The 142,688-nt window shown below is 48.4% G+C and overlaps 3 protein-coding genes and 1 non-coding gene across 5 annotated transcripts; 2 read left to right on the plus strand and 2 right to left on the minus strand.

Annotated features, from left to right (window-relative positions):
* The first annotated feature begins 24,242 nt into the window (after positions 1-24,242).
* On the plus strand, positions 24,243-89,585 carry RAB40C (RAB40C, member RAS oncogene family). Its single transcript, XM_073362867.1, has 6 exons — positions 24,243-24,396; positions 59,463-59,523; positions 63,641-63,701; positions 82,754-82,831; positions 84,057-84,279; positions 86,234-89,585. The coding sequence occupies exons 1-6, from the start codon at positions 24,243-24,245 to the stop codon at positions 86,512-86,514; spliced, it is 858 nt and encodes a 285-aa protein (XP_073218968.1). The 3' UTR covers positions 86,515-89,585.
* An 18,842-nt stretch (positions 89,586-108,427) lies between these two features.
* Positions 108,428-115,442, plus strand: WFIKKN1 (WAP, follistatin/kazal, immunoglobulin, kunitz and netrin domain containing 1). The gene is made up of 2 exons (XM_073362866.1): positions 108,428-109,175; positions 113,609-115,442. The coding sequence occupies exons 1-2, from the start codon at positions 108,927-108,929 to the stop codon at positions 115,100-115,102; spliced, it is 1,743 nt and encodes a 580-aa protein (XP_073218967.1). The 5' UTR covers positions 108,428-108,926; the 3' UTR covers positions 115,103-115,442.
* Positions 115,443-117,994: 2,552 nt separating this feature from the next.
* METTL26 (methyltransferase like 26) lies at positions 117,995-132,341 on the minus strand. Of its 2 annotated transcripts, XM_073362868.1 has the most exons (6): positions 132,028-132,339; positions 123,050-123,212; positions 122,089-122,148; positions 121,287-121,354; positions 119,972-120,050; positions 117,995-119,199 (listed from the first exon to the last, which is right to left on the minus strand). In XM_073362868.1, exons 1-6 carry the CDS (start codon positions 132,222-132,224, stop codon positions 119,152-119,154), a joined length of 615 nt encoding a protein of 204 aa, XP_073218969.1. In that variant the 5' UTR covers positions 132,225-132,339; the 3' UTR covers positions 117,995-119,151. The 2 variants fall into 2 exon arrangements, with proteins under 2 accessions (XP_073218969.1, XP_073218971.1); XM_073362870.1 differs by lacking the exon at positions 122,089-122,148 and having other exon boundaries at positions 132,028-132,341.
* A 561-nt stretch (positions 132,342-132,902) lies between these two features.
* TRNAG-CCC (transfer RNA glycine (anticodon CCC)) lies at positions 132,903-132,973 on the minus strand. Its single transcript has one exon. It is a non-coding gene; the product is annotated as a tRNA-Gly (tRNA).
* Positions 132,974-142,688: the final 9,715 nt, after the last annotated feature.

The following is a 142,688-nucleotide window of genomic DNA, read 5'->3' on the forward strand; positions in this document are numbered from 1 at the left end:
TCCCACACCAGGGTGACAAGCCTACAGAGCCAGAGGGGCAGCATGGGCCATTGGTAGGGCCCTATCAAAATCACTATCCGTTTTAGTCAATTTCACAACCATTGGATTTTAAAAATTGTAAATTTCATGATTTCAGCTATTTCATGGTGTTGTAATTGTAGGGGTCCTGACCCGTAAAGGAGTTGTGGGGGGTCACAAGGTTACTGTAGGGGACACTGTGGTACTTCTACCCTTACTTTTGTGCTGCAGCTGGTGGAGGTGCTGCCTTCAGAGCTGGGCAGCTGGAGCGGGGCGGCTGCTGGCTGGGAGCCCAGCTCTCAAGGCAGAGCCGCCGCCAGCAGCAGCGCAGAAGTAAGGATAGCTTGGTATGGTATTGCCACCCTTACTTCTGCGCTGCTGCTGGCAGGGTGCTGCCTTCAGAGCTGGGCGCCTGGCCAACAGCCGCCTCTCTCTGGCCACCCAGCTTTGAAGGCAGTGCAGAAGTAAGGGTGGCAATACCACAACCCCCCTAAAATAACCTTGTGATCCTCCTGCAACTCCTTTTTGGGTCAAGGGCCCCTATTCGAGAAACATTGGTCTCCCCCATGAAATCTGTATAATGTAGGGTAAAAGCACACAAAAGACCAAATTTCATGGGGGGAGACTAGAATTCACGATCCATGCCACGTTTTTCATGGCTGTGAATTTGGTAGGGCTCTAGCCATTGGGCTGGACTGGGCTTGAAGACCTGGATTCTAACGCTGACTCTGCCACTGATCTTGGGCAAGGTGCCTCTCTGCTCAGTGCCTCATCTCTGGGTGCCTCAGTTTCCCTTCCTGCCCTTTGCCTTTTTGGATTGTAAGCTCTTCTGGGCAGACTGTCCCTTGCTGTGTGTCAGTACCATGCCTTGCAACATCCAGGCCTGATCTGGATTGGGCCCCCTCAGTGCTACTGTAATGCAAATCATTTGTATGATGAATTTTGGCTGATCCATATTGTGGGCTGTTCCCCTGGGGCCTCGGAGAACTTAGGGAGAGGCCCCTCAGGAAGTTTCCACCAGATCACTCCTCAGGGGGCACTGGTTTAAAACCACCCTGGTAGTGGAACAGTTTGTGGGGCTGATCCTGGCATGTGGCTATTAGGGGAATGCACAAAGGCACAGGTCCATCTGCACCCCTCAGCGCTCTCCAGGTCCCAAGAAACATGATTCCTCAGCCAACCACTGCCCCTGGGTGCCCCTGAGCCCCAGCAGGCGGCTCCGTGGGAGGCAGAGGAGGGTGAGTTAGTGCTGACCAGGCTCCCAGCAACACACAAAATCCATGGGCTGAAATGGAAGATCATTGGATCCTGCTTGTTGCAGACCCTAGCAGGCGCCCCTTCCTGGCCACCCACTAAGGCTGCTGTGAGGGGCCACATTTTCTGTGCTCTGAATCCCTGACCTGTTTCAAGCTCCTGGAACCTGAACAAAGCCCAGCCACTGCGCCTGTCTCAGGGTCTCTAGGCACATTCTGAGGGCACAGACCTTCCATCCAGTACCCCCCCCCCTCGTATGGGTTGGGACCCGCTGTCTAGCCACCTGGCCCCTCAGGCACCCCTGTAACCACCTTTCAGACTCCCAGGGCATGAACCACACCCCAAGGGGTGTTTAATGCAGGGGCACGCATAGCAGTTGTGAAGCAGCCAACACACGCACTTTGGACAAGCTCACCAGTGTATGCTGCTCTTTACAGTTCATTGTGGAAAGCACAGGCCAGGACAGATCACAGGGAACCATCTGTGATGGGTTCTCCCTGGGTTGCCACCTGGAACTGGGGTACCAGTGAGCCCCCTGACCCACCAGCCTGGGTTCCCTCTCACACTGTACTGCTGTGACAAGCTGCAAAGCCCTCCAGCCTGCATTTTCACCAGCATTCATACAGGTAGGGACACACCCCGCTGCCATTACCTGCAGGCTCTCAGCCACTGCTTAGGAAGGCTACAGCCAAGGCAACTTCCAGCTCCATAAGCACGCACCCCTTCTGGAGTATAAACCCAAAATTATACTGTCTTGTCCTGCACAGGAAACTGTATAGCATAAGATCATAAAGTTCACCTCCTCCCTCAGTGTTGAGAGGAATATGCAACAGCCTTTGACCCTTGAGCTATGATTCCCACACACTTCACTCTGACTCATTGGTTTAAATAAAGCAAAAACAAGTTTATTAACTACAAGATAGATTTTAAGTGATTATAAGTGATAACAAATAGATCAAAGCAGATTACCTAGCAAATGAATAAAAATGCAAACTAAGCTTAATATACTAGATAGATTGGATATGAATTAGCAGATTCTTACCCTAAGAGATGATACTGCAAGTTCTTAAGGGGCAAGCTACACTTGCTTTACATCTTGGAGTCCCCAGGTATTTCATTCACAGGCTAGAAATCCCTTAAGCCTGGGTCCAGCACTTCCCCCAGTTCCGTCTTTGCTCCTTGGGTGTTTCCAGGAGTCTTCTTGGGTGGGGAGTGAAGAACAACTGATGATGTCACTCCCTGCCTTATATAACTTTTGCATATGGCGGGAACCCTTTGTTCCAAAGCTCGGTTTCCAGGCCAGTTTGTGGAAAAATACTGACATCTCAAGATGGAGTCCAGCATCATGTGGCCTGGTCACATGTCCTTGTAGAGTCATAGCAGCCAGTATTTACAGCCTGTTTGGAGTGTTCACAGGAAGGCTCACCAGGTGGGAGATAAGCTTCTCCAAAGGCCTATTGTTCTCCCTAATGGCCCATTGCCCTGAATAGGCCCTTCCCCACCCACTATCTAGACTAAAAGCATCTTGTCTAGTGGGCATCACCCAGGTTTAACTACATTTGAAATACAGATACATAGTGAATATTTATAACTTCAGATACAAAAATGATACATGCATAGAAATAGGATGATCATATTCAGCAAATCATAACTTTTCCAATTACATGACTTATCTTGTACAAAATGCATCATAATTATGCCATAATCGTATTATAATAATATCACTGTGAAGAATATGGGGTGTAGTGTCACACCACTAGTGTAAGTGCAACAGCCCTCACTGCTCCCCCATGCGTTGGGGGATCAGCCGTGTTCCATCAGGCAGGCAGGGGCCTCTCACCACTTACCTGCCTTAGCCCTGCAGCAGCCTCCCTCTCAAGCTGGTGCAAAATGGCTCCTTTCGCAGTCTCTACCCCAACCCAAGTGCTTTTATAGACCTAATTGGGGTCAACCTGCTGCTTTGTTCTACCTTCTGGTAACTTCCCAGTACTCCCAGCCCCCTTCCTTCAGGCCAGAGGAGGAAGTGTCTTCTCCCGGCTGGAGCAGCCATCTGCCCAAGGTGTTTGACTCTGCCTAGGCCATCCTGGCATGCTGATCGTTCTGGGTATGTCTACGCTGCAGCCAAAAGCCCACTCTCCCAAGTCCCACAGCTCAGCTCAGTTGACTCAGGCACAGGCTGTGGGGCTAAAATAGCAGGGTAGCTGTTCAAGCTGGGGCTGAGCCCAGCTTGTGAAACCTGGGGAGGGGGCTCCAGCCAAAACATCCATACTGCTATTTTTAGCCCTGCAACTGAGTCAGTTGCCCCAGGCTCTGAGACTTGGTGCCATGGGTATTTCTTTGGAGTGTAGATACACCCTCCATCATTGGCTCTGGCCTGGCAGAGACATGACACAACCTGCCAACTCACAGAGAATCCACATCCATATATACTTTCCATACCCTAGTAACTTCCTGACACAATTCCATAAACTCATGCACAATCCCAAATGGTCACGGTGCCTTGGCCCCATGCCCACAGCAAGAATGCCTGACCCATGTGGAGTCTGGAGAGCAATGGAGGAGGTTCCGCATGGTCACAGAAGGGGAAGTGACAACACAGAAGTACCTCCCTATCCTACTCCCTGTTTTTCTGATTCCCATAGCCAATGTAAGTGGAGGGATGATTAGAGCCCAGTATGTTGTGAGAGGCTAGATGCTGGTCCCTGGATCAAACACTGAGCACAGGAGGAGATACAGAAAACATGTATTAAGGCCTGGCTCCTCAAAGGAATGTAGGCTTCTAACTTCCACTGAAATCATCTTAAATAGCTTAGAAGATCTGGGCCAAAAGACCAATCAAGCGGCAACTCCCCCGCTCTAATGTATATGGTACCCTAGCCCTCCAATCTCACCTCATTTCAACATACCTTTCTGCGATACACATTCAAATCCCATAGGAGTTCTTGAACATACAGTGGCACAAGACAGACATAAAGAAGACTCAATAAATTGGCACTTGCTAACCCACTCCAAGGAAAATATGGGTCATCCTATGCAAACTCTGGAGAGCTTTGAGCTAGCATTCCTTAAGCCATGGAACCTCTGCTCAGCTCAGTTCATGAAGCCATGACTTTTTGGTCTTTTGGCTTTGGTACAGACAAACATACCCACAGCCATTCAAAATAAGCCAGAGGTTTCACAGGATTCGGTACAGCTCCTCATGTTCCAGCATTAAAAAATGCTGCTCTTTTGGTTTTGAAATGTGTATAGAATCATAGAATCATTTTCAGATTACACTAAACTGGAAGGAGTGATAGATACACTGGAGGGTAGGGATAGGATACAGAGGGACCTAGACAAATTAGAGGATTGGGCCAAAAGAAATCTGATGAGGTTCAACAAGGACAAGTGCAGAGTCCTGCACTTAGGAGGGAAGAATCCAATGCACCGCTACAGACTAGGGACCGAATGGCTCGGCAGCAGTTCTTCAGAAAAGGACCTAGGGGTTACAGTGGACGAGAAGCTGGATATGAGTCAACAGTGTGCCCTTGTTGCCAAAAAGGCTAATGGCATTGTGGGCTGTATAAGTAGGAGCATTGCCAGCAGATTGAGGGATGTGATCATTCCCCTCTATTCAGCATTGGTGAGGCCTCATCTGGAGTACTCTGTCCAGTTTTGGGCCCCATACTACAAGAAGGATGTGGAAAAATTGGAAATAGTCCAACGAAGGGCAACAAAAATGATTAGGGGGCTGGAGCACATGATTTATGAGGAGAGGCTGAGGGAACTGGGATTATTTAGTCTGCAGAAGAGAAGAATGAGGAGGGATGTGATAGCTGCTTTCAACTACCTGAAAGGGGGTTCTAAAGAGGATGGATCTAAACTGTTCTCAGTGGTACCAGATGATAGAACCAGGAGTAATGGTCTCAAGTTGTCATGGGGGAGGTTTAGGTTGGATATTAGGAACACTATTTCACTAGGAGGGTGGTGAAACACTGGAATGCTTTACCTAGGGATGTGGTGGAATCTCCTTCCTTAGAGTTTTTTAAGGTCAGGCTTGAGAAAGCCCTGGCTGGGATGATTTAGTTGGGGACTGGTCCTGCTGTGAGCAGGGGGTTGGACTAGATGACCTCCTGAGGTCCCTTCCAACCCTGATATTCTATGATTCTGTGATTCATGTAGAGAACATTTTTGGCAGTTTTAATGCTGCTGCTGCTGCAGCTCCAGGCCCCAGTGAGTCAGAGGGATGGGGCCCTTGCTCAGATCCCCAAACCCAATCACTTCAGTGATTCCAGAGAGTGTCTTCACTATCAGCTCCCAGAGAAGCCTAGCTCAGGTACGAGCAGCCACATGGCAAAGCCCAGCCCAAGTCACTGGGTCCTCACTGGTGCTGCGCTCTCTGTGCATCGCTAGGACTTCTGGGGTCCTTTGTGCTGCAGCTGGCTAAGCCACTCTTAAGGCTTTCCTAGTGAATTGTGGAGAACCTGTCTGTCCTTCTGGGTACATGGGGGGAATTGTGGGAAGGCATCAGAGGATTAGCCACACTCAAATGATTTAGCCTGTGTCCTCACTGCAAAGCAGGTGGGCTACCAGCCTGAGGGAAAGCAGAACCCAAGTTCTAATCCAGCCCCCAGCCTGGCCAGCAGCTAGGGGTGAAAGCATCACTCAATTCAGCTGAGAGGCCTGTGTGTGGGAGCCAGGTTAGGAGCAACACCTGAGTAGGAGCCTGGGCTAAACTTGCACTGGAGACATATCCTCAGCTAATATACAGCCTTGTGTCCCTAGCACGGCCCTGTCCTCCCCTACTGCCCACTCCCCCCACCCCATGCGTCTTGTCCCTGTTTAGACTGTAAGCTGTTTGGGGAAGGGACTGTTTTCTGTCACAAAGCCCAGTGGAATGGGACCCACTCTTGCCAGGGCTTGTTGGCTACTATTGTAATCCAAACACATGCTATTTAGGCTGCAAGCCTGCTGCTGTCTGGCAAAGGGGATTTGCAGAGAAAGACACATTTCAAAACCAGCAGGGCAGCATTTTCTAACATGGAGCATTTTCTAACATGGAGAAAGAACAGTAATGAACTAACACCAGGCCACTGGCTGCCAGGCAGGGGCAAGTTGCCATGGGTGTCGTGGCAGAGGGAGATCGCAAGAAGGGATTTGGAAGAGGACAACATGGCTGTGGCAATTGATATAGAGAGGGTGTCCGGTCCATGCACAAGGGGCAGTGAGATGTCAGTGAGGAGGGGCCTTGGCTGCTTTCTAACCACAGGCAGTCAGTCCCAGCAGTCAGGGTAGGGGACTGGAAGCTGCTAGCCATGAGCCATCACTGATTTCTATCAATGGGCTGCCGTTGACTGGCTCCTTGCCATGGGCAATAGAGGCTGCTGTTCCAGGATCACACCGTTCCTGAGGTGTAGGGCAGGTACAGGTACAGGCCCATGGCCTATCCCAACACCTGCATGTGGCCCTGCTCCATCCTTTGAGCACAGAGGCAACCAGAAGTGCCAGCAAGCAGATGAATGCAGCCTTAATTTCCTGCTCAGACTCCCGATTCATTTCTGCGGTCCCATTATAAAGGAACTTGGCTGTGGCAGCCTGTTTGGCAGCATTTACCTTAGTAATTCCAGATGCAGTGAGAAGGCTCCTAGGCCTTGTAAAGGCCCCTTTACCAGCGGCTTTCCTTGGTAGCCTCTGCCCCTGGAGGATTAAATTATTTATTGAGACAGGGAAAAAAGGATACTGCATTATAAGTCAACAATTTGCTCTCGCAGCAGCTTAAGATGCAGGATAAAAGTCATATTGTGAGGAGTTGCTGCCTACACGCATGCACCCATGTGCGCACACACAGAGGAAGGTCTTTTAAACGATTGTTTCAGAAGCAGAAATGGAAAATTCCTGCACAGCGCCCAATCTAAGTGAGCCACCATGAACTCGTTCTCAAAAGGAGGGTGTTACCCACCAGATACGATGCCAAGGTGGTGGGATCCTCTCACAAGGATGGAACTTGGGTTGCGGGGGAGAGAGGCAGGAGCTAGGGTTGCATTCCTTCGGTGGGGATGCCAAGCTGTGACTCCAAGGTGCTGATCTTTCATGGTCACTGAAGATCCCAGAGTACTTTGTGTTGTAGGAGCAGCAGTGATCTGTATGCTCTGTATGACTATTCTCTGTATAACCTGTAGATTCAAAAGGTCTGTTACACCTTCCCCCACTTTATTTTTTGTCTCCTCTCCCTCTTTGAATACCTGTGAAGTGGTTTTCCCCCTCCCTCCTGAAATGCTTGTGGGATGAATGAGCAGCTTGAAGATCAGAAGAGCTCCCAGGTAGACAAGATGTCTGGGACTCTGATTAGGCAGGGATCACATGCTTAATGCATGGACACTGCCCGAGGGGAGTGTGACCAACCAGAGGCGGCCAAGTCATCTCTAGTCACAGGCCATGAGGAGCAGGTCCTTAAAAGGGGAAGGGGCCATGTGCTTGGCAGTGCACTCACAAGATTGTACCTCCCATGAGGGCCCTTCACCTGGACTTCCTGGCCAGTGGTTCAGCGTATTGCATTTCATTGTGCCTCGGGAAGACTTACCTTCATTGCACAGTACATCGCTGCGCTGTGGGACACTTAGCTTGAAGGATCCTGACATCTCCAGTGCTGTGCCTGTCCTGGGAGCGTGAGTATGTGAGTGTGTGTGACAACCCCCCGCCCCGCCCTCCTTCTTTTGAGCTTAGCTATCAATATAATAAACGTGCTGCTTTCTGCCAAACTCTGGTGGGTCATTAGTCCTTCCTAAGCTTACTAGCTGGCCCAATTTCGGGTACCATTAAGCACCAGCATTGGGGATTGGGAGGTTGATTCTGATCTCACGCCCATGTAAATTAGGAGTGATGTTACTGACATCAGAGGGGCTGCACCGGTGTAAACCTAGTGGGAGAGGAGAGTTAGGCCCAGGGCATGAAACCTGATGTGCTCCTGGTTGAATTCCAGTTGGATTTGTTACATTGCTCCTCCCTAAATTCCCCTGGCAGTTTCAGTTTGAGGCAGCAGGCCAGCTCTTCAGCTGGTGCAAATTGGTTCAGCTCCACCAACTTCAATGGCATTCTGCCGCTTTGCACCAGCTGGGATTCTGGCCCAGGATCTTCTTCACTTCCTGTTCGAAAGTGCTGCCATGAGCTAGCAATCAGCTGTCACATTCCACCTCAGACTGGGCTGCCCTCCAGCCCTTGGGGATGAAAGGCACTCTGGCCTCATTCAGGAGGGTACTGAAGCATGAGCCTAACTTTAAGCTTACGAGTAATCACACTGAAGTCTTTAAGTGCCCTTCTTTCTGGTCACCTAGAACATCATTTTGCACTTGCAGCACATCGCCCCTTTCAGCTGAGGATGAGCATCTTTCATTTCCCTTCCCCGTAGCAGCGTTAGTTATATTTGTCTGTCATGTTCAGCTCCCCCTGCCCAACCGCCAGACTCCCAGACAGTGAGTGAATTGAGACAAGGGTGAAGCAAGTAACTGTATTTTAATGTACTAAGGAAGATTTTTATACAATATATAAATAGGAATGAGATATAAATCCTTTTACAGCCTCACCTATCTGTCTAGCCTTCTCCTAGACAAAGCTAGATAGATAGCCAACTGTCTGTTCTGTGGTAGCTGTGCATTTATGCCATACTGATCATAGTTGCATCTAGGTGCCTAAGTCACTGGTTCTAATCCAGCCAGGTTTGTTAGTGACTGGTGATAATTATTATCCAACACCTGCATGGTGTCCTGTGTAGAATGAGTTTGGGGAGGGGCTCAGTGCAGTTCTTGCGCACAGATCTCCCCACCCAAAAAGCACCACAATTGTCACCTATTAGCAACTTTGTTGGCAGAAAGATCAAGGTTTAAACAGGCCATTGCTTCAGAACTTCCCTCTTCTCCCTCCAGGTGGGCTGTGCGGATCACTGCTGAGGCACATTGGTGTCAGAAGTGGGAATGCCCACCATGGTGCTGCTCCCCCAGCTGGGCCTGTTCTGGGAATGAAAACAGGATCTCAGCCTGCAGGGCTCCCGGTCGGAGATGTGCTTTGAAAATCCCTGCTGCTTGGCATTCACAGCTTTAATTTAAACTTTAAAGAGTTTAATATCATGTGACCGGGAGCCCAGACACCTGACCTCTGGAACATATGGATATTGATAGATGGAAACAATTACACCGATCACAAGTGGTAAATGAGAGGAAAGTGCTTGGTTTGGCAGCAGGTTCCACTCCCTCCTTAGACCTTCCTGGGTTTCTTTTCCATCCCTGAAGTAACATTTCCAGACCAGGCTGTACCATCCTGGGCTGAGGGGAAAAATGGGGCATATCCCCCATCGGGCCAGCCAAACCCAGCAATGTGTGAAAGCGGGAAGGTGAAGCTGACACGGAAAGGTGCTGCTCCAAGCCAGTTCCAAGCAGCACGTAATAAACGTGACAGAACAGGGGGCAGGACCCGCCCAGCCTGCCCAAAGGAGCCCCAGTGCCCCTCACCCAGCCAGGCATAACTGGCTAGATCACTCACTGGGGATCATCCAACGCTTCAGGCCAATGTTTCCTCCCCCAGAAAAACAGGATCTACCAGCAGCGGTTTGATGATCTGTGAAATTAACTGAGCGTGCATGCTCCACTGCCAAGGGAAGCTGTATCCACCTCCCAGGCCCCCATCATAGCTGGGGCCCCTCCAGGTCAGGGATGCGGCACGTTGGCACAGTGAAGGAAGGATGGCCTCATAGTAAGGGGCTGCTTGGGGACTCCCAAGGCCTGCGTTAGCTTCCTGGCTTTGCCACAGGCTCCAGGTGTGACATTAGGCAATCCCTTCATCTCACTGGACCACATTGTGCAGCTGTGACTCACATGAGCAGTCCCTTTGAACTTGGCCGGCCCTACCAGTGTGAGTAAGTGCATACCAAAGCATGCAGAACATTGCATAGCTCAGCCCTGCGGTTCCCAGCTGTAAAACAGGGACAATGGATCCCTGCCTTGCAGGGTGTGCGTGGGGATAACCGCGCTGATGGTAGGGAAGGGCTCAGAGGGCAGGAGCTGGAGCAGTACAGAGCTAGATAGGGTAGGGGCAACTAGCCCTGCTTGACCCTTGTGACTGGGGGTGATATGCCCTGCCGTCACACATCCGGGATCCCTACAGCTCTCCTCTGCAGACGTTGTCTGAGGTGCTCTCCCCTGCCGTCCTCTGATTCAACCCTCTCCCTGCACGGCCAGTGTTGCTGACCCTTGTTGCTTTTTCATGAGTCTCTTGACATCTGAGATTTGACTTAAAGCCCCTGCTACTGGAGTCATGTTATTTTGTGATCACCTCTGTTTTCATGAACAAAAACAGAACATTCCTGACAGAGAAAAGCTTGAAAGTGTGACCTGTAACAGCTCTAAAACCCAGGAAGCAGAGAAAAAAAACCTGTATGTGTTAATTTTAACAACCTCATGATTTTGGCGGGGGGCCCAACTCATGATTTGGGATTGGCAATACAATTGTTCCCCCACAATCTCTTGACCCCAGTTTCCTTTTAGTCGCTCCCTTTTGGGGGAGCGTGGTGAATTTCCCTTCCTTGGGCAGGCCCTCCCAAGACATCTACCGCCGCAACTGAGCTCCAACAGGCCAGCGCTCACCAAAAGTGCTAATGCTGCTTTCAGCAGAAAAGGGAGGAGAAACCTCTTTCTCGGTGGGGGACTGAGCCCTTCAGATGCTGCAACATTGTGCCACTGCCCGGAGCCTGCAGTGCATGTAGCCAGCCAATGTTACAAGCCAACTGCAGTCCCAATGATAGGTTTCAGAGCTGTAGCTCACGAAAGCTTATGCTCAAATAAATTTGTTTGTCTCTAAGGTGCCACAAGTCCTCCTTTTCCCAACGTTACCGCAGTGAGTTTCCTAAACTCCCCCTCCCGCCACAGTAAATCTATAGGGCTGACCCCTAATGTTATTTTGAGTTAATGCAGCAGCTTTACGGGAAATCACCAGCCACTTTCAGCCTCTGCAAATGCAACGAAACAGCCTGTTAATGCTCCAAGCCAGGGCCTGAAATGACAAATAAAGTGACCTTGATGGGAATGCTGATGAGGCAACTATCGCCATCAGGGTTCGCAGCTCAGTTGTCTCCCGGCCAGGGGGAGTTTTCTAGATGGCAGTAATCATTATGCATGGCGGGGCAGCCTGGTGGTGGAGTGGAATTAGCCGGTTTTGCGAGCTATAAAAGGATTAGCCCAAATCCATTGTTTGTTGTGAGGTTTGTCACTGACACTCCTGGGAGATGAGGCCTTGAGTACACAGGTCCACCGCTGTGGGACTGCTCCTTCGGGAAGGGGTTACTGCTACCCGGGGGCCTTCTCCTGCTCCCCTGACGACCAGGGGCAAAGCTCCCACTGAAGTCACTGTGGAAGAGTTCTGTTCTGAGCAGTGGCAGGAGCTAGAGGGGTTGGCCTGTGGGGAAGAGGCACAGTCATTCAGAAGATAAGGCTGGGGACTGAATCAGGGACCAGCCTCCTGGCCCTGCCCTGTGATCCAGGCCACACATGCCCACTGATTCCGGGTACCTTGATTTTTGGCTGCCCAACTTGAGACACGTTGGGCCTGATTTTTAGAAAGGGCCGAGCACCCGCAGCTCCCGTTGGCTTTGAGTGGAGACACTATGTCTCCACAAGAGGGCTCGAGCCATACGAGGGGGCATGATGCCATTACGGGGAATGCTCTGTCACACGTGTAGCTGTCGCCTGTGGCATTTCCACTGCCACCTCTCAGGGGCATGAGTTGTCTCTGTTGTGAGGTGCTGGCTGGATGCCCTGGGCACCCAGCTGTAATCAGAATAATCCCACAAAAAAACAGATGGGGACAACACTACTCTACAGACTAGCCCTATTCCTGTCTGCCCCTTCCCCAGGGGCCACCCAGTCCATGGGAATTATGGCAGCCCTAGGGCAGGATATCACACCCCCACAAGGGAGAAAACAAGCCAGTTCTCAGCCTCCCAGGACTCTGCTTGCAAAGCACACAGAATACAGCTCAGAAGCAATGGACAGGCCCTTTCTGTGCATTCCCAGAGCCCAGACAACAACCTTGCTGTGAAATAACTGGGAGTCAGAAGAGCATTCTGAGCATTGAAATGCAAATGAGCTCACCAAGGGAAAGGGAAAGGCAGAGGCTATGGGATACAGCTGGGGTTTTAAACAGGGGAGGAAACATTCCAACTCAGCTGGAAGGGTGGAGGGGGTTCTTTTTGCTCAATATAATGCCTGTGCTTAAACTTGCAGTGTAACCCAGGCCCCAGATAACCTGCAATTCTGAGGCCAGGGAATCCATCACAAACTCCAGCCTTGCTGCAAAATCTAGCTCCAGAATGGAAGCCTTTCCTTGTTTTGTAAAACTAAAGCTCCAGCCCTCATCAGTGCAAAATAAACCTCTCAAATGTGAACTGAGTGCAGCAATGCAGCAACATCTGCCAGAGTCTACAGATAGCCTGAAACAATAGTGTTATGAACTGCCCTATTTATCTCACTTCGTTGTTAACTCTGAAATATAAGGATGACATTTGGAATGTCTGCATTGTCAGCTATTTCATTGCAGATCATATTAGCAGAACCATACAGTTAATATACTTAGCGCACAATCCCAAAGTCCCATGAATCCTCAGATGCCATGAAGCCCCAAGCACCTCCTATCCAGCTGCCCCAATGTCCACCTTCCCCCCTAACAACTTTAATAAGGCAACTCTGCACTCTCAGTTCAAATCCCTGCAGCACACTGCACATGGAAAATATAGGACTGCACCAAATAGATTCATTGCAATAGGAAACGAATTAACATCAAGCTACACTAATCAAATGATTCATTTCCATATTGAATTTGATTTTTAAAAATCAGCGTTCAATTTTTCTGGAGCTGTGTCCGACTCTCCAGCGTGGAGTGATGCAGGAGTGGGGCTTGCCTCAGAACTGAGGTGGTGCTTGCTACGGAGTAGCTGGGGATGTCAGTGGAATGATGATCATGGCTAGTTTCCTCCCTCCATTTCCCTCAGTAATAATCCAATTCCGTCCTTGCCATAATAAGACACTTGGCCTTGGATATTGCCTGGTAAAATGAATGCCAATGATTCCCCTCCAATTAGCCTTTATCTCATATTGGCTTACGGTAATAACAGTATTGTACTAATGTCCAGTGCATTAGCCTGCTGTATATAGTTGGTTTCATTCTCATACTTTGATGGATTCTCCATCGCTTGCAGCCTTTACATCACGGCTAGGTGTCTTTCTGTAGCTCAAACAGAAGTTATGGGCTTGATGTAGAAATTACTAGGTGAGGTTCTCTGGCCTGTGTCACGCAGCAGATCAGACTAGAGCAGTGAGACTCAGACTGAGGCTCCGGAGTCACCAGTGGCTCTTGAATGTGTCTCCTGCGGCTCGTTGCAGCACAGAATACTAAAACACTGCGTGATTTAATTATTAACCAGTCTGAGTTATTAACCAATCAGGATGCTTTTTCTATCTTATTAACCGACTGTAGAATACTTGGCCAGCCATTTTGATGCGAGGAGAAAAAAATAGAGAGATAGATATAATAGTAAATGAACCAATGAATTCTCACTCCTGTAGCCTTTTGGATAATGCTGATTGCTAATTTGACTCCTGAACCACTGAGGTCTGAGTTTCACTGGCCTAGATGATCATAATGGTCCCTTCTGGCCTTCATATGTATGAATCTTAGGGTGACCAGACAGCAAGTGTGAAAAATCATGACGGGGTGGTAATAGGAGCCTATATAAGAAAAAGACCCAAAAATCAGGACTGTCCCTATAAAATCAGGACATCTGGTTACCCTAATGAATCTGTGTGTCTAGTGTATGCTGCAATTGAGAATTTAACAGTGACGTCCAGCTAAGAGACAAGCATAGCATTCTCTGCAGAGCCAGACAGGGGCAGGCTTCTATACAGCTCATCTACTGCTCAGCTGCTGCTCACAAGCCATGGCCCTTAGAGCCTCTGGCAACATGCAGGGTACACTCTCCTGCCAGTTCATGCCATTGCCACTTCATTGGAGGCACTCCTGAGTCACACTGGTGAGAGGAGAATCAGGTCCAGCTAGGAGCTGCACTAATTAGGCTGGATCCGATGAAGTGAGCTGTAGCTCACGAAAGCTTATGCTCAAATAAATTTGTTAGTCTCTAAGGTGCCACAAGTCCTCCTTTTCTTTTTGCAGATAAAGTGTTCCCTACCCCCTTTCCCATACAGATGGCCTGAGTACTTGGCCTGTAAGTTCTTTGGGGCACGGACTGTCTCTTTGTTCTGTGTCTGTGTCGTGCCATGCCTTGCACCATGGGGTCTTATGCAGTGATTGGGGCTTAAGACGGTGCTTCCACAATGCAAATAAATAATTATAATAGGAGTAGCAATAGCAAACTTAATTTCCTTCCTTCCAGCTCTCCCAGGCTGTTTACTGTTCTATAAAGTGAAGAATATTGTTAGTCACCTGCCTCCACCCCAAACTTCTTCCACCCACGCCCCTCAAGATGGTTATAGTCACTTTGGTTTTCACACGGTGGCCAACAACCATTTCAGTTGTACATGGGGAAAGACCTCACATTCTCCTGCTCCAAGGGCCCCAGCCACTGGAGCTGGAAGAGAATCACCTACTAGCACTAGCAGTAGGGGACCAATGACACACTCTTGAATGTGTCTGATTTCCATCCAGCAGGGATCAGTGAGGGTCATATTAGCAATTATATTACACTGTCTTCAATATCTAAGCCAGCCCCCAGGACCTCACTCATACTCCTGTGCTCTCTCCAGGCTCCTTGTTGTATGTTTCCCCTGCTTGAATCTAAAGAACAGAAATCTCACAGGGGATGATTTTAGCCAAATGCCTTCTCTGAGTGACTTAAATTTCACATCTCTGTATAGTTCCACCTTCTCCACCTGTGGGCGGATCCTTAGAGACAAGGTAAATTATCTCATCAGCATTTCTCACCACTGCACCTTCTGTCACCTCCGAAAACTTGACATGATTCAGCCTGACCTACCTTTGTATGAGTCCGTACTGACTATCCTGTATTACTTCACAGATTCCTAGGTGTTCCCATGTACTCCGCCTAATCAGCATTCTCTGGGTCTTCCCCACTGCTGACTGGCATCTAGTTGCTTTGATCTCCCTTATGATCCCATCTTAAATTCAGGTGTGGCCTCTCTTCACAACACCAGTCCCCCCCCTGTTACCAGAGAGTATAGGGACCTATCTCTTATGCCACCCAATTTTCTCAGGCATGGTATCATCCAGCCCTGAGGTTTTACCAGTTTACCAGCCTTAATCACTTAGTGCTGTTCCATTCTTTAAAAGGACTGTGTAAAAATGTAAGAGTTCTGCTCCTTCTGTGTATAGTGAGGGGCAGATCCAGGTACATTAGTGGCATAAATATGTTTTTCACTGTGTTTCAGCCTCACAGATCTGGCCTGGAGTCTATTCCAGCTTGTGCCTCAATAACAGCGTTGTTTACTACATTCCAGTTGTGTGGCCAATGGCTTATGCTTGTGCAATGCAACTGAAGACATAGGGTTGCACAGTTTCACTGAGAGCAGAGTCAGGCCTTGCATATCTTACATCATTGGTGATGATGCATTAGATGGAAAGCACATAGCTTGATTCTCAGTCAGAGACCAGATGGGAGTGTGCAGAGCCAACAGGTAGAAGAAACAGTTGTTTACTTGTAAATTATGTAAGTTTAACCTGGAGACATTGAGACACAATGAACACGAAACCCCGCGATCAATACCATTTTTACAGAATCACTTTTCACAACAGAGCTGAGTTTTAAGTGCCTGAATCAAACAAAGACTGTTGTAATCAGTGGACAGACTTTCATGGCTTTGGATCAGGCCCTAGATCACCTTCTCTGGTATAATCTCATTGTCCAGCAATATCCCTTGGTTTTGCTATACAAAATACGTGTCTGTTTCACATCTTTCCTTCCCTCGTCTTCCTCCTCCCTCTTTTGTGCAAACTAGGGTCCTGAATCAGCAAAGCACATTCACCTGCACTTCACTTTAAACATCTCCTAAAGTCCTGAATCCAGCCCAACACACAGAATTCATTTGTTTTTGTTTTTTAACCCTATCTGTCTCTTCTGTCAATAATTTCCACCTCAGGTTGGAAATTAATCAATCAAGTTGATTGTCAACTTCCTTGATTTCTTAATCCTTGCGCACTGAATAGAGTAGAATATGATTGATAGGCAGCTAGTACCTTTCTCACTGAAGGAATTGTGACAGAAAATACTGCAGTTACATTAAGGGGAGCTGTGGCATTTGATCCATTACAATACCTGGTATTTATATAACTACATCTGTATTCTTCCATGCTTTCCTTATTTGCTTGATTGTGATTTCTTAATGTCATTCTGTAAGTTCTCAGTTCTTCTTTGTCCTGGATAGATGCCTTTTTTGTTTTTTTTTACCCAATATTGCCAGCCCAAAACTCATGAGTCAGGCCCCTAACAATCATGAAATTATCTTTAAAATCATGAAAAGAAAAGGAGGACTTGTGGCACCTTAGAGACTAACAAATTTATTTGAGCATAATCTTTCGTGAGCTACTGCTCACTTCATCGGATGCATGCAGTGGAAAATACAGTGGGGAGATTTTATATACACAGAGAACATGAAACAATGGGTGTTACCATACACACTGTAATGAGAGTGATCAGGTAAGGTGAGCTATTACCAGCAGGAGAGTTGGGGTGGGGGGGGACCTTTTGTTGTGATAATCAAGGTGGGCCATTTCCAGCAGTTGACTATCACTACAAAAGGTTCACCCCCATTCCCCCCCCGCACTTTCCTGCTGGTAATAGCTCACCTTACCTGATCACTCTTGTTACAGTGTGTATGGTAACACCCATTGTTTCATGTTCTCTGTGTATATAAATCTCCCCACTGTATTTTCCACTGTATGCATCCAATGAAGTGAACTGTAGCTCACAAAAGCTTATGCTCAATTAAATTTGTTGGTCTCTAAGGTGCCACAAGTCCTCCTTTTCTTTTTGCGGATACAGACTAACACGGCTGCTACTCTGAAACCTTTAAAATCATGAGACTTTAAAAAAAAAGGTTTCAGAGTAACAGCCATGTTAGTCTGTATTCACAAAAAGAAAAGGAGTACTTGTGGCACCTTAGAGACTAACCAATTTATTTGAGCATAAGCTTTCGTGAGCTATAGCTCACTTCATCGGATGCATACTTTCCACAGTATGCATCCGATGAAGTGAGCTGTAGCTCACGAAAGCTTATGCTCAAATAAATTGGTTAGTCTCTAAGATGCCACAAGTACTCCTTTTCTTTTAAAAAAAAAAAGTGTAGTCATTTTTATTTATCCCTTGAATTTAGGATACATTCAGGTCACATTTTCAAGCTTTTCTCTGAAACCGTCAGGGCTAGAAACGTATATTTTTAACAAAAGCTTAAATTCTCATATAATCACTAGACTCCAGAAGCTGGTACTTTAAGACAAACACCAGATATGTTGGCAACACTGTTAGGTTCAGCCACATTACCCATGTTTACACCCCATAGATATAATGCACTAGCTGCATTCCTCTGCTTCAATAATAATAATTAATCATCATTTAATAATACCTTATACGATGTGTAATTGCATTCATAAACAGGAATAAAATTACAGCTTTTAATCTGGAACAATTTCCATTTCCTGTCTATGTCCTTCCCCTTCCCGCCACCACATCAGCAGGATTGTGGTGCTGTGATTGAATGACTGTGGGGACCAATAGAATAACATATGGGCCCAGATCTTAAAGGTATTTAGGTGCCTAACTCAACTCCTATTGAAATCAATGGGAGTTAGGAGCCAAAATACCTTTCAGGGTCTGGGCCATCCCTTTTCTGATTCCCATGCAGTAGGACACTGATGCAATCTTGAACAGCAAATATGTCCATATGTTTAAATCAAATTAATTATGAAACTCTTTTTCTTGACATTTAAAAAAATCCTAACTAACATGTATGCACAATTTGGGTCTAAAGGACCAGACAGTTCTCCTTTAACTGTACTCACTGAGAGTATGTCTACACTACGAAATTAGGTCGATTTTTTGGAAGTTGATTTTTACAAACCGATTTTATACAGTCGATTGTGTATGTCCACACTAAGCGCATTAAGTCAGTGAAGTGTGTCCTCACTACCATGGCCAGCATCGATCTACAGAGCGGTGCACTGTGGTAGCTATCCCACAGTTCCCACAGTCTCCGCTGCCCATTGGAATTCTGGATTAAGCTCCCAATGCCTGATGGGACAAAAACATTGTCGCAGGTGGTTTTGGGTACATGTCATCAGGCCCCCCTCCCTCCGTGAAAGCAATGTCAGACAATCGTTTTGTGCCTTTTTTCCTGGGTTACCCGTGCAGATGCCATACCACGGCAAGCATAGAGCCTGCTCAGCTCACCGTCACCGTACATCTCCTGGGTGCTGCTGGCAGATGCGGTACTGCATTGCTAAACAGCAGCAGCTCCTTGCCTTTGCGGCAGATGGTGCAGTAGGACGGTTAGCGGTTGTACGTCTCTTGGGTGCTCCTGGCAGACCTCGGTGAGGTCCATCAGGGGTGCCTGTACAGACATGGCTATTCTCCTCTTAGAGCACCAAATGGGAGCCAGAGACTCCAGGTCATTCTCTTCTTTAAGTTTCATCTCATGGAGATTCAGTCCCGCCTGGAATACCATGCGAGCTGGAGGCTTCTGCCTCAGGCTGCTCTCCCAGCCGGCAGCACCGCACGGTCACACCTACCCCAGCCTACCCCTTGCTCCCATGGCTCATGAAGCCTGGACAGTACTAAGGAGCAGTTCAACTATAGGCTGAGCAAGTGCAGGATGGTGGTAGAATGTGCCTTTGGACGTTTAAAAGTTCGCTGGTGCTGTTTGCTGACTAGGTCAGACCTAAGCGCAACCAACATTCCCATTGTGACAGGTTTCAGAGTAACAGCCGTGTTAGTCTGTATTCGCAAAAAGAAAAGGAGTATTTGTGGCACCTAACCAATTCTTGACATCTGATAAGGAAGATGATGTCTGTCTGTATCTGTACAAGTTTTTTCATGCAGATTCATGGACACAAATCAGATGTCAAGAATTATAACATTCATAAACCAGTCGGAGAACACTTCAATCTCTCTGGTCACGCAATCACAGACATGAAGGTCGCTATCTTAAAACAAAAAAACTTCAAATCCAGACTCCAGCGAGAAACTGCTGAATTGGAATTCATTTGCAAATTGGATACTATTAATTTAGGCTTAAATAGAGACTGGGAGTGGCTAAGTCATTATGCAAGGTAGCCTGTGTCCTCTTGTTTTTTCCTACCCCCCCCCCCAGATGTTCTGGTTTAACTTGGATTTAAACTTGGAGAGTGGTCAGTTTGGATGAGCTATTACCAGCAGGAGAGTGAGTTTGTGTGTGTATGGGGGTGGGGGGGAGGTGAGAAAACCTGGATTTGTGCAGGAAATAGCCCAACTTGATTGTCATGCACATTGTGTAAAGAGTTGTCACTTTGGATGGGCTATCACCAGCAGGAGAGTGAATTTGTGTGGGGGGGTGGAGGGTGAGAAAACCTGGATTTGTGTTGGAAATGGCCCACCTGATGATCACTTTAGATAAGCTATTACCAGCAGGACAGTGGGGTGGGAGGAGGTATTGTTTCATATTCTCTGTGTATATATAAAGTCTGCTGCAGTTTCCACGGTATGCATCCGATGAAGTGAGCTGTAGCTCATGAAAGCTTATGCTCAAATAAATTGGTTAGTCTCTAAGGTGCCACAAGTACTCCTTTTCTTTTTGCGAACATTCTCATTGTTATTCCTGCTTGCTGTGTGCTCCATAATATCTGTGAGAGTAAGGGGGAGACATTTATGGCAGGGTGGGAGGTTGAGGCAAATGGCCTGCATCCGATTTTGAGCAGCCAGACACCAGGGCGATTAGAAGAACACAGCAAGGCACGCTGCACATCAGAGAGGCTTTGAAAACCAGTTTCATGACTGGACAGGCTTCGGTGTGACAGTTGTGTGTGTTTCTCCTGGCTGCAAACCCGCCCCCTTTGTTGATTTTAATTCCCTGTAAGCCAACCACCCTCCCCCCTTCAAAATAAAGTAACTATTGTTTTGAAACCATGCTTTATTTCTTTATTAATTAAAAAAAATGAGATAATGGACAAGGTAGCCCAGGTGGGGTGGGGGAGGAGGGAAGGACAAGGCCACATTGCTTATTATAGTGTAGCCACACTAAAAATCAAACTGTTTGAATGACAGCCTTCTGTTGCTTGGGCCATCCTCTGGAGTGGAGAGGCTGGGTGCCCAGAGCCTCCCCCTGGCGTTCTTGGTCGTCTCGGTGAGGAGACTATGGAACATGGGGAAGAGGGTAGGTGGTTATACAGTGGATGCAGTGGGGGGGTCTGTGCTCTTGTTGGCTATCCTGCAGCTCCAACAAACGCTTCATCATGTCCGTTTGCTCCCCCATTAACCTCAGCATCATGTCCTGCCGCTGCTCTTCGAGCTCACTTAATTCTTTCCTGGCCTCTGCCACTGAATGCCTCCATGCATTAAGCTATGCCCTATCAGTGCGGGAGGACTGCATGAGCCTGGAAAACATGTCATCGCAAATGCGGTTTTTTCATCTTATAATCTGTGATAACCTCAGGGACGGAGATAATGGGGGAGCATAGAAACATTCTACGCTCTACGATTCTGGGGGGACTGCATGGCCAACTGTGCTGCTGAGTGCTGCTGAGTTCGCCACGCTGACCAAACAGGAAATGAAATTCAAAAGTACACAGGGCTTTTCCTGTGAACCTAGCTAGTGCATCAGAGTCCAAAGTTCTGTCCAGAGCAGGCAAAATGGAGCACTCTGGGATAGCTCCTGGAGGCCAATACTTTCAATTTGCATCCACACTACCCCAAATTCAACCCAGCAAGGTTGATTTTAGCGCTACTCCCCTCGTTGGGGAGGAGTACAGAAGTCAATTTTAAGAGCCCTTTAGGTCAACGGAATAGGGTTGGTTGTGTGGACGCAGTCATTTTTAAATCGACCTAACGCAGCTAAATTCAATCTACCCAGTAGTGTAGACCAGGCCTGAGACTTGGTTTCTGGTGGGCTCCTAAATCATCCCCAGATTTTAACTTCCCAGCTTCCAGAGGGAGACTCACTATTCCCCTCTTTTTGTGAATTTACAAACATTTGCTTTATGATGCTTTTCAAGCCAGATGGACTGGGCTTAGAATTCAGACTTTAGTGATGGAAATTTGCCATCTCCTGAAATTTTCCACTGGGGACAAACACATCTGAGTCTCACGGCTGCACAGCACTGGTTCCCAGTCACGTGCAGAGCCGTATGGCTCCCAGCCCGGCCTGTGGGCAGCTTTGCAGTCTCAGAGCCTTCCTTCTTCATCTGTAAAATGAGGTTCATAAAACTTCCCTTTCCCGGCTTGAAGGCACCCCTGTCGCACTGCGGTGGTGGCGACTCGCCCTGCGCGGCGGCTCACCCTGCGCGGTGGCAGCCTTGCAGCCCAGCATAGCTGCCACCCTGGCCGCAGGCAGCTGTGTGGACCCACAGTGGTACACAGCTATTAATCCTGTTTGATGGCTCAGCTGAAACTACAAATCCCCGCATGCTGCGCTCAGCCCGACCCTATGACCTGGAGCAGGGTGCTGCGTTGCATGCCGGGGTCTGTAGTCATGCCCTACGCTCTCGATGGGCTCAATTTCCTGCAAATGAGGTAGTGTCCTCTGGTTCCTGATAGGATGATGCCGGAAGAGGGCGGGGAAGTTCGGAAAGGGGCGCGGATAGGGCGGGTGTGCTGTTGATTGGCGGGGGCGTTGGCCTATGGGCTTGAGGCAGTGGGCGGGCGCGGCGAAGCGGCGGTGAGGAGCAGCGCCGGGGCTGGCGGAGCTTGGAGCTAACAGCCGCTTCCCCCGGCTCGTGTCAGCGCGGTGGGCCCGGCTGGACGGTGAGTCTCGGCGGGAACGCCCTGGCCCATGTCGGCTCGGGGTGGGGACCCTCCAGCACGGCTGGGTCCCAGACTCCAGCCCCCCCGGGCTTGCCCCCAGCCTCTCCCTGTACCCCTCGGCGCCTTCCCCTCCCCCGACTTCCCGGGGCCTGCCCCCCACCTCCCTCTACCCCTCCTCCGCCCGTACCCTCGGGGCCTGCCCCCCGCCTTCCTGTACCCCTCCTGCCGGCCCGGAACTGCCCCCCACCTCCCCCTCCCCGGACTCGCGCCCCCCACCTCGTTTTGCCCCTCCCCGTTGGGCTTGGCCCTCCGCTACCTCCTCGGACCTCTGCTCTGTCTAGGTCCTGTCCCCCCAGCCTGATCTCGGGCCTGGCATTGCCTCACTGACCACCCCCTTTCCAGCCAGCCCTGGGACCTGGCACCCAGCGGCCCCACAACGGCATCCGGCCATGCCCCCATCAGCTCCCCCTCCCGCTGCCCTGAGGCCTGGTCCCCGGGACCCTCCCATCCTGTCTAGATCAGTCTCAGGCCTGGCACCCCAATCCCCAGCTTGCCCAGACCCTCTCTGCCCTAGGGCCTGGCACCACTGGGCCTGGCTCCCTGCTCCAGAGTAAAGACCCCCCCTCCCAAGCCCTGGGAGCACCCCTCTTGTTATACTTCCCTCCATTCCCCCATCCCCTGGGGTTGGCACTCCCCATCCCTCTGTCCTTGGGGGCTGCATGCCAAATATCGTTTTCCCCCTGTGTCTTGCTACCCCAGGGCCTGGCTGCCCCTGGTCTCCACCTATCTCTGTGGGGCCTGGCATTGCCCCAACTGAGCTGTCCCTGGCATCCTCAGCCCTGCTGCGCTAGCCTGGGCCTGGCACCCTCAGCTGGTGTCTGCAGTGGCTGACTCCCCTTGGGGCTTGTCTTTTGGTGTCCTCATTTTTGTCCCAGGTATGGCTGTGCCCCCGTCACATCTACCTGAAGGGGAGGTGTGAAAATTCTGCCACTTCATTTCAGCTTCCTGAGTGCCTGGCCTCCGGTCTCCTGGCTCAGATTGATGTGTGTAGAGGGGACCCTCTGTTTTGGAGTGGGGGATTAGGCACCTTTAATTGTGGGAGGGAAGAGAACAATGAGGTGAGGATAGCACAGCTGCTGGGAGATGGGCATGAATTTAAATTAGCCACTTGATTGATCTGGGCAGTTAAATCTTAACAGATCTGATTTCCCTCAGCATTTAAAAACAACCACAGCAGGTTTTCTAAAGGTGGGTGTAGGCTGGAGAAGGAGGTAGTATGGAGGGGGTGGGGGAGAGATGGGAAAAGCTTAAGAAGTTAGCCATCTGCTTGTCTATTTCTACCTATGCAAATTGCCGTTTTATTTTTCTGGTGAAGCTTAGCCCCAGTGGTCCAGGAATGGTTTCTTTCCACGCTAGGGAGCGGCCACACTTGCTCCCCACATGCCTGACTGTTTTGTTTGTATCACAGGATTTATGCCTTTTCAGAATAGGTAAACCTCTGACTCAGAGGCTTTGAGCAGTATTAGCTTCTTGTGTGAGCATTTTTACCAATAATTGCACCTTGTCCCAAAGGGCTGTAGCAGTCTGAAGGGAAAACAACCTTTATGCTAGAACCTGGCATTCTAAATTAGCTGCCTTTCCAAAAAAAAAAAAAAAAAAAAAGTGAGGGTTCTTTGTTGGCAGCTTTGAGAATTTAACCATAATTTGTGTCTGGATATTGAAAAGGTGCTAAAGGCAAGCAAAGAAATGAGGACCCTCTTTTCTTTTCTTTCAGGCTCCCAGCATATCTTGGTACAGAAGACCAGACATAAGGTGGAAAGGATGAAAGGTTCATTCTGAGGTTGACTCATTCTTCCTTAGCCTTCCTGCCCCCCTTTGAAGGGGGAGACAAAAACCTGTGCTCCTAAGAGCCTCTCTAAAAGTGAGGAAGCTGGCATTAGTGCTCTTTTCAGTCTGGCTACATGTTTAGTATGCGGATTGTGCCTCTTCACTAATGAGAGGGAGAATGGGAACCCAGGGAAGCCCTGTGAAGAGCTATGATTATCTGCTCAAGTTCCTGTTGGTAGGAGACAGTGATGTTGGGAAAGGAGAAATCCTGGAGAGCCTTCAAGATGGAGCATCTGAATCCCCTTACGCCTATAGCAATGGTAAGGATTTTGGAAGGGGTGGTGGGAGGATGCTGTACCCGGTAAAACGGCAGCCATAATTATAAAGAAGCTATTGATAAACCTTTTTTCTAATTGTTACTGAGTTTTTCTTACAAACTGACTTATTGAGGAAAGGAATTGTACAGTACATGATGCTCAATGGATGTGTCCCATGTTTTGCGTTGTACTTTGCTACAGTTTGGCTTGGTGGCTTATCAGTTCAGCTTCATGGGACTTTCTTTGGTGCTAATGCAAAGGTGTTGTGACTTTGTTCCTTAAAATCATAAAAATCTGCCTCCCAGTGTCATAATGGAGAAATGATCAGAAACATGTGTCCTGTTATCTGACACGTTCGTTAGATGTGCAAGAAGGACTGTTCACAAACATGGCACTTCTTGTACATCGTTTTAATAAAAAAAAAAATTTTATTTTGGAGCATTGTTGGAGGGTTAGTACAGGCACTAAACTATACTCACAGTTAGTACTCAGGCACTTGTACCAAAAGAACTATGAGATTAGCTCATATCTAAAGCTTTTGGTGAGTTGCTACTTGGGTACTCAGGAGCCTAAGTTTACTCTCTCTACCTCCTGCAAAATCAAGGTTTATAATGGAAATCCTGACAGACCATTAACTATAGTGTCACAAGACTATAATTAAGAGCCAAGGAGTGGTGCTGCTCTCTCTCCTGCATCCCCTCGCAGTAGGTATAATGTAATGCTGCCTGGCAGGGTGTAGGTCCTGTGGTGACTTGCAATCTGTCATAGTTCTCGCCATTTTCAGTGAAAATTGTGGCTCCAAGCCTTGACAGAAGCAATCTAATTCAGATCCCGGAACTCTGTATCTTCTCCAGGACCAGCCTGGGGGCTGTAGTAGTTGGCACTTGCAGTTTAATCTGCAGACAGGAGTCTGAGAGAATCAGGTGCTTGTTAACATTTGCGGTGAGACAGATTGAATTCAGAATTTGGAGGAGCGGCACAGCTTGACTCCTGACAGTTTATGCATAGTCTTTATAAGAGTTGCTGTACGAGTACATGCAAAACCTGTGCAGCAGATAGATGGCTTGGAGAGGGCAGGATAGCTGTGAGATCTAGACTTATAGTAGCAAATTAAGAGGCTGTAGACAAGACTTGACATGAGCGCTAGCATTCATATATTAAGGGTTGCTTCTGTGAGGTACTGGGTACCTGCAAAAAGGGCTCCACACCCAGCTTTAAGTGAGAGTGCTGTGTCATCGAGAACTGGTGTACTTTGCACCTAGTGTTGACTGACAAACAAATGAAAAATACAGCAGGAATAATTTCAACAGGTGCTTCTAAGGTCTGAAAAATGTAATTAAAAATCTTTTATTTGATAAGGCAATTCAAATCAATTGGAAGCCAGTAATGTAGGAAAAGAACTAGTAACTTGGCCTGATTTTTACATTATAACCATTACAGTAAATATATGAAAGAAACCAATATATCAGGAATCTATCAATATGGGCTGTGCCTCCTGCACTCTGAACTGTGTACCCCAGAAAATACTACAAGTCTCTTTATTTTAAAGAAAACTCAAAATACCTCTAATAGCTTTAAAATTTCCCATGGCTGCTTTCTGTGTGCTCTTGAACCCGTTTTTGTGAAGCTAATTTTACTGTCATATTTTGAGTCTTACTCAATGCTATTGCATTTTTGGTATTTACACTGCTTAATGGTTCATCTTGGTAAATTACATACCCTGTGACTAATAGGATTGGATAGCCTTGCAATTTGAGTGAATTTCACTCCTAGACAATCTTAACAGTCCTGGCAATCAAATTCCTCTGGCTCCATAGCAGCTAGGGTGCACCCACAAAACCCTGCCAACATGCCTCAACTGTGACCAGGCAGGGACCATCTCTAGCTGTAAAGGAAGTTAAGCTTCCATGTGCGTTCAGGGCTTCTCTCCTGAAACTGGCAGCTAAGGTTAATTTTGTATGTTTGTGGTGGTAGTGCTTGTCCATTGAGAACTTGGCTGAGATCACTAAATACTCCATATATGCCCCCTGAAGAGCAATCCAGTTTGGCCAGTACTGGTCCAGATTCAAACCAATGATCTGCAGGTGAAACACTGCATATTCCATTACCAGCCCCTCAAACCATCTGTCATAAACTCGAGACACATTTCTAATACTGTCCAAAACCCACCAAACTGAAACATTATGCAGAGGCTCTTGTGTAAAACCTAGCAATTTCTGTACACATGCTCTTTTTCCTATAAGCAGATGTTCATATTGTGCCATCCGTTTTTCATTTTAATTGTCCAGAAAACAGAACTTACCATTATCTGAGAAAAAGGAATAAGCTTTGATGGGCTGGCCTTGTGGTTAGCGCAACAACTCATTTCTCCTAGCCCCAGCTGGGTCCTGGGGGGAGTTCTGCAGTGCCCATGTGCTTAACCTCTGGTGGGGAGTGGCCTTCCTGGTGGCTACTGTTCCTGAGCAAGGAGCAACAGGCAGTTCCACATCCTTTGCCAAGGATGGCTACCATGATGCAGGACTCTGAGGTGGGATGGGAAAACCTGTGGGGAGGAAGGTGGGGAAGACACTCAAATATTGAGAGAGAAACTTAAAAAAAAAAAAAAAAAAAAATTCTAGAGCTGATCATTCCTTTTTGTGGCCTAGGACCAGGGCCTTCTATGCAGCTGAGCTTTGGTTTGTCCTTGCCCTTACCCTATCTGACTTGAGCAAAGGCCTGCACCAGGAGAGTTCTTGGCAGTCTATAGGAGTGACTTGACATGGGGCCCAACTGAGTGGGGGGGGGGGGTCTGCTTTCATTGCAGCTGACTATGCAGACCATAAGAGAGAGAGAACCTCAGAAGCTGCAATTCCTGTTTATGTGCAGCAGCTAAAGGGCCTTTGATATGTAGAATGGACTGCATCCTTCCTGGAAGCATGTATGCAGTGACATAGTTGTTAAACTCTGGAGGCTGGTCTCTGTGAAATGAATTGGTGGATCTGACTCTAGCTCTGGACAGGTGGCCCCATGGCAGGTTACTGCTGTGCATTGGCACTGACACACACCCTTGAGCAGTCTACAACTGCAGGAGCCAGGGCTACTGAACAGCCTTGCCGGGCCTAGAAGGTGGCAGCTTGAAATCAGGGCTGAGGCACAGTGATGTGGAAGCTTCCCCTGGTGTTCCCTATGCCGTTCATCTTCAGTTAATAATTGACGTCAGCCACCAGGAATGTAAAGGCTGATGGTGTCCCTGATGTTTGCGGCACCCCCTGCTTCCTGTGGGGCAGTTACATTCCTAGGGCCCTGGCCTGTTCCTTGGGTGTATTTACTGGAGGGCTGATTTCATAAAGGAAATACTTTAAGTGAGGATGAGTTCATAGAGCTCCTCTTCTGTGGGTGTGGACTGCATTCTGACAGGCTGCTTGGTCTGGTCCAAACTGAAAGGCTTTCCTTCCAGGATGGGCCGTTTGGATACAAAGGTTCTGAAGCAATCACCTCCCTGGAATGTTTGGGCAAAGAAAGCCCAATGCAGACTGGGGAGGGCATACGTCTAAACAGTCCCAGGTTTCAAGGGGCTGAACTGTTTTTACACCCTTTCTCCCCCCCCCCCCCCCCCAACTCATTATCCCAGTTGAAGTGGCTCCTGTCCTGAGGGGCTGGCTCGGCTCAACTCCCTGCCTCTGGCTTTGCGACCTGGTGCGTGGGGACACAGTGCCACTCCAGTTTCGCCTGACCCCCTAGGGTGAGGTTATGGAGTGGGAAACTGAGCCCAGCCAGCCTCACAGGACAGGAGTTGCCAGTGCAAGGTGGGCTTACTCCGCAACACCCTCTCCCCGGGTCTCTCACCCCCTGTGGGCAGTCCCACTTTAGCCACTTGAAATGCTGGGAGGTATGGAGGGAGTGTGTGGTCTTTCCTCCTGTTCTCCCTGATTTATACCCCACCCCACGATTACAGGCTGCCTTCCTCCTATTGCAGAAGCAGGACGCCCTGGGAGCCTACCTGTTTCCTTTCAGCTAGAGGAACCTGCGAAGATGGGTACAAAGCCTACCCTTTCCCTCGAGGCTACACATGCTTTTTCCTCTCTGCCTTCTGCTCCTGCTACCTTGGGCAGAGAGAGGCTAGCATGGCACCTGCACTCTGAGCCCTGCTTAGCAGCCTGTGTTGCAGATAGACTAGCTAGACTAAAAGCAAAGCCGTGTGCCTTGTCCTGCGTGACTGATGTGTGCCCTGAACATCTGTCACTTCATAGAGTTTGAGGTCAGAAGGGGCCATGAGATCATCTAGTCTGACCTCCTGTATAGCACAGGATCCCAGTTGCCGCACATGAAAGCCAAAGCCACAATGAGACCAAAGTATTACAGCCCACAGGAGACTAGACTGTTCTGTACCACAGGAAGAGAACAGGAGGAACCGGGGTGCACCAATGCCTGAAGCCCCTATAGTGGCAGGGAAATGAATAAGTGAGATACCCAGATGATCCTGGCAAGCGACCCATACCCACATGCTGCAGAGGAAGGCCATCGTCCCTGCCAGTCTGACCTGAGGGCAAATTCCTTCCTGACACCACATATGGTGATCAGTTAGATCCTGACAGATTGAGGTGGTGCTGAGCATATTCTCTGAGTCCTGACCCTCACTGTCCAATGTCCCATCTTCTGCTATGATCATCCCTGATGCTTCCAAGTCAAGAGATTAAACAAAAACCTAGAAGACATTGGTGGGGGAAGATCCCTTCCTGACCCCTGCAGATGACTGGCTGCCACCCTGAGGCAGAGTATTTAGGACAGTGGAGCCCAAACTTTTCCTGTTGTATCCCCCTTAGCAGTAATGGAATCTGTTCACGTCCCCCTCCATTCCTGCACAGTTGGCTCAGCAGAGGAGCTCGGGCTGAAGGCAGGGCTGAAGATGGGGGAAGAGCTGGGGCTAAAGGCAAAGCTGGTCTGGGGGTGGAAAGGGAATGAGGACAAAGCTGGGCCAGGGCCAGAGCTGGGCTGGATGGCATTCCCTTCCTGCTCCCCATGGGGGCTGCCCTGGGCCCTGCTGTACACCCCACTGAACGTTCCTCCGTGCCTCCCTAAGGTGGCGTGCCCACAGTTTGAGGACCACTGGTTTAGGAACATAAAACTAACTGGAAATGAGTCCCATGGCTGTTGAGTCCTGCCCCTATCATCACAAGCAACTTGTCATACAGTGCATTTATAAATTTGTCCAGCCCCCTCTTAAAACTAATTAAGTTGTTTGCATTAATCGAATCACATAGTTGTCTTGTCCTTGTCCTCCCCACAAATGTTGCAGTAGCCAGGAGTACTAAAGCACAGCAGAAATGCCCCGATTGCATTTCTTGGCTGTTCAGAGCTGTCAGGCGTCTGGGCAAGTGGATGCAGTGTGTGTGTATAGCCCTGAGCCAGGGTGTGAAAGGCAGATCTGTTCAGCTGGGAAGATGCTTGTTCCTTGCAGGAATGCATGTCATTTAGATAATGCTGTGTCACAAATCAAACCTCTTACTGAAATTCAAGCTGCTCATGTGCTTGCACTTAAATAATCTTGTCCAGCCTGTTCCTTTGGCTGAGAAGACTGATCTGTTATGTGCTGTGTCACAACCAGATGAGTCTTGTTAATTTCTCTTTGGATTACTTGATAGTGTGCACAAGTGACAGTGCTGCCATGTGAGCAGGTGATCAGCATCCACAGGAAATAGTTTGTCTTAATGCTGGTGAGGACCTGTCTGCAGCATGCTTTCCTGGTGGGCACGTGCTTCAAAACATTTTGCACACTCCCTTGGAAAAGGGTCCTCCTTGTCCCTGCTGCTAGCCCCCATAGGGAACCTGTTCTACTCTGTACCTGACTTATCCTTTCCTACACAGATGGGTTTGGACTGGAATGGGATAAGAAGCTTTCTTTTCCTACTGGATCAGAGTGTTGAGCATCAGTTTGAGCAGGTTTCGGGAAAGAGGTGTCTGCTAGATATAATAACCCTTACAGTACAGAGAGAAGCACCGTTTCTACGTGCTCTAGAACCCCATATGGCATCTCACGTTTATTCAGAGGGCTGTAGTGAGCTTTCCAGCAGGGTCTTCGTTATAAAATGGCCAAAGGTGGGGGTATGTGGAAAAAACTAAAATAAACTAGAGTCAGATTCTGACCTTCCACAATATAGTTGTTCACGGGCTCCATTGCTCTGAGAAACTGTTCAGTCCTAAATGATTAGACTTAATAAAAAAGAGAGATTTAATTGAGCTTAGGGGGTGTGCTATTTTTGATACCCCTCTTCTCTTTCCTTCTCTCTGTGGGCTTTCCAGTTTCAGTAATTTTCTAGTAAAACTCAACTAAACAAGTTAAGGGGACTTAAAATGAGATTTCCCTGTTTCCATTTCATGCTATGTTCTCCACTCTTTTTGAGGTATCCAATGTAGGGTCTGGTCATAGTTCTATACAACTGTGTACGCTGCTGGCCAGGACTAGGGTACGAAGAGAAGCAGGATATAGCGGCGGACTTGCCAGTTACAGAAATAATAAAACTCAGCACAGGGTGGACACGGATGCTACTGGCTGGAACTTTGACTTCACTAGGTGCAAGAATCTAGGTCAGTGTTACTCTAATGTGCTTTCTCTGGGTAAGAGGGCAGGCAAGTAGTAATGCTGTAGAGCAGGGGTTCTTTTTCTTTCTGAGCCTCTCCCCCCCCCCCCCCATGCTATTAAAAAGTCCACGGCCCAGCTGTGCCATAACGACTCTTTTTCTGCATATGGAAGCCAGGGCTGGCCTTACGGGGTGGCAGGCAGAGCAACTCAGGCTTTGGCTTCAATCCTGAGTAGTGGGGCTTGGGGCCCTGGGCTTCAGTCCCATGCAGTAGGGCTTTGGCTTTCTGCTGTGGGCCCCAATGAGTCTAACACGGGCTCTGCTTGGCAGATCCACTGAAACCTGCTTGTGGCCCCCCAGGGGGCCCTGGACCCCTGGTTGAGAACTGTTGCTATGGAGAATAGATGGATGTGCTGGTGAATCCCCAGGAGGGGGTAGGGCACTTCACTGTGATATGAGGTTTCCCCCAATACCTGCAGATTCCACCACACTATCTTTAACCCCATACGTTCTTCAATTAAAGTTTCCTCTCATTTAATCAGCAGTAATCCATTCAGGTTGTTCTCCAGAGCAGATCTTGTCTTCTGCCCAAGTCACATAGAATCGCAGAATATCAGGGTTGGAAGGGACCTCAGGAGGTCATCTAGTCCAATCCCCAATTTCTGCCCCAGAACCCTAAATGGGCCCCTCAAGGATTGAACTCTCAACCCTGAGTTTAACAGGCCAATGCTCAAACCACTGAGCTATCCCTCAGTGCTCCCTTTGTCCCCTTCTCTGACCCGTCTCCATGTAATTCCCTACTCTTGGAACTACCCTCTTTACTAAGTCGTATGGGCTTTCACCCTCTGCTTCAAATCCTCCTTTAAAATATCCTCTAAACAAACATAATCTTACCTACAGTACCCCGGTATCCTTCCACCTTGTCATCACTCAGTGCATTAGCTGCATATTTTGATGGTTTATGTAGCAATCCTCAAGTTATCCTATAGGTCCCTAGCCAAAAGACATATCCTTCTTGCAATCAGTGCATGCAGGAGTGGAAAGGAGGGAAAGATTGTCTCCTTACAGTAAGGACCGAAGAGCTTCATCCTCTTCTCCACACGCCTATTCCTGCCAAGCTTCTGAGATCCACGAGAGAGAGGCAGCATCCTTCTCCTCCCATTGTATGTGTTGCCCCCCCACCCCACTCCCATGAGGTCTTCCTGGAGCAGAGTCCTACAGTGAGTGGAAGTGCTGCTCTGCCACTGTTTGACTTGAGAAATATTAGCAGACAAGTTAAATTGTTTAAGATTTCTGCGTGGACTGCTAACTCTTTCAGAAGAAGGCCTTTGTCTCCTTTTTTTCTTGTCAGCATGCGGTTAGTCTAACCTTCCCCTTTTGGGGTGCACAGGAAGCATCTGTCTGACTTACACCCAGTGTTTACTAAAATCTTGGAATGGGGCAGTCAAGATATAGTGCCCTCTTCTCTGACCAGCACCAGTTCTCTAGGCGTAGATGCTGTTGCATTGCTTGGGCAGACTTGTACGTCCAAGGCCCAGATTTTTAAAAGGTATTTAGGTGCCTAATTCTGATTGATTTTTTTCAGTGGAATTTGGGCAACTAAGTACCTTTGGAAATCTGGACCCAAGTGGATTTTTCTTTACGATATTGCAGTGATGCATCAAGGACCCATCAGCAGCATGTCGGGGAAGTGGGAAGGAACAGCTGTCTTGACACCTGTTCTCTGCTGCTTCCCCATCTTTTTTTCCTGGCTGAATGCGGTTGGATGTGTTTCATGGTGTCTTGACAGAACAGTATTTTCCATATCGATATAGACATCAGCTGTCAGTTTGGGCTGGCCCACTAACAGGCCAGTGGCTGCAGATTTAATAGTCAGGGAACTCTTCAGTGTGGCTGCATTGGCCATGCTTCTAGGAATCTCCTTCTATTGCAATCGCTTGAAGTACAGGACAAGCGGAGAGCAATTGTTACAGTAATCCCTTCCTGATAGCTGAGCTGATAGCACTCACTCCTGTTCCCTTCAAGGAAATGTTTATCTCCACTACAGTAGGGGAACAGAGCTCTAATCTAATCAGAGCGAGCATTGAATCCAACCATTTCCAGCACCTCTAGTTTTTCCTTGTCTCCTTTTTTTAGTTCTTTTGTGTGAGCAAACGTTCCTCAGATTTTGCACTCCTTGTAAGATCTATTTTCTGCTTGATGTGAGTTGGGTGGGGCTAATTCTAAACAGAGGTTATAGGCAATCCTGTTCCCACTTAAGTTATTAGGAGTGTGACCATGCAAGGTGCTGAACATCTTCTAAGATCCTGAAAGTCTTCAACTCTCATTGAGGATTTTTGAGGGTGCTCTGCACATTATAGGACTGGGCTGAGGTTACCTCTTTGGAAGGGACTGGTTGAAGGTAGGTTTTAGAGTTACGGAACAGATTTATAATGCAGTGGATGGGGGAAGTGCTCTATGGATGCTTGGAAATGCTAATACAATGAATCACAGATTATAACACACCTCCTTTTATATGTCTGTTTATCTGTGATTAAGACCCCTGCATCATATCACTATGGATTTATAGCTTATACAGCTGAAGTTAGAGGTGTATATTTAATAATTAAAAGGAAAAGTGGTGTTCTTTTGTGTGTTGTTTTTTGCTATCTTGCTCTTACAACATCCCTATTAACCAAGCAGTGCTTGTTTGATGAAAAAGCTAAACCTTTGTCTTGACACAGCATTGCCCAGTTCTTTGTGGAAGGGCTGCAAGCTCAATACAAAAGTTACATGCACTTTGCTATGGAAAATCTTTGTCTTCCTTCTCAGTCAGCTTCTGTTACCAAGCAATTCCCGACACTCTTTCCTCAAGTTCTACTCTTTGCAGAGGGAGGGGGAAGGCATCTTCCTGTTGCATCTGTAATGGTACTTGCAGTAGCCATGCAGAAAGTTTGAAATACATTTGTGGGTAGCAATAAGTGTGGCTCTCAGACTTCCCTTCAGCTCACTTCTGCATTTCCTTCCCCTGATAAGTCAGTCTGTGCCTCTCTCTTTCTCTTCTACCTTCCACTGCCCTCCAGACTTATTTCTCAGAAACTTTCTGTATGTTATCTGTTTTCTTAGCAGCAGCATTACGTCACCTGGGCTTCTAGCCTATTCCAGGCTTTGGGTGAGTAGGAAGAAGCTGTCTAACTTGGAAAGCGTTGGAACTGGTGTCCCTTCCCTTCCTATAAATATTCTGGCGCATGTCGGGGGGCACCTGAAACCCCATACACTAAAAGGAATTTCCTTAGAGAATGGTGGTCTGTGCCTGAAGTCTGGTGATTGCATTTGGGGTGAAGTTCTGTTTTGTGGGAGGCTTTTCTTTTTTGCAGATATCATCCCCCCCATTAATTAAGGTATTAAAATATAATGCTAAAACATACATGATTCTTAAAGATCCTTTATTTCTTTGTTTACACTTCTGAACAGGCATCTATTGCCATGTCTAATATTTTGATCTATTTTGACATTAAACTTGTACCCTTTTTACAATGTTGGGAGCTGATGTTCGCATTAAGATGTATCATGAAGTGATTTGTTTGTCATCCATACTATGTGATGTGGTGGTCATCTCAACATAAGACCTGGTATTTATTGTGATAGGATTTTGTTAAGATTGACACACTATATTTGCTGTTGGGCCATTTTAGGGAGGGAGGCACACTAAAATAAGAATTGAAAAAGATGCATTAAACAAGTGACAATGTTTAAATGGAAAGCAGCAATGCAATTCTGGGTTCATGTTTAGTTACTCTGTCAAACCCTTCAGACTTCTGTGTATTCCTAAAGGGACTTCAATTGAATCTAGTTTAAGAGTTAAATACTTCCAGGTTCTACACTAGCTAGAGTGACCAGATGTCCTGATTTTATAGAGAGTCCCGATATTTGGGGCTTTTTCTTATATAGGCACCTATTACCAACCACCCCCGTCCCGATTTTTCACATTTGCTATCTGGTCACCCTAACACTAGCCCTTGAATCACCTCCCAGCACTTGCGATTTTACAGTCCCACTTTACTGTCTTTTAAAATGTTGATTTTATTTTTTTTCTCCCTTCTGCTGTTTGAGATCGACACACAGGAGAAGCTACAAAGTTTTTGATTTACAGAAGAGTCCAGAGACTCCAGTTGGCATCAGGACCCCTTTAGTCAAGAGTCTAGAACAAACAGCGATATGCAGTCTGCATCCCAAGGAGCTTGGGGAAACTGACTAAATACAAAGACTTATTTAACAGCAATGCACTTTGTTTCCTCTCTTTCAAGTTTGTTTCATCTTAGACTGTTTCCACTGCCAAAAAGAGGTGGTTTTTTTTTTAGAGAGAACTAATATGCATTAGTTACCTTGCTGGAAAGTCCAGTGGAAACAATGCGCAGGTAGTTTTTACAGTGATGTAGCTGGGTGAGGTCAACACTCCCATACGCAGATGAGCTCGCATAGCTTCATCATGGTAAAAATTAGAGCCTTGTTTCCACAAGGATTTTACAATGAGATAGCTTACATGTTAATTATCTTACTGTAAAAACACACCTTTTTTGGCAGTGAAGCCATAGCCTCTGTCCTCTTAGGTGTTGCTTTTAACGTTAGGTTAAAAACTCATAGTACAATTTTAAAATATACAATGTTCCTTTAAAACTTAAAACACTGGAATCATCTAGACTTACAGCCAAACAAATGTTTAGCCTCTCAAATGAGGGAAGTAGTTAGGGAAGTAGTTCTATGATTGCAAGTATGAGTGGCTCTTTTTCTCTTTGCCTGCCCCCATGCATCTTAATTCTCTCCATTCTTTCCCTTCCTTGACACTACTGCATCCCTAAAGAGACCTTGCACTTTTATTCTTTCTTTTAACCAAAGAAAACTGAACTGAACTCTTCACAGGCCAGAGCTGTGCCCTGACTATAGATCAAAAGGAGGGCTCATGGAGGTCTTAATTAACTGTGTAGTCTCTGCTTGAGAGTAGCTTGCTTGGAAACCAAGTCTCTCCTATTCAGATATGAAGCAATATTGCTGGAACACTGCAGAATTCATAAAGGAGAATACAAAGGAGTGTACCTCTAATTTTAGAGCAAGTTGGGGGGGGTCAAATACCTTGAAGTGGTGTATGCAGTGTTGTAGCCTATGTCAGCAATTGGAAATGCAAACTGATGTGTGAAACTTCTGCACTCACACCCCTGTTCCCGTAAGCCAAATGTAGAGGTAGGTCACAGTCCTCCAACTGTGGGAGCCATAGAGGGTGCTATAAGGAAAACTGCAGCCAAGAGTAAGGGTCCCAATCTCTTCCTGTATTCATTATGAACACACTGGTCTCTCCATAATTATGATAACGCCATTGTAAATCTGATGTTTTTGATACTTTTCCAGACCTAACCAATTTACCTGAAATTCCCCAGGAAATTTGCATCAGCTGCGTTGCCCAAACTAGGCATTGATGCCATACACAGGTTTTGAAGCGTACATCTATGAATTCTGCATGGTGCCTGTGCTCCACACTTCCAAAGTACTACATGCTGTCCAGCGTTCAGGTTGTTTTGTTGTTTTTGTTTTTTTTAAGAAACACAAACTTTATCTCTAAAGTTTCAGGCTTTGGAACATAGCTTTTCCCCAAAACACCAATATTTGTGTTCCCCTGAAATTATTTTGACTATACTGAATATTTGTCTAAGAACAGATCTATAATTGCATCTGTGTTGTAATCTAACAATGCAGATTGTTATGATGCTTTCTGATTTCACTCAGTCTGTTACCAAATGCAGCTGTATAATTTTATGGCGAACTGAACTGTAAATCCTGAAAAAAACCTGTGTTGCTTCTGTGCATAAAATCAGTCTTGGTTTTTTTGTTTTTTTTTTTTTAAAGACCAAATCCACTAACCATTCCCAATTCTAGAATGAGTCTTGACTGTTTCTCTGGCTTCCTGGGTGTTCACTGAAATTGTTTGGAGCTTTAGGAACAGATTTGCTTCTGGCTCAGAACACAATTTTCAGATGCAGTTGCCATCTTTAAATGAGGCCTTGAACAAAGTTCTGCTGTGAATGGAAACTGTAGCTGCTTAAGTTCTCTCCGCTGGATTGCAGAGAGAGAAACTAAAGAATGAGGTATTCTACAAATCTGGACTCTTTACCTGGTGTGTCAGAACATGCATTCTGCTGCTGTCCATGTACAAAACCCAATTTGCAATACTTATTTGTATTGTACAGTACCTGGGAACCCCTGCCATGAGCCACAACCCCATTGTGCTCGGTGCTGTACTCTCATAAAACAAAGACAGTCCATGCCCCCAAAGTTTAGATTTTTAAGTGGAAGATGAAAAAAATTGTTGGATACAGACGGGGAGAGTTCAGAGCATGTTTTGTTTAAAATCTTTCATAACTGTAGTAACTCCAATTCAGCAAGTAAGTTGCTATCCCTCATTTCCAGGATCTTCTGATGCCCCTGATGCTAAGCCTCTTGTCAGTTTGTTATGTGTGCCCCAGTTTCCCAGACCCAAGCCCACTTTGTGCATTGCAGTCCAAGCCATTCATACTTTAGTTGGAGGCAGCTAATATGAGGCTTCTGCAGATCCTTCCAAAACATGGGTATGTTGCCACTTGACCACTTCTAGGGATAAATTCCTAGACTCAAAAGAGGAAGAGTCGTAATTCCTAATGGGCACCTGTAGTAACAAAAGAATTTAAGAGTGAAGAATTAAGACTCAAAGCTCCTTGCAGCTGCAGCCCATCATGACCTGCAGCAAGAATAGATCTTGCATTTGATGTTCTGGTAAGCAGGAAGTGCCACAGGCTTTAGAGCAAATGGCTACAGGATAGACCAGGCAAGAGACCGAAACCAACATGCTGCACGGTAAGAGAGCATAATTGTCATAGTCACTGTGGTTCTTCCAGAATGCTTGGTGTAGACTGAGACCTTCCCTTGCTGCTATCAAATTAAAGAGGCTTCATGAACTGTTTCCAGTGTAGTGACATTATCAGTAAATAGTTTCCACTCCTTCTAATCTGACTGCTATTTCAGTCCTAGCACTTCATGCGCTATCCGGGATTATTCTGATATTGTCCTACCTGGGAACTTTTACTGTATCTTTTAAAAAGAAAATATAACCTTGGTTGTATTTATTTTGACCATAGAAAGCACAGGCCTGAGTTGACTGGTTGTGGTTGTTAACCTGTTTAAAAGACACAAGGTGGGAGAGGTAATATCTTTTATTGGACCAACTTGTTTTGGTCAGAGAGGCAAGTTTTTTGAGCCACACAGAGCTCTTCTTCAGGTATTACCTCACCCACCTTGTGTGTCTAATATTCTGAGACCAACATGGCTACAACTACACTGCATTTAAAAGACAGACCCGTGGAGAACCCTGTTACTTGGCAGTGAAGATGAGTATTTCTATATCTACTAAATATATTTGAGTACACAAATTGGATGAATATGAACATGATTCTGGCTGTAATAAAGCTTCTGTCACTCTGTAAATCCATTGGAAACCCCATCTTTCTATGGCTTATAATTCCGAGCTGAGAAATTCCTTACCACTGGTAAATCTAGGTTCAGATGTCCTCAGTGTTTATCCATTATTTTAACATAAAGCTTCACCTTTTTAACTCAACACGTTTATCTATTTGTAATGCATTTTTCTGGAAGACTTAGGGTCACTCACAGTTTATGATCTATAGTTGGAAAGTAGCTCCTCAAAGTTAACTGTATTTTCTTTTGCTGTGCATTTATGCCATGCAATATTTTCTAAGTAATAGCATTGTTACTCCATTATCAGGGAGTAACCTAAATACCTGCATCCTGTCTGCAGATGGGGCATCTATACCATTCCCATCAGCTGTTTTCATAGCCGATAGAAAGTTCTGAATGTATAACTAGCACTCATTGCATACCATAGTGTAAAATACCCTTTTAAACTGATAGCAGGTAAGCTTCATTGTCAGTGTGCAAGAGTGAGGAGGGCCATATGGACTCCTCTGACAGTTTTGTTAGAGAAATAGAATGACAAACTGTTAATGTTTTGTTAACTTATGCAAACAAGCAAGAAACCATTCAAAGCTCAGTCTCACAACCAAGACTGATAACTCCCTCCTTCACTCACTTTCTTGTGAAGACAAGAAGGGAGCAGTTAGGAGTAGAAGATCAGTCAGGATTTTGAGCGTTAACTCTATCTTCCTGATCTTTTAGGGTTCACCTTCTGTTTTGTTTGATCTGATGCATCTGTTTTACTTCAGAGTGAATCTTACCATGGACCTTTCTGGCTACAGATCTGTAAACAAGCAAACAAAGCTCAGATGAAAATGTACAAACCTGGAAAATGGGCCATATTGTGTGCCAGGTAATGCACACTGAAACTGTTCCTCTGAGTGAGAATTTAAATGCAGAAGAACGGCAGATGAGTGGCCATTTTTAGAATCTGACTTCATGCTTTATTTTATAGTCCCTGAGGGCTATGCTACCACAGTGTGTCTATCTGTAGTGGTGCAAAGGAAGACTTTCCTAAAACAGTGCCAAGGAAATAATAATTACAAGGAACTTTGAAGCCTCTGTGGACCTTTGGCGGAGAAGGTAGTGAATCTTTCCTGCTGCCAGTGCAGAAAGTCCCCATAACAGCAGACATCGCTTCCTGTTGTTCACTGCATGCCTCTCTGACTCCATGGGGAACAGCCATCTTTTCAAAGCAGCCCTCTGTTACAGCTTCCACTTCCTTGTGGAATACAGTCATTATGCAGGAAAATGGTTCCCAGGTGGCTTCTGCCTGCTGTAGAGTATCAAATTAAAGGATTTGTGGGGAATGTGATCATTCCATATAGATGACATGTGAAATACTGATTGATTGCTCTCATTTTTGTTGCATGTATAATCTTGCACCTCTTCTTCCCCACCCCACTTAATACATACTTATTGGAGCATCTTTAATGCTGGACATGATAGAGAAGCTGGGGCTAGGACTGCTGCTTGGGGATCAGCCAGTCTATGGCTTTTTGTAGACCAGCTCTGCTTTGAGCATCTCAGTTCCTGGGTGTTTGGAATTATTGCTACCACAGGGATGGGCAAACTTTTTGGCCCGAGGGCCACAGTGGTGTCGCAAAACTATATATAGAGGGCCGCGTAGGGAATGCTGTGCCTCCCCAAACAGCCTGGCCCCCGACCCTATCCACCCCCTACCACTTACTGCCCCCCTCAGAATCCCCAACCCATCCAACCCCCCCACTCCTTGTCCCTTAACTGCCCTCTCTTGGGACCTCCCGCCCCTAACCGCCCCCCAAGGCCCCACCCCCTAACAGGCCCCCTGGGGCCCCATGCTTATCCAACCCCCCTGTTCCCCATCCCCTGAACCCTGTCCACACCTCCACCCCTTGACAGGCCCCCCAGGACTCCCATGCTTATCCAACCCCCCCAGCTACCACCACCAGGACCTCCGCCCCATCCAACCGCCCCCCGGCTCCCTTACAAGGCCGATCAGAGCAGCATGTCTGGCAGCCGTGCCATCCGGCCAGAGCTAGACACGCTGCCACTCTCCCTGGCAGGAGCACGCAGCTCCGCCACCCAGAGTGCTGCCCTCATGGCGTAGCTGCAGGGGAGGGGGAACAGCAGGGGGAGGGACTACTGCTGAAGGTCACTCACCTAACTTAAAGTTTTGGATGAACAGTCTCTGAATTTTGCTCTGTCATCCAGAACATGGGTCAACATGTGGCATAAGGAGTCTGTCACTGTGTGAAAAGCATAATGAGCTGGTGGAACTGACAGCCTAAGATAGTCCAATATTTCAGCACAGTTCCACATAATGGGTTAGACACTTTGTGGATAATGAGAACCTCTGCTGTTGCATGAGAATTAAAAATAAGGGATATAAACACTCATGCTTCAGAGCATAAGCTAGTTAAGTGGAGAGATGAAGTAACACCTTTCCTTGTGTGCGAATATTCCTTTTTGGGTTTCTTGCTCTTCTCTCTGATGTGTCTAATATTGGCCGCTTGTAGGGTACTGGACTAGACAGCCCATTGGTCTGATCCACTATAGCATTTTCTGTGTCCCTAAGCAGAGCCATTTTACGGCATTACATATAAAACTCACTCAAATTCTGTAAGCTGCGAAAATGCCTTTTTAAATTACCCTTTCATGTTAGAAAGAGCCTTCTGAACCCAGGTGTGTAAATGTCACCTATTATATCCACTCTGTCCCTCTGCCATCAGCTATGAATTAGAGAAGTCTGTGACCAGATTACTTAATATGAATTAGTCCTGAGCAGCCAGTAAAGTGCTCCTATTGAGGATCAAGTATTTAAATTTGCTTTTGGAACTTGTCACTCAGTTGCAAGGCCTATGAACAAGACTGGCTTGGAGTGAAGATACCATCAGTTTGTTAATAAGGCAAAGTCGTTGGCTTTATGAAAGCCCATCCAGAACATCACCTTTGCTACAAGTCTGACCTTCAAATAACCTTGCTGCTCTTACACACACTAGTGAAACTCTGTCCTTAACATCTGAAAAGCAATAGATTGTAAAGCACTTGGGAATATTTACCTACCAGATTGCCAGCTTGCTTGACTGAACATTCCTAACATTGCAAGCTCTGAACAGAAGGCATCTCCTGCATTTGATACATTCTGTTAACAGACCTTCACAATGGCGCTGCACCTGCAAGAAACACTCAACATGCTCTATATTGAAAAATCAGTTGCTTTCTCAAAAAAGAAAAGGAGGATTTGTGGCACCTTAGAGATTAACAAATGTATTTGTGCCATAAGTACTCCTTTTCTTTTTGCGGATACAGACTAACACGGCTGCTACTCTGAAACTTGCTTTCTCAAAGGTCACCTCTTTCGCAGCTCATCGAGAGAGAATCGCACAGCCTTCCTTTTCTGGTCCTCATCTTGATTATGCTCTGCTTGACACTGGCACGACAATACAAAACAAGGTAGCCTCCAAGCACCACACACTAATTCTAAGGCTAATACTTTGTAACCTCTAGTTCTTGGAATCTGAATAAAAGGCAGAGATGAATTTGTGGAGAGTTTATCCCTGGTTGCTCTATAATTTGCATTGGACAGAAAATAGTTAAATATAGCCTACATTAAAGCAGAAATTTAAAACTGAGAACAAGTGACTGCTACAGTGCTGTAGCCTTTTAGATATGCAGGAGGAGCTAGTTTAGATGAAGTGTTTGTTTTTTAATAAGTACTCCTGGGGGAAAGGAGGGGAGGGAATTTTCAGCTGCTTGAATCTAGTGCATACAGTAAACATACATTTCCCGAAGGATTCTGCCGAGGCATAGTACACCTCTCAAATGCGAGCAAATATGCCTTTTGTTCATTCCATCAATTGCTTGAGCTGCACACAGATTCCTTGCTCAAGTGATTTATTCCCAATTAGTGACAATATTTTCAGAAATCTGAAGGAAAAGATCTAGGTTGTAACTCTCTGAAAATGTAAAATTGTTCCCTCCTGTACACTTACTAATATATTCTCCAGTCCATTGTTTAAATGTCTCAAGAGACTGGTCTTCCACTCCTGACCTTAAGTACAGTCTAATCAATTTCACTGTTGGATAGCTGTAAAAACTTCCTAACCTAAATTCATGTTTCTTAATTTCATCCAATTATTCCTAGTTAATTCCCATTGGATCACCTCAATTTCCTCTTTTCTCAATGTTTACATGATTCAAATAGTTGGAGTTCAATGTCAATCTCTTCTTCCTCACTCCTCCAACTCCCAAATTGACCAGGAACCAAAGTGTGTATCATTAGCTCTTCTAATCTAGTCTCATTCATCAGCCCCGTCTCCTGACTTTTGTTCTTTTCTGAATTCCCTTAAATTTGTCAGCCTTTTTGGTAATGTGGTACATAGAACTGAATGCAGTATTCCAAATGCTCTTGCTCCAGAGCCATATGTGGTAGAAGCAGGATTTGTCAAACCCTTTCATGGGCCATATAGTGTCGTCTGGTCTTATGGCTGCTTCCACTCCCATTTGCAATCAGGTGGCCTGCCACTTTTCCTGTTCACTGTCAAATCATAACATTTGTGACAACTACAAAAACTACTTACAGGGAAAAGTTACATCAAGAAAGAATATGTGTGGCTGCTTTAGTGCACTAAGTGTCCCTTCTATAATCTCCCAGGTGTGCTCTATCTGTACTGGAAACCAGGAGATTTTTTTACCATGTGGCCAGCCAGTTTCCCATGGATTACCAGTTGTCCACAGTTTAGGAAACTCTGTCTTAACTCCCTGCTTCATGACATTCCAATGGGGCCCAAAATTGCATTGGCTTCTTTTTTGCTGTCCCACATCTAACATGCTCGCTGTTGTTCTTCCTTGTTTTTTGGACTCTAGGGCTAGAAATTAGGTTTTTCTCTCCCATAGGATCTTTGAAATTGCAAGCCACGAGACATGGAAAGCATCTCTTCCAAAAATGTGACTCATCTACTTTCTGTTCATATTTCCCTAGCTGCCCTCTTGTATGTGTCCTCCCTGAGACTGACAGTATCTCCCAGTTAAGGATGTGAATTTTAGTAACATTTCAGATATTCATGAAAACTTCAGTAGAGATCTAACTCAAATCCCCGTTTGTGCCCCACTTAGCACTTCCCCCAACTTGATACATCGCTACTTTTTTACAGTTGTACTGCAAGTTTTGACTCCATAAAGAAATTTTTGTAACACTATCAAATCTATATAATGTTCCTTTTAACCTCTAATTCTGTTGTTCAGGTCCGGTGATGGTAATGGGAGAACTGTCAAGGCTTACTGATTATACACCTGTCCTTACTGATCACAATTCCATTGACTAGAAGTTCAGAGACTTTCCCATTTGTTTCATTGTATGGTGCGTACCTCAAAGAGTTTACCCTTATACAGATGTATTCTGTGAATATATTCCTTGTAGTGATGAATTCAGATAGCTTGTGGTCACTGGTAGCAATTTTCCATGCGACTCTGAATCAGTTCTTCCTTGTAAGAAAGAAATAGATCCAGGATCGCTTATCCTTTGTGATCCAGAAAATAGGGAATCCCAAAGTTCTGTGTCATTTAGCTCTTTACATGTTTGATTGTATGTTAACATGGTTGGGTATCTGAGTAGGTTTAAAACAAAACAGAGGAAATAAAACATAACTAAGGATTTCTGGACCAAACTCTCCAGTAACCATTCTTCTTCCAGTGCTAATGGTCTGTACCAAGGACCCACAGTCACTTTTATTTTCATACCTTCCTGAGAATTTCCCCATACTCTGACCTGCAGTATAGTAGCTCATTGGCATTGTAAATATTAATAACATAACTATCCTGTCTAAGCAAAGTTCAGAGAGACAAGGTGGGTGAGGTAATATCTTTTATTGGACCAACTTCTGTTGGGGAGAGCTCTTTGAGAAGTTGGTCTAATAAAAGATATTACCTCACCCACCTTCTCTCTAATAACTGACCTTGGCTCCCAGGATATTTATATTCTTCTTACCCAGTGTCTCTTCCTCCTTTTGCAGCAGAGCACTGTCACAGCATCTCTTGTTTCCTCTTGTGACTGAGACTACTAGATGGATTGTGAGGCAAGGATAATACATCCCAGTGCATCTGATTCCTTCTCCAGAGGCTCAGTGGGCTTGCCACATGTTGTTCATTAGGATTTGCCAGCTGAGAGTCCAAATCCATTCCAGTAGCTGTCTCTAGAGTCCTGGAGTCGTGCACCTTCTGCTCTAATTATGTCTGCTGTTTAAACAGCAATCTGCTAGTTCTAGAGAGCCATATGAGCGAGACTAGGTTACAGAATTCTACTTAGCTTACCTTATTTCCCATCTGCTTACTGATGCACTAAAAGGGGTCATCCTTTGCTCTTCTAAGGAGGGTAGAACAATGAAGCTTTAAAATGTTGATCCTATATAGGATAAAGTCAAATGAGCCAATTAACTTTTTTCTCCTTCTTGATTTCTAACTGAGCCAAAATGAATAATAGTTTATTTATGAAGTTGAACGATTCTTATTTTGCAGATTGTGTCTTTGTATAACATTTTGAAATCTACTGTTGAAAAGTGATATGTAAGAGCTAGGCTTTTTATTTTTAATGAATTTTAGCGGAGATGTTTTGGTTTTGGCTTTTTTGCTAATGCAAAAATTTTATTAAATTAAACTACTATGAAGACCAGATTCACCAGCCCCTGAGTGGTAAAAAGCATGTATGTGAACATATGTAACAAAGCATTTCAGATCAATGTACAATTCATGCAACAAATATACATTCCCCAGCAACAAATGACTTAAGAATTTCTGGGAAGAAAGCAAGCATATGTTAAAGCTATAAATAACCCAATACAAGGAGGGTTGGTTTGTGTCTTTGGGGTGGGGTTTTGGGGATTATTTTCTTTGGTCCAGAACATCACAATGGCTAAGAGTCTCTCCAGGCCCAGGCTTATGGATAGATAAGCTATAAAGCTTTTTCCATTTTGCTCAAAGAAATTTCAGGCTATGGCAGCATTCAAACAACTGTGCTAGAACTGTTTATTACAGTGTTTTGTAGACTACTTATAGGCAGTGTGGTCCTGTAGATAAAGCATGGAGACCACTGTTCATCGTCTAGCTAAGCGATGGCATCTTCAGTGGCGTGATGCAGTTCTTCTAGGCCACCGCAGACCCTAGTCGTCAGGCATTCATCGACACTGTGCGTCATTGCCTGTACTGCACCACAACTGCACAAAGGGCTGTCACGAAAGCCCCAGCGATACTGGTTGGCTGCACGGAGACCTTGCCTGGTCCAATACCTGCTCAACAGGGACCATTGGCGATGGGGCAGGTCAAAACCAGGCAGGCAAATTGTGGGGTTGGCGACAAGGGACTGGTTGGGGATTATGTTTACCCTGAGCTTGTCTAAGTCACTTTACCTCTGTGCACGTTTCCCCATCGGCAAAATTATATTTGCCCTCCTCTGTAAACATGCTGTGTAGATATAAGCGGGAAGTATTACCTAGGGCTATTAGCCTTTAGGGGCTGGCTTAGCACAGCCCTTGAGGGAGGGAAGAATAATCTGTTCACATTGATCCAAAAAAAGCACTATCATGGTGCTAGTAACAGTCATCTTTAAACAGGGATATAGGGTCATTCTTTTTTCATTGTGAATAGGGCTTCCAGTATGATGTTTGACACGGCTTTTGACACGGTCTCCCATAGTATTCTTGTCAGCAAGTTAAGGAAGTATGGGCTGGATGAATGCACTATAAGGTGGGTAGAAAGCTGGCTAGATTGTCGGGCTCCACGGGTAGTGATCAATGGCTCCATGTCTAGTTGGCAGCCGGTATCAAGTGGAGTGCCCCAAGGGTCGGTCCTGGGGCCGGTTTTATTCAATATCTTCATAAATGATCTGGAGGATGGTGTGGATTGCACTCAGCAAATTTGCGGATGATACTAAACTGGGAGGAGTGGTAGATACGCTGGAGGGGAGGGATAGGATACAGAAGGACCTAGACCAATTGGAAGATTGGGCCAAAAGGAATCTGATGAGGTTCAATAAGGATAAGTGCAGGGTCCTGCACTTAGGACGGAAGAACCCAATGCACAGCTACAGACTAGAGACCGAATGGCTAGGCAGCAGTTCTGCGGAAAAGGACCTAGGGGTGACAGTGGACGAGAAGCTGGATATGAGTCAGCAGTGTGCCCTTGTTGCCAAGAAGGCCAATGGCATTTTGGGATGTATAATTAGGGGCATAGCGAGCAGATCGAGGGACGTGATCGTTCCCCTCTATTCGACATTGGTGAGGCCTCATCTGGAGTACTGTGTCCAGTTTTGGGCCCCACACTACAAGAAGGATGTGGATAAATTGGAGAGAGTCCAGCGAAGGGCAACAAAAATGATTAGGGGACTGGAACACATGACTTATGAGGAGAGGCTTAGGGAGCTGGCATTGTTTAGCCTGCAGAAGAGAAGAATGAGGGGGGATTTGATAGCTGCTTTCAACTACCTGAAAGGGGGTTCCAAAGAGGATGGCTCTAGACTGTTCTCAATGGTAGCAGATGACAGAACGAGGAGTAATGGTCTCAAGTTGCAGTGGGGGAGGTTTAGATTGGATATTAGGAAAAACTTTTTCACTAAGAGGGTGGTGAAACACTGGAATGCGTTACCTAGGGAGGTGGTAGAATCTCCTTCCTTAGAGGTTTTTAAGGTCAGGCTTGACAAAGCCCTGGCTGGGATGATTTAACTGGGAATTGGTCCTGCTTTGAGCAGGGGGTTGGACTAGATGACCTTCTGGGGTCCCTTCCAACCCTGATATTCTATGATTCTATGTACAAAGGAGAAAAAGGGCATGCACTCATTTCTACTGCTCTGGCCGTAGACTTGGACAAAAACCTTTTCAGTTCTAAAAGTTTAATCTGATTTCTTTTAAAGGGAAGAGGATCCTTGCCAGGTCCCTGTCATGAGAACCAGTAAAAGGCACAACTTCAATTCAACAACAACAAAAAACGTTGGTAGTTCACCTTTTAAAGCATCCAAAGTTTTAAAAACAAAAACAAGACCTTCTGTTCTTCTGAGCAAATACTGGGCTGAGAGCAGTGAGTATTTACAGGGACCGTCAACTAAAATATTTTTTAACTGAGTAAAAGAATCTGATTTGATAGTGCACCTATTCAGTATTCTGGCTGGAGTTGATTTTTCTTTTTTAAGGGACAGGTGTGTGTGTACATGCACACTTCCTTCCTGATCTATTTAAAGATATTTTGAACAAGGGAGAGAGGATGGGCCTGGGAGCATACACCCTCTCTGTCTCCACCACCACCATCCTGCTCTGTGCACATACATGCCTGTGGCCTGTTGGCTGCAGCAGCAAGCCAAACCAAACTCTCTTGAAGGGCCTGGTAAAAGTACATAGATGAGCTTGTCCATTAGCATGCACAGCTGTGGAGATGTAACTGGCAATCAAAACCAGAGATACTTATTAAGTGTTGCCAAATGCATGGCATTTTAAGTCTTGGAGTTAACACTGGCAGGTACACAATTTTATTTTGGAAGTGTAATTCTTCAAAAGTTGATGTCCCTTTTACCATCAAGGGTCCTGTGTTCAGTTTTGGTATGTTGGTCAGAGAATCCTGCAATGTATGACTGATCCCGCTCTCCTGAAGGTGGCTGCATTTTCCCATGAAAAATGCTGGCTTTAACTTTCCTTATAGCTAATGGCTGTTCTTATCACAGACAAACCAAAAGAAATCACATGGGTTTGGAATCCTTTAGGAGCAGGGTCTGAAAGCTTCCATAATACTGGTAATCCCTGGTCCACCTAAAAGTGCATCAGGGATTCAAAATTTACTAGTCAAAGGGGAGGAATTAGGGTTGCCAACTTTCTAATTGCACAGAACTGAACACCTTTGCCTTGCCCTGCCCTGCCCCTTCTCTGAGGCCCCTTCTCTGAGGCCCCTCCTCCCCCCCCCATTCCATCCCCACTCCCTCAGTCACTTTCACGGGGCTGGGGTGTGGGAGGGGGTGAGGGCTCCGGCTGGGGCAGAGGGGTGGGGTGAGGGAGCGGGTAGGCTCTGGGGTGGGGCCAGAAATGAGGGGTTCAGGATGCGGGAGGGGGCTCTGGCCTGGAGCCAAGGGGTTTGGACCGCAGGAGCGGGCTCAGGGCTGGGGCAGGGCATTGGTGCAGGAGGGGGTTCAGGGTGCGGGCTGCAGTCGGGCAGTGCTTACTTAGATGGCTCCCGGTTGGCGGTGCAGCAGAGCTAAGGCAGGCTTCCTGGCTCCACGTGGCTCCCAGAAGCAGCTGACGTGTCCAGCTCCTAGGCACTGGGGCAGCTAGCCAGCTCTGTGCAGTGTATGGTGTGAGCTGCCTGTGCCAGCAGGCACCACCCATGCAGCTCCTATTGGCTGCAGTTCCCGGACAATGGGAGTTGCGGAGCTGGCGCTTGGGGCAGAGCCAGTGCATAAAGCTTCCCTGATCACCTCTGCGCCTAGGGGCCACAGGGACATGCCGGCAGCTTCTGGGACCCATGTGGAGCCGGGGCAGGCAGGCAGCCTGCCTTAGCCCTGCTGTACCACCAACTGGACTTTTAACGGCCCAGTCAGCAGTGCTCACCAGAACCACCAGGGTCCCTTTTCGACCAGACATTCCGGTCGAAAACCAGATGCCTGGCAACCATAGGAGGAATGTGTCTGATATGGTGGTCTTTCACCTTCAGTTACAGCGTCTTATGCCAAATAGTTTTAGTTACTTACAAAATTTCAAGTGTCTAACGGGCTGTAGTTGACTTAGAAAGATAGCAGAAGAGCTAGCATGCACTCTGGCCTAGAGACAACAGCTCACACTGGTTTTTCAGGCTTCATCCATTGCAACATGTCCAAAATATTTCCAACAAGATATTAAGTGATCTTATCCTCAACCAATAAAAAGACATAAGCCTTACATCAGAATATATTTTTCATGGTATTGTGCACCCTGAGGGTAGGAAAAGGCTACCTAGCAGCCACAGCTATCGGACTGTTTCATAGATATTGCATATACCACAATAGTAGCAAGTATGGGGCTTGTTAGTAGATATGTTCGGCATGGAATCAAAACTAGTTCTGGCTAACCTATGAGACACCTATTTCAAAATGAGCTGTAGTGTGCTACTGATAGACTGTACGTTCAAAGGGGGGGAAACTCTGTAACCACAGTTTAACTCTCTCCGAAATCAATTTCAAACTTTCTTTAGAAGCTGACCAATTAAGATCAGCCCTCCTCTAGACCCGTTGGCATGGCTGAGCAGTAGGTTGTTGCATTGCCAAAACTTTCTGTGCGACAGTGGCATCTAGTGGCAGATGAACATGAAAATACTGTGTCCTGACTCATTTCTCAGTTGTAAAATCAATGGGACAAAAAGAAAAGCATAACCCTGCACACTTGAACTGTGGATCTGTTGTAGCAAATGTGCAGCGAATCAAGCATGACTCCACCTGGCTCACTTGTCTGGTCTAGCCTGATGCTTTCAATGGGGAGCAAACGCCTGGTAGCTGTAGTTGGACACATACTGCCGAAGGGAACACCTCTGCTCTAATAGGATTAAAACGTGTATAATCTTTTAAAAATTAAAATGGTAACTGTTGAGTTGAGTGAGCGTGATGTGCGTCTCGGTTTCAGACGGGAATGCGGTAGTACGTATGGGTACATGTATGGAACAGGGCTGCAGATTCGAAAACCTTAAAGGAGTGTTCTGCTCTGTTGTGCACTAGTGAGACTTTAGATTACTGCTGCAAGGCTGTGTCAGTACCAGTCTAGCAATTCCCCTTTCCTGCAATGGCTGACATGTGGACTCTGTCAGTTATTCAGCTGTATGACCCATCTGCTGCCTCTGGTTGATGGTTTCTCTAAAAACAAATAATAAAGTACAGATGGGTGGGGTCCTGCACCTGGCTGTGGCAGTGTTGCAAGATAGGACTTCGGGTGCCTCTGCCATGACTGTAACTCCCAGGAGCAGTAAGGGATACCCATGGATTTGATGGGGCTGCCAGTGTTCCTGCACGGTCGTATGAGCATTAGCCTCCCGCCAGCCCAGCAGGAAGCTGCAGACATATGCAGCATACTGCTCGAACAGACTGAGCTACCTACAACAAGGGCATGAAAGGCACAATCTTGCAGGCTAACGCTCTTGAAGGAATCTTATTTAGTCCTGTAGGCCAGACCTATACAGCTCTGTGCAGATGTACATGTTTTTCCAAATGACACCTCTGAAATGTTGCAATTGCATGTAACATATATATTCCTCCACCCCCACCAACAATGATCAGGTACCTTTAGATTGGTGTTGATACAGGATGCGGAAATTTTGTGACTGCCAGTCATGATTAGTGATAAGGTCAGCAAGAGCACTTGAAACTATGCAAGCTGTAGTGGTGGTTCAGTTTACTAAGACTCAAGTTACCAGTTAGTATTTAGACACCAATATATTTTAATAGAAAAGTCTAGCAGATATAGAAGTGTCTTGATTTTGACTTGGTCTAATACAAATTCCTGGCTTCTCAAACTTGCAGGGTGCTGTGATAGTGATCAATGGGTGTGGCTGGTATGCAACACTAAATGCAATTTCCCTTTCCAGCACTTAAATACCAAGGAATAAGCACCACAGAAAAATATATGGGCTGCCTTTAGGAGTTAACTAAACTGTTGTAAACAGAAATTATGGGCAGCTGCCTGAACCTTTAAGTGCAGAGTTGGAGGCAGACTTGATACTTTCCTTGCTGTGTACCATTGCATAAGACATTTAAAATTTAACTGAGCAAAGCACTAGAAATACTCTAGGGACCCTTCCTCAGTTGGCAGGAAATGGGACTCCATCACCTAAAAAGAGAGGAAACGTTCAGATGTCTGGTCTGATTCTATTTTAGTACAGTCTTAGGAGAATGCTATCACATTTTTCACCAGCCAGATCTCTGTTACACACTTAATTTTTCTATTTTACTTGTTTTAATGACTGAGACTGTCATTTGCCTAGAGTCAGGCTTAGTGGGAGCAGGTGCTCTTAGCTTCTGCTACACAGCTTTGCCAATGTACCTCTATCATGGCCCACTCTTTCTATTGTCTGCTTGAGTGAGACCCAGACTGCCAGCTGTGTCTTAGCAGTGTCTGATTTAGTCATGTGGTAAGAGGCCTGCTGGGGGGGAGGGGGGGAGGCTAAAGTGAAACCCCCAAACTCAGTCATTTGAACAAAGGCTTTGAGATGAAGGGCTACTGCTTTAACCCTCTGCCTCTATCTAGGCATCTAACACACCTATGTCTGAAGTAGGAGTGCAAGAGGCTGCTAGGTAACTTCCTGATAGAGATGTTTGCCCATTGCTTAATGCTTTTATTGTAAATGTGCTCAGGCCCAAAGACCTTCTCTTAGTCTGTTTTGATTCTTTAACGTACACAGACTGTTTTTACATAGAACTGCAGCAAGTGCTGGTGCTATGACTAACCAGCATAAATTCACAACAGGGTAATTGCTGCCTGTTCAGGATGTACTAGGAATTTTTTTTTCATGTACAGAGTAGGCGCCTAATGAAAGTGGAGGCTACATATAGCACTTTTTCTTCCTTTAATGGGCTTGTATTTTTGCTGTTTGTATTCGAGCCTGCGTATTCCACCCTCCCTGAACCAATCAAGCACTGCTAGCTTTTAAAAGAAACAATAGCCAAGTGATTAGTTTCACCCTGGCAAAGGTATTTTGGAAACACATGGCCTTTGCACCCATAAGAGTATGCTGCTATTCCCTGTAGTCAGCTTGGTTTAGCACTTTTACAAGTGTTCCATTAATGCAATTGAATGCTGGCACAGAGGGCTTTCCGTCTGAGTGCTTTCCTCACGCAAAGAGCTGTGGCGCATGAAAAACAGCAGGGCACCTCTGTATGGAGCAGAGCCTCCAGGGGCATTACAGCTGAAACAAGGCAGCATTCTTAATTAGTTCTGTCCCCCAACAGAACCCCCTCAGAGTAATGCTGTGTCTGGGGTGGTCAGTGTTCCATTAAGGGATATTTGGTAGGATGTTTTCTTACAGTGTCTGTCCTTTATGGGCGGGAGCAAGCTTTCACCAGCATTAATGCAGTGGGACTGGACTGACAGTTCTCAAGTAGCGTGTGGACTGGGACTCGAGAGATCTTTATCTATGGAAGTAAATCCAGATCAGTAGCTTGTCTCCAGGTGAAGCTAAAATATAAACTGTATGTACTGTGTGGTTAAGTTGGAATTCAAGATAATTATCTTTATGGCTTTTTATAGCCCCCCAATCAGAGCTCAAATCTAACTTTTATCAGCAGAAGTCTGATGGCGGGGGGGGGGGGGGGGGGGGAATGCTTTATTGACCAAACTTGTGGCTATTAATAGGTTATCAGGGAAGGACTTTTGTTCCAGGAGAGAGGAAATGCACTTGGTAACTTGACAGCTGGCTGTTTTTTAATTCCAGACTTGAGAAATCTAGCTGGGGGGGAAGAAAGGCTGAGCCCTAACATGGTAGGTTCTGTCTATGAAGATGGCACTCTGCTTGGTTAAACAGGGTTGGACTGTAGCCTAAGCTCTCTTTACAGTGCTGCCACTGGGAATGTAAACTTCACTACCCTCCAGGCTCCCTAAATCCAGAGCACTGAAGAGCAGCAAGTTGGCTCCCTCCACACCTGAAACCAGCTGGCTTTGTGGGATGCACTCTGTTCCCCACATACCTGTGGTGTGATGAACAGCATGTTGGCTAGTTTTAAAGGGGAGGGGTGTGCTCACTGGGAATGTTGTAGCCTTTTCCATTCAAATACTTTGGAAGGAGATTCAGCTTCCTCTAAAACTGAGGGACACGGCAAGCAGACTGACTCCCTGATCTTTAACAAAAATCCTTGTTTATCCAAAAGTTTTCAAACGTCTTCACATAAATGGGACTTAACTGTTAAACATGGTCTATGTCAGGAACTTTTTGGGTATTTCTATGCTGTTGAGCCTATGGCTCAATAGAATTCTGGTTCAGATTTTTAGCAACATTTATAAACTACGTCCTACTTCAGATTGATCCTTTTCCAAGCATTTCTAGAGGAAGAGTGCTCATTGCCCTACTTGACCCAAGTAGCATACGAGTCGCATGGTTCATCTTAGACTAACAACTTTCACTGCCAAGTGACTAAACTATGAAGAGTTTAAACAATGTGTTGTAGTCTAAGGGCTTGGCTACACTTGCAAGTTAGAGTGCATTAAAGGAGTGCATTTACCAAGCGCGCTAGCTCACTACCTGTCCACACTGGCCAGGCACGTAGAGCGCTCTGACTCTGCAGCTGAAGCGCTCCTGGTACTCCACCTCGGTGAGTGGAATAACATTTGGTGCGCCCCCGCTGGAGCACCGCGGCACCAGTGTGGACACCCTGGTCTGTTAGTGTGCTCTGATCGGCCCCCATAAGTGTCCCACAATGCGTGTTCTAGCCACTCTGGTCATCACTTTGAATTCTACTGCCCTGCCCTCAGGTGACCAACCGTCAGACTTGCCCTTTAAATTCTCTGGGAATTTTGAAAATTCCCTTCCTGTTTGCTCAGCCAGGCTTGGAGTGCTCTCAGCGAATCTTACCCGGTGACCATGCCTCCACTCACCAGGCGATCCCCAGTATGGAGCAATGGTGAGCTGCTGGACCTCATCAGTGTTTGGGGGGAGGAAGCTGTCCAGTCCCAGCTGCGCTCCAGCCATAGGAATTATGATACCTTCGGTCAGATATCAAGGGACAAGATGGAAAGGGGCCATGACCGGGACGCACTGCAGTGCAGGATTAAAGTGAAGGAGCTGCGGAATGCCAACCGTGAGGCAAACCGCTGCTCCGGTGCTGCCCCTTCGACCTGCCATTTCTACAAAGAGCTGGATGCGATACATGGGGGTGACCCCACCTCCACTCCGAGGACCACCATCGACACTTCAGAGTCCAGTGCAACAAGGCAGGGGGAGGAGGAGGAGCAGCAAAGCGGGAGCGAGGGTGCTGAGATGGAGGAAGACACCCCGGAATCCCTAGATGCATGCAGCCAGCAGCTGCTCTCAAGCCAGGAGGAAGGTAGCCAGTCATGGTGGCCGGTGCTTGTGGAAGGACAAACACGAGAGGAGGTTCCCGGTAAGCAGCTTTTATTTTGGGAAGGAAGTTATTCGGTGCGGGCTCTTGGGGCGAGGAGGGTTTGGGCCGCATGCATGCCTAGATGCAAAATAGGGTGTTGATGTGCTCTCTCACATCGCGGTAATCGGCCTCAGTGATCTCTTCAAAGGTCTCATCCAGAACATGGGCAATGCACTTGCGCAGGTTTCTCGGGAGAGCCACTGTGGTCCTTAGCCTTACTGGGACAACTTGTCTACACCACTGTGCCATGAGTGGTGGGGGGACAATTACTGCACACAGGCAAGCTGCATCTGGGCCAGGGCGGAAGCCACACTGCAGTAGAAGACCCTCCCTTGCTTCCCAGGTCACCCTCAGCAGCAAGATATCTTCCAGGACAAACTCCTGTGGAAAATGTGGGGACAGTGTTCAGTATAGGGGCCCCCTGCCGTTGTTGGCTCTCCCCAAGGCACAGAAACCCAGAGGACAGTACAGCCGTGAAACAATCACCAGCACCAGTCACGCTTGACCCTGTGCTTACTCACCATTTTGTGAGTTGTGTGCTCACTTTGGAACGGGCAAATTATGCTATTGTGTAGACTGTGCTTGCCCTTAAGTACAAGGAATCATTGCTCTGTCTGGTGTGAAGAATGCTGCCTCTGTTAAGTGTTGCATTTTGCCTTTACAGATGCAACCTTGAGATCTCATCCATCCATGTTATCACCGGCTGAAAGACTCGAAAGACTCAGAAAGAGGCCACGTAGAAGCAAGGAAGACATGTTGCATGGAGTAATGCAGCATTCAGGTAATGAAAATCGAAAAGTGCAGGAGTGGCGGGACAGTGAAAGGCGGATCTGCCAGCAGAATGAGGAGCACCGGCACAAAAGCGCGGTACTTCGGCAGCAAAGCATGGATCAGCTGATAAGCATAATGGAGCGCCAAGCGGACTCTATCCCAGCGCTCGGAGCCATGCAGGCTGAGCACTACCCCTCCCCCCCACCCACAGCCCTTGTCCCAAAACTCTTTCCCTTGTGCACCCATGTCGCCTCCTACCCACTTTCCCCAACATCCAGGTTCTTACTGCCACCAACTGCCTCCAACACCTGTAGCTTCACCACCCAGCCTTGAAAACTACGACCGTTACCCACTGCACTCAACCCCCATCACCATGCAGTATAACATCCTGAAGTGTAGCACTCATTGCACAGCACTCCAGACAGAAAGTCTGAGTATGAGAACAGGACATACAGAAACTTATGATTGTACCGTTACCCACTCCACCCCCTTGCCCTTTCTGTTTCCCAAGCAGTTTTTTATTTTCAATAAATGGATTTTCTTTTCAATAAATGGATTTTTTTTGGCTTTGAAAACATTCTTTATTATTACATAAAGTAAAGGATACTTTAGCCCAGGAAAGAAACAGGCATTGCAAGTCAGCATAGCAAACACAGATTCCTACTAATATTGGAACCACTGCACTTCACTCCTGTGCAGGGCACCAGACATTACTGGTGGCTTTCAGGCTCAAATTGCTCCCTCAAGGCATCCCTAATCCTTGCAGCCCCGTGCTGGGCCCCTCTAATAGCCCTGCTCTCTGGCTGTTCAAATTCAGCCTCCAGGTGTTAAACCTCAGAGTTCCATGCCTGAGTGAATTGTTTGCCCTTCCCTTCACAAATATTATGGAGGGTACAGCACGCGGATATAACCGCGGGGATGCTGTCATCGGCCAGGTCCAGCAGCCCTTAAATGGCCAAAAGCACACACTCCACAGTCATTCTGCACCGGCTCAGCCTGTTGTTGAACTGCTCCTTGCTGCTCTCAAGGCTCCTTGTGTAGGGTTTCATGAGCCACGGCATTAAAGGGTAAGCTGGGTTTCCAAGGATCACAGTGGGCATTTCGACATCCCCTATGGTCATCTTCTGGTCTGGGGAAAAAAGTCCCAGCTTGCAGCTTCTTGAACAGGCCAGTGTTACGAAAGATGCGTGCGTCATGCACCTTTCCAGGCAAGCCTGTGTTAATGTCAGTGAAACGCCCACGGTGGTCCACAAGCACTTGGAGAAATACCCCTTCTGATTAACATACTCGGAGGCTAGGTGGGCTGGTGTCAGAATTGGAATATGCGTGCCATCTATTTCCCCTCCGCAGTTAGGGAAACCCATTTGTGCAAAGCTGTCCACAATGTCATGCACGTTTCCCAGAGTCACGGTTCTTCTGAGCAGGATGTGATTAATGGCCTTGCAACATAATTCCAATGGTCGACTTTCCCACTCCAAACTGGTTAGCGACAAATCGGTAGCTGTCTGGAGTTGCCAGCTTCCAGATTGCAATAGCCACCCGTTTCTCCACCATCATGGCAGCTCTCAATCTTGTGTCCTTGCGCTGCAGGGTGTGGGCAAGCTCCTCACACAGTCCCATGAAAGTGGCTTTTCTCATCCGAAAGTTCTGCAGCCACTGCTCGTCATCCCAGACTTGCATGGCGATGTGATCCCACCATTCATTGCTTGTTTCCCAAGCCCAAAAGCAGTGTTCCACGGTGATGAGCATGTCTGTGAATGCCACAAGCAAACTCGTGTCATATGCGTTACTCGAGTTGATATCGTCGGAGCCCTCATTGTCACTTTGGATCATAAGGAATAACTCGACTGACAAATGTGACGTGTTGGCAAGACTCATCAGCATACTCCTCAGCAGTTCAGGCTCCATTCCCGCAGACTGAAAGGAAAGACAGCGCGTGCAGTACAAAAAACTTTGAAAGATGGTGCCAAATGTGGATGGAAGCACAGGGATTGCTGGGATGCGAAGCGATGCATCACGGGGCATTGGGACAGGGCCCAGAATGACCCGCCCCCTTCCCACAAGCCATAGCGCCAGAATGGGAAGAGGTGCTCTGTGGGATAGCTGCCCATAATGCACTAATTCCAATGCCGCTGCAAGTGCCACAAATGTGGCCACGTCAGTGGACTTGTTCCTGTCAGTGTGGACAGACTGCAGCGCTTTCCCTACTATGCTCTCCGAAGGCGGGTTTAACTCAAAGCGCTCTACATCTGCAAGTGTGGCCATGCCCTAAGTCTAGGTATTGTGAACACCACCTACTGGTGAGTTCTTAAAACTTAAACAAGGAGCAGGCAAGGTGAAATGGTATTGCAACCTGAGCAATGCATTAATAGCCTGGAAAAACACACTTCCACAGAAATCTGGGAAAGCGTAACTTTGAATTCAGCTCCCCATTGTAAGGAGTCTTGGAACAGAAGAGGTTCCTTTTTAAATGGATATCATTTTAAGCCTTCATCAGTTTAAGCAAATGGAAAAAAAACACAATTCCTAGTTGCATCAGCCACCACCAGTCCCTGACATTTACAAGACTTGAGATGACTCTCCTACATTGATCCTTTCTGCAGAAACAAAGCAGCCATGAGGTGCTGCAATACATTTCTGACTTCTCAGCAGATTTAGCCGTAGGAGTTTTTGGACTCGCCCCTTGTGGTTTGGAGCATGGTTCTCAAACTGATTTTGATGTAATGCTGTGCGATCCTGTAGTGTGTGTTGCAGTCTCCTTATCGTGACATGAATGTAGGTCAGGGTGGACAAACGTTTTGGCCCAAGTGCCACATTGCGATTTGCAAAACTGTATGGAGGGCCAGGTAGTGAAGGCTGTGCCCCCCCCCAAACAGCCTGGCCCCCGCCCCCTCCCATTCCCGACTCTCCCGCTCAGAACCCCCTACCCATTCAACCCCCTCTGCTCCTTGTCCCCTGACTACCCCCTCCTGGGATCCCACCCCCTATCCAACCCCCCTGCTCCCAGTCCCCTGACAGGCCCCCTGGGACTGCCACGCCTATCCAACCCTGTCTCTCTCCCTGTCCCCTGACAGCCCCCCCCCCGGGCCTCCCACGCCTATCCAACCTCCCCCCCCCCGTTCCCCATCCCCTGACCACCACCCCCTGAACCTCCTCCCCATCCAAACCTTCCTGTCCCCTGACTGCCCCCCAGGATCTCCTGCCCCTTATTCAATCTCCCCGCCCCCTTACCATGCCGCTCAGAGTGGTAGGAGCTCGCAGCCCTGTCGCCCGGCTGGAGCCAGCCATGTCACTGCGCTGCCCGGGAGGAGCAGCGGGCCAGAGCGCTGGCGGCACAGTGAGGTGAGGCTGTGGGGGAGGGGGGACAATAGGGGAGGGGCCAGGGGCTAGCCTCCCAGGCTGGGAGCTCAGGGGCCAGGCAGGATGGTCCTGCGGGCTGTAGTTTGCCCACCTCTGATGTAGGTGATAAGGGAGGCGGTAACTGTTCTTCTAATACAGTGAAATTTGAGCGAGTGCCTTTGTCACTAAGTCTGACTTTTTAGTGAGATAAGAACTCATTTTTCCTGGAAGTACATTTGCAATAGTAGTTTCTCTAAGAGTATTCAATTCTGTTGCATGTTCCAGTCTCATCTTTTTGAACATAGAATCAGTCTCCATGGTGAACCTCTCAGCATCAATTTTAGATCATAGTTACACTTAGTGAAAGTTGCGGGAGGTGATGTCCTTTCGCTGAAAGGAAGACTGTTGGTTCTCAGGCTAAATAAATTAAAAGCTCCTCTGATGTAAAGTTGCCAACGCTCCAGTTAATCAGCATAAAAGCTTGAACTTAATACTCAGCACTGTCATTCAGGGTAGTGGTACAAGTCTATAAATTCCATGTAACCAGGATCTTCAGTTTTTTCTCGAAGACTGGAAGACCTGGATACGATGAAAAGGGTTAAACATGGTTGGGGGAAGGGTAATTCTTGCATCAAAGCAAAGTGCTTTCCAGTGGAGCTACTTTAGTGATCACTCTTCTACTTCCAAGCACTCCATATGTACTTGATGCTGCTTCATTTCCGATACACTATCTTCTGCAAACCTTTGAACCATAGAACTGTCAGCAGCTGGGGAAAGTAGACTGCATGTTTGTGTCTCTAAAGACCTGCTCAGTGTTTGTTCAGCTTTTATTCGTTTCTTTGCAGGAATTGACTACAAGACCACCACTATCTTGCTGGATGGCAGAAGGGTCAAGTTGGAACTCTGGTGAGTTTACGTTTCTAAGCTATCTTGGCAGCAGGCCCAGTGTCTCCGAACATGGTGACGTCTCTGCGTGACTGAAGAGGGAATATAGATAGCTTTTGAAAGCATGCTTCAATTCACTTGTAATGCTGTAAGAAATGCTAGCCTACTGCTCATTCCCCTTTTCATTAGAATCAGAGGAGTAGCCCTGTTAGTCTGTATCCACAAAAACAAGGAGTCCGGTGGCACCTTAAAGACTAACAGATTTATGAAGAGTTTAAACAACATTTGTGTTGTAGTCTGAGTCTAAGTATTGCGAACACCTCCTAATGGTGAGTTCTTGAAACTTTTAAACAAGGAGCAGGCAAGGGGAAATGGTTTTGCAACCTGAGTCATGCATGAATAGCCTGGAAAACACTCTTCTACAGAAATCTGGGAAAGCATAACTGAATTGAGCTCCCCATTGTAAGGAGTCTTTGAACAGAAGAGGTTCTTTTTTAAATGGATATCATTTAAAGACTTCATCAGTTTAAGCAAATGAAAAAGAAACACAATTCCTAGTTGCATCAGCCACCGCCAGTCCCTGACATTTACCTCTGACATTTACAAGACTTGATATGACAAGACAGTTTACCTAAGCTGCTTTGGTGCAATTAGTGTCCCTCTTCATCATATAACTCACATTGTAGCATTAATACAGATCCTCTTTTCAGTGTGTGACTAATGAAAATTTGGGATACATAACCAAATTTTTTTGTTAGCTGGATTCCCACACTCTAAAACTATAGTCAGCCGACACCATCTGCACATCCAGTCCCAGCAACCAGACCACCATCCTCTATTCCCAGTGTGGTCTCATTTCATCCTCCTCCAGCATGTCACCCGATTCCCACACAACCTTCCCGCGCTTAAAAAAAAAAAAAAAAAATCCTTTTTCGGCTACAATGCCTAGCTTCCCAGATCACACAGGGAAAGAAGGAAAGGAACCTAGTTGTGGGGCTCCACGTCTGTTTTCAGAGAGCTGGCCCTGGATTTTGTTGGGCCCTGGCTTCCACCCTTTAGGTTAAGAGTTGGAGTGAGGGGGAACCCTATGATGAGAAGGGAACAGACCCCAAAACTAAAAGGGCATAGACTGCATTCAGTTTCTTGAACAGGGCTTACTTCAATAACATGACTCTGTAGCAGAGAACAATGAGAATGGAGAGTGATTGGTCTAGGTATAGGAGAATGGAGAGTGATTGGTCTAGAGTGATGAGGCCTTCACATTGGTGAGGCCTCATCTGGAGTACTGTGTCCAGTTTTGGGCCCCACACTTCAAGAAGGATGTGGATAAATTGGAGAGAGTCCAGCGAAGGGCAACAAAAATGATTAGGGGACTGGAACACATGACTTATGAGGAGAGGCTGAGGGAGCTGGGATTGTTTAGCCTGCAGAAGAGAAGAATGAGGGGGGATTTGATAGCTGCTTTCAACTACCTGAAAGGGGGTTCCAAAGAGGATGGCTCTAGACTGTTCTCAATGGTAGCAGATGACAGAACGAGGAGTAATGGTCTCAAGTTGCAGTGGGGGAGGTTTAGATTGGATATTAGGAAAAACTTTTTCACTAAGAGGGTGGTGAAACACTGGAATGCGTTACCTAGGGAGGTGGTAGAATCTCCTTCCTTAGAGGTTTTTAAGGTCAGGCTTGACAAAGCCCTGGCTGGGATGATTTAACTGGGAATTGGTCCTGCTTCGAGCAGGTGGTTGGACTAGATGACCTTCTGGGGTCCCTTCCAACCCTGATATTCTATGATTCTATGATATTTGCATGAAGAGTCCTTGGTGGGCAAGTAGGAATTGCAAGACTGGATCAGACTTGTGGTCCATCTAGTCTAGTATCTTGCATCAGGGGCCTGCACCAGGTGCTTCAGAGAAACATCTAAGAACCCTGAAGCATATAGGTCTCACCCTGATCTAATAGAGATTGACTTAAGCCCTGAAGCATGAGGTTTTAATATCCTTTCCACAAATTGTGTACCATTATGAAAACACTGGATATTTGTTGTTCCTGTAAATGTTCATCTCTTTTTGAATCCTGTTAAGTTCTTGGACTCTGTGTTCTGTTGCACTGAGTTCTATAGTTCAATTACATGTGTGAAAAGATGTTTCCTTCTACTAGCTTTGAATTCCCCTTTTCATTTGATTGACTGTCCCACTGTTATGTGACAGGGAGAACAGAAGTTCCCAGTCTTCCTTTGCTGCTTATATAGATAGCAATCCCGATGTATCATGTCCCCTCTTACTCGCCATCTTTCAAAGATAGCAGTCCTAGTCTTTTCAGTAATTCTTCAGAGGAGAATTTTCCTAGGCCTTTTGTCTTTTTCATTGTCCTTATCTGAACCCCTCTAATCCTGAAATATCTTTTTGGAGATGCAGTGAGCAGTACTGCATGCACTATGCAGATGAGGCCACACCTTTTCATTTATATAACAGCATTATTATAATCTCAGTATTAATCACCATCTTATTCCTTTTGCAATCTAATATTTCGTGTGCTTTTTTTGACCACAGCTGCACATTAAGCAGAAGTCTACATTGAGCTATCACAGTGATGCCCAGGTTCCATAATGTGACATTTCAAAGCTTAATTTGAGTGCAGTGCTGTGTTGAAACTTAAAGCACATCTGAGTCTATCAGGCAGCTGATGAGTCTGAAATTGAGTCTCTGGGAAACTTGATCCAGGGTGATCAGAATTCCCATTGCTTGTTGACGTGCACCTCCCAGATCAGTATCGAATGGACACAACAGGCCCAGAAGATCTCCCAGTGCACTGTCTGGTTAGCCTGACCTCGGATTGTACTTCAGTAGACATTGCTTAGATCACTATGCTGTGCTCCAGCATAATCTCCCAGATGTCCACAAGTGCTCATTGAAATTCTGTGTTAATGTCAAGTTTTAAATAAACTTCAAGGAATGACTTATACCTACAAATAAAGAGTTGAGGTGTTTAGTGTCTGTAACGCACCCTGTCGTGCCTGTGTGCTGCAGAATACGTTGTATTGCTGTGTGCTGTTCCCAATGGTGTGTGTTGTGAAGTATCTGCACACATGGTGGATTTACACTCAAGGAGGACTGGGTGTAAAGGTCTCTCCTATAGCCAGAAAGGGTCACTGATACAGCTTCCTTTCAAAAGGGCTTCAGAATGGATGAGCTCAAGGAGGACTTTCTCATTGCCACTTCAAAAAAAAAAAAAAAAAAAAAAAAGTTTAAATACAAATGTTAAGAGCATAGGCTAGGTCTGCACCATTGCCAAAGAAGGGATTCCTAGGCCAGTCTCACTTGGAGCTGAGCGAAATTAAAGAGAAGATGCCCTGCCCTTTTGAATAGTGACTCGGTTTGCCTCTTGGTTCGTCATGGAGAGGGCTGCAGGTTTGTTATGGATATGTTGATTTTCCTGTTTTGTCCTTGACTTGTCTTTGTCTCGGTGACTCACCCTGCAGCGACAGCTCCTGTCCTGTGGGACTGGGCCTGGCTCCAGCTTCTTACTCTGGGTATGGTGACCTGGTGTGCAGGATCACAGCACCGCTCCTGTTTGGCCCACCCATCATGACAAGGGGGCAGCCAGTCCAAAACTGAGTGGTGCTGTCACCCTGTGTGCCAGGTCACCATGCTCAGAGTGGGGAGCCGCCGCTGCAGGGTGAGTGCAGGATGGGCTTGCTCTTCAGCCCCATTGCTGTGACCCCCTCCTCATCAATCACAACATTTTCTATTAAAAATCTCAAAATCCATGATTTTTATTAAATTTACCATGACTGCTTTGTAACTTTTGATTTAAAAATGCTGTGATAAATTGGCAGCCCTAATCATGGAGTAGTGCTGAGAAGGTGCAAATAGAGTACTGCTCCACGGGAAGGATGATGACTACAGCAGGGGACTTCCTGGTATATCATAAAGGTGGTCACCTATTGGGGAGGAAAAACTTTCCAAAATCACGTAAAAGCATCTTGCAGAGCAGCACGCATTCCCTCCAGCTGCCAGGTACTATGCACATACAAAGAGATCAGGTGTGACTATCTGGGTTGGTTCATACTTAAGTCTGGAGAACCCCCTACTGACGAGAGACTCGTCTAACTCTTCTCAATTTGTTGGATTTTCTGTTTCAGGGACACATCTGGCCAGGGGAGATTCTGCACCATTTTCAGATCCTACTCCAGAGGTGCTCAGGTAAGCACTACCAGCATTGCTGCCCTGGACTAGGCCTGCTCACCATCAAAGTTCTCCAGGCGAATGGGAAACAAGTTAATGCCCAACAGCACCATCCAGCATCTCATGTTTCCCTTCTGATGTCCTGGCCCTGCCCTTCTGATCAGCATATGCACAAATGGGGAGACTTTCTCCAGGGGGTTGACTTATACTATTGCAGTGGAATACAAACAGTGCTCCACTCTACTAGATAGCACACTGTAGGTGGTCTGCGGAGGTATGGTTACTAGTATAGATCATGTGGGGCAGTCTTTGCACTGGATCTGCGTTAGGGTTAGGTTGGAGTTCAGGATTTTGGCTGAAAGCTGACTTGATAAGCCTCAAATGACAGGAAACTCACGAGACCAGCTTTATCTAGTCTGTTCCAGTTCCAGAAAATGAGCCTCTTCAGTTTATGTACTTGACCTGGGCCTTAAACCAGAAGGGCTGGTTTAGATGTGGTATCTCAGCCCTTAAAATGTGGGGGTGAAGGCTTAGAATGTTACTGCTGGGGGAAGTTTACGCACAATATTTTAAAATTCTGTATATTTTATTTGTCAGAATAACGCAATATTATAATTTCAGTTTCAATTATTTTGGTAATTGATTTCAAAATAACTGTCAACAAGTATCTCAACAGTACAGATAACAGCAAAAAAGATTCCCTCAGGAGTAGAGAGTTAATGAAACACCTACAACAATCCAGTTTCATTTGGGGTGCTGGAGGGGACTGTGTGAGGGCCCCCTAGTCCAGACACCCGCATCTCCCATCCCCCCCAGAGCCGAGCCACTGGGCATCTCCCAGCCCAAACACCCACATTCCCCCTCCCCCAAGAGCCCAGCTGCAGTGCAACCCCCAGCCCAGACACCAGTATCCCCAGAGCCTTTACTCCCCCCAACTTCTTTACTGTTCCGCCAGGGGACGTGGTGTGGTGCAGCCCTGCCTTTCCTCACCCTTTGTCACAGCTGGCTGGGTCCCTCAGGCCCTCTCCTTCCTGGGAGAATGAGGATCCAAGAACGTGCAGCCTCCAGCCCTGCCAGGCTGGGCGTTCTGCTCATTGGAAGCTGAGCTCTGCAGAGTCCAGTGGCCCCTAATGGAGGCCAGAAATTCTGCGGGGGAAACAGGGAATTCTTCAAAATTTTGCATTCCTCAGTGGCACAGAATTCCCCCAAGTGTAGAATGTGAACCTCTGCTTTGGGCCCAGCTCCAGAGTAGAGACTCAGTCTAACCCAACATCTCTCATTGACATCTAAGATCTCATGACTCAGACCCTGCCCAGTTCTCTGAATAGTTGTCCCTAGTCACCACAGCAGTATGGCATCACTAACTAAATCTCTCTGGTAGAATGATATGCTCCATGGAATAAAGTCCCCTTAAGCCAAATAAACTTAGGCTGCTCATTTCTCTGGCCCAGAGGGGCTCTGGAAAATATCCCTCTGACGCCTTTTCAAGAACCAGTTGTTGTCTAAAGGCTCACTGACTGGACCAGTACATCCAGCAATTACCTACGGCCTCAGCCTCTGAATTTCTGCCACTTCAACTTAATCTCTCACTGTTTTTGCTCTTTGGATTTCACTACCCAGAGCTGTTAAGCTACTTCTCCAGCTGGGAAGGCCATCATGCCTTCTTTCCTTAAGACTTCCTACAAATGTACTTGAGATCTAGACATGCGAGCACGAGACTGCATACCATGCGTGGTCTCCTCCAAGTGTCACATTTAGTTCTTTTATGTACAAATCTCTAGTGTTGTGGATGGTTCTGTGGGGTGTCTCTCTGGCTGCTGCTAACTCTATGGCTTTCTCAATGAGGAGCAGCAGCACTTCATGCTATGATTTGTGTGTGTGTGGAATGGGGGAGCACAGAGTTCCTGTACATGCACACCTAATATAATACAGGAACTTTAAGAGTAACTCCCCTTCCTGCCCCTGAGCAAGTTCTGCCCCAAAGTTGCATTCCAGAGGGCTCTAGAAGAACTCCACTCCTGGTAAAACATGTGTAGTCAGGACAGGTCTTTGTCCCATCCAACTTCTGATACCATGTGGTATTTTGATGATCAAATGAAATTTGACCAAAACCAATCTTTTCCTGTTCCTGAAACCTTATTAGAGTCAAATGCACAAACCAAACTCTTGACAGACAGAGATGGCTGATTACAAACTAGGATTAGAACTAGACGATGAGTCCCTCTAGATTTCCTAATCATCCTGACAGGAAACACCAACTGACAGCTCCTACCTCACTCTGGAGGATTCAAAGATACAAGCTGCTCTCCAAACTATTGCTGTTAGAAGCTTTCTAACTTACAATCAAAGTTTTTTGGAGCAGGGACATCTCTAGGTCAGTGTACAGTGTCTAGTGCAAGGGGGTCCTGATCCATGACTGGGGCCTCTAGGCACTACTACAATACAAGTACAAAAATGAAGGAGAAACAAAAGGCTAAAGAAGCAGCCTTGCAGTGTGTAGCAACCTGTTACCATGTCAGAACTGGAATGGAGTTATACCTAGGGTGACCGTATGTCCCATTTTGACCAAGACAGTCCCCTTTTTAAGCCTTGTCCCAGCCATCCTGACTTTTTTGGCAAAAGTGAGCATTTGTCCCATTTGCTCTTACTAACTGGTGATCAGCTGGCACCAGCAAACGGGACAAATGCCCACTCTTGTCAAAAAAGTAGGGTGTGGAAGAACGTGTGGGGGCGAGCAGCAGTGCCAGCCTCTGGGAGGGGAAGGCAGGGCTTGAGTGAGCGGCGATCCCAGCCCCGCATAAGGGGCAGGCAGGACTTGAGTGTGCAGCAACGCCATCCCCAGCCCCATGCAAGGGGCAGGCAGGGCTCGAGCGAACAATGATGGGGGAGGGGGCCGGGGGATACAGGGCTTGGGTGAGCAGCTCAGGCCCGTGTGGTGTCCTGTTTTTCCCTTTGGGAAATATGATCACTCTAGTTATACCACTAGAAATCAAAATAAATAATGCAAGATGGCTGCATTGGATAACCACTTAATTCCTGTAACTAGGCCTGTCCTCAGCACTGCTGTCTGTTGGAGTGACTTGTGGTGTGATAAGGTGCCACAGAGGGGCAGCCTCTTATTGAAACTGAATTGGGAGAGCTGACTTTCAGTCTCAAATGGAGCATTTTCTTAGGCAGTAGCTTCCCTCCCTCCCCTATACAAGAGTGTTGGGTGTTTCCTTTGAATGGCAGAGTCTGGAACTGCTGGTGTTTGCACACATCCAACAATGCCTGCACCAGCACCCCACAGTGACCAACAAAAGCTTGAAAGTGTTTATCTATATGGAAAGTATGCCTCACTTACCTTCCCTGCATACCTTGCCACCAGGGAGCAGCCTGTGAGGGATGTGATTTGATTTTTTTTTAAATTTTTTTAGCCCAGACCTTACAGCTGATCTGGGTGGCAGGGGTCATTTTAGTATAGACAAAGGACTGTGTGCAGGGATGTAGATAGAGCTGCCAGTCAGCAGGGGGCTTATGTAGCAAGGTACAACTTCTGTCTTCCTCAAAACTTCCGGATTCTGCGTAGCTTGTAACTTCCCTTTCCACAGGTGCACCTCTTTTGCTTGTTTAGTGATCCTAAAGGTTGAGTGTAAATAGTGAGTGAGCTGACATATTAAAAAGCAAAAGGATACGAAATGAAAACCTCTCTGCAGCATGTGAATTCAATTTCCACTGCAACCTTATAGCATTGTTCTCATGAGACAAGCGTTTGTATGTGAAACTTGGGCACTTTTTGGAGGCTAAGGACAGGAAGCCCAGGGATCCTTCCACTGTGTGGTTTGTAATAACCCTTCATTCAATACTAGTAGCTGAAAGCCCATGCTGTAATTTGTAAAGTCATGTGTTTAAAAAAAAAAAAAAAAAAAAAAAAAGCTGAGAATTTAGAAATTAGGCAGTTTCAGACGGCAAATCCCTGTGATTGCACCTGGTCATATTCTAAACAAAAATAGCTGTTAACTGTGGTTGTAGCTGTTTCCATCAGTTCACACTGATTCAACAGCCGTTCTAGGATTCAAAGCGACACACAGCATGATGTTCTTGAAATCCTACTCTGTAGAGGAATAGATTAACATAGGCTGATCACTAATTCTAAATTTTAACGGCTGTCTTGAGTTTGGTGCCTACTGTCCTTCATGGTAGAATGAACTGTGTAGCCTGAGCTTTCGCTGAAATATTTGTGCAGATCTCAGGGTGTCTTTGTATCGAGACTAAAACATTGCAGAATGAGGTCCCTTTAAATAAATCATGCTTGCTCTTTCTCATGAAGCTGGCCACATGTTTCAGGAAAAGGGCCATCCTAGTTTAAACTGCTCTTTAAGTAGCCAAGCAAAGGGAAGGGACTGGTTGCACCAGAAGGTAGAATTTTCTGCAAGGATGGGCTTTGGTGCATTAATTTCTTAGCACCACCTTCTGGCTCTTGAAAAGGCTCCTACAGACTTGGCACTAGACTGTCATCTTTGCCCTTTTCTCTGTTTGAAAGCTACCATTCACCAAGAGCTGAGTTTCAGGCTCCTAGCTATAAAAGCCAAGCAGCTGCTTGGTCTGAGAAGCATCTCCTCTTCAGGGAGGTTGCACCTGACTCTGGTGCGGAGAATGAATGGAGTGGGGAGAGCAAAACTTCTGTGGAAGTTTCCTTAAGAAATTTGGCCCTAATTACCATGGACTGGGAAGTAATCTCAGAATGGGAAGAGAATCTGCCTTGACGATTCCCTTTCCCATACTGTACATCTTCTCATTCAGCCCAAGCTCTGGACTGTGAGAGGAGATTAGTCCGCATTAACAAGGAGGCATGTGTCTTGAACACTTTGCAGTATCTGCAGATTGCGCACTATCAGCGTGTCTTGGTTACTGGACTTGGTAAACAACGTTACATACTTTTATGGGTCACCTCAATTGGGCACATGCATTGTTCTTCTGGAAAAAGTCAGTCATTGGAAGTATCAGGATTGGACAAACCTCATTGTCCAAAATTAATCCATTTCAGATATTGGGCAATGAATAGTCCCCTTTTCAGCCTAAGCAAACAAGCCCACCTGACTAAGTGGTGCTTGGAGCCATGGACAAATGATTGGAGTACAGTAGGGCAAGTGACAAAGCCACACTATCTCCTTTGACAAGGAATAGGTGATTTAACTCACTTTGTTACCTACTGCTTTAAAAAGGTAAAAGATTTGTTTAGGCTTGAAGGAAAGCGGTACCAAGTTGCAGGTTTAAGAGTGTAGCCAAAAGTACTTTAAAATGCAGTAACAGTGATGTAGGCCAGTAGACCATTAGGCTAAATTCTTTAGGCTGTGGTCTGACATGCTGCCTTTGTCTGTTAGTGTTCTTTAGTTAAGAATCGTGCATTTCTCCCTAACTGGGTCTTCATCAGAATTAGCAGTAGCCTGTTGCAGGCAATGTTGCCTAGTGGCTGGAACAGGTGACTCTCGGGACATTTGCATTCTGGTCCTAATTCTGCTCCTGAATGTGAGAGATCTACAAGGCACTCCAACCTATCTGTGCCTCCATTTTCTCATCTGTGAAATCCTCATAGGGTTGCTGTGGGCTCTCCCCACCCCCCATCCCATACTTTAACAGCCTCTTTTTAAGTAGCCCTATACCTATCCCTGAGGCCCCTGCCAGTTTTTGTAGTGGTAGAATGTCATTTTTCCTCTTCGTTGTTGGATGAAAGGTGCATACAGACAGGGGAAACTGACTACAACGAAACAGAAAAGCAGAGTAGTCACAAATGGCAACATTTTCAAGAGCATATAAGTCCCATTTTCAAAGTGATTTGAGCACTGTGAAAGTCGGGGAGATTTAGGTACTCTTGTAAACTTTACCCAAAGCTCTGCTAAACACACTCTCAATAACCTAACTGGAAATACTTTTGTCTCTAATCTTTTCTGGTAATAGTGACCTTGGATGGTACAAATAATAGTTACAAACTGTTCAGATAGAATGTGTGATTGATAGTGTCCTAACTTGAACAGTCCCCTATTGCCCCTTCCCATATTTGGGATGGGGAAGATCCAAAACATGTAAATCACAGCCTGGGGCTGTGCATCTGTGTAGTAGGGGCTGCCATTCATGTCATAACTGTGCCAGGTAGCTCACCACCTGGAATAATTGTCCACTTGAGGGTATAGCGCTCTAATCTTTCTGACCTCTCTCCAGCTTCAATTTCTGCTTCTACTGCAGAAAGGTCTTCATGGAAGCTATTCTGTAGTACCTCAGTGTTCCCTGCCTCAAGAATTTAAATTCATGTAGTGAGATCAGAGGCTAGGAAGAATGGGGAAGCATCACTGAAACCTGTGTGAGCAGCTTCCCAGCAGATACTGTCAGTGCAGCTCAGGCTTCAGGAATTCAGGGAGAGAAAATAAATAGGAAAGAAGTGGTGGTGATGGCTAACTCAGTTGCTGTCATGTCAGAGGAGTGCTCCTAACTGACAGGCTAAGATGTCTGGAAAAGCAAACTGATCTCTACCTTCTGGGGCTGGCTTGCTTTTTCCCCACCCTACCCTTGCATGCTCTTTCTGATTTGAAATCGGAGGGTGGTGAGGGCTTTTGCTCTTCATGCTTGACAGCTAGCTGTTCCAGTTCCTATTTTACCTTTTTTTTCCTCATGTCTTTTTACAACTTCATCTGCCACTCACGTAACTAAGGGCTGATCTACACTAAGCTGTGTGAGCTATGTACATTATGTAACTGAAGTCGACGTTACTTAGATCAACTTACAGCAGTGTCTACACCATGCTGTGTCAACGGGAGATGCTCTTCCGCTGACTTAGTGGGTCTTCACCAGACCCACTAAATCAACACTGCTGCATCAATCACATCAGTGCCAGTTTAGCCATAAGTATGACAGGCCCTCAGCTACTTAGACCCACCATACTGATTTAACACCTTGGGACTAGTGAGTTTGGACTGTACATAGATGTTCAATATCCTACAAGGTTGTATTCTAATCAGAAGTGTGAGCAGCTAGCACGGGCTGGGCAAACTTTTTGGCCTGAGGGCCACATCAGGGTGTGTCAAGGTCCCTTCCCCACTCTGAACTCTAGGGTACAGATGTGGGGACCTGCATGGAAAAACCCCCTAAGCTTTATTTTCACCAGCTTAGGTTAAAACTTCCCCAGGGTACAAACTATTTTTCCTTTTGTCCCTGGACCTTATTGCTGCCACCACCAAGCATCTAACAAATATAACTGGGAAAGAGCCTACTTGGAAACGTTCCCCCCCCCCCCCCCCCAAGCCCTACATCCCCTTTCCTGGGGAAGGCTAGATAAAAATCCTCACCAATTTGCATAGGTGAACACAGACCCAAACCCTTGGATCTTAAGAACAATGAAAAAGCAGTCAGGTTCTTAAAAGAAGAATTTTAATTAAAGAAAAAGTAAAAGAATCACCTCTGTAAAATCAGGATAGTAAATACCTCACAGGGTAATCCGATTCAAAATATAGAGACTCCCTCTAGGCAAAACCTTAAGTTACAAAAAGACACAAAAACAGGAATATACATTCCATCCAGCACAACTTATTTTATCATCCATTTAAACAAAACAGAAGCTAACGCATATCTAACTAGATTGCTTATTAACTCTTTACAGGAGTTCTGACCTGCATTCCTTCTCTGGTCCTGGCAAAAGACAACACAGACGGAGAGAACCCTTTGTTTCCACCCCTCCAGCTTTTAAATTATCTTGTCTCCTCATTGGTCATTTTGGTCAGGTGCCAGCAAGGTTGTCTTAGCTTCTTAACACTTTACAGGTGAAAGGGTTTTTCCTCTGGCCAGGAGGGATTTAAAGGTGTTTACCCTTCCCTTTATATTTATGACAGGGTGCGAAACTGTATGGAGGGCTGGGTAGGGAAGGCTGTGCCCCCCAAACAGCCTGACCCCCATCCCCTATTCGTCCCCTCCCACTTCCCGTCCCCTGACTGCCCCCTCCTGGGACCCCCAGCCCCAAACTGCCCCCCTGGGATCCCACCACCTATCCACACCCCCGTCCCCTGACTGCCCCCTCCTGGGACCCCCAGCCCCAAACTGCCCCCCTGGGATCCCACCACCTATCCACACCCCCGTCCCCTGACTGCCCCCTCCTGGGACCCCCAGCCCCAAACTGCCCCCCTGGGATCCCACCACCTATCCACACCCCCGTCCCCTGACTGCCCCCTCCTGGGACCCCCAGCCCCAAACTGCCCCCCTGGGATCCCACCACCTATCCATACCCCCGTCCCCTGACTGCCCCCTCCTGGGACCCCCAGCCCCAAACTGCCCCCCTGGGATCCCACCACCTATCCATACCCCCGTCCCCTGACAACCCCCCCCGGACTCCCACGCCCTATCCAACCCCCCCATTCCCCGACCCCTGACTTCCCCAGAACCTCTGCCCCATCCAACTGCCCCCTGTCCCCTGACTGCTCCCCGCCCCCCCCCCCCCCGGGACCCGCTACCCAACCCCCCCGCACACACACTGCCGCGCACCACCTCCTTACTATACCACTCAGAGCAGCAGGATCTTGCAGCCCCACTGCCCGCGCAGCGGCGTGGCTTTGTGGGAGGGGGATCAGCGGGAGAGGAGCCGGGGGTGAGCCTGCCAGGCCAAGAGCTCGGGGGCCGGGCAGGATGGTCCCGCAGGCCATAGTTTTCCTGGCTCTGAGCTAGCAAAAACCCTCAGTAGACCTATAACTGTCACTATTAGGGCTCTTGCTAGTTGGCATTTGTACCTCACGCTAAGATGCTCCTGACATTAAAGGGTTAAGTGTGTGAATTAGGATCTCTCACTCTGCCAGGTTAATCTGACTTTTTGTTCTTAACCAAGGTATCAGTTCTGGAATTTTTGGCTTGGTCTTCAGCAGTACCTCTTATTCAAGGATCTCAAAGCATTTTTCTATATAAACATCAGTCAAGCATCAAACACCTTGTTTCTACCCCCAACAAGGTGGACATTTAGTTCCATCTTATAGGTGGGTAAATTGAGGCAGCGGAACTGTGACTGGATCAAGGTGACCAGCAAAATGTCGCAAAGTCAAGACCAGAATCTAGGGATCAGGCTACCTAGTCCTGTACTCCATCTGTTAGACCACATGCTAAAGAAAATAGACTTTGCCCAGAAGAGAAATAGCCAGTTGTAGCATACCTTGAAGCATCTGACTGCCTCTGAACTGATCCATGTTAAGCCTGCCATGGTGCAGTTAGCAAGCACCGCCATGGTTTCACCATATTTGAATAATTGTAGGATATGTGGCAGTGTGCACATTGCAGTTGTAATGGTAGCGGATTCCATAGGGGCCAGCAGATTACTGTTTGACTTTTAAATTTGTCTGCAGCCTAGTGTGTGTAATAGCATTTCTCAGGGCTTAAAGGCAAACAACTTGAGCAAGGGCCTGCTATCATTATACACTTTCACATCTCTGACAGTGGTGCAAATACAATCTAGTCTGCCAGATCAGAGTGACCTGGGAAGCATTTTGACAGCAGTAACTTGTGGCACATAACTGGGCACTAAGCACGAAGAACAAATCAGCTTCATTAGCTGAATTTTCAGAATTCTGATTAGCTGTGGTCTAATAACAATCAGTAGAGCGCCAGTCTTCCCCTCCCTTCTGCAACCAGGGGATTGGCACTCTAAACTGCCTTCTTGTTCATGGCACAGCTTGGGCGACACTCTCACTTGAGACCCTCTGATACCTGTGAAGATCAGATTCCGCTTACGCTAATGAGCAGAAATTGCATCCTGTTAGGAAATCACCAGTCCTTTAGAAATGCAAATCTTGATTTTGAAGTTGTTTTATTTGCATGGGTATGTATTAAAAATAATGCCCAACATTCAGGGGGATGTAACAAAATAGTTGTTAATGTTGTTAAACCTTTGCAGTGTCACATACGGTACACATAGCATATTTAACCGTGTTTAAGATGGTACAGAAATCTATATGCCATTTTGGCTTCTAGTCTTTTACCCTTCTCTATTGTAAATCGTTCTAATCTGATGCTCACAACTAGTGCTCCTAAGCTTGTTATGGGAGTAAATAACATTGCAGCAATCATGTGGCTTTTTCAAGTATTGGATAGTTTCTAGTCTGAGGAGGAGCTATTCTTTTCAGCACCCTTGCGCATGCCAATAACTAAACTTGTTTCCGCAGACTGTGGAGACTCGACCAGCCACCCTTCACATGGCTGTAATACACAGAGGTTCAAAGAATGTGCTACATAAATTGTTCCAGACAGCTGTCTGCAGTTCATTTTTAATATGCATTCTAAGATTATTCCATGGGCAGCCTGGATCGGAGTCTCCAAGCTGCAGCCATAACACAATAAAAATATTGCTGAGCTCTGCCTAGTAACAACATTTCTGATGGGTTGCCTGTTTACCCAGTTGATGGTTTAACAGTATTTGGTGGGATACTGGAATTTTTGGCACCTTTTGCTGTTTCTCAGATGCTGGCTGGGCTCTGCCTTACAGCTGGTTAGATCACAGCAGATACATGGGTTGTGTCAATCATTCAACTCAAGCCAAGGTGAGAGGAGGGGGCAAAGGACAAAATGTAACTGCTCTGGTTGCAGTAAATGCCTTCAGTCCTCCAGTTCAGAGGATTTTTCTACCCAGCTTACATGCGGCTTCCTCTGAACCAGAGAGAAGGATAGGTGCTCTTCCAAGCCTTCCTTCCCAGCAGCCTTCTAGGGACAGGGTTGCTAATGAATATCAAACTCCAGACAATCATACTATTAAATAGCATGCACCTGGGTTAAGCGGAGTCCTTTTGCAATCACGTAATTTCCTAGTGCCTTGTTTTTCTCTTTGTTCTCTTGTATGCTTCTCTCTCACAGTCTCAAAAGCTTGTTTTCCAAGCCACAATTTGCTCACTCATTAAATATTCAAAACGCCATAGCAGAAATAACGTGCATTGCATTGGTAGTCAGAACAAACACCCTGTCAAGACTTCATAGATTCTTACTCTTCAGTAGGCCCAATCTAGTCCTCTCTAGCTAATGCAGTAGCAGCAGCTCTCCCTGGGACTCTGATTTCCCCTGCCATTACAGGACTTTCCTGATGCTTCCTCTTGGTTATGCAGAAATGCCTTTTGGTGGTCGAGTGAAAATCAGCTTTAACTTTAGCACAGTTAAAATGCTTTAAAAATAAATGTGTAAGCACACTGCTTTCTTATACAATAACAAATGACCATTCCTTTTTCATTGCATGTGTGTGCACATATACATGACATGGACACTTCCACTTAATAGAGAGGGGCGGAGACAAGCACACATTCACTCTTTCTCTGTGCTGTATTGGTGATACGTACACATGCCAAAAAGCCGAGCAGAACTTCATTTTCAAAATGCATCAGAAAATGTGGAATGAGGCAGGCTTAGGAATGCATCAGCCTCCTTTCATCTGAGATGAAGGTGAGTGAATGGATTGTGCAGGACAGGTAGGAAGGATGATCCAGTGGCTAATGTATTGCCTTGGGAGTAAGGAGATCAGGATTCAGTTCCTACCAATTTGCTCATCTGCAAAATGGGGTTAATAACAATCTTTTACCTCTCAGGAGCACTATGAGGTTACATATCTTTTTTTTTTTTTCTCTCTCTCTCCTCCCTGTGAGGTGTATGATGATGAGAACTGTATAAGTACCTAGAGTGACAGACTGTACAAATAGTTGCACATTATGGCATTCTTTTGTTCTTTACAGTAACCTAAGAAATGCCATACAGAACATTATTTAGTGCGGTTGTAAATTGGAAAAGGGAGGCAATCAGTGAAGCAATGTCTAAGTTAGGATTGCCTGTGTGGCTCTATCCCAGGCTCCGTTTGCATGTGTGTGCATAATAATATGGCTCTGTCACTACTTTTTGTTCCAAATTAACAGTGAGTGAAGCAGGGTTGTGTAATAAACAAAGCTCATTTCCAAAGCACGCCTGCCAAACTCATTGCATGGTCGATAGGGTGTCAGGCGTTGGGCAGGACAAAAGACAGGATTTTTCAAAAGGAAACAGGTGCCTCATGCAGACAGTACCATCCATCCTGTGCAGGAAAAAAAGAGTATGTGCTTATTCTATCCTAATGCACATGTTGGGGGAGTAGTGGCAGAGTTAAGGGTCACAGACAACCTTAACTTTGGTATTTCTTGATTTCTCAAGAAAGGAGAGCAGCAGAATACAGACCCTGGACTTCAGAAAAGCAGACTTTGACTCCCTCAGGGAACTGATGGGCAAGATCCCCTGGGAGAATAACATGAGGGGGAAAGGAGTCCAGGAGAGCTGGCTGTATTTTAAAGAATCCTTATTGAGGTTACAGGGACAAACCATCCCGATGTGTAGAAAGAATAGTAAATATGGCGACCAGCTTGGCTTAACAGTGAAATCCTTGCTGCTCTTAAATACAAAAAAGAAGCTTACAAGAAGTGGAAGATTGGGCAAATGACCAGGGATGAGTATAAAAATATTGCTCGGGCTTGCAGGAGTGAAATCAGGAAGGCCAAATCACACCTGGAGTTGCAGCTAGCAAGAGATGTTAAGAGTAACAAGAAGGGTTTCTTCAGGTATGTTAACAAAAAGAAGAAAGTCAAGGAAAGTGTGGGCCCCTTACTGAATGAGGGAGGCAACCTCGTGACAGAGGATGTGGGAAAAGCTAATGTACTCAATGCTTTTTTTGCCTCTGTCTTCACGAACAAGGTCAGCTCCCAGACTACTGCACTGGGCAGCACAGCATGGGGAGGAGGTGACCAGCCTCTGGAGAAAGAAGTGATTCGGGACTATTTAGAAAAGCTAGACGAGCACAAGTCCATGGGGCCGGATGCGTTGCATCCGAGAGTGCTAAAGGAGTTGGCGGATGTGATTGCAGAGCCATTGGCCATTATCTTTCAAAACTCATGGCGATCGGGGGAGGTCCCAGATGACTGGAAAAAGGCTAATGTAGTGCCCATCTTTAAAAAAAGGGAAGGAGGAGGATTCTGGGAACTACAGGCCTGTCAGCCTCACCTCAGTCCCTGGAAAAATCGTGGAGCAGATCCTCAAGGAATCAATTCTGAAGCACTTAGAGGAGAGGAAAGTGATCAGGGACAGTCAGCATGGATTCACCAAGGGCAAGTCATGCCTGACTAATCTAATTGCCTTCTATGATGAGATAACTGGCTCTGTGGATGAAGGGAAAGCAGTGGACGTGTTGTTCCTTGACTTTAGCAAAGCTTTTGACACGGTCTCCCACAGTATTCTTGCCAGCAAGTTAAAGAAATATGGGCTGGATGAATGGACTATAAGGTGGATAGAAAGCTGGCTAGATTGTCAGGCTCAACGGGTAGTGATCAATGGCTCCATGTCTAGTTGGCAGCCGGTGTCAAGTGGAGTGCCACGGGGGTCGGTCCTGGGGCCGGTTTTGTTCAATATCTTCATAAATGATCTGGAGGATGGTGTGGATTGCACCCTCAGCAAGTTTTGCAGATGACACTAAACTGGGAGGAGTGGTAGATACGCTGGAGGGTAGGGATAGGATACAGAGGGACCTAGACAAATTGGAGGATTGGGCCAAAAGAAATCTGATGAGGTTCAACAAGGACAAGTGCAGAGTCCTGCACTTAGGACGGAAGAATCCAATGCACTGCTACAGACTAGGGACCGAATGGCTCGGCAGCAGTTCTGCAGAAAAGGACCTAGGGGTTACAGTGGACGAGAAGTTGGATATGAGTCAGTGTGCCCTTGTTGCCAAGAAGGCCAATGTCATTTTGGGGTGTATAAGTAGGGGCATTGCCAGCAGATCGAGGGACGTGATCATTCCTCTCTATTCAACATTGGTGAGGCCTCATCAGGAGTACTGTGTCCAGTTTTGGGCCCCACACTACAAGAAGGATGTGGAAAAATTGGAAAACGTCCAGCGGAGGACAACAAAAATGATTAGGGGACTGGAACACATGACTTATGAGGAGAGGCTGAGGGAACTGGGGATGTTTAGTCTTTAGAAGAGAAGAATGAGGGGGGATTTGATAGCTGCTTTCAACTACCTGAAAGGGGGTTCCAAAGAGGATGGCTCTAGACTGTTTTCAGTGGTAGCAGATGACAGAACGAGGAGTAATGGTCTAAAGTTGCAGTGTGGGAGATTTAGGTTGGATATTAGGAAAAACTTTTTCACTAGGAGGGTGGTGAAACACTGGAATGCTTTACCTAGGGAGTAGGTGGAATCTTCTTCACTAGAAGTTTTTAAGGTCAGGCTTGACAAAGCCCTGGCTGGGATGATTTAGTCAGGGATCGGCCCTGCTTTGAGCAGGGGGTTGGACTAGATGACCTCCTGAGGTCCCTTCCAACCCTGATATTCTATGATTCTCTGTGTGTTTCACTTGGCAACCTAAACTCAGTCCACGTGTGCATGGAATTATAAAGTATCTATGTTGACAGTGGAGGAATACTTACTTACTTTCTTGAAGTCAAAGCAAGTATAGCCTTGATCTTTCACTCAACTACAGATAGTTGGGCACCATCTTCCTGATGATGTATTGCATTGATATTCCTCTTTGGGAGCTGTGGTCCAAGATCTCCTTAAAGTGCTTAAATATGCTATCCTACAGCATGTGTCCAGCAGAAACACTCTCTTGACAAATTAGGCCTCATGATTGTTTCTACTGGCTAAGGCAGTTTTGTCCACAAGTAAACAAGACCGCTGCATAATGTCTTCTATCTAATTGGTTTGCAGTTTAATCTTTTTTTAAAAAAGAAATCCTACTTTCTGCTTCATAAAGGAAAAGTTGTTTTCTCTTTTGGCTGCTTTGATTTATGAAGAAATCATGAAAAATTCTTCCCCCCCATTTCCCTCCCATCCCTAAATAAACAACCCCAAACCCTGCATGTTTACTTTGGGAGCACCTTAATTTTTGTCTTCTCTGTTTTAGTGGATGACTCCGTAGAAGGCCACAGAACTGGAGTGATTTTTTAAATTTTTAATTTTTTTTTTTTAATCCTTACTTGGTAGGAACTTTGCAAAATTGTTGAACATTTTCTTTTCTACCCCCTCCTCCCTCTCCCCCTACATACATACACTTTCTTGATCTCATTGCCTACTATATATAACTGTGAAAATAATTATCAATCAGGTGCCTTAGGCAAAACTTTCGATTTTTAAAATGTTAACTTTTTCCATTTAGGTAATGTAAATAATGCAGATGATGGTGATTTTTAACAACTTTCTCATGACCTTAACCTTTGGCACATGGGCCTTGGATAGATGTTCTGCAGGCAACAGAAATTCCCCAATAGTGGAGACTAATGATGAGGAGTGGGCAGACTTTGTAGAGGACAAAAGATACTATGGATCAGGGCTATTGGACTGTATAGAAAGAGGAATTTTAGAGTTGCTTTGAAGAATATAGTAAAAACTGGCCAGGCCCTGGCCCTTCCCCAACCCCACCTCCAAAACTCTCTCCATAATCAAGGAGACACCTATTTAAAGGGAAGTCCATTGTGAAAACACATGTTCTGCTGCACCCAGCATATGTTTGCCTTGTGCTATCCATTACTACAGAAGGGAGGTAAATATTGTAACTGCTTAATAAAACGGCTGGCAAATTTTGACTAAACTAGACAATAACAGTGGTACATGTTACAAATACTGGCATAGCTAAAATGTCCCAGCAGGCATCACTCCAGTGTAATCCAAACCACACACTCTGCTCCTGCCCTGGGAGAACAGGAAGGAAAGTCCCACCCCCCTCCCTATATAGCTTTGTACAGTTGACCTGGTGCATTGTGGGATTTTGTTTAAAGTATTGGACACAGAACAAAAATACTGGAAGACTAGGTGGAGTAGCGGTATGATCTGGTACAATAAATCCTGTGCTTCTAACTGAATGAAGCAGTGATTTTGTGCAGTAGCACCAGTAACCCCCCGGTATGTTGGAATATCCTGCAGATTAGTTGACTTCTACCAGTTGGTACGTAGAATCACCGAATCTCAGGGCTGAAAGGGACCTCAGGAGGTCATCTAGTCCAACCCCCTGCAGGACCAATCCCCAACTAAATCATCCCAGCCAGGGCTTTGTCAACCTTAAAAACCTCTAAGGAAGGAGATTCCACCACCTCCCTAGGTAATGCATTCCAGTGTTTCACCACCCGCCTAGTGAAAAAGTTTTTCCTAATATCCAATCTAAACCTCCCCCACTGCAACTTGAGACCATTACTCCTTGTCCTGTCCTCTTCTACCACTGAGAATAGTCTAGACCCATCCTCTCTGGAACCACCTCTCAGGTAGTTGAAAGCAGCTATCAAATCCCCCCTCATTCTTTTCTTCTGCAGACTAAACAATCCCAGTTCCTTCAGCCTCTCCTCATAAGTCATGTGTTCCAGTCCCCTAATCATTTTTGTTGCCCTCCGCTGGACGCTTTCCAATTTTTTCACATCCTTCTTGTAGTGTGGGGCCCAAAACTGGACACAGTACTCCAGATGAGGCCTCACCAGTGTCAAATAGAGGGGAACGATCACGTCCCTCGATCTGCTGGCAATGCCCCTACACTGAAATGTCAGTGCAGTCTTCAAAACTTCACTGCACTGCCTACAGATGCTGGGTGGAGGGTGAGGCAAGACTCTCTTTTCTCACTAAGGGTCGAGTTGTTTTGATTTGGGGCACACCCTTTAACTCTAACCCCAGAGCTGACTGTCCTTTGGGGACATCAGGCTGCATTTGCTTAGAAGCCTGGCTATATACACTATGCCTGCTGCAAGACCTGGATTTTGTAGCCTGGACCTGTTTGTTTTGCAGTTACATTGGCCTCTGACCATTTGTATCAGTGCTGGGTTTTTTTCCTTATGATGTAGTTATTTCCAGCTGAGCCTCTGTGTCATAATAATGTTGGTTCATCTGTTCCTACTCTAGTTCCAATCAGTATCTTCCACTGTGACTCTTCCTATGCAACCCAGTTACAATAACAGTAGCAGTGGAGCTGTAGGAGTAGATTATCTTGAACTTCCTGTTTTCATTCAAATACCCTTGGTGTGAAAGGGGGGAGAGAGAGAACAAATAAAGTAGACGCAAGCACTAGTCAGGCCTTAGCTGCCCTTTAAGAAGAATCTCTGCATCATTTACATGTCTGCTCACTTTCTGGTAAATGCTTTGAAACCAGAGGTGGTAAAATGTGTGCTTGTAGGGTTAGACACACATCACCTGGTGCTGGGAGTACAGGAAAGCCTGGAACTGGACTAATTCAGTAAGAAATGCTCATCTGAGTTTTCTCTGATATGTTCCACTGTATTGCTATGGACTCCTCCTGTAGTAGCTGCCATTAAAAAGGCAAGATTTTCCCAACAGATACCACATAGCAACCATTATTGCTTCCAGATGAAAGTACAGGGAGGGAAATGTGATATTTTACCTACTAGGTAGTAACTGTTAGCAACTGGCAGCTTTTTGACAGTGATAGTTGTAATTTTAGTGGACTACCTGGAGCTAAAAGCAGCATTGTGTAGCTGTCTTGCCAATCCATTGCAAGCAGCAGGCTGTTGCAGTACATGAAAACAGTAATTCTGCCCTTTCCTCTGATTAAATAGTTCATGCTTTTATTTTTATTTTTGAAAGAGGGGATAGATTTCTTTGGGATGTATGTTCTCATCAGCTGGTGACTGGGATGCTTTTAAATGCTACGGTACCTGTGGTTAACCTGAGATTCTTCCCTCTGGGCCATCTTTAGTCTTCCTCGTAAGCTTTATATTCTCTGTTTTGACTCTAATGCTTTTACCTTTTGATGATGTATCTTCCAAGGCTGGCTTCTTTTCACAATTGCTGTCTCCCAACACCAAGACGGCTTATCGCAACCTAAACCTAAACAGGATGTCCTGCAAAGTGTACTCCCTTCGGCCCAGATGTGTGGCCTGGTCCTTTGAATCTTCAGAAATAGCTAGAGGTTACTCAGTGTAAATATCCAAAGGGATTGTCAACAAAGTCACCTCCTCTCCCATCACACACAGTCACATTTATATCTACCACCTTATTTGCTTTCTTTTGTCACAGCCTCAGGAAGAAGGCATGAGCTTAAAAATTGTCTTTCTGTTGGACACCAAAGATCCATTAAATGAAGGCTGCTCTGCTCTGACTGCAGGACTGAGGAAGTTTTATTGTGAACTATCAAAAATGAAACTGAGCTGTAAAACATTTCTAGAGAAGATAGTGTACGCACCAGCCCCAGGGCCAAAGCTAAGACACTAGCACAGTATAAAGAGCATTCTCTGAACTTGTATTAACTTACGTAGCATGACTTATTTAATGCTCTCTAGTACAGCAAAGTCTTACAAAGCCAGGCCTGTCTGTCATGGGCATTTATAGGACCCTCGTTATCATTGTAGCTAAGTGCCATCAGCAACCAAAAGATCAAGACAGGGAGCCCATTCATAAAACTCGAAAGAGTGACCTAGGGAATGTCCCGATGCCTGATTTGTCCCACGTGGATGCATTCAGAATAGTGATCTGTCCTGCACACCATGCACAAGTGACAGTTGTTTGGGAGCTTCCATGGTACCATGTCTTGTTTAGTCTAGTCCCTTGCTTTTCTAATTGGTGAATTCACTCAAATGTAAAGTTTTCTCCACCAAAAGAAAGGCTGGACAAAGAGTGAAACCATTTTTGGCAAAATAAGTGCAGGCAGTGCACTAGATGTGCTGTACTGGTTTAACTTTGTCACCAACATATCTTCAAGTGAAGTTGTTCTGTGCAAAAATGACTTGGTTTCTGCTTCAGATATTCCATTTAAACATGCTACTTGGCAACTCCTCCCCCCACCCCCACCGCAAACTACTAGTCTTGTAAACGTGCCTCCTGGACTGGTGTGTCAGTCCCACTGTGTTCATCCTTGCTCATGTCGGAAGTCAGAATAGAATTGGTTGTCTTCCCCAGGGCAATTTACAGTATCTTCATACTTTAAACTCAGAGGACCAAGGTAAACAGTCTTTAGCGTCTCGTGCTGAGTGTCAGTTTCTTTCAGTTGAAAAATTCAGGGGAGAGGGGTCTTTCCAGCTGCATCTCCCTTTTCAGTTTGCATAGCATGAAATTCACCAGGTTCACATTCATTTCCATACAGGGAATTCTCTTGGTGTATGACATCACTAACCGCTGGTCCTTCGATGGGATAGACCGCTGGATAAAAGAAATAGACGAGGTAAGTGTGACACTGCAGCTGGTTTAGGATGTGTTCGTGCAGCGTCTATCACAATAGGACCTGGTGTGACTACAGTAATATAAACACTGCAGCTTCTGGTGCCAGCACAGAAATATCATTGTGCCGTAAAAGTGGCAGGTCTCCTTGGATGCTGAATAGCCTGTTGATGCTGACACCTCTGATTTTACTGAGCCCCACAGATGGCGCTTGCTGGAAAGCAGAGATTAAAAATATAATCAAAAGAGACAAGGTAGGTGAGGTTGGACCAACTTTATTGGTTTTGTTGGACCAACTTCTGTTGGTGGAAGGGACAAGCTTTCAAGCTTCACAAAGCTCTTCTTCGGTTCCAGGAAAGGCAACCAGAGTATCTGTGGGCTTGTCTACGCTGAAAACGCTGCAGTGCTTCAGTAAAGATGGTACCTACACGGATGGGAGGGGTTCTGGCGTTGGCGTAGGTAATCCAGCCTTGGATTCCAAGAAGCGGTAGCTAGGTCGACGTGAGAATTCTCCCATCGACCTACACTGGGGGTTAGGTCAGTTTAACTGTATTGCTCAGGGGTGTGGATTTTTCGCACCCCTGAGCACTGTAGTTCTAGTGACCTAATTTCCTAGGATAGACCAGGCCTGGGCTAACTACAGGTTGGGGCAGACGTTCAGCATAAGGGGTTCATGTATGCTGTAGGAGGCCACTTAAAATGAAGTGGGCAATTGAGGGTTAGCAGGCAGTAGGGTATGTTACAAACTGTTGTAATGAGCCACAAAACCAAGGTCTGATGCAGAGGAGTCGAAATCTCTGCTATGTCCAGGAGACCTTTGGGGGGAAAGAAGGACTACCCTGTGCAGAGGAAGTACTTGCAATTCCCTAGTTGGAGAAGAAAAGAAAAGCCTCTATCTTGCTATCCATTTCTACCAGGCTAAAACTGTGCAGGCAATGGGGAGCAGGATATCCATACAGCTGAGTTGTGAGCCTGTTAACCAAGGCATTCCGGGCAACGCCCTGTAAAATCATGAGTGGAAGCGTCTGAAATGGAGTAATCTGTATGAGGAGTCCCTGCTTAGACACCAGCGTTTATATCACAGTAGCCAGTCCTAGCAGAGGCAATTTCCCTTCCTTACAGTTGCTTCAATACTGTAAGCTGAGCAACCCACTAGGTATGATCCGTGTTCACTGGTGTCAGTGAGTTTTTGATGCTGTGTTCTAAAGATGGACTATGTTCTTTTAAAGCATGCTCCAGGTGTCCCCCGGATTTTGGTTGGAAACAGGCTTCACTTAGCTTTCAAGCGGCAGGTGCCCACGGAGCAGGCCCGTTCCTACGCTGAGAAGAACTGCATGACGTTCTTTGAGGTCAGCCCGCTGTGCAACTTCAACGTGACCGAGTCCTTTACGGAGTTGTCGCGCATTGTGCTAATGAGGCATGGCATGGAGAAGATCTGGAGACCTAACAGAGGTGAGTGGAGACCTGCTCTCGCTGTGCTGATGAGGTGCTCTGAGGGCAGAAGAAACTGCCCACGTGGAAGGGGTGGGTGTTTGCCTTCCTGCTCGGAGGAGGCAGTATTTAATAACCATCTGGACCTCCAAGTGCTTCACAAACACAAAGTGCCTCAGTCCCCACACACCTCTGTGAGCTTGGTAAACACTGTAGCCCTCCTTCACGCAGGGAAACTGAGGCACACAAGGTAAGTAGTATGTCCACAGTCACAGAATCAGTTGCTATCAAAGCTGGGACTAGAACCCACGAGACTGGACTCAGTCCCCCCAGCTCTAACCACTAGGCCATGCTGCTGCTGTATTTGAGCACACCTGTGTGACTGCTCCGAGCTGCGGTGATTCACTAGCTGAACGCACTTTGTCTGATGCGGTAGCCTAATAGTGCCAGTTCAAGCCAGAGAAGGCTTAAGTAATCCACCCCTGAATTTCCAGCGCTACAGGCCTTTTGCTCCATATACATACTCTGTGTGGTGAGCTTAAAAGAAGCAGCACCTCAGTTGGCCTGTGGTGCATGAGCTCAGACCTTTGATAGACTGGGGGAGAAGCAGCACTTGGCTGCTGGCTCTACTCCAGGTAAGGCTCATTCCGCCCTCTTCCCCACGTAGCTGCAGTGCAGTGGGGCTGCAGTGGAGGTGGCAGGGATTGTTGGTACACAGTGCCCTGGGGAGGAAGAAATAGGCTGTCTTCCCCTTTAATGGTGGCACGTTTCCTCCTGCAGATGGGGGTGGTGGTGAATGAACCTGGGTATCCAAGTGTGGGCCAGGTCCCATTATCTGAGACCCTCCCCACTCTGTCCTGGGCACTGACTAGCCATCACTGAAGCACTGCTGCTTCAGCCAGAAGGGATGAGAGTGTCCCTCTCTTCCAAGGCAATGGTCAAGTTCCCTGCAGCTGGGCCTGTTGGCACACTGCTGTTTGATACATATGGAGGGTCAGTGAGATACTAGAGGGGATTCAAACCCAAATCTTGCTTGAGGCGGAAGGCAATGCTGCTGCGGTTTCTGCAGGGGGATACCTTGCTCTGCAGTGAAAGCTTTCCCTGCTTTGAGAGCCAGCATACACAGCTGGCTTGATTTAAAGTTCAAGCCATTCTGGTCGCTCTGTTGCCCTGCAAAACAGTGAAGATTTAAAGCTGAAGTCTTCTGTGCGCTGCAAATCTATCCTAAACGCCTTCCATGGGCAGGGTCTACAATCCTTGCCAGCTTCTTGTGTCCTATTCCTAGCACTGCTTCGTGGCTTTGCAGGCTCAGTCCTTGAGTAAACTGAAGATAGGAGTGTGCCCCCGTGTGGCCAGCTGTAAGGAAATCCCGCATGAGCTGGGGCATTCACAAAGCTGTGTCACATGTTTTTACACTGAATTCATGGCAGTAAGGGTCCTCTCAGGGAGAGGCTGAGTCTTGCTCTAGCTGTATAAGGCTGGCAGGTCTGCTGGATGATGGGGTCAGAGTTCACAAGACCCTGCCACTAGACTTGTACAGGTCCCAAATAGGAATGTGCTCTGCCTCGCTCCAGCAAGGCTGTTGCCGTCCTCCAGACCACGTCTGCTCTTTGTATCTTGGAGTGGGGAGAAGGGGGCTGTGCAACTGAACTGCCAAACACTTTGCAAATACTGAGTAAATGAGGCCTCCCAGCACTATATATGGGGGAAGGATTAATTATTGTGCTGATGGTTAAACCGAGGACTGGAGGCAGCGCTCCGAGAACTTGGGAGTCCTGTCTCCTAGTTCCTTGTTTTCACCATCAGATCCGCAGTTTCTGAGGCACCGTACTGCCACCCCTAGTTTCTCCCTCCCTAAGAAATTGGTGATGTACAGTGCAGGCGAGATGTGCATTAGGGCAAGCTCTCCCCTTGGAGGTACAACCTGGGTGTCACTTGCCTCTCTGACTGTACTTGATTCTTTCTGTTCTGACAGTGTTCAGCTTACAGGACCTCTGCTGCCGTGCAATAGTCTCCTGCACACCAGTCCACCTCATCGACAAGCTGCCACTGCCTGTCACCATCAAGAGCCACTTGAAATCCTTCTCCATGGCCAATGGAATGAACGCGGTGATGATGCACGGCCGGTCATACTCCTTGGCTAGCAGTGGGGGCGGGAGCAGCAGCAAAGGTAACAGCTTGAAGAGATCCAAATCGATCCGCCCGCCGCAGAGCCCCCCACAGAACTGCTCACGCAACAACTGCAAGATCTCTTAGCAAGACTGTAACACTGTGAGCTCCAAACACACCCACCCACCAATGTACAGATGTTTGCACACGTAACCCTTTTCAATAGGATCCTTTTGAACGTTCCTGGGTCACTTTTTTGATGACGAGCATAGCTTTGGGAAACGAGTTCAGCTTAACGTTCAGACCATCATATCGACTGGATCCCACATCGCTGGTAAAGGGGACGGTGCCAAGTGAACGTTCAGGAATGCTTTGGGATTTTCCTCAGCCTGGGTGGAAAACTCGGCAGCTGCTGGCATGGGGGAGGGACAAGCTCGTCCAGTCTTGGCAGAGGAAGGGATTTAGCGGAAGATCAAGAGGCTTAGGGGGTGGTCAAGGGAGAGTCTGTGCTGCAACTGTAACTCTTGAACTCACAGATGGATTGCTGGTGCGATAGCGAACAGTGGACTTCTAAGAATAAACAGGGAATAGATGAAGGCAAATTCTACCTGGACTTTAACCTGCCATTGCCAAAAAAGAGGCAAGAGTTGGCCGATTGGGAATCTGAAGGAAGCAGTCCTGCTTGCTGTTTTCACTTATTTATATCAAAATTATATAGAGAGCTCTCACTTTTTCTAACTTTTTTTTTTTTTTTTAAAGAAGCAGTCAGGGAAAGTTTATACAGCCATGTAAATAGAAGCATGGGACCTCTGTTCGCAGTGCACCAGCTAAAGGGGAGAAAGGGAGAGGGGGTTTTTGAGGTGAATATCTACAAACACTTTGGGGGATTGTACAAATAGCCTCACAGGATTGCTCTGGGTTTGTTTGTTTCAAATACAATCTATGTGAAAGGAGAGAGCGATTTGTATGCTACATGCCGGATCCTTCCTTTTCTGAACATTCCTGGAAACAAGGGTGAGGGCCTAGGAGGAGGCTGATTGTACTCTCACTTAAATCAAAACCCAAATAGAGTTGCAGCTGTGAGGCTGCCATGGCCTGCAGGAGCCTGAAGACAAAGATTTGGTCAGACCAAATATTAGAGACCAAAAGTCAGCTGGTACCAGGTTTATTTTCCCATGACAGGCAGCATCTTCTCACGTGAGGGTTGTTGATCATTGCTGGCCTTGAGGAGTTGCAGGCATAGAAGTAAAACACTTCTGCTGGGCCTGCGTGGAGAGAAACAGAAAGCTTGATCACAAGCTACCCTTCTGGGGTCACTGTTCCTTCCCCCATCTTCCCCAATACTGCTATTTATCCCTCCTACTCTTCTGGGCAATGAGGTCAACCCCCTCATAGGCATGAGGACTTTGAGCAGGCCCTGAATCCAGAGTCCTTCCTGCACCTGTAAATACACACTTCACCTTTCCAAGGAACATCTAATCTTCAAGCATTGCCCATGGCTCCTCTTCTAGATGGGGGCAGGAGAAGGGAGAACACACTTCACACTGGAGTGTGGCATATTAGAACTGATCAAGACTGGAACACTAGTAACCATTCTAAGTGGTGTTAAAATGCAGCCTTGCTAGTCTGGAGTTTGCCTGCATTGGATGACCAAGCAAAGCTATCTTGCTGTACCCTCAGACAGCCATGATTGCTGTTCAGTGGCAGGAAAATGTGAAGGCAAATGCATTGGCTTGTTTTTATTGTCACCTAGGTTTTCACAGCTTCTAGAGCAAGCAATCTCTCTAGCTAGCAATTTGCTTGGGATAGGCATGTGATGTTAGAGAAATCCCATCTAGGACAATAGCAGCAGCTTCACTTACTTAGTCCCATAGCAATAGGACTTCTAACTTTCCACTAGGGCTTCCAGCAGAAGTAGTGCCCAGTCCTTGTTAAGCTAGAGAGGCTGATTACAGTTCGGTGTGAGGTTCAGTCATAGGTGAGCGAGACAAAGATATGGTAGTAGGTTCTTGTAGGCCATCAGGACGTGTAGTTTTTCAATGTATGAACTGCTTTTGGTTGCTCTGTTCTGCCTCCATTATACCTCTCTCTTCATTAGGAAACTAAACCGGGCACGTGTCTGCTGTAGGATGCTGGTGCTCTACTGTTACAGCCTGTCTCCCATTAGTAGCAGTTCCCCAAGGCCAGGCTTAGTCTGTCACCCTAAAGCAGCTTGTTACATGGGCAGGATGAAGCTGTTGCGTTTCCTGCACAGCTGACCACCCACTCTGTTCAAGCAGCAACTAAAAGACGGGTGGCAGGGAAATGGCACAGCCCCTTCCCACAGCAACACTCCCTGCTGTGCTTTTCCCTTCCTTCCTTGACAGGGCCTGGAGACGAAGGAGTCTCTGCACTCTCTCAAACCCCGGAGGACAGATTTCACAGATAGCCCAGCTGCTAGGCAATAAACCGGGCCACCAACGAAGCTCAAATGAGGGAGAAGGAGAAAATAAACCGAGGGCTGGGGGTGTCTTTTGTGGCTGTGATTCAGACTAAAAACTAAAGCTGTAGTCAAGTTCAGTGCCGTCATGGGGAAGCCAGGGAATTTCTAGAACCTGTCAGCAGTATTACACCCACTGCTCCATGTCACTTAACAGGGAACAGAAGGAGCCAGGCAGCCTAGGGATATATGGCTAACAGGTGACGGCAGGCAGAACACACCCCTATCCGTCAGTGTAAAACCCTCTTTGAATTTGGTTTCCGTTAAACAGTTAGTTGTTGGAGCGCCTCAGCAGCCTGTAACTCACCTATGTTGCCTCTTCCGTATCTAATATCTGGTAACACAGCTGGGATGGGGAGGAGATGGAAGATTCCATTCTGCATGTCTAGAAACTCTTCCAACTACCTGTGGATGGTTTATGCCCTACAAATAAACCCTCTCCCGTCTCTTCTCCACTGTACATTTTCCCCTGTACAATCTCAGCAAATCCTGTCCAAAGGAAAGATTCCTTGATCTGGAATGTCTGCTGATCAAAACTGAACTCATCTTGTTTTCTTCATTTGAAAAGAAAGCCGTTCTGGCATCTGATATCAACACTAGTCTTTAGCTGCTGTCTGACACTCAGACCATTCCAATGTTATTTTGGATTCTCTCTTTTATTCCTTTGTACAGTCAATGTTGTTCAATTGATATACATGTTTTGTTTTATATAAATTAAAGTCTTTTGTTTTAAACTGTCCACATCCCGCCTGGTAATCATGTCAGTTTCAAGTGGGGCTGCGGTTTTAGCAGGTCTTTAAGCGGGTTTTTCTGGGGTTGCTCAAGGGTGGGGGTGGGATGTGGCAGAGCTCATGGTGATTGATTGGGAACTTGCCAAAGGGGGGGCCTTTATACCAGTGTTCCCAGGATTGCCCTTCCCAGCCATTCAAAAAATCACAAGATTTGGCTTACAAATTATGACATTTCAATTTACATTTGGTTCTATTCTTTGTCTTTTGGTGTTTTGAACCTTTAGGGTCATTTTTCAAATGTCTAGTCTCCAAAACTTGTTGGTTTTAATGGAAGCAGAAATTCTCCCATAATCACGTGACTTCAGGAGCTAGTGCTTAAAGAAAAACATTGACTCTCCTGAGACTTGTGAGAAAATTACAACCGTTCGCAACGCAGGTGTGTAAACTCCACGTCAAGCCCATATAAGCTCTGACTCGTGTTACAAGTGGGGTAAAACTCACCCTGTGCAGCTACATCAGTTGCTAGCCACCAGAGCTTCAGTCCCAGGTAGGGACCTACTTCTGCTTTGTTACATCTGGGGTAACTCCTCTGACAGCTGTAACGGAGAGCAGGGTTTGACCTATACTATCCAAATTGGAGTAAGCTGCTAATGAAATTGGTATAAAGATGGCTTCAAAGTGAATTTTGAAAGCAAGCTATAGACAAAGGGGAGGCGCTGTCTTGTGACTTCATAGTTTGCCTCACTTTCTGTTTTTGTGTAACGATGGCAAATATTGCAGTGACTACACTCCAGAGTGAACAGGGGCAATCAGAGAGATGGGGTCACCGAGCATGCCAAGGCCCCCAGCTAGAAGAATGGCCTGTATGGTCATCACTGGGGATGAGGATCCTAGATCCCAGAGAAGCAGTCACTTTTTGGGAGAGGGACAGCTTCTCTTGGCCTAATCCTCTTCTCATTCATCCCCTAAGGGAGCGGGGGATACTGGCCCTCCCTTAGACCTGCCTCTTCTCCTTCTCCCCAACTTCTGTAGGATTATATCTCCATTCTGAACCTGGCTGGTCAGGCTTGTTTTAGCAGTTTAGAGCTTGCTTGGGGAGGGAAATCAGATCGGCTTGAGCATGGAAAACCCCATCATGGGGTAAAAGCCTGGTCAGGGAGGAGTGAGCAAACGTGCCTCATGTTTTTCAGGCGGGTTCTCGGAGTGCCCTGTGCTGTCTCGCCCCAGGAGCCTAAACAAAGGACTTGTGTGATTTCAGGTGCGGAAGGATCAGCAGGAGTCAGTGACTCTACAGCAGCAGGTTCTGTTTTCATGCAGATGTCCTTGTTCGGAAAGAACAAGGCAAGAAAACCGCCCAGGACAAATTGATTAACACTGTGCCCCGCTAGCTTCTTTCTGCCCAAGTTCGAATGACTCTCACAAACAGCTCCTTGAGCCTCACTCGCCGCGGAGAAGTAGGCAGAAGGAGCACGTTGCATTGGGATCACTTTACTAGTTTCCCAACTCTTGTGATAGCTGGTGGTTTTCTGAAAGCCCCAGCTTCTGGAGTCATGTCACTAGGTAAGAAATGGTTTTCATTTAAACAAACTTATCCTTGTGGTTGCAGAGAGAAGCTTGCCAATGACACCTGAGTACAGCTGAAAGGCTCAGAACCAGAAAATTTTTAAAAAATCCAAAATATATTACTTGGGCTAAAAAAGAAGTTGTGTGTTTGTGTTGTTTTCTTTAACTCTCATAATCTGGGGGCGCCCGGCTCCTCTGAGTTTTGAATGCTGTGGGTTGGCACTACTGCTTTCATCACTGCTGAGATGCAGCCAGCTCTGGGGTAGAACTGCAGAATAGCTTCCATGACCTGTGAAAGTCAGGTGACTAATAAACAGCTCTTTAAAGGTGCTGAGCACCCCCTCCCTGCAAAAGATCCTACTGAGTAAGCCAATCGTCTTATGAAAATGAGGTCATAAGGGCACAAAGTCAGCTGTGATTTCTAAGCAGGTACAGCAAGAACAGTTTTTGGTTACACAGGCCAGAGGTGCACAGACATGTTACAGAGAGCCAGAGGCTCTGACGCTCCTGGGAGTCTTAGAATTCATGGTGCAGTGGTGAAGAGAAGGCTCTGTACTGGTGACTTGGAAAAGTGTATGTTTTAAAAAACAAAACAGCCTTTGCTCTTTATGATGTACAAAGGCTTGAAAATTTATTTTTGAAGTTCTATTGGGTAGGGTGGGTGGCCCTGTTTTAAGGATTATTTTGCAGAAGAAATGTCAGAAAAGCCCAGACTTGACTTTTGGTTTGGTGTTTTTGGCGGGAGGGGAGTTTCTGGAGGTCTCCTCAGAGAACTAGAGAGTGGGAGTGCATGTTTTCTCCTCCCTCCGTGGAGGAAAACAGATGGTGATTTTTTTTTTCTCCCGTGTATTTTAGGAGCGTGAATTTTGTAAGTGTTGAACTTTTCAGGCCTCCTCTCTACCCTATAAAATGCAAAAAGAACTCACAATTTTTTGCTTGGCAGGTCCCTTAGGAGTCCTGTCTCTGTGGCTGAGGGTTTCCTATCGTGCCCAGCACTGGAGTAGCTAGATGCTAGCTTCTACCTGCATTCCAAAGCACTGGAGCATGGAAGGTTCAATAAGCCTGACATGGGAATCAAATTATCTTGCTAGTGACTCCAGTACAAAGCCGAGATACGTTAGTTTAGAGGTTTCAGAGTAACAGCCGTGTTAGTCTGTATTCGCAAAAAGAAAAGGAGTACTTGTGGCACCTTAGAGACTAACCAATTTATTTGAGCATGAGCTTTCGTGAGCTACAGCTCACTTCATCGGATGCATGCCGTGGAAACTGTAGCAGACTTTATATATACACAGAGAATATGAAAAAATACCTCCTCCCACCCCACTGTCCAGCTGGTAATAGCTTATCTAAAGTGATCATCAGGTGGGCCATTTCCAGCACAAATCCAGGTTTTCTCACCCTCCACCCCCCCCACAAATTCACTCTCCTGCTGGTGATAGCCCATCCAAAGTGACAACTCTTTACACAATGTGCATGATAATAAAGTTGGGCCATTTCCTGCACAAATCCAGGTTCTCTCAACCCCTCACCCCCCTCCCAAAAACCACACACACAAACTCACTATCCTGCTGGTAATAGCTCATCCAAAGTGACCATTCTCCCTACAATGTGCATAATTAAGGTGGGCCATTTCCAACACAAATCCAGGTTTTCTCACATCCCCCCCACCCCCATACACACACAAACTCACTCTCCTGCTGGTAAAGAGATTACCCTTCTTTAAAGAGGCTGGGAATGAGACCTTGGCTCACTTCCCCGTTCTGCCGCTGACTGAAGGGACTTACCAAAGAGACACAGCTTCTCCCAGTGCCTCACTTTCCTCAGCTTTAGTCTGCCCATCTTTCAAATGGGGACAATGATACTGATGTGCCTGTGTCAAGAGCTGTGCGATACATCAGTCATCCCACAGGGCTCTGTAACCTCTATATATGCAGCACTAAAGAAATGCAGCCACCTCTGGGGTGGGGAAGTAGCAAGTGCACAACACCCTGCATAACAGTGGGAAGGGGATTTGGCCAAGGACATCAGCAAATTCCTGGTCTTACATGCAGTGCCAGGGGATTTTATTGCCCATGCAGAGCAGGCAGGACCTTGGTTTTCAAGGACAGCTCCCAGACCTAACTCCAAGCATCTTCTCTATTGGTCCTTGCCTTGGTTAGGTGCTTTGATTTGTGGCTCTCATGCGTGTGGCCAATACCAGGTGTAACCTATAGTGAAGGTTTAAGAGCCCTGCTCTCACCCGTGTGGCTTTTAAACCCATTTCACTGTATTAAGGATTTGCAAGGGAGTGTTTGGGTGTTGACCTCTGGCTGGAAGCGACCGGCACTGAAGCCATGCTGCTTCCCACGGGGGGCTGGTTTGTCAGCCACTGCGAGTAAGTGGTTTAACATTGCCAACAGCAAGAGTGAGTGAGCTAGTGACATAGCCACAGGTGTGCACAGCATGCCACCAAAATCAACATGCTAGGCTCTGTAGAGCCACACGTTCTGCTGTTTAGTATGTGCTTGACTGTGCTGCTGAATCAAGGCCTTACAGTCCCATTGACGACATAAGCATCTGCTTTGCTGAATCTGCATGTGAGCCCCGGAGCTGCAGGCTTGGTCGGAGCTGCTGCAAGCCCAGAGGAAGTGTTCCCCTGGCCTGGAGTGTTAGCCTCTGCTGCTCTTCCCAGTGGCTGGGGGTTAGTTTGTTGCTCTGTCTCTGAGGTCAGGCATCTCTGCTCCCGTCTCCTGGGCCAAAAGGTCATGCCAGAAGTCACTGGAGCTTTCAGATCAAACAAGAGAGGAAATCACTCCTGGGTCTGGGGGCCTCTCCTGGGCTTGCCTGATGCATGTGGAAACAAAGGTTCTTGTCAGCCCTTTATCCTCCCTTTGCTTTTGATCTTTGTGACCTGAGTGTGAGACATCTCAGGGGTGCATGTGAAACAGGGCTGCCTTGGGAGGCTCTCCTGGCCAGGGCGCTGGGGCTGCACTATGTAGCCAGTTGCGCTGCCGAGAGCCATGGCTGTGCTCCCGTGCCTGACACAGTCTCTGCAGCAAACTCCCAGCTTCCTTTCCTCGCTGTTACTAGCGAGCAAGAGATGGGGGAGCTGATCTCCGGTGGTGATGCCTTTTTTCCCCGTTCAGAAGTACTCCAGGTGGCTATACTGCTCTCTAGCCGGGATTGTGTGCTGCAGCCCCCAGTGTGGTGCCCACTGCCCCACCGCCTGCTCCCTCTTGGGCTTGGTGGCTCTCTGCAAGAGCAGTGGCCTCACTGAGGATGAGCTCTTTGCACTTAGCGCTTCTGTTCGCAAAGCGCTCTGCAGATGCTAATTGGTTTTAGCTCCCCCCCCTCCCCCGGGAAGTATCGTTATCACCCTTCTGCAGCCCCCCGAGAGAAGTGGCTTGCAGACCTGGGCTGTCGGCCCCACGCTCTGACTGGGGGATTTGTTGGCTGCCCTTACTATGGATGTGTGGATGGAGGTGCCAAGGCCACATCTCCCTCACACACTGGATTGTTGTTAGTCCAGCAGTGGCACCTGGACATGGCACTCACAGGCCAGAAGTGGTCCAGCCTAGGCCGGAGGTAGCCTGTGGGCTAGCAATGCCAGTATCTGACTGGGAGCCGGGAGATCTGGGTTCTAGTCCCTGTTCTGCTACTGACCTGTGACCTTGGGCAAGTTACTTTCCCCTCTGTGCCTCTTGTCTATAGAGATTGTGAGCCCTCTGGGACAGGAACTGTCTCCTCCTGTGTGTTTGGTGCAGGGCCCAGCACAGTGGGACAGCAACCAGGGTCAGACGCTGCTGAGATACAAATCAGGTAAAGAAGATGCAGTGGGTGGATGCAACAGACCTGAAGTGTGGGACAGAGCTTAAGGTATCAGTAAAGTGAGCAAGCCTATGGACTACGGGCAGAGATCTCAGCTACCCAGCCCTGCCTAGCACAACCTGTGACGCTTTCCCAGGTTAAATGAGCTGGGTTACATGGCTGCTGGCAGCATTCCTATGCCACCGCGTTTCTGCTGGTTCCTGCTGGGGTTCCCCTTCAGGCCTCTATAAACACAGGGTGAGGTCTTTCTTTCTCTTTGGCTGCAGCTGCTCTATCAGTGATCTGGGTGTGTCATGGGCTGCCTGCGGAGGGAGACCCTGGTCACTTGCTGCACTGCCCATGTTGCACCCCTGGGCACATCAGCACATCAAGGATAGGGTGTAGCTGAGATGCTGTGGGACAGGAGAGGAGAGAGGGGGAAGCCAGGAGCTTGGCGGGACTCGGGCAGGTGTAGCTCATGGCAAGAGGCTGCTGCTGATTATTGAAGCAAAACCAGCTCAGCCCCGTGCAGCTGACATTTCCCTGCATCTCCTGGCTACTTGATCAGACAGAGGAGGGAGACCCCAGTGTGTGACAGAGCCCTGGGCGCCCCCCCCTTGGGTCACTATTGCAGGTCTAAGGGAAGGGGATAGATCCTAAGGCAAAGGACATATGGGGAGGAGGTTGCCAGGCTCAGCTCTGGGACATGTTCGAAATGACAGGCTGGGAGCCATCTGTTCTCCTCTGGCTCATTGGGTCACTGCCCCTAGAGAAAGACTTGCCCCTTGCAAGCCTTCCCCTACAGAGGTCCTGTGAGGTGCCCTGCCATGCACATGCCACCCAAAACAGACACGGATATTTCCCAAAGTCCCCAAGGTATTTCCTACCCCCCAAACCTGAGCATTTTCCGCTGTGTGATACTCGTGTTCACCCCATGCAGCCCCCTCTCTGTGAGCATTCAGGATCAACCTCCCCGGTAATGTTCTCCTCCCACTAGCCTGGCCTCAACTGCTGCATGGTTGTTGAGCAGCTGCCATATTCTAGAAGCGGCTGCATTTCAGCGGTGGGCAAAAGAGTCCCTCCAGTGTGTAACTTGTCATTGTGTAGCACCCCCAGCTGCATGCAGAGGGCACTAGGTGATCCGGCGTATTCGACTGATCAATGTCTTTACCACATCAGAGCCGTCAGGGCTGGGGACCGGATGATCCTGGCTTTCCTGCCCAGTGAGCCTGGGGCAAGAGGAAAGCTCAGGAGCGGGTGATGGAGACTGGGTGAGGCAGGAGGAACTGGAAACAAATAACTCACTGGCCTCTGCATCCAGAACTCTCGGAAAGACCCATCCCCCCCATTTGTTTTGTTGGCCCTGCTGCTGGGGATGGGGGTGGGCTGAATCGAACTGCTGTAAGCTCGTCCCCCTAGCTCTCTGGAGGACGAGGCAGCAGCTTTGGAGGGGAAAAGTACAGAGACTTGATTGGATGGGGACCGGTGAGCCATGCAGCCCCTTTTCCGAGGTGCCCACAACCTGGGTAACAAAGTCTCTGGCCCGCCGGACTGGAAAGGTTATCTGGGCCTTGCCCTGTCTGTCCTGGGATGGGAACCTTGTTACACAAACCAAGTATAAATGGACTCGGGCCTCTCTGCTTAAACTCGGGAAGCAGCATTGTCCTGTGGCCAGAGCAGGGGACTGAGCGTCAGGATTCCTGGGTTCTAGTTCCCAGCTCTGCCGCTGACTCGCTGTGACCTGAAGCATGTCATGTCCTATCTCTGTGTCTCTGCTTCACCATCTGGGAACAGGAGCAACGAGACTTACCAGCCTTCTGTCAAATGCTCTGGAATCCCAGTGTAGGTGCTAAGAATTATTCCAGATTAAACCCAGATTGGCTGGCCAGTGGAGTTAGGCCACGTTCAATCAAACATTGGAGACCAGCAGGGACCTGGTTTCTAAGCACTGTCTGGCTCTTCCCAAACTGTTATTTCCTGTGTTAACACAGCTTTGGGTACCATGGTTTCTGGCCTGTCCTATATAAACCTTCATGCTTCAGGGCACAAGATGACCTCTTAATTGGGGGGTCAGGAGGAATCCACTTGTGAGGCTATATAGAGATTCTTGGATAATTTGTCCACTGCAGGCTTTCCTGTACCTTCCTCTGGAATAATGTTCTGGTAACCGTGGGCATCTGGATACTGGACTAGCAAGTTCTATGGTCCTACACGGTGCTCTGCTGATTGAAATGGGACATCTTGAGTCTCCATTCATGGGCCTATGATGACCATCACTAAAATGGTGCATTTGCCCTCAGCTGTTGCTGTTTGTTCCTAAACATCCTTCTCCCGGGGCCCTGTGGCATTTTGATGAGGAGCAGCTCGCCTTGATGCTGGCCGGCCACAGTGGTGAAATCCTGTGTCACGGCCGTGCTGGTGGCTGGTAAATACAGTTTTAGCAGACCTGTGAGTTCTGGCCCATGGAGCAGCTCCGCAGGGCTGAAAATCTGGGAACACAGACTCTGGCTGCTCAGACTGACAGCGGAGTGTCTGCGGCTGGGCGTCTCTGCTTCCATAGCAGCCAATGTCACCTTGGGTTGAGGCTCTCTCGCTGCAATCCGAGGCGCACCAGGAGAAGCTGAGCCTGCAGTCTGCGCATGGAGCCTGCAGTCTGCGCATGGGGCCTGAGAGGCAGCACAGTACATAGCCTACTGCTGGGGGCCTGAACACCGGCCTGTGGGAGCGCAGGTCACCAGCTCCTCTCAGCCCGTTGGCCCTCATAAGAACAGCCATACTGAGTCAGATCAAAGGTCTATCTAGCCCAGTATCCTGTCTACCGACAGTGGCTAATGCTAGATGCCCCACAGGGAATGAACAGAACAGATAATCATCAAGTGATCCTTCCCCTGTTGCCCATTTCCAGCTTCTGGCAAACAGAGGCTAGGGACGCCATCCCTGCCCATCCTGGCTAATAGCCATTGATGGACCTATCCTCCATAAATTTATCTAGTTCTTTTTTAAACCCTGTTATAGTCTTGGCCTTCACAACCTCCTCTAGCAAGGAGTTCCACAGGTTGACTGCGTTGTGTGAAAAAATACTTCCTTTTGTTTGTTTTAAACCTGCTGCCTATTAATTTCATTTGGTGGCCCATAGTTCTTGTGTTATGCGAAGGAGTAAATAAAACTTCCTTATTTACCTTCTCCACACCAGTCATGATTTTATAGACTTCTATCATATCCCCCCTTAGACTGCTCTTTTCCAAGCTGAAAAATCCCAGTCTTATTAATCTCTCCTCATATGGCAGCTGTTCCATACCCCAAATCATTTTTGTTGCCCTTTTCTGAACCTTTTCTAATTCCAATATATCTTTTTTGAGATGGGGCAACCACATCCGCACACAGTATTCAAGATGTGGGTATACCATGGATTTATATAGAGGCAGTAGGATATTTTCTGTCTTATTATCTATCTCTTTCTTAATGATTCCCAGCATTCTGTTTGCTTTTTTGACTGCTGCTGCACATTGAGTGGATGTTTTCAGAGAACTATCCACAATGACTTCAAGATCTTTTTCTTGAGTTGTAACAGCTAATTTAGACCCCATCATTTTACATGTATAGTTGGGATTATGTTGTCCAATGTGCATTACTTTGCATTTATTAACATTGAATTTCATCTGCCATTTTGTTGCCCAGTCACCCAGTTTTGAGAGATCCTTTTGTAGCTCTTTGCAGTCTGTTTAAGACTTAACTAGAGTAGTTTTGTATCATCTGCAAATTTTGCCACCTCACTGTTTACCCCTTTTTCCAGATCATTTATGAATATGTTAAATAGGACTGGGCCCAGTACTGACCCAAGGGGGACACCACTATTCACCTCTCTCCATTCTGAAAACTGACCATTTATTCCTACCTTTTGTTTCTTATCTTTTAACCAGATACCAATCCATGAGAGAACCTTCCCTCTTATCCCATGACAGTTTACTTTGCTTAAGAGCCTTTGGTGAGGGACCTTGTCAAAGGCTTTCTGAAAATCTAAATACACTATATCCATTGGATTCCCCCTTGTTCACATGCTTGTTGACCCCCTCAAAGAATTCTGGCAGATTGGCAAGGCATGATTTCCCTTTACAAAACACATGTTGACTCTTCCCCTCCAACAATTTATGTTCATCTATGTGTTTGACAATTTTGTTCTTTACTATAGTTTGAACCATTTTGCTAGGTACTGAAGTCAGGCCTGTAATTGCCGGGGTCACCTCTGAAGCTCTTTTTAAAAACTGGCATCACATTAGCTATCCTCCAGTCATGTAGTACAGAAGCTGATTTAAATGATAGGTTACAGACTACAGTTAGTAGTCCTGCAATTTCACATTTGAGTTCCTTCAGAACTCTTGGGTGAATACCATCTGTACGTGATGACTTATTACTATTTAGTTTATCAATTTGTTCCAAATCCTCCTCTCATGACACCTCACTCTGGGACAGTTCCTCAGATTTGTCACCTTAAAAGAATGGCTCAGGTTTGTGAATCTCCTTCACATCCTCAACCATGAAGACCGATGCAAAGAATTCATTTAGTTTCTCCACAATGGCCTTATCCCCCTTGAGTGCTCCTTTAGCACCTCGATCATCCATCCAGTGGCCCCACTGGTTGTTTAGCAGGCTTCCTGCTTCTGATGTACTTAAAATTTTTGCTATTACTTTTTGAGTCTTTGGCTAGCTGTTCTTCAAATTCTTTTTTGGCCTTCCTTCCTAATTATATTTTTACACTTCATTTGCCAGAGTTTATGCTCCTTTCTATCTTACTCACTAGGATTTAACTTCCACTTTTTAAAGGATGCCCTTTTGCCTTTCACTGCTTCTTTTACTTTGTTGTTTATCCACAATGGCTCTTTTTTCGTTCTCTTACTGTGTTTTTGAATTTGGGGTATACATTTAAGGTGAGCCTCTATTACGGTGTCTTTAAAAAGTTTCCATGCAGTTTGCAGGGATTTTACTTTTGATTGTGTACCTTTTAATTTTTGTTTCACTAACCACCTCATTTTTGTGTAGTCCCCCTTACTTAAATGAAATGCTAGAGTGGTGGGCTGCTGTGGAGTTTTCCCTGCCACAGGGATGTTAAATGTAATGATATTATGGTCACTGTTACCAAGGGGTCCAGCTCTATTCACCTCTTGGACTTGATCCTGTGCTGCACTTAGGACTAAATCAAGAATTGCCTCTTCTCTTGTGGATTCCAGGACTAGCTGCTCCAAGAAGCAGTCCTTTAAGGTGTCGCTGGGCAGGGGGAGGTGAGCTGGGAGGTCTGGGCCGTCTTTCACAGCCTGTGCATGTGCTGGAGCCTGCCTTGGCTTGGCTGGCTGTTCCCAGGAGCTGAGCGCAGCAGGAGGCTGGGCTGATCCTGGGAGCCCCACCGGCTGCCTACGGTTCCGTCTGCCAGGAGGCGGTGTTCACCTTCCAGCAGCCCCTGGCAGGAGCAGATGTTTCATTTAAGAGGCCCCAGACTCAGGCAATTGCTCACCTGCCCTGGTGCTCTCATGGAGTGCGCAAGGCTTGGCCCTGTCACCCCCTCCTCTTGTGGGCCAGGCTGTGGTGGAGTGGAGGGGAAGGACTGAGGCTATTGGCTTGGCACCCAGCTCTCGGTCTCCAGGACAGCGAAGTGCTCTGCTTTCACCGGCGTCTGGCTGAGGACAGGGATAAGAGCGGGGGCAAAGGTTCAGCTCAGACAGGGGTGCCGTGATGCTGGAAGGAGGACAGAGTAGACAGGTGGGGTGCTGCCCAGTTAGGCAAAAATCCAGCCCATTTACCCACTGCGTGAGCAAGGGCAGTGGGGAATCAGTCCAGGGATGGGAGTCCCCCATAAGGGGTCAATGGGTCTACTATGGCCTGTACCTGTAGCGGGCCTGTGACCCAGCCAGACTACCCTAGCACTGATCCAAAGGTAGGTATTTCCCAGCTGTGGATACGCTACCCGTGTGCATCGTGCAGCGTTAAGAGCTGGGCTGCTTAATGCAGGAGCCCTATGTTTTGAGTGTCTCTCACTCCCCAAGTAAGAGAGTGAGCCAATGACATAAGGATGCTATGCAAGCACGGTTGTAGAACTGTGTCAACTAGTGTCAGTAGCTCGCCTTAGTATATTCTTCCTCCCAGTATCACTGCTACTCGTGTGTAAACACAGGAAGCCCCATCACCCCTGCACCAAAAGGGGCCCCGGTGTCCACCATACCGCTGTCCTGTCAATGGCCCTGAAGGACAGGCAGTTCGGAGGGGAGATAACTCCCTGAACTAGCTTTCTTGGGCTATGAATCTGAGCATGAATCTGAACTGCCACAAGTGAAATGAGTCTGTGAGTCTCAGCTCAGCCCTTAGCCTGCATTTGTCAGTGTTGCAGGAAGTGCCCATGCCTTTTCCACTGTCCACGATTGTCTTGGATTGGACTGGTTCTCTCTGAGTAGTGTGCCCCGGAGGTGAACACACCCTTTAATCTACTGCTGGCACAGAATAGTTAGTGACTCTCTTATCACAGCCAAACTGAGCCAGCAGAGGAAATGCAAGAGAAACAAGAACTACAGCAAAAATGGCTGGGAAGCTGACGGCCATGCGCTTGGGAAGCTTTGAAATCCTATAGCCTGTGCCAGGCAGGAGCTCAGACTAGAATGACGAGTGCGGTCTCTTCTGGTCTTAAGAGCTTTGCCAGTAAGCAGGCAGCTGCATCCTGAACTGGCTTGGGTTTCCAAGCACCTTCAAGGTGCAGCAGCCCCATGACCAGTGTGGTGCAGTAACATAACCAAAGGTGCGAAGGCCCGGCTTGGTACTGTGCCTGGCAGCACTGACCGTAGTGGCCTGTCGGAACAGAATTCCTTCTGGAGGGGAAAGCTTGTGATGATCTCTGGTCACCGGAAAGAGCCACTACTCCATATGCGGTGCGGTGCTGTCACGGCCCATAACCCTTCCTTTCTTATCATAGAACAAGTTGCATGAACTATGTTAAGGCAACCACTTGCCAGAGCACCAGGTTTCCCATTTACCTCCCTGCTGAGCAAGGGCCACTCAGGCCTAGCTCCAGGCGTCAAAGACAGCCGTTGTGGAGCTGTTGCTGAAACCATCACAACCGCTTTAGTGTGCATGGGCCATGAAAACACCTGTAAGTTCCCTTGGGGGAGTAGGACCCACCCTTCCCTGCCCTGTCCTTAGCTAGCACCTTGTAAATCCTAGTCTAGCCAACGTGTATTAAGGCCAGCATAGAAAAGGCAGTGGGTCCTTAACAAGTGTTGCCTCAATCCGTTTAACCTATGTCAGAGGCTCACTGCCCTGTCTCCACTAGGCATCTCCCACAGACTCTAGGGCAGTCCAAGCTCATGGGCAGAAATAACATGGAAATTGATGGTGGGGCTTGATAGCTCCAGGGATCAGTGAGGGGACATGGAGTTTTGCTCCTATACTGGACCAGGCTGAGCCTAGCCAAGCCTTGTTTCCATCCGCTGGCTGCTTGGTAGCCTAGCTAAAATGAGCTGTCAGTCCCTGCAGGATCCCTGCCATTTCCATTAAAAGAGACTCTCTCTCCACTTTTAGCAGTATGAGGCCTATGACACAGCTGAGCCATTCCAATTCCATGCAGCAGCCTTGTCATGTTGGCATTGCCTGCAGAAAAGCCAAAGACTGGCGAGGTTATGGAGATGCTCCGAGGTCCCCCTAGAAGGGGCTGATTCAGGTCAAGGTTGAGGTGCGTTGGCTCCCCCCACTCCACTGCCTCCATACCTGTTCTGTGGGTGCAGGACTTCAGCCTCCAGAGTTAGTGAGCCAACCCCAGCTCTGTACTTGCAGGGAGCTCCTCTCCTGTCCCTCCTTTGCCACCTCTAGGTTGTGCTGGTAATGGCCACACGTAGTATAATACAGACGCATGTGGCCAGGGCAGGTTACCCGAGGCCCTGCGAGCAATTTCTCTGGCAAAGCCGGCTGTTTGGGGAGAGTGAGATGCACGTCAAATATCAAAACAGAGTCAAGGTCACTGTGTTTGTGTCACACACTCCGGCAGCGGCTGCCCCAGAGCGCACATCTGTTCTCTCCACCCATGCTGCGGGTCACTAGTTTGGGGTCAGTAGGCCGGGGCACATTTGGCTCTTGGCCTGCACTCTGCTCACACAGGGCGTTAACATGCCTGTCTAGAACTCTCAATTGCTTTCCCCTACTCATAACCCATTTATCGTACGTACCCTGTGGTCTGCCATTCTGTAAATATTGCAGTGAGCAGGGTAGTCTCTCGGTGTTACCACTGCCTTCTACTGGATGGAATCAGAACTGCTCAACAATGTGTCATAGACCTTATACTGCTAGTAGCCAACATAGATTCTCCTTTAGCTCCAGTGAGGCAAGAAGATTTGAATGTTCTCCCTGCCATTGGCATGATGTTCCAAGCTCCCACTGTCTGCAGTATAGTGACCATGTAAACTCCTCAGGGAAGGGTCCAGTTTCTATTCTATTTGTAGCTTGCTAAGTATGATGAAGCCCAGTCTTGGATGGGACTCCAGGTGCTACAAGAAGACAGGTGACATTCCAGACAAGCATGGTTAATTACGTTCTCTCTTAGCAAGATTCAAAGAGTCATAAGGATAACCAGAAGATCCAGGGACAGAATAGGTAATGCCACCAAAACAATGTGGGAAGAGCCATAAAACCAATCTCCAGCTATTTGGGATTAAGATAAAACCGAGGTGGGTGGGTGTCTTTTCTTAGCTCTGACTCTGGCCTGTTGGGTGACCTTGGGTTAGTCACTTCACCTCAGTTTCCCCATGTGTAAAATGGGGATGATGATACTGACCTAGTCTGTAAAGCACCTGGAGCTCTATGGATGCAAAGTGCTATGTAAGAGCTAGATGAGATTAGTACTGCAGGGTTCTCACACCTTTCTCTGAAGCAGGTGGTACTGGCCATGTCCGATCCAGCCTGGCAATTCCCATATGCCATGTATCATTTCTGGTTAATTATTTAATTACAGTCTCTCAAAGGCGGAAAGTGCTTTTGTCACAGGCAGCATGGAAGTTACTATCTAAACTCAGATTAATTCGGATTCTCCCCAGGGGAGGGTGGGGAGTTTGGGGGCTCCCCTGAGTGGCTTCTGATCAATCACTGTGGAAACGATGGGCACAGATCCCGCCTGTCCAGTGAGTGGAAGCTGAATGTGGCGAGGCAGCTTGGTCACAGTTTGTTTCACTTGAGAGAGGGCATTCTGGTGGGTAATGCATAGGATGGGGGTCAGCAAGCTCAGATTCTATCCCCGCCTCTGCTGGGGGCATGACCTTGACCAAACCCCTTTGCGTCTGTGTGCCACAGTTCCCCCATCTCTAAAGAGACATTGATCTGTCCCACAGGCAGGCGGTGAGGCCTAGCCTCTGGTCCTGTGCTTAGCACCCTGGCCTTGAGAGACCTGCTTTTAACTCCCTGCTCTGTCACAGGCTTCCTGTGTGACCCTGGGCGGGTCTTGTCTACCTGGGGAAATTGAATGGCAAAGCTGGCAGAATAGCTCACTCTGCAGTGGCTCTTCCAGTCAATCTCTTTGTGGAGGCAGGGCCTGAATCTCTGTGCCTCTGTTCCCACATCTGTACAAGGGGGATAATAGGGCAGGGTATCTTAAAAGGGGTTTGTGAGGTTATTACCATAACGGGGTCCGTATTAGTCCCTCAGATAGATGTAGGGAATCCTCTCTATTCAAGGGAGCCCAAATCCACGCCCTACTGAACTATCCTTTCCAAAGTGCTTGGCTGCAACAGCACCAAGTGATCTGTAACAGTGTTTGACAGGGTGTAATTGCAATGCATGATGCCATGATGGTCCCGTTTGCATGGATCTGGGTGGGTCTCTAGAAATAGTCATTTTTATTACTATGTTATTTTAAGGCCCCCTTTAAAATAGTGTATCTCACCTAGTGTTGCCACATCTCACCTCAGAAATTGCTGCATTTCAGTGCTGGGTGAAGGGATTCCTAGATGGGGGGCCAGTGAATCCTGGTTTATGGGACCCACCCCAAAAAAAACAAGTTGCTTAACGGGATGAATTTGCAGCAGAACTGGAGTCACTAGGGCCCTGATCCTGCAGTTGGATCCAGATGGGCAGATCCCTGCACCTTTGCAGAGACCCATTGCTTTCAATTCTGCTTTGCATTGGCCCCAGGGGTCCATTTGTGCTGATCCAATTGCAGGAGCCGGACGTGTGCGGCGAAACTTCGGCGCAGCTCTTAGATAATAGTGGCATCTTCCTTGGATTTCACTCAGTGTACACTCTAGGGAAACTTGCTGTTACAAGTTATTAGCAAGGAGCTAATTTCTGTCAATTCCAAATGCCTTGTTCTCTGTGTTGTTAATTTCATCCTTAATTCTCAGAACCTGCAGTTGTGAAATCACTTCTTCTGGAGCCAAAGGGATGGGTGAAATGGTTTCCTCCTGCTGGTTTCATCCTGGGACCCATACAGGATGTTTACCAGGAAGGGGCCTGAGTCAGCTAACAAGTCACTCATTCTGGCAGTGACACACAACCAGCGTGACCTGGAGAAGTTGGCTTTAAAGCACTGTCCTTGCTGTTGGTTTGCTTATCACTTGATCTCTGTGGGAGCAGGACATTTCTGAGCTGTGGGGAAATGATTGCTTGTGTATTTCTGGGCAGAGGAGGTCACTGGTATTTGGAAACTTCAGCTGCAATCAGGTGGCAGGCCTCCCCAAGAGGAAGGACAGAGCAGTGGTTAGTGCACTAGCCTAAGATTTGGGAGACTTGGGTGGCCTTGGGCCTTATGTGCAAGGGGAAATCGACCCGAATAAGCTCTTCTGCAATAATGACTATTGTAAAGGGACCCCTCAATGCAACAAAAACAAACTCTCTCTTCCCAGGACTGCAGGCGGGGAACTCACTGCTTCATTCTGCTGCATCACAAAACGGGCAGTAAGGGACGGGGGGAGGAGAGCACGGCTCCAGCCCGCAGTACTCTGGGAACCCATTTAATCCCATTATGGCCACTTGGCTCAATTCCAGAATACAAGTGACTTTAATTCCACAATAGCTGCTGGTCAATTTCCCAACGTAGAGGAGGCCTTGACATCTCTCTGTCCCAGCTGTACAATGGATACAAGAGCCCTGCCACACCTCCCAGCGTGGGTGAGGATAAATACACCACAGATTGTGCTCAGATACTATGGTCAGAAGGGCTGTATTAGTACCAATGATGGACAGGGTCACAGCTAAATGCTGGATCTAACGCCCTTACACTCTGTTGTACAGTAGTAAACTGGTTAGTAAGTATGTGTTACCACAGCCCTCTACTGGATGGGGTCAGCATAGCTCCACTGTATGTCATGAACCCTATGCTGACTATTGTCCTTTAGCTCAAGTGGTAGGTGCCTGCACTTTTGGGAATGGAGGAGCTGAGTCCTAGCCCTGCTGCTGTTGTGTAGTGCTGTGATTGACCAGAGTGTGCCCTATAGCAACAACTGTGAGGCATCCCAGGGGCTGTGAATTTATTACAGTATTGTAAAGGCTTCTGCCTTAAACCCCCAGGCATGCTTTCCAAATCCATCCCTCCTGCATGGGCTGCAGCTGTCGTCAGGGCTGGGCTGTTCGTCTAGAGTAATAACAATGGCACTTAGCCCTTTATAACCAGGAGGGGCTGTGCAAACATGAACGAGTCTTCATAGCTCTCCTGGGGGGAGATCAGGATTGTTAGCTTTGTTTTATGGATGGGGAAACTGAGGCCCAGAGATGGGCAGTGACTGCTCCGGATCACCTAGGGAGTCCAGAGTAGAGCTGGGGAAAGTAAATCAGGAATCTCTGGTTCCCAAACCCATCCTCAGTCCACTACCATGTCACCACCTTCTCCTTCTCCATTGGCATTGTTGGCATCCATCCAGGTGCTGATCACACTGGTCTCAGTAAAGAGATTCCAAGGTGCTGATCCTTTGAGCCAAGCCATCTCTCGGGCAGTGAGCTAGTCTTCATCATGCCTCTGGAAGCCTGGTCATCGGCTGCTCCTTACGACCATTAGATCCAGCAAAGGCTTGACCAGAGGCAGTCACATGTTGTTCCCGTGTCTCAAGGATGCAGCCCCTAGTAGCAGGTGTGCATGTGCTGGGAGGAAGATGGGCGTATTGGACACAGCACATGCCATTTTGACTGGGTTTCTCCATTAGAGATACACAGTCCCTCCTCTCCAGATCTGAGTGCAGCCCTCACACTCCAGCTCCTTGGCTTGCCAGCTTAGGACAACAGGGACCAGATGAACAAAGCTCCAGGTATCGCAGCTTCCCCTTTGGCTAGGAAGGCTTGAAATTCTGCCTCGCTGTGTACTATAGGAGGCCTTGGTCAGCTGCCCCTAGCATCGCTTGACCTCCCTGAGGCTCCTGTTTCCCAGTGGGGATAACAGTGCTGGCCCCTCTGCGATGGGCTGGCAGATCTGTGGGTGGAAAACCATGTAAGCTGGGCCCCCAGCAAGTCAATGCCAAACTCCAATAGACATCAGTCTAGGATTTCCCCCTAGGTATGGTTGTCATTTCCTAGTGTGCTGCATGGGGTGGTGGATGGTACATGTGATGTGTGGGGGACTGTCTATTTCCTGGCTCCAGTCACACAACAGGGGCCAAGGTAGCAAACGGGCCTGCCTCTGTCGCAGGACTGGGTCAGTCCTGATGTGTCCAAAGGCTGAAGCTCCCGAGCCTTCAGTGCAGCCCCTGAGCTGGCTGTGAATGGCCTCGGGATTAGCAGCGTAACAATGCACTGCAGCCCCTTGGCGAGCAGGCATTGTGCACTGTCTTGCTACCGCAGCCATGGCTAAGCACAGAGCCTGTCCCTGAGCAACTCCCCCTGCCCTTCAGAGCAACTCAGCTGGGTCATCGCTCAGCAAAGTCATCGCCTGTGAATTGCCCTGGCAGCGGCAGTCACTCGAATGTCTGTTGGGCCACCCTCACTGACACAAGTTGGGCCCCACCAAAACACAGTGTTAGTTGCTGGAGCCCACTTCCTGAGTTCGGGTTCTCATATGGTGCCCATCACCATGGTATCTGGCAGCCCTTCGAAACAGAGCCCAGAGAGCACCACTCCAGCCCTGGGCCCCTGGAAACAGCTTTCCAATGAAAAGGAAGCAGGGGGAACAGCTCAGCAAACTGGCCAGGCACCTGGCGAAAGGTCTGTGCTTGTCTCTTGCTACTGGGCCTGGAATGGTCAATCACACTCCAAATGGGCAACGTGCTGGGGCGATTTTCTCATCCCGTAAGAATTCACTCCCTAGCGGAGGTTCCCCCCCTTTCCCTCTCGCTCTTTGGAGGCTCCACAGGCCCTTTGATGTTCTCCCACTGTTTGCCCAGTCGATCAGCTCAGACAGGGTTAGAGTCTGAGGTCAGCGGCTTTTCCATTCCAAACACCCAGACGCATCCGTGAGAGAGGAGTGGACTCAGGTTACATGCCTGCCTCCCTCCCCTCCCCTCCCCTCCCCTCTCCTCCCCACACCACAGACACACACAGGCACACCCCAGACCAGGCTCACAGCCACTCGGTGGGATACTCCACTGCTCCACACACTCAAGAGGGCTAAAGCCACGCTTCAAGCCCTGGCTGCGAACCAAACACCCATTGAGGCTGGGGTTTAACTAACGCCTTGGGAAACCAGCTGGATGAAGTCAGGGGGGATCTGGGAACCTCCTGGACGGATCCATTCTCCCCTTTCTTTGCATGAATCTCCTCTTCTAACGGTCCCCCTCCCCCGGAGGCACGCGCCCTGGGAGCTCTCAGAAATCCTTTGCTGGGAGATGACCTTTAAAGGGCCTTGGGGGGCTCGGCAGCCAGCGAGCAGCCCCTGAAAAGGACCGTGCGTCGGGCGTCATCTCTGGAGAGCCCATGCGGAGCTTGCCCTGGGCACAGCAGAGCCAGAGTTCCGGGTTCTGCACGTGCCCGGTTGCTTTTTGGATGTGATTCTTTTTGTGTCAGGAGCTGTGCCAGGTGAAGAGCCCTCCTGGCTGGGAGAGGGAGCCTGGCGTGAATCGATGCCTTCCTGTTGCTTCATTGGAGGAAGGGAATTAAAGAGGAAAAAAGGGGAGCTCCAGCTCCGGGAGGCAGGTCAGCCCGACCCCATGCTGGCCACTCTGCTCCTGTCTCTACTGCCTGTCCTGGCCGAGAGCGCCAGCCTGCAGCCAATCCGAATGAGTCATCTGGGGGTGTGCCCCAACCAACTGAACCCCAACCTGTGGGTGGATGCCCAGAGCACCTGCGAACGGGAGTGCCACACTGACCAGGTGAGAGCTGCCTCCCCTCTCCAGGCTCAAACTGTGACCCTGGCACTCAGGGGTCCAGGCCTGGCCAACGGGCTCACTGATCCTCTGGTGTAAGATGCTGCACAAGCACCCAGGGTTACAAGTCCTGAGGGATTATTCATTGCGCCCCACCTCCACCCCCCACCCCCTGCATTAACACCTGGGCTGGGGGGCAAGTTTGTGCACACCTACTGGCTTGCGGTGACATCCTGCCGGACACCGAGGAGCCAAGGGCCTGTTCTGCAGCCTTACCCATCCCCAGGCTCCTGGGGCGTGAGATTTCAGCCAGTCCAGGCAGATGCCAGGCAGGTTTTTATTTGCTTGCTGCAGTTCTCAGGGGTGGGGGAGGCATTGTGGCTGTTTCATCCCACTGACTGTTTTGGGAGACTGGGCAGGCTGAGCAAGGCAGGCCAGGACTCCTCTCCTTGAAAGGCGCAGCCAACGCCTCCTCCGGGGGGGTGGGGGGTGGGGGGGAATGCTTTAACAAGGGCCTGACAATGAATCCGTCAAACCAGGGAGCCCCAGCAGGTCTGGGCCAGTGAAAATAAATAGCCAGGAGCCACCTGCAGATCAGGCGGGGTTTGAGGGCAAAATTCTCAAGGGCCAAAAGGTGTGGATGTGATTGTGTAGGCAAAGCAGCCTGGACCAGCCAGCCAGCAGGGCTTGTCCTCATGCTTTAGACATAAGGCAGGGCCCACAGATGGCCTGGTTGCATGACTCTCACTCACAGTGCTAGAGCCCATGGAAAAAATCCCCAAGTCAATCTAGATGATCCAGTGGTCTCCTCTGGCCTGGGAGGCTCTAAACTGTATTTGGGCTGGTGTTCGTTTTGTGTCACGTGGGTGCCGGTTGCAGTCCCTGGAGTGCCGTATGCTGTGGGATCAATGAGGCTTGCAGTGGAGAGGCAGTGTAACCTAGTGGTTAGGGCGCTGAACTACGAGAGCTGGTTTCTATTCCCAGCTCCGCCACTGACCTATGGGGTGACCGTGGGTGAGTCACATCCTCTTTTTGTGCCTCTGCTTCTTTGCCCACCCTTTGTCTGTCTGATTCAGACCCCCCAGCAGGGCAGGCTCCCCCCAGATCCTGGCTCCCACATGGGGCAGCAGGGAGAGGGGCTCAGACCCCCCAGAAGGGGCAGGGCCCCCAGATCCTGGTGCACATAAGGGGGCCCTGTTTCACCTGCATCAGAGGGAAGGGGGAGCAAGCTGGCATTCTGCCCATGGACCCTGTGCGACAGGTATTGTACTCACTGCCAGCTACAGGGGGACAGTGCTGCCAGCAACCAGCCATGTGCCCCAGTGCCCCATGGGGTGACTGGTGCTGGGAGGCGGCACTGGTTCATGCTGGTTTGCAGAGCAGGGTGGAAACAGCCTCACTAGGCTCTGCCCAGCGGCTCCCTGCAAAACAGTAACTTCCAAATGCTGCCAGGTGCCCAGTCCACCCTCCCGCAGGCATAAAGAGCAGGCGTTTCAGGGGGCTGCAGCTAGGCCCAGGCTGTATTTTTTTAGGCCCTCACTCCCCACTCTGTCCCTCCCCAGGGCTGCCCGTAGGGTTGTCAGGTGTCCAGTCGAAAAGGGACCCTGGCGGCTCTGGTCAGCACTGCCGACTGGGCCATTAGAAGTCCGGTCAGTGGTTCTGAAAGCAGCCAGCGGGTCTGGCTCCTAGGTGGGGGGCCCACAGGGCTCTGCTCACTGCCTCTAGCACAAACTCCACACTCCCATTGGTTGGGACCTGGCCAATGGGAGCTGGGGGTGGGGCATACCTGCAAACCTAGCTGCCCCAGGCCTGTGAGGTTCAACAGACGTTACAGGCGTGTTCCCATTGTTCTCTCCCACTGGCCCTAGTTATAGCGCCTCACAGTGGGCAGGGATAGAATCCTGACTTCTGGGGTGCTCCACGAAGCTTGGCTGGGTGTCAGACAGGCGGAGCCTGTGACTAAAGGCTGTTAGCGCCTTGGGACAGGGAGTGTGTGTCTGAAGCCATAGGGCTGAAAACCACTGTGGAACACGCCTCATGAATATGATGAAGCCTGGAGGACTGAGGACTCCAGTCCCAGCTCAGCCATTGGCTCACCGTGCCCCCTGGGCAAAGCACTCTGCCACCTGTGCCTACATTTCCCCCCATCTGTAAAATAGGGAGAATGGTCCCATGGAACCACGAGGCTGAGGTCATGAATGTTTCTAGTGTGCGCTGAGCTGCATGGAGGGGAGGTGCTAGGAGAGCACAAAGGAGACAGTTATTACAGTTAATAATAACTGCCAGACTGGGTTAGACAAATGGTGAATCTAGCCCAGATTTGTACCTTCCGACAGTGGCCAGTGCCAGATGCTTCAGAGGGAATGAACAGAACAGAGCAATTATTGAGAGATCCATCCCGTCCTCCACTCCCAGTTTCTGGCAGACAGAGGCAAGGGACACTCAGAGCATGGGGTTGCATCCCTGACCATCTTGGCGAATAGCCATTGATGGGCCGGTCCTCCAGGAACTTATCTAGCTCTTTTTTGAGCCCAGTTATAGTTTTGGTCTTTGCAACATCTGCCAGCAATGAGTTCCACAGGTTGACTTGCATTGTGTGAAGTATTTCCTTAGGTTTGTTTTAAACCTGCTGCCTATTCATTTCATCACGGGACCCCCTAGGTCTTGCCTTACGTGAAGGGGTAAATAACACTTCCCTGTTTGCGTTCTCTACACCAGTCATGATTTTATAGCCCTCTCTCACATCCCCCCTCTTCGTTGTCTCTTTTCTAAGCTGAACAGTCCCAGTCTTTTTGATCTCTCCTCGTACGGAAGCTGCTTCATACCATTAGTCATTTTTGTTGCCCTTCTGTGCACCTTGTCCAATTCAAATAGATCTTTTTTGAGACGGGGCAACCAGAACTGCACGCAGTATTCAAGATGTGGGAATATTATGGATTTATATAGCAGCATTATATTTTCTATCTCATTATCTATCACTTTCCTAATGATTCCTCACGGTCTATCTATTTTGATGGCTGCTGCACACTGAGTGGATGTTTTCAGAGAACCGTCCACAATGACTCCAAGACCTTTCTTGAGTAGTAACAGCTAATTTAGACCCCATCATTTTGTATGTATAGTTGGGATCAGTTTTTTCCAAAATGCATTACTCTGCACTTACCAACATTGAATTTCATCTGCCATTTTGTCAGCCAGCCACCCAGTTTTATGAGATCTCTTTGTAACTCTTTGCAGTCGGCTTTGGATTTAACTTGAGTGATTTTGTATCATCTGCAAACTTTGCCATCTCACTGTTAAGCCCCTTTTCCAGATTATATATGAATATGTTGAACAACACTGGTCCCAGTACAGATCCGGGGAGGACCCCACTACTTACTCTCTCCATTGTGAAAACTGATCATTTCTGCCTACTCTTCGTTTCCTATCAGTTAACCAGATACTGATCCATTAGACTGATCCCTCTTATCCCATGATTGATTAATTTGCTTATGAGCCTTTGGTGAGGGAGCTTGTCAAAGGCTTTCTGAAAGTCCACGTACTCTGTTGACTGGATCACCCTTGTCCACATGCTTGTTGACTCCCTCAAAGAATTCTAATAGATTGGTGAGGCACGATTTCCCTTTACAAAAGCCATGTTGACTCTTCCCCAGAATGTTGTGTTCATCTCTGTGTCTGAGAATTCTGTTCTTTACTATAGCTTCACCCAATTTGCTTAGTGCTGAAGTTAGGCTTATCAGCCCGTAATTGCCAGGATCACCTCTGAAGCCGTTTTCAAAAATAAGTATTGCATTAGCTATCCTCTAGTCACCTGGTACAGAGGCTGATTTAAGGGATAGGTTACATACCACAGTTACTAGTTCTGCAATTTCATATTTGAGTTTTTAGAACTCTTGGGTGAAATCCATTTGGTCCTGCCGACTTACTAGTGCTTAATTTACCCATTCGTTTCAAAATCTCCTCTACTAATATCTCAATCTGGGACAGTTCCTCAGATTTGTCACCTGAAAAGAATGGCTTGCCTGTGGATCTCTCCCATATCTTCTGCAGTGAAGGCCAATGCAAAAAATTCATTTAGTTTCTCTGCAATGGCCCTGTCTTCCTTGAGTGCTCCTTCAGTGCCTTGATCTTCCAGTGGCCCAGTGAAATGCAAGACTGAGGGCCTACATGTTCCTCTGGGGCTTTCCTTAAGAAGCAGAGGTGTTTCCTGCTGAAATTCTATTCCTAAATCTCCCTGCAGTTTCCAATGGATGCAGAATCTTTGTAGCATAGTATTGCTGTGTGCTGTTAAATAGCTGCCAACATGCCGCCCCAGAGGTGGCTGCATTCCAGTTGTGGGTGGAAGTGGTTGAGAGGCAGCTAATGTAAGGGTATAAAGGTTGGGTGTTAATGGCAGTGAGGATGCTGGTTTTAAGCCTGCTGGTGATTGCTCTCCTCAGGACTGTGAAGGCTTTGAGAAGTGCTGCACCAATGTCTGTGGCCTGCGGAGCTGCGTGGCTGCCCGCTATGCTGACGGCAGCGTCTCGTCTCTGGAGCTGGGGCAGGAGGCCTCGTGTGAGAGCTTTGTGTGCACCCAGCAGGGCTCAGACTGCGACATCTGGGACGGGCAGCCCATCTGCAAGTGCAAGGACAGGTGTGAGAAGGAGCCCAACTTCACATGCGCCTCAGACGGGCTCACGTACTACAACAAGTGCTACATGGACGCGGAGGCCTGTATCCGGGGCATCAGCCTCAGCGTGGTGCCGTGCAAGTACATCTTCACCTGGCCAAACACCAGCCCGGTGCCGCTGGAGACCACGGCTCACCCCACGCCCGGGGCTGCTGCTGAGGTGCCCATCCCCCCAGCCCTCTACAACAACCCCTTCCACCAATCGGTCTACGTGGGTGGCACTGTCAGCTTCCATTGCGACGTGAGTGGGCGGCCCCGGCCGGACATCACCTGGGAGAAGCAGAGCGACCACCAGGAGAACTTCATCATGCGGCCTGACCAGATGTATGGCAACGTGGTGGTCACGAATATCGGCCAGCTGGTCATCTACAACGCCCAGCCAGAGGACGCCGGCATCTACACCTGCACAGCCAGGAACTCCGCTGGCCTCCTCCGGGCCGACTTCCCCCTCTCCATCATCAAGAGAGAGCCCTCCGGGGGGGAGTCCAGGGCACCCAGCACCCAGCAGGTCCCAGCCACCGAGTGTCTGAAGGAGCCTGACAAGAGGGAATGCGAGGCTCAGCAGGTGCGCTGGCATTTTGATCCCAAGAAGGGCTCGTGCGCCACCTTCCACTACGGCGGTTGTGGTGCCAACCAGAACCACTTTGAGACGTACGAGGCGTGCCGCTCGGCCTGCGTCAGCAGGGCCATCAATATGTGCACCCTGCCCATGGTGCAGGGGCCTTGCAAGAACTGGGAGGCCCGCTGGGCCTACAATCACCTGATGAAGCAGTGCCACTCCTTCGTCTACGGTGGCTGCGAGGGCAATGACAACAACTTTGAGAGCAAGGAGACCTGTGAGGATGCCTGCCCCTTCCCCAAGACCCTGCAGTGCAAGGCCTGCCGGCTCAAGAGCAAGATGGTGCTGAGCCTGTGCCGCAGCGATTTTGCCATTGTGGGCCGGCTCATGGAGATCATTGAGGACCAGGACTCAGGCATTGCCCGCTTCGCCCTCGAGGACATCCTCAAGGACGAGAAGATGGGCCTCAAGTTCTTCAATATTAAGTACCTGGAGGTCACCTTGAGCGACATGGACTGGAGTTGCCCCTGCCCCAACATGACCACGGAGGATGGGCCCCTCATTATCATGGGGGAGGTGCATGATGGCATGGCCATGCTGGACCCCAACAGCTACGTCCGAGCTGCCAACGACAAGCGGGTGAAGAAGATCTATGAGCTCATTGAGAAGAAAACCTGTGAGCTCCTCAACAGGTTCCAGGACTAGAGGCACAGCCCAAGGAAGGGGAGAGTCAGGCTAAATAGATAGTCCCTTCCATCCTCTCTCAAGCCAGTCATGGCTATGAGCCACCCAGGGGCAATCCCTGGGGGAGCTGCCTGCTCCCCAAACCCTCCCCCCTTGGGTCCCACCCAGAACCCCATGGCCACCTCCACAGCCCAGTTTTTCTGAGTGTAATCAGTTGGTTTAATTCCTAGGCTGTGGTGGCGACAAGCCTGATTCTACCCGGACCTACCTATGTCTGTCTGTCTAACTGTAATTTATCTTTCCACACATCTCGCCCCATGTACCCTTCTGAGGCCAGACTATACCAATAAAAGCATGACCCAGCGGGGAGGTGGCTGCTGACTTTCCCGTGTTCAGAACAATCACGAGGCACAGTTGTCAAGAGGCCGGGATGGGCGCTGCACTTGGACTAGGCTAAATCATCAAATCCCCCCTGGGCTTCTGTGGGGCCAGGGTGGGAGCTACCCTGGATGAACTGTCAGGGGGCAGGGGTGTGTCTTGCCCTGCTCTCTGCCCTCTTGCTGGGCAGCAGCACACTGCAGAGAGACCAGAGGGAGGCCATGCAGGCTCTGGCTTGCTCCTAAGCAGGGGGTCTCCTCCCTGGCCTGAGAGGGCTGGCAGGGGAGCCCCCTGGTGCTAAAGAAAGCCCCAGGGCTGCAAGTGCAGAAAGCCCTTTGCTGAGGCACTCCCGCTGCCTGCCCCTCCCCTTGCAGCCCTGCCTGAGGGGCCAAAGTAACCTAAACTTGCTCTGTGTGGGGATGGGCCCTGCCCCTGGAGCACACCTGGCCTGGGATCTGCCGGCCCCCTGGGCTGGGAGTGCTCACTACAGGCCAGACAGTTGCATCTAGATCACCCATGTAAAGGTGCCAGTAGGGGGCACTCAAGCCTATCTAGCCTGGGTCTGGGGTTGTGCATACAACACCCCTTGTGTGCATGGCACTGGGCAGCGTGAAGACACAGCAAGCACATTGCCTGGGTCCTGGCTTGGGCAGGGAGCATTTGCTTGCTGCAGCAAGAGAAGGCTGGAAAGTCCCGGTCCCGCTCTCCCAGAAACCGGGCCCTGGGAGAAAGGCTCAAAGTTCCCGAGTGCCAGAGAAAAAGGGATCAAAAAATCAGCACCACCCCCACCAAACTGTGAGTGTTAGTCCCCAGCCACTCGCAGAGCTCTCCAGGGAACTGGGGAAAAGGGGGTCACGGGGCGGGGGAACAGAGAGGCGTTAGCCCCCTCCCAGCCAAGGGTGCTGAGATTTTTTAGGCAGCGGCCAGACCAGTCCAGCCCGTGGATGCTATGGCATGAGCTCCATGAGGCCAACTACTCCAGCCCCATGGTACTACTCTGAAGTGTAATTTACTGGGGCCTGGCCCCATTGCTGGGAGAGGCAGATCACCCTCCCCCTTTTCCTGCCTCTGCAAGGGGAGGTGTCTTTATACAGATCAGGCTGGGGGAAGCATTGCTCTGGGCAGAGCTCCAGGTCCACCCCCTTTGGTATAGAAACAGTGAGGCCATGGGGTGAACATCAACTGGCCTGGCTGTTGAGAACTGCCAGAATGAGACGGTGGCAAAGGCCCTTTGGCGCAGAGCCACACGGCGAGAACAGGAGGCTTCTGCTGCAAGGTGGGCCAGGTCCAGGTGCAATAACACAACCTCGCACCCCTGTAGAACATTCCAGGCATCGATCTCAGCACCTTCCCAAGGTCTGTATCATTACCCCCCTTTTACAGGTGGGGAAACTGAGGCACAGGGCAGTGAAGTGAGTTGCCCAATTGACCCCGAGTCCCAGACCATTGCTGTATGTACTAGGCCACACTGCCTCCATTATCCCCCACATGTGGCAGGCTCTCTTTAACTTTAGGTACAGCAGAGGGCAAAATTTCCCCTTCAGCAACACAACTGAACCCTCTGGCAGTTAGGGGAAAGCCTCCTTCAGTCCCTGCTGCTGGGACTATTTGGGGCTATGTCGCCACTGGCCCTGGGATGGAGCCACACTAGCCAGGAACCCTCAAAGCATGAGGGAGCCTCATTTCAATTGCTACTGCTCTAGGCCAGGCTTGACCCAGACTCAAGGCAGCAGGCTGCTGAGCCCCATAGTAGCCAGCAGTTCAGCACAAGGCTGCTGGAAGAATAAAGCTGCCCTAGCACAGCTTGGCCTGTGCTCCCAAGCTGGGCTATAAGGCAGCTTTCAGACTCGCCCAAGAAGCCAGCTGCCCTGCACCAACCCAGGCATGTTCACACCCATGGCCTGTGGACAGAACCTTCTGCATTAGCTGCTCTCCCTCAGCAATGGCCTTGTTCCCCCTTCCATACTGGGGTCCCCTGGAGGCAGTGCCCAGGAGGGTGGCTGGAGCTCCCCTCAGTGCTCACAGCCCTGCTGCCTTTGATCACAGCACAGCACCAGCTGCTAATAATCTTCCACAGCGCACTGCCTGCTGCACAGAAGAACAGGAAACCCACACTAGGGCACAGGGGGTGATGCCAGGCTGGAGCGGGGGTGAAGCCCTGCCTGCAGCCAGCTCCCTCTACCCCCAAGTTGTCCCCCAACATTGCTGCATGTCCAGAAAATCCACATCCCCCCCTCTTACCTCCAGGCAGTGCCAGCCAATGGTGGAGACTCCCTGCATGATCTCTGAGCGGCCACAGTGTCCCCTCTCTCCCACCCCAGGGGCCTTGAGTAAGCCTCAGGTTGGCTGGGGGCCAGGCTGATTGAGTGAAATGCTTTGCCTGCCCCCCCCGGGGGGAGGGGTGGCTACACTCCCTGAACACTTGCCATGCCATGGCAGGGGGTGGCCTGCAGCTAGGGGACACCCCCCGCAAAAACAAAGCCCCAGGTTAGACCAGGGCTGCAGCAACACACACTCCAGCCAACCTCATGCAGACACCAGCAAAAGCAACTTCTTTATTGTACCAAACGCCACATGATCCCGTGCAGCAGCCTCCATGGAGGAACTGGTCCTCCTCTCGCCACCCCTCCCCCCAACCAAAATCAAGGCAGTGCCACATTCGAGCCACTAGAGGGAGCCCCTGCCTCACATAGCCTAGAAGCACCAGGGGGGACTTTAAAAAAAAAAAAAAATAGTTAGGGTGAGATTCTCCACGGTGCGCATGTGATTTAGGAGCCAAATTCCCTTCAAACAGTGATGGGACCTATAGCCCTAAATCACACAGGCACTGGGAAAATCCCACCCCTATATTTTAGTTCCCGTTCACATTACCCCCTTGGCAGGCTAGCCTGGGATTATTCATGAAGCGCTGGCGGGGCGGGGGAGGCATTGAGACTGACCAAGGAGCTGGCCTGTGGGTTGTTTCATGCTCCCCTGGAACACGTGACTAGGCCTGACAGCTCCTAGGGGCAGTATATCAGGACCAGTGTACTTGAGGCGAGGCCCCTAAATAAGCTGGCGTAGGGTCAGAGGCTCTTGCACCTGCACAAGTCAATAGGAGCAGTGGGTGCTCAGCTCCTGAAACCAAGCCACTTAGTAGGTAGCCAAAGGGCGCTGCCCGTTTTCAAGCTCAGGGAACATAGGGCTTGAGCAGAGAAAAACAAACAGCTGCAGAAGTATAAGTAAAATGATGCCAAGGCCCCTGGGGACTGTAGAACAGTCACCAAGAGAGACAGCTACACCCGGATCGACTGCAGAGGCTACATCCCAGTGGGAGAGGTGACCCAAGCTGCATATCCACTCAGGTGGCCTATTCCTCATCTGGTTCCCTCACCCCTTGGGGAACGCCAATAGGCGGCTGTAGGATGTCAAGACCTGATCAGCTCAGGTAGGTAGAAGCAAGCAGTGCAGGCGAGCTTGCAAGAGAGATCCTGGTTTTGTGGCCTCATCCCTGGGGGCTTTGGGGGGAGGGAACGTGAGCTACATACAATACAGTCCCTCCACCGCACATTAGCAGCAGCATCCATGTAAAGTCGGTCAGTATCAATCCCAGTGGTGCGTCTCCACGAAAAGACCCACAGAGCGCTATGGACACTGAAAAGCAGCAGGGTGTGGTTCAGCAGGCGGCTGGCCACTGGGGCGGGCTCCACAGGTCACTGCTTGCGGAAAATGAGACACTTGTTGTTCGCGGGCATGTCCACCTAGAGGCACAAAGCCAGGGTTAGAGCTCTGCGGCAGCACCAAGAGGCCTGTTTGCCAGGCAGCCTGGCTCCAGCTAGCTGTGTACAAGCCCTAGAGCACCAAAGGCCACCGATGCTTGGGAGGGGGAAATGGGAAGACTCCAGCCCCAGCCTCTCCAGCAGGAGGCGCTGCAGGGAATGATGTGGACTATGATCAAATCACACCAGACCTCTGCCATGCCCACAAAAGCACTGGAAAGAGGCCAGCCCCCTATCCACCATCACCAACCAGATTCTGCTATCGGGGAGGGGGGAGCACTGAGGGTGGCCCTGGTTCATATTATTCCCTTCCACCTCAGGGCCCAAGAGGGGACGGACTCCTGTTTCCGCTGCAGAGAAGGAATTGTGCTTCCCCCACACGGCTAGGAAATGAGGGCCAGAGAACGCGGCTGGCCGTAGGAAGGAACTCTGCAGACAGCAGTGCCGGTGATTCTCCTAGTGCAGTGCTGCCTGGTCCTGAGTTCTCATTCCCTCCCACGAGCCGGGCCTGTTCCCAGTGCTGCAGCCTTAAAAGTGCCACCTTCGGCCAAGCCAAAGGACAGAGTCCGGTCTGCCCAGCTCTGGCAGGGGAACCCCAAGGCATGCTTTGAAGGGTGGACAGTCCCATCCTCCTAGCAGTATCCCCCTGTATGTGGGATCCCAGGCCCCCGTTGGGCTCTCACTCAGGATCCAAGACAGGCATGTGCCCTCTCGGTATATGGGAATCCAGCACAGTGCAGCTCTAGGCACCCACCATCCTCTCCAGACACAGCCCATTGGCCTCAGCCAGCTGCTGCAGCAGAGCGGTGTCCCGAAGGCCCCAGGCCGGGTTTCTGCCAAGGAGAGAGACCAAACATCTGGCAAATATATCATTCCCGCCACATGGCAACAGGCCCCCACGGTGCTGAGGGCTCCCGGACTCTGGGGTTCAGAAGAAGCCCCTCTCCCACAAAGGGGGCTAGGACAGCGGCAGCCCCAGGGATCCCGTCACCCTCAAGAGATCCTGTCTGGGGTTCTTGCCCAGGACTGGAGTCACCCCAGAATGCACCAGCTGTGGTGTGGTGGCTGGATGATCACAGGGAGAGGGGTATTGTGGGTAATGCTTTCAGCTCCTCGGTCAGTGAGTGGCTGGAGCAAGCTCAAAGGCACGAGGAGAAAATCAGAGCCAAGGTGCCGTATGCTGCCTATGACAGGGCACCTGCAAGGCCATGCCCTGTGAAATGTGGGGGTGCATGGGGAATGGGGGTGGGGCAGGGGAATGGCTGGGTCTAAGCTGGTGGAAGGACCTGGACTGACAGTCCCCAAGACTGAGCATCAGGTCCAGCATGGACACAGGGCAAGCTGCCCCCAGCAAACCCCAACCCTACCCGGGTGCGCTACCCTCTATGGGAGTTCGGTTTGCATGGCCCATCTTGCCATGGCCTCTCTGCTGAGCAATACTACCCACCATGGAGATGAGACGCAGCCAGGGCCCTAGGTGGAGATCCACCGCGCCATCCTCTGGCTGAAGCTGCACCTGCTATGCCAGCGACTGCATGTTTGAGCTTGGGCGGGATTCAAACTGCCAACCGGGGGGGTAAAGAGCTGCTGAGCCCGTTACCAGTCCCCATAGTTCCTCAGCCCCCATGGACCCTGTCTCTACCAATGCCCTGGGGCCTGAGCTGGCCTGTGGGACTCTGTATGTGCCTGGCTGGGTGCACCTTGGGGTCTCCTGCTTGTCCCTCTCTCAGCTCCCCCCACCCTGGGTGGTAACTGCTCCAGGCCACAAGAGAGGGCGTGTTGCCTAGCTCCTCCTACCCACCCCTTTTCCATGCAAAGGGAAGCTGTGGTCCCACAGACGGGGGGTGGGAGGGAGAGGGAAGGAAATGTACACTCTGCCGATTTGTGCCCTCCTCCCACCCTGCCCCACTTCCCAAGCAACTGGGACCTAAATCTCTGCAGACGCCTGCTGGGTCTGGGTCCTTGTTGGTATCAAAGAGCGCCTCCCCTGTGGCCACAGGGCATCTGGGCCATTAGATCCCCTTGGCCCAGCCCATCTCCCTCCCTACACCCGAGCCAGGCTCTCCTACCTCTGCCTCAGGGAGCAGTCGAAGTCCACATTGCTCTGCGGGCTGATCTGTCCGTTGACGGCGTAGGGCTGAGGGGACAGGACGTAAAGGGATTCATTACAGAGCCAACTCAAGGCATGCACTAGCTTGATGCCACAGACCAGGCATGATTTCCCAGTGGGTCGGGATTGGGCCCAGCCCCCACCTCACCCCATTCCTAAACACTGTGGGGGAGAAATCAGAGAGCAGAGGTGGAAACATGCCAAGGTCAGCAGACAGACCTGGACCCATGAACCACCCAGACCAATATGGTACGGGTGAGGCACTGCCTGCCAGACTGCACCCCAGATGTGTACGTAAGGCAGGGGAGGACGATGGGGATTGTGCTCACACAAAGGTACAAACTCCTGAGATGGGGGGGATGGAGGCGGAGTGTTCATGTCCTAAGCTGGGAGGAAGCTTGTGTTCTGCCTAGGACGTGTGTGTAAAACCTTGCAGGAGCCATCAAACGTACAAACCAGAGAGCAGAAACTGTGAGCAGGGCCACCTGTGCTGGAAAGGGAGGCTGCCCAGGGCTCAGCACACTCAGGGCCAGATTTTCAGAAGTACTAAGCTCCCAGCGTGCTAATCCAGCCCCTAGTGGGTCTAGCTTAACCCCTCACTGCCTGGGCCAGCTAACAAACAGTCTAGCCCCCGACCCAGACACACAGCACCTGCTGTGCTCACTCCACCCGCCCTTGGGGCGCTTTCACCTGCCTGGACTGCAGGCACACAGTGTGTCCCAGTCCAGCTGGGCTGTGCCCACCAAGGGACCATTGCTTACCCCATAGGTGATCAGAACAGCTTTGGGTTTCAGCAGCTTCCCTGCTCCTTTGAACAAGCCCTGGGGAAACAAACTCAATAAAGGATGGAGCCTCCACGCACAAGAAATTGGACGCATGCCAAGTGTGCGATGGCCGGGCTCCTTGCAGTGCCCACCGGGGGCAGCCAGTGACCACCTCTTTCCTCATTTCCATGGCTGGTCGTGTTCCTCCCCACCCTGCCCCTCAGCGTCTGGGCATGAGCCAGCTCCAGCATGGCACAAGGGACCCTCTCACCCTTATGAAGTGGATGCGAAAATAAAAATCGCTCCACCTGTCCCATCCCAGCATCTGAGAGAAGGAGTCTCAGCTTGTTCGCTGGTACATATTGTGTGCCCCATCACAGCCCATTGGTGAGCATATACAGAGGTTTGTAAGCGATCTGAGGCCGTGGAGCCACATGGGGGCGGAGAGGGGGATATCTAGAATCAGTTCAAGCTCATTTGCTCTCATTCTGACATAGGACCCTGCACACCTGAGGATTAACCAATGGGAAAGAGTAAAATTTGTCCCTCTAGGATGGGTTTGGAGTTAAACGCACAGGACTGGGAGTGAGGACTATAGGCAGGTTACTTCAGATGCCACATAATTCAGTTTCCCCATCTGTCCAATGGGGATAAAAGCACTGCGCTGCCCCAGGGGGTAGTGAGACTGAGTTCATCAATGTCTGTGAAGTGTTTTGGGATCTAGGACAGGAAGGTGCTTTAGAAGGGACAGTATCAGGGGTACAATCAAGGAATAAACATCTATAATCCACTAGATGGCACCACAGCTCTTCCGAATATTGGTTACCCAAGGCTAACCAGGGAAGGCCAGCTGAGATGCCAGGCAGCTAGCCCGTGACTGTACTCTGTGTGCAGAGACCGTCTGCCCAGCCCAGCGGGGTCCAGAGAATTCCCATAGCCCCAGACAAAGGGCCCTCACCTCAGTGCACCTCATCTCAGAGATGTGCATCATATTGATGTTGACGATGAGATCCAGGGTGTTGGGCCTCACGCCACCCCACGTCTCCCAGCTCTGCGATGAGTCCAGGAAAATCGGTGGCCTCACGTTCCTGACTCTCAGCGCTGCGATGAATGCAGAGATGCTGTGGGGGGAGAAAGGAGAGCACCTCTTGATGGGCACGCCAGACCCGAGCACTGCACAGGTACTTGTTCCCAGCCACAGAACTGGCACATGCAACTCCTGCTCCAGGGGAGTGCCTGCCTTCTCTCATCCAGCACGGGGTGGGGGGGGGTTGGGCCAGGGCCAGCATTGGAGTCAGTGGAGCAAAGCTGGGCCAAACCCGAGTGCTTCTACAAATACAAATCCCAGCCCTAACCTCGGTGTCACCGGGGAAGCAACCCTGCAGCTCAGCAAGGAGCTCTTGGGCAGGGGCTGGAGCTGGTCGGATAACTAGAGACCTTCACACTCCAGGACTCCTTTCCCCAGCATGGACTTCCCCTCCCACTGTTGAATGGGAAAACAGGCCCCACTTCCCCAGCTGTCCCCTCTCATAAGCGCTGTTATTAAGCTGAAGAACAGCAGCTCTCTCCCCCTTCACCATAGTCAGAGCCTCCTCCAGGCCCCCAGGTTAAAGCGGAGATCTCCTTCCAGCCTCCCATTCAGGTCACTCTTTCATAATCCTGCTCGGAAAGTGTAGCCTATTAAATCCAGGGTGGACTGCCGTGGAAACTGCACCCCAGCCCCTCCCGCAGCAGCTGCGGGCAGATCACTTCCTCTGTTTTAAAAAGGGGCCTCTGACAGAGTTCCTCACATTTTGGGTTTCCAATATGGGATAATCGAAGGGGCAGATTTCCAGAGACTCTGGGCACCGCAATCTCCTGCTGAAGTTAATGATTAAACTGCAGCAGCTCAGTGCCTCTGAAAACCACCCCACACCCAAGGCACTCTAAAGGTGGGGTTGAACTCCTCGGTCTTGTTTTGGGGCAGGGACTCTTACTGTGCAAGTGTCCTGCGCCTAACACAACTGAGCCCTGATCTTGATTGGGGCCTTCAATCACTACAGTAACAGAAAACCTGTTTGTATGTAGAAGGGGGCATCAGATGATGTAATTAGCAACTTCTTCAGGGTGTTGTGAGGAATGCTTTGCAAAATTAAGTAATTTCAAAATGCAAGATATGCTACCAGTGCTGAAATGCATCTCTTAAAAGAGCATCCGGGGTCCCTGCATTTGTGGCTCAATGGCCCGCATAGGCCTATGAGTGAAATAATGTTTTTTCTACCCGACAGCCCTGCACTCTCAGCCTGGCCTCTGAGAGTCAAGCTGAGTTCTTGCTGGTGTGTGCATCCTTGGGATCCTGTTATCAATTCCGATGCACACAGCAGCACAGACACCAGATCTCTTTCCCAGAGCCAGGCTGGCCTGGCAGGAGCAGTGAAAACCTCCTTCTGGAAGCAGGTTGCTGATTTATAGCAGATGCATCTGATAACATAATGAAAGGTCTCACCACTGATAAGATGTGAATACAGCTTAAGGGGAGAACCAGGGTGGATAAAAAACAATGATTTTAAAAAAAAGATTAAAAAATAGTTTTTCCTCAAAAAGCATTTTATCAAAAAAATCTGATCTAAAGATAGTTTTAATTAAGATACATTATAGCTCAAAGAGATCTCATCATGGAATAGGGATTATAAATTCTAATTCTATAGTATGAGACAATATATTCATGTCATGTTTAAGAAAAGTTTTGTAAAGGAGTTCCAACAGTTCATGGATTAGGGACCCAGTCTTATGGGGTTCCAGGGGCTTCTATATAGATTATTTAGGTTAATCTTTCTGTCTACCCAATGGGACTCTGTGCTCAGTCTATAAGATACCATCAGAGATGCTTAGTTTTGCAGTTCTTGAACTGTGGATTTGTGTCTCCAGAGATACCATGCTTGTTAACAGCAAAAAGGTTTTTAAATCAATAAATATATAGAGGTGAGAAATAATATACCTCAACCCTATTGTCCCTCTGCACATTTGTGTACACACAGAGTCAATCCTTACCTCTCTAAAAGTGCAAAGTTTCAAAAAGTTCAATGAATAGAAGATTGTTGGAGGCAGAATAGATCTGGACAAGGAGAAGAAGTCTGGAGATAAATGTGAGAAGGGAGGGACAGGCAGCAGAAACAAAAGTGAAACTGTTTGAGCAGCATATTCCAGAAGCCTTGAGGTCTTTCTGAGTGTAGCCTTCATTGATTTGAGATCTACCATACCGTTCTCACTGGAAGGAAAAACCTATAATGGCAGCAGGCCGTAAAACAGACCCGGTTTGGGAATATTTTAATGAAGTTCCTCTACCTGTGGCATGCATGCAAAATGCAAACAGTGCAACAAAGAAATGCAGGGCCTGGTTGCCTGAATGAAACAACATCATGAAAAGTGACCCTTCTCAGGAGGAAGCTGCGTTGATGATGATGAAGAAAGGAACATGTCTGAACATGCAGGATCTTCAGGTTGGAAAACTTTTTTAATTTCATATTTCTTTAAGGAATGCAGTGCTCATTTGATGCACCTCCTAGCCAAAGACTTCAGTGTTCCAGAAATAAAGGCTAATGTTGAAATTGCAAAATACTTCCGTAACAACCATTTTGCAGCAGCTGCTCTGAATAAAGTGGGAGGAACCAAGCTAACTCTCTCACAAGACGTGCGATGGAACTCAGCAGTGGACTGTTTTGAGCACTAGATCAAGAACTGGCCTAATCTGATGACAGTTTGTGAACAAAATCGTGAAAAAATAGATGGCACAGTCACAGCCAATGTTCTCAACATGGGGCTTAAGAGAAATATTGAACACATGCTGAGTATCCTGAAGCCTATTTCTGTAGCCTTGAACAAAACGCAGGGAAATAGCTGTTTTACTGCTGATGCTGTTGAAATTTGGAAGGAACTGAGTGAGATCTTCAAAAGAGAAATATGCAATGAAAGAGTTAAATGACAAGCATTAAAAAAAACTGAATGGGACAAGCACTAACTCCAGCTCATTTTCTTACAAATATTCTCAATACTCGGTACGAGGGTCAAACCTTAAGTGCTGAAGAAGAGGAGTTGGCTACGACATGGACATCCAGCAACCATCCTGCCATAATGCCAACCGTAATAAACTTCAGAGCTAAGGGTGAACCATTCAAGAAATATATGTTTGCTGATGTTTTAAAGAAAGTCACACCAGTGAACTGGTGGAAGTCACTTAAGCACTTGGATTCAGAGACTGTTGAAGAGATCTCACTTTTAACAACAGTAGCTTCTTCTGCCAGTATAGAAAGAATATTTTCTTCCTTTTGACTAATTCATTCCAAACTGAGAAATCATCTGGAACCTGACAAAGCAGGGAAACTTGTTTTTCTTTTCCAGATTACGAACAAACAGAAAAATGAAGGTGAAGACGACTGAGTTAGCTGCAGAAGCCAAGTTTCTCATGGTGACCAGGCTGACACAGTCTATTTAATTTGTTGGGTTTTTTTAAATTCATTTAACTATTTTAATTAAAATAAATTTTAACAAAAACAAACATGATTTTAAAAACATTGAATGTTTAACTGAATTAAAAAATTCATATGCTTATTTTGCTAAAATACTATAGATTTGCTGTTGAATACATAACATTGTTGGTTTAGTTAAATAAAACAATTTAAATGTCTGTCTGGTGATGTTCTCCTAATATAGCATGGCAAGAAAATCTTCCAAATATTATTCACCTCCCAATGACTTCATAAATATCTGCTTCAATTACCTTTGGTAAATGAAATAACCAAATAATCATTCATTTTCCGATATAGCTGTAAAACTAATCTGAAAAGTGTTCAAAATAAATCACTTTAAAAATGTATAGTGTGTAAAAATTAAACCTACATCTATCTCTGAGTTGTGAAGAATATGTATTAAGGTTATAACAACCCACAAGAATGCACCTTTATGGAGAAATCCATGATTAAATCGAGTCATTTCCAGAATCAAGGGGCTACTGCTGAAGACACTCCGATCTCAACTTCTTATGGGGCAAACCTAGAGGCTCTCAAGATGAGCACATCAGTTGCCCTCTGACAGCAGGAGAGGGGTCCTCTTTAGAGGAGACGTGTACCAAAACTGCAAAGAAATGCATAGCCATATCCAGCTATTTAGCTCACTGAATAGACACTAAGAGCAAGTCAATTTTAGACCATCACTTGCTAGATCACCTTTTAAATGGGAACACATCCCAGCCCTCTGCATCAGGAGAGACAGAACAGCTACACAAGGGGTTGAGCATCGCAGTCAATCCTATTTGTAGTATGACAGCACTTTGAGGCCCTGATCAAGGTTGAGGGCCCATTGTGCCAGGTGCTGTACACACACCATAGCACCAAAGAGCTTACAGTCTAAATAGAGATGACTGATGGAAGAACGATTCTTGTCCTATCTTACAGAAGGGACACAGAGAGATTATGGGACACTGGCCAGGGCCCAAAGGGAGCCTGTGGCAAAGCCCATCTTCCCAAGCCAGTCCTTTAACCCCAAGAGTGTCTTTGCTATAGACCATTCTAGGAGGGTACAGGAAAGCCCAGTGCTTTGTGCTGACAAACAGGAACACATCGGAGCGGGGTGGGGGATTAAAAAATTTAATTCCTATTTTCCACTCTGTCCCTCCCAACCCCCCTGCTCAGTCAATGAGGTCTGGAGGACTTTGCCTGTTTTACAACCTAATGGTCTGATTGGCAGCCGCCCTGGCCTATCCCCAGTGTCGTCACTTACACCAGATAATTTACACCCACTTTGCATTAGTGCAAATGGAGATTTGAGGCCAGGGGCAGCTCTTCAGAAAAACTAGAGGTGGGGTGGGGTGAGGTTGGGCTGGCATACAGATGTGATTCCGTGATATCCTGCAAAGCTGGGCCCGGGGCAGAAAGCAGAAGACAGAGACCTGTGAAAATTGGAGGGGGCAATCCAAGGTCCTGGGGGGCGCATCTTCCCTTTGAACATAACAACCCTGTAACAGGTGCAGGGTGATGGTGAATCAGGTCTTCTGTGTCTTTTCCCGAGCCTGGCAGCAAGAGGCAGACACAGAGCCCCCGCACTGCAGGTTACAAACACACAGGAGACCCTAGCCCCACACTCTCCGACAGCCCAGACACGGGCCTTCCAGCCACTGATTCACAGCAACGAGGCACTGCACCACAAAAGCAGCGGAGAAGCCAATCCTGAACAGACTCAGGTCTGTGCTTGGTCTGATACCAGTAACAGGGAGGCAGGATTTTTCCCAAACACACAGCAGGGTCCCTCCATTCCCCAAGCAGCTGTTCCAGCACAGACACTAGGACTGCCAAAGCCAGTCACCAGGCTGAGACTGTCTAGACAAGAGGGCACAGACCGAAAAGGAGCATGCAAATCTCCCATCGCAGCCATGGCAACGGGGAAACTTCAAAGCCTGGTAACTCCAATTCTGACAGACCCGGAATTTCAATCAAGAGCAGGCTGGCTGGAAGTGAGGAGAGAGTTTAAACCAGTACCAAGACATTTAAAATGGCCAAGTTCCATGCATAGGCTTCAAGATGTGCACTTTTAAACCGACAACCAGTGCTGGTGAGAGGGAAGGTGAACCAGGCCGGTGTGTTAAGGGTTTCAGAGGAGATTTGGCAGAAGGGTGAAGAGAAACAATTTCCTAAAGTGCATTTTCAAACATTCTTTTCCCGAATGTAAATTGGAAAGGGATCTGGGTGTGTCATAGTGGATCACAAGGTAAATGTAAAAAGAAAAGGAGTACTTGTGGCACCTTAGCGACTAAACAATTTATTTGAGCATGAGCTTTCGTGAGCTACAGCTCACTTCATCGGATGCATGCCGTGGAAACTGCAGCAGACTTTATATATACACAGAGAATATGAAACAATACCTCTTCCCACCCCACTGTCCTGCTGGTAATAGCTTATCTAAAGTGATCATCAGGTGGGCCATTTCCAGCACAAATAAGGGGACTGTTGGCCCCTTACTAAAACTCAGTGAGGGTTTTTGGTTGGCTAGGTCCCAGTACCAAAAGGAAGGGGAAGGGGTCGATAGGAAACCAGGACCCTGAGACTGACAGTCCCCAAGGGCAGCAGGGAGAGGCCAATGCTCCAGCCTGACTGACAGGGCAGACAGGAAAATGACCGAGTCAGGGGGTCAAAAAGGTCCCGTCCTTCATGTGAGCTGGAATCGCCCTGTGTCAGACAGGCAGAGTGGGGTCGAGCTAAGGAGAGAGCAGATCCCGTGCTGGGAGCAGAGCTGCAGCCACAGAGCCAGAGAGAGAGTCCAGGGAGAGCAAATCCCGTGCTGGGAGCAGGGCTGCAGCCACAGAGCCAGAGACATAGCCCAGAGAGGGCAGATTCTGTGCTGGGAGCAGGGCTGCAGCCACAGAGCCAGAGGGGCCAGAGAAGCAGCCCAAGGGGCTGGAGGCAGAGCAGCAGCATCAGTACTGAGGCGGAGTGGAACCAGAGCTAGAATAGTGGGGCTGGGGCTGGAGCAGTCTGGAGCCGGGTGCGGTGAGCAACTGGGGCCAGCCAAGGGGGGGCCCTGGGCAAAGGGCCCAGCACAGAAAGACACCCACAGCCAAGGGTCCTTGCAGGCCAGACTGGGAAGGGGATCTTAACCCGACGGGGGGCTGACGTTAGGAAGAAGGGTCCCACCACCCAAAGCCCAGAGGTGTGTGGCCGCCACCAGAGCAAGTGTCCAACCCGCAGCATCCCTGCGGCACAGCCAGGGCCTGAGAAGAAGGTCTGGGACCTACAAGGAACAGACTGTGAACTGCCCTGACATTCCAGAGACACTGTTTGTGATGTTCCCTGCCACAGAGTGGGGTGATGTGTTTCCTTTAACCTTTCCCATTTTCCCTTATTCTTTTTAAATTAATTGCTGATTAAATAAATTGTATTTGCTTTAAATTGCATGTAATGATCAGTGAGTCAGGGAAGTGTCCAGTGCAGAGAGAGTACCCCAGAGTTGGGACACTGTAGTCCCTGTCCTAGGTGACCACAGCAAGGTTGGGGGGGGGGTCGAGCCCCCCAGGAATCCTGGGCCCAGCCTTGTTGGGGTTTCAAGGACTCTGCCAGACAGGAGAGTGGAAGGGGAGTCCTCAAGGGCAGGGAGGCCACTAGGTAAAGGAAGTGGGAGCAAGGACTCAGGTCCTTCCGCTAGCCCATTTCACCCACGTAGTGCAGAAGCCAGGAAAGTTCCCCACAATAGCGGGACCATTCCCCCACTTACATAAACATGAGTCAGTGCAACACTGTTGCACAAAAAGCAAACATTCTGGAATGTATTAGCAGGAGCTTTGTAAGCAAGACACAAGAAGTAACTCTTCTGCTCTACTTTGCACTGATTGGGCCTTAACTCATTATTCCCATTTTACAGATAGGGAAACTGAGCCACAGATGGGTGAAGTGATTTGCCCAAGATCACCCATGAGATCAGTGGCAGAGTCAGGAACAGACCCCAGCTCTCTTAAGTCCCAATCCAGTGCTCTACCTATTAGACCACACTCCTCAAATGACGCAGTAGTACTAGGTGGTTGCCAACTAGATCTTCATGCAGCTTGGCAGCACATTTTCATCACACTCCCCACTCCACTGAGCAAGGAGAGCACGCATTAAAAAGTGGAGGGTGCAACGCTCAGGAGTGACAAGGTCAAAGCCACCCTAGTGGAGCCTGCTGTTCACCCTAGCCATAGCAGCAATGCAGTGAGCCCTGGAGGTGGGGTGGGGTGAGAATGCTGCAATTTTCTGCTTAATGCAGTGTAACAAGTTATTGTTTGCAAGCGCACTTTGTTAGTCTAGTATTGTTATGAAGGTAACACTCATGGGGAAATCAGGGTCCATCTTCCACTAAAATGAGAACATTTGGCTTTTTTCATATTTGGTGCACTTTGCATGCTTCATCTCATGACACTTCAGAACACCAGAGGGACATGAGTAAATAGACCTCCATTTTACAGGGGGAAAAATGGGGACAACAGGATCAATATCAACTTTTTTTGGTTAAGTGGCCACAGGTTTTGGGTGCCCCATGTGACACCTGAAAAAACAGGCTCAGAGTTTCTCAGTCCAGGCAGGCAAAAATCAGTAGCAGCTTTTGAAAATCTTAGCCCAAGGGACTTGCCTGCCAATGCGGATCTACGAGCTCCTGGCTCCCAGATCTGTGTTCTGACTACTAGGCTAAACCTCTCAATGTAATTAGTTACATTATTGAGATTGATCTGTGAAGACTGTGAACGGGATGGGGATTTTGACTGCAAGCATCCTGAAATATATTCTATTGTTTTGATTTGGAATAGAGTCAGAGCAATGCCCAGAAATCTTCCTGACTGGTTTCTGGGGTTGGTTTAGATTTGTTTCCTTAGTAAGCATATCCCCGAGAAGGGGATAAGTTAGTCAAAAATGCAAAAGGTAAAACAACAACAAAAAACTTAAAATCAGACAAGAAGCCGAGCTCCAATAGCCACCTCTACTGCCAAGCAAAGGGACTCACCCAGAGCCGGGATCTTTATGGGTCTGGTTTCCGGATGCAATTAAGCCTGGATCAGACCAGAAATCCACAGGAGTGGAGTCACAGAGCTGTCACATGAGCAACCCCGCCACCAACTCCGCAGACCCGCCCTGGATGGCAGGGCTCGCGTTAGACCATGGGAGATGCGTTAACGCAAAGACAATCGTGGTAACTCTTGCTGCAGGCGAGGCCGGGCAGGGGGCAGCCGAACAGAGACTGGTCAATGAACAACAGCCCGGCGGTACTGAACCAATCTGGGCGCGAAGCGTCCCTCGCCGGGTGCCGAGGCGATCGCCACCACGAGCGGCCCTGGACTCGCCGGACACCCGGGCCAGGCCCCTGACACCCACACCCGGGGGTCCCCCTCTAACACGCCCCCGGGCTCGGAGGCGGCGGGCCCCGCCGGCAGCGCGCCCCCACCTCTCGAGGCACTTGGGGTCCACGTCGGAGGGCTGCCAGAGCAGGCTGGGCAGCGCCCGGGCGCAGTGCACCGCGTGCTGCCCCGAGCCCGAGGCCACCTCCAGCAGCCGCACCTCGGCCGCGCCGGGGCTCACGTAGTCCCGCAGCACCCGCAGGATGGGCTCCTTGTTCCGCTCCGCCGCCGCTGCCACGATCATGCTGCGGGGAGCGGGCCCCGGGAGCCGCCACCGCCGCAGCCCCAGCGCCGGGAAAGCGCCTCGGCTCCACGCCGCGGCGGCGGAGCCCAGAGCGGGAGACGGCCGGAGCGCGCAAGGCATGCTGGGAGTTGTAGTCCCGGAGAGTGCGGCATCCCAGGAAAGGTCGCGGCAAGGGCAGAGGAAAGAGACAACAAATCCCAGAATGCACCAGTCCAGGTTCCCTGTCCCGCCCCCCACCTTAAAGTGACCGTAGCCAATTTCTCATGGGAAGATGATGGGGGGTCATAAAGGGGGCGCGGGGGGGGGGTTCGTGCAAATGCCCCTAAAGGGAGGGACATAATCCTGCCCCGCTCCGGGTCTGCAGGGGGAGCTCTCCAGCCCTTGCTTGAAATGACAGCCCCACAAAGGAAAAAGGGGATCATGCCCCACAAGGAGGGGAGAGGGGGCAATGCCCCCCGCAGACTCCCGCACCCCCGTGCTGCTGGTGGCTGGCAACACGAGTAACACGGGGAGGCACCAGGGGGACAGACAAATAAAAGGGGGGCTCAGAGGGGGGCCAGGTTAAAGAGGGGCTCTGATGGTGCAGCCGATGAGAGGGATTCCAGGCAGTCTGGATGCACTGAGGGTGAGGGTGAGGGCGGGCACGGAGGGGCATCCGAGAAGAAAAAAAAGGTTTCCTGCGCCGCCCGGGAATCGAACCCGGGTCGCAAGAATGGGAATCTTGCATGATACCACTACACCAGCGGCGCGCCTTGCGACGGGGGTTCTGGCCGATCCTATCATACTATGCCACGCAGCTCCATCTATAGGCTCGCCACAGTATTGTTCTGCAGGGCTAGCGAGGATTAGCAGCGGGATGGCCACGGCCTTGCTAGTGTAGGAGAATACAGACGCAAGGGGGCTCCCTGTTACACCCCAGCGCTGAGGTGGCCGGCACGGGTACTTACCCGCTTTGCAGCCGCTGCTCGCCTGCCCTTGTGCAGTTCTGCCGCATTTTGCAGCTCTTGGGAGTTGACTCTCGTGGCGGTCTTTAAGCCGCCACACTAGCTCCAGAGTCACTGCCCCCCCCCTTCAAATGCCTGGCACAGGGGAAAAGCCCCATTTTAAACAAATACTTCAGGTGCTTAATTGCAAATACAAACAACAGCTACAGCTGCGCCTTTTAGTCTTTCCTAAGGGATAAATAATGAATAGGGGACAATAATAATTCGTGATTAATAGAAGAATAACATGATTGATAATATATCTTACATTTCTACAGCCCCGTCCATCCTGCAGGATCCCAAAGTGCTTTATAGACTCTGCTATACAGAAAGGCTGCCCATAAAATGCAGCCATCTCTGGAGCGGAGGAGGGCAGTAGCCATCCAGTGCTGCAGGAGAAGGAATGCTAGATGACTAGCAGAGCATTTACCAAAAGTTTCACCGAACTTTTAATGTTCAGGGGGGAAAAAATGCAATGTCACTTAGAATGAACAATTTAAGGTGGAAGTGTTTGTTGTCTGTAACTGAAGGGTTTGATAGATTGGGAAATGCACTGTGAGCTAAGTGGCTGAGTATAAACAGCTCACCGCCACAATATGCAATATGATTAAATTCATATTTCAAGATTCAAAGGCCAGCAGGGACCATTGTGATAATCTAGGCTGACTTCTTGCACAGCACAGTCAGCAAATCTTGCCCACTTCAGTAATTTCTGCATGAAGCCCATCATTGCTGTTTCAGCGAGAACGTATCTTTTATAAAGCCATCCAGTCTTGATTTAAACTTTTAAGGATTGCAAGTGAGATTGATTTAATGACTGAAATCCAGCACTCCCAGCTAAGTTGTTCCAATGGTTAATTATCCGTACTGTTAACAACCTGCATTTTACTTCTAGCCAGAATTTGTCCAGCTTCAGGTTCTAAGCGCTGGGCCTTGTTATGCTTCCCCCCCGCCCCCCAGCTATGAGAAATGTCTACCCCACATAGGTACTTGTCAGCCATGATCAAGCCACTTCTTAACCATTTCTTCAAGAAACTAAATTGATTTATTCTTTAGCTGAGGTTTTTCAGACCTTGATTCATTCTGGTAGCTCTTTTCTGAACCCTATTTCTTTCTTTTCTGCATATTTATTACAAATTAATTATATTAAAGTAATAATTTCACAGTATTTGCTTCAGCAAGGTGGCAATCTGCACTCAATGCTTACTTTAGATAGTAACACATGGGTCAGAAACAAACTATCCTCTTCTCTTTCGTGCTGGTCTAACTGCTATATATGCTGTTCTTTAAAGGAGGAATACTGACATTAAGCTGAGTGATGTGATGGGCCATCTCGAGTACCTCGGTGTAATTAACATTCTGATGTGCATGAGAAAATGTAAGCCAATACTTATTTCTTTTTACTGAGAACATAGGATGAGAACATTTGACATTGGTGGGTGAGGGACCATCATCCCCTTTGCTCCTTTCCCATCGACCCTCTTTTTCACATGCCCTGTGCTTGTCAATGGCACCAAGTCCTTACGTGATCATTTGAAGTTTTAGGCTTTTGACAATATATCTGAGGCATCTGGCCAGCTCACTTTGATACTGTTATGCCGAAAGGTGCTAATGGCTGCCTGCCAGTGAGTGAGTCTTGGGTCCAGAGATAATCACAGACCCTGCCACCCCCTCTTTCAAGTTTGGCAGAAGGAACAAATCAAGTCCTGTTATATAGTAAAGATAGCTGCAGACTTTGGTGGCAGCCACCCTTGGCACTAAGCCTCATGGCTGGCCAGAGCTAACCCAGGTAGATTAACAGGGGTTGCAGGCTGTGTGCGTTGGATGCCAAAAGCCAGGAGAAGCAGTTGTGAGTGTGACTCTGAGAAGAAGCAAAGGGCTTCTTGGGCACAGTGCTCGCTGGAGGGGCAGACCTTGAGATTTCTGGACAAAGAAACTGCCTGCTGCATTTTGTTTCTACTGCGTTCAGGGAAACAGGATGTTGTGGACATTCTTTGTAAATAAACAAGAGTCCATCAAGATTATACCTGCCTTGTGTCATCAATTTCTCACACTAACTGTAATGGAAACAACCCTGCAAGGCCCTCAATACTGGCTAACAATTGTGGCCCAAAGGAACAACAATTCCATGCCATCGATAATGTGCAGACAAATGGGTGGATTAGACAGAGGGGATGAGAGAGGATGCAAACCTCTCCTTAGCTCAGCTTTTCCTTTGCTTTTGTAGTGCTGCGGCAGGCACTCGGGCAGAGCAGAGGGCATTCTGGAAGAAGTGGGGTTTTTTTTTACCCAGAATGCTCTCTGCTGGCATGCATGAGGAGTTGACCCTTGCAAGAGTGGCACTGGCAGGGCTACAGCTTTGGGGAGGGTGTCTCTGGATCTACAGAGGTAGCTGGAAAACATGACATGTGCTTTTTAACAGCCCAGCATAATACACTGGAATAGTAAAGTGATCCACATAATGGGCAGCTGCTCAGAAGGCATCTGGTGTCACTGCAGACCATGTCCTGGGAGCAGCGTGTGAAAGGTGTGCTGGCTGGAGTTTAGCTTGCATGATGGCCCTGCAATAGGTTCTAGCTAACCTAAGCAGGGAGAGCCCAATGTAAAACCCATTGGAGTAAATAGAAAGGCTGTCAAGGAGCAGACCTCTACAGCAGGGGTTCTCAAACTGGGGGTCGGGACCCCTTTCTCATAGCAAGCCTCTAAGTGCAACCCCGCCTTATAAATTAAAAACACTTTTTAATATATTTAACCCCATTATAAATGCTGGAAGCAAAGTGGGGTTTGGAGTGGAGGGGGGTTGTGAGCTGTCAGCCTCCACCCCAAACCCCGCTTTGCTCCCAGCATTTATAATGGTGTTAAATATATTAAAAAGTGTTTTTAATTTACAAGGTGAGGTTGCACTTAGAGGCTTGCTATGTGAAAGGAGTCACCAGTCACAAAAGTTTGAGAAACACCACTCTATAGCATCCGACATTCAGTACAGATTCCCCCCTGGAGGGTCTAGGTGTGTGGCCAAGTGGAAAATGTTGGATTCTGTCTTCTAACACACCCGCCGTGTGGCCACCCTGACCTTTCAAACCTCTGCAGCATGATGCATGTCTCCCATGAGCCGGATGTTTATCTGTCCTGGCCTTGGAGTGAAATATAATGGCTTGCAGGGCCATCGATCCTGACAACAGCTTTGATGAGAATATTGTTGAACCAGGGTGTGTTGGTCCTAGGGAGAGCTGGGCTGCGGTTTGATTCCTAGCACAAATGGTTGCACTGTTTAAGAATTGTTCCTGCTCTAAAAGCAGCACCAGGTATTTAAAGATCCAGGCTGTTCCCGAGTGGCAGGGACCATTCTGTTGAAGCCTCACTCTCAGAGAATGGCACCTTACAACATCACTAGACTCTTTAACAGTGCATTATCGTCACATAGACGGTAAGTGTCATAACTGTAGATAAAATCAGCCATCCTATGACCAGTATAATATAACTTACACAGTTGCTAATAGAAAAGGAGGACTTGTGGCACCTTAGAGACTGTTCGTCTCTAAGATGCCACAAGTCCTCCTTTTCTTTTTGCGGATACAGACTAACACAACTGCTACCTGTCACAGTTGCTAATGTATTCTCGGAAATGCTAGCATAGCACAAGTTTTGCCTTCTTCTTTCATTGGTAATTCTAAGAGAAAATATTTCACATAAGAGTTTCTTTTCAATTTCCCCCCAAATTTCCATATATGGCCTCAAGGGGAAAAACATTTTTTCCCAAAGTTTTTTCTCCCCCCGCCAACTTTCACAGCTCTAGATGAGACAGCTGAAATCCTAACTCCCACTGCCAAGGAGAGGACTTTGCCCTGGTGTCAATCACAGCACAAAGGGCAGAGGAACGGTGAATCTGGCCCCTTGAAGCAGGGGAGAGTTTTGCTTCAGGGAGTGGCAGGTCAGCATTTCATGCTTCTTGGGGCGCAGAGAATTTTTTTAATGCTGGACAAAATTGTTGGCCCTTCGCCAACAACCACTGTCCCACCACTCTGCCAAGTGTATTTTTCAGGTGCCTCCTCCTGTCTAGACCCTCCACTCTCCACAGAACTGATGCTCACTTTTGGTCTGGATCCTACAGCTGAGTGGCAAGTTTTCTTCCATCCTCCTCCTCCTTTGATGCAAAGCCTGAGCCCACAAGTGGCTTGGGTGACCATCACCCTCCCTTAGGAGCTGAGATTGTCACAGCTCCTGAAAGGCATAAAGCCAGACGGGTCTTGTTCTTTCATGGCACAGAGTGTTAAGATGCCACCAAGCTAACGGTGCTGCTATGCTCCTGTCCATTGCAAACATCTGTGCCCCACTGCCATCTCCTTTCTACATGGGGATTGGGTTGCCACTTTTGGTTGGACGTATTCCTGGAGGTTTCATCACATGGCATAACCTTTCATTAAAGATTAATCTTTAATTCCTGGGGACTCCAGGATGATCCTGGAGGGCTGGCAACCCTAGCTGGGGAGTTTAGCCCACATGCAGCATGAGGTGCCTGGCTTGGCTCAGATACAGCAGCTGGTGGTTTGTGCTCAGTGACTGAGGCACAAGTAAATCAAACCAGCCCAAGCTCAGGGCCCAGGGCCAGCATTAGACTCGCTGGGGCCCAGGGCAGAAAGCCGAAGCCTGAGCCCCCCATCCAGGACTGAAGCCCAAGCACCTTAGTTTTGTGGGGCCCCACTGTGGCATGGGGCCCGGGACAACTGCCCGGCTTGCTACTCCCTAACACTGGCCCTGTCAGGGCCGAGGCGAATGGCTCAGCGGAGCTTGGAGCCAAAGAGCTGCCTGGCTTCCTGATGCTCCCACCACTACTAGCGTAGGTGCTGACTCCATGGGTGCTCTGGGGCTGAAGCACCCATGCGGAAAAAACCCGCCAGCCCCCCATCAGCTGTCCCCCACCCCACAATGCCTCCCACCAGTGGGCCCCGCAGATCACTGCCTCCCCCTCCCTCCCCGATCAGCTGTTCCACGGCATGCAGGAGGCTTGGGGGAGAAGGAAGGAGCGAGGACATGGCACACTCGCGGTAGGGGGTGGAACGGGGCAGCATGGGAGTGGGGGCGGGTGGGGGCGGGAAGAGATGGGGTGGGGTTTTGGGGGGAGGGGGGAAGTAGAGGCGGGGTCTGGGGCAGAGCCGGGGGTCGAGCACTGCCCCCCACAGCACATTGGAAGCTCAGCGCCGCAGCCTGCTGCTCTCTCAGTCCATGATGGGGTGGTTTGAGTAGGGTTATCCTACGTCCGGGTTTTCCCCGACATAGCCTGGTTTTGGGTCCTCCAATCTCCATCCGGGCGGATTTTTAAAATACAAACAAATGTCCATGATTTTTCCTTGCTCGTCCTTTTTCTTTGCCTTCAGAGCTGGGTGGCCAGAAAGTGGCGGCTGGTGGCTGGGTGCCCAGCTCTGAAGGCAGGTCTGCCACTCTGTAGCAGGGCAGAAGTAAAGGTGGCATGGTATGGTATTGCCATAGAAACTGTACCCCCACACACACACCCTCTTCAGCTCCTCCTCCCCCCGGCAGTGTCCTCTATTTGGGAATTTGAAATATGATAACTCTAAATCTGCAGAGTCAACATTTCTCTGCTAACGTTTTGCTGATGTCTGCATGTGGGGTCTCTGTGGGCAGATGCAGCCTAGCACCTTGGAGGAAGGGGGTCATTGGATCAGACCCTCCTCCAGCCACTCTTTCTACTTACGCCATTGCTTTCAAACATGAGGGTTCCCACCAGCTGCACATCAGGCCAGGCAATTTGCACCTGTCTGAGCCAGCAGGAGATGGTGTGACATTGGATGGGTCTGGTTCCAAGGAGGTGGTGCAGCTGTGTTACGCAGTTAGGGGGTTCTGACCCTCTCGTTGCCATTACACTGTGTCGGCAGCGTGGAACTCTCCCCATATTAACAGCCGTGGTGCGAGCATGCACATGCCTCTGGCCATGTCATCTCACATGCGGCCAAACCCCTCACTGTGGATCGTACCAGTACTGTCAATTGTACCAGGAATTTGGAAAAGACACTTGTGTTGTCCTTCTCTGCTCCTTTCAGGCTCTCTCTACCTTGTCCACTCATCTCTGCTCCTCCCAGGCCACATCCTGCTCTGCCAACATTTCTGCAGCCACCCCAGTCTCTTGGGGAATTGCCCCGTGCCTTCTTGCTCCCAGCCCATGGAAGTGATCAGGTCACTCCCCTCCTTGACAGGTTTCAGAGTAACAGCCGTGTTAGTCTGTATTCGCAAAAAGAAAAGGAGTACTTGTGGCACCTTAGAGACTAACCAATTTATTAGAGCATAAGCTTTCGTGAGCTACAGCTCCGCCTGCTGTCCCCTCAAATGTAAACTATTTGTCACCTCCTTCCAGGCTATCCATAGCTCTGCCCCTCCCGTTATCCTCTCTGGTTGTCCCTCACTCCATCCACAGTGCTGATCTTGTATGCAGTGTAGCTGTAGCTGTGTTGGTCCCAGGATACTAGAGAACTATTGCACGTTATTATTGCCTATTATCTCTATTCCTGATCATGTCACTTTCTCAAACAACCATCATCTCCTTGCCTGGCCTCGCCTTCCTGGGCTCACCTGCCAAGCCCCCACGCTGGCAATGTTTAAGCCAGACTCCCTTCTGCAGTGCTTGCTGCCTACCAGGAATCTCACTGATATGTATAAAAAAAATTACCTCTTTGTTGTTCTGTTTTCCTGACCTCCATCTCCCTATCTGTCGTTAAGCTGAGGCAATGGTCACCTGTTCCTGTCTGGAAAGCACCTGGCACTTTGTGGGAGCCACCGCAACCAAAATGTAATCCTGTGGGGAAGGAGCATTTCACACCCACCGATGTACGTCACTGCACGGGGGCAGGCCAACGATGAATCATCTGGCTCAATGGGTGCAGGACTGGGCCTTTCCTACAGACACAGAGCCAGTATCCCTGGTATCGCTCCACTGAAGCCAGTGGAATTACACAGTGATGAACAGGCACTGCACAGTTAAGTGAAACCTCATTTGAACTGGTTTAACTTTTTGCCACAGCCCCAGGGCAGACACAAGACACCAGCCAGGCCTTTAGCTGCAATGGGTGCAGTATGGAAAGCTACAGCTCCTAAGCAAATAGACAGAACCTTCCTGACTCCCTTGAGGAGCCTTCCTCAGCAAACACTTGTCACCTCTGGCCCAGAGGCAGGGGAATCTCACTGTGGCAATGACAGCTGCTAGTGCAAATAGGCCAGGCCGGTGGAGCATGAACCTTGGAACATTTCGTGCAAATAATCATAATAATTTTTTTTAAATAGATTCTGTGCTGTGGATTCCCTTTTTTAATGCATTTAGCAAAAAAGGCTTAAGGTCCCCAGTGAGTAAGGGACAAACAGGAAGGCTCTAAAAGGATGAGAGCAGGCATATGTTATTATTGTTTATGATTTGCATTGGTCTGGGACCCCATTGTGCTAGGTGCTGTGCACACCCAGGACACACAGAAAGCTGAGCCCCCAGGTGGACACAGACAAATGGGGGAGACACAAGGAAAGCAGGAGACAGCGTGGTGGGCTATGGCCTGAGCAAACTAGCAGTCCAGCTGTTAAAAGTAACTGTTTAATGGTTAAGATGGAGGGCCTTGCACAGCTCCTCCCTGCAAGGAGCTCAGAACAGCTTACCAAACAAGCATGCTTTTATTGGGAAACTGAGGCACAGATGAATTAAGTGACTTGCTAAAGATCAGTTTGGGAGTCAGTGGCAGGAAGAGAACCCAGGAGTTCTGGATTTCAGTCTGCCGCTTTACCCCTCAGTTCCACCTTCCCCTATCTGTCAAGCCCTGGCAACAGGTGATGCCATCACTGACCCCTAGAGCTGAGCAGGGCGGGTAGGAACATTATACCTTGGTGGTGTTGCTATCAGCAGCTGTGGCACGGGAACCTACAATCCCTAACTCTATATGGGCCCCAAATCTGCTTGCACTGACTTCCCACAGCCAGGGCTCCCACTGGCTGGGTGCAGTATTGTGCCTGTGATGGGGTTCCCGGGGTGCAACCTGGGACTGTGGGACCACTGTACTATCTTGGGCTGTCTCTCACAATGCTTTGCTAGTGACAAGCAGCAAACCCCTCCAGGCCCTGTTATCACTTAGCACAACAGCATGTGGAGCCCCTCACCCAGCTAGGTTGTGTGAATGCTCCCAGAGCCACTCACGAATCACACTGGGAAAGGCAGCAGCCAGATTCCCCCAGCTCCCAGAACTGTACCTCAGGAATATACCATCTTGCACTGCTCAAGATGAGCAGTGCAAATGTATTAATTGGTTCATCTCTTCATCAATGGAAAGTGGATATACACCAACTTTTGCAAATCTGAGCAGATTTACCACATGCTCTGTACAAACTCACTGGTAAAGCAAAACAGTAAAAAAAATGTATTGACTACAAAAGATAGATTTTAAGAGATTATAAGTCACAGGCAAAAAGTCAGGGTAGTTACCAAAAGAAAATAAAAAATAGGCATGCAGTTTCAACTCTCAACCCTATTAGACTGGGCAACATCTATTAAGCAGTTTTTCTCACCCCACTGGATATTGCAATCCTTAATATACAGGTTTTTCCCTTAAACCTGGGCCTGTCTCCTCTGTTGGAGTCTTCAGTCTTCTTCTGAGTGTCTTTGTTGCTTGCAGCATAGATTGGGGAAGGAGAAAGGTGAAGCATGGGCCCCCTGTGTTCTGTTTTATACCCTCAGTCCATGTGCTTGGAGAATACAAGTCCAGGCATGTCTGGTGGGCATTGCTGAGTCCCCAGCAAGGTTGAGCAATTCCCCTGGAGTGGCGTTATGCAGGTAAGTCATTGAATTGTAGCTCCCTTGCTGGACAATGACTGGTGATGTCTGCTGTTCAGATTACCTCCCTTTTCATTGTCTCTGGAGAGCTAGTATCTGGGTGGCTCCCAAACCCACAGAATATTTTAATGACAACCATACAACCCAATTCTCATAACTTCATACGCATTAATGATATACATATTTAGATAGAAAAATGACTTTCAGCAGATCATAACCTTCCCCTGATAGCTCACATGGCCTGCTTTATATGCAATATCACAATTATATATAAATGAGGAATATGGGGGTTACAAGATGCTCCCCCAAGGTATAGTATGTCACAGTGCCCTTAGTGAGGAAAATCAGCAGAGATGTTTTTAACTCTATGTCGTGTTAGGGCCTGCCTCTGGGGGAGCAGAGTGCCTCCTGGGAGATACCAAATGTGTTCAACTTCCATTACAGCGCAGAGCGGGGCGTGGCCTGGAGGAGCAGAGATGTAGAATACACAGGATCAGGGCCACAGACTAACTCTTTGCTGTTCCACTCTCACTTTGCCAGCTCTGTTATATCATCGATTTGGTCTGACGTCTCCTTGGTGCATTTCTGGTGGGGAAGGTTTGTAATCCCCAGCAGTCTCCGGCCTGTTTCTGGCCTTCTTCTTGGTGTCTGGCTCAAGAGAAC

Source organism: Lepidochelys kempii, chromosome 10, assembly GCF_965140265.1.
Source record: "Lepidochelys kempii isolate rLepKem1 chromosome 10, rLepKem1.hap2, whole genome shotgun sequence".
Classification (NCBI taxonomy): Eukaryota; Metazoa; Chordata; order Testudines; family Cheloniidae; genus Lepidochelys; species Lepidochelys kempii.

Excerpts from the sequence above, each read along its gene's own strand:
- WFIKKN1 (XM_073362866.1), top strand. The coding sequence starts at position 108,927 with ATGCCTTCCTGTTGCTTCATTGGAGGAAGGGAATTAAAGAGGAAAAAA. Across the intron at positions 109,176-113,608 it reads GGGAGTGCCACACTGACCAG|GACTGTGAAGGCTTTGAGAA; the intron begins GTGAGAGCTGCC and ends TGCTCTCCTCAG.
- RAB40C (XM_073362867.1), top strand. The coding sequence starts at position 24,243 with ATGAGAGGGAGAATGGGAACCCAGGGAAGCCCTGTGAAGAGCTATGAT. Across the intron at positions 59,524-63,640 it reads AGGGTCAAGTTGGAACTCTG|GGACACATCTGGCCAGGGGA; the intron begins GTGAGTTTACGT and ends TTTCTGTTTCAG. Across the intron at positions 82,832-84,056 it reads GGATAAAAGAAATAGACGAG|CATGCTCCAGGTGTCCCCCG; the intron begins GTAAGTGTGACA and ends GTTCTTTTAAAG.
- METTL26 (XM_073362868.1), bottom strand. The coding sequence starts at position 132,224 with ATGATCGTGGCAGCGGCGGCGGAGCGGAACAAGGAGCCCATCCTGCGG. Across the intron at positions 121,355-122,088 it reads CTGTTCTGATCACCTATGGG|CCCTACGCCGTCAACGGACA; the intron begins GTAAGCAATGGT and ends CTGTCCCCTCAG. Across the intron at positions 120,051-121,286 it reads GACTGCTCCCTGAGGCAGAG|AAACCCGGCCTGGGGCCTTC; the intron begins GTAGGAGAGCCT and ends TCTCCTTGGCAG.